General features: G+C 41.3%; 3 protein-coding genes across 8 annotated transcripts; 1 reads left to right on the forward strand and 2 right to left on the reverse strand.

The window, feature by feature from the left end:
• Positions 1-2,775: 2,775 nt before the first annotated feature.
• TIE1 (tyrosine kinase with immunoglobulin like and EGF like domains 1) lies at positions 2,776-66,818 on the reverse strand. 4 transcript variants are annotated; one of them, XM_070745091.1, is made up of 23 exons: positions 66,322-66,818; positions 61,728-62,006; positions 55,980-56,090; positions 55,116-55,271; positions 53,288-53,419; positions 51,291-51,431; positions 46,238-46,366; positions 41,757-41,902; positions 34,196-34,340; positions 33,134-33,289; positions 30,650-30,787; positions 27,395-27,685; positions 24,650-24,940; positions 24,227-24,420; positions 23,818-24,028; positions 16,929-17,039; positions 13,996-14,186; positions 11,490-11,603; positions 10,684-10,754; positions 10,246-10,286; positions 8,797-8,893; positions 7,130-7,229; positions 2,776-3,952 (listed from the first exon to the last, which is right to left on the reverse strand). In XM_070745091.1, the coding sequence occupies exons 1-23, from the start codon at positions 66,368-66,370 to the stop codon at positions 3,881-3,883; spliced, it is 3,366 nt and encodes a 1,121-aa protein (XP_070601192.1). In that variant the 5' UTR covers positions 66,371-66,818; the 3' UTR covers positions 2,776-3,880. The 4 variants fall into 4 exon arrangements, with proteins under 4 accessions (XP_070601192.1, XP_070601191.1, XP_070601194.1 ...); XM_070745090.1 differs by having other exon boundaries at positions 30,650-30,790; positions 66,322-66,459; XM_070745093.1 differs by lacking the exon at positions 24,650-24,940.
• Positions 66,819-91,095: 24,277 nt separating this feature from the next.
• Positions 91,096-107,159, forward strand: C3H1orf210 (chromosome 3 C1orf210 homolog). Of its 3 annotated transcripts, none has more exons than XM_070745094.1 (5): positions 91,096-91,175; positions 94,570-94,671; positions 97,813-98,320; positions 101,980-102,093; positions 105,596-107,159. In XM_070745094.1, exons 2-5 carry the CDS (start codon positions 94,585-94,587, stop codon positions 105,970-105,972), a joined length of 1,086 nt encoding a protein of 361 aa, XP_070601195.1. In that variant the 5' UTR covers positions 91,096-91,175; positions 94,570-94,584; the 3' UTR covers positions 105,973-107,159. The 3 variants fall into 3 exon arrangements, with proteins under 3 accessions (XP_070601195.1, XP_070601197.1, XP_070601196.1); XM_070745096.1 differs by having other exon boundaries at positions 91,100-91,175; positions 105,599-107,159; XM_070745095.1 differs by lacking the exon at positions 91,096-91,175 and adding an exon at positions 91,392-91,446.
• A 10,920-nt stretch (positions 107,160-118,079) lies between these two features.
• TMEM125 (transmembrane protein 125) lies at positions 118,080-128,049 on the reverse strand. The gene is made up of 2 exons (XM_070745097.1): positions 127,867-128,049; positions 118,080-121,426 (listed from the first exon to the last, which is right to left on the reverse strand). Exon 2 carries the CDS (start codon positions 121,134-121,136, stop codon positions 120,465-120,467), a length of 672 nt encoding a protein of 223 aa, XP_070601198.1. The 5' UTR covers positions 121,137-121,426; positions 127,867-128,049; the 3' UTR covers positions 118,080-120,464.
• Positions 128,050-128,844: the final 795 nt, after the last annotated feature.

Below are 128,844 nucleotides of genomic sequence, written 5' to 3' on the forward strand. Positions count from 1 at the left end.
TGGGGGCAATAGGCTGGCTCTGTTAAAAAAGTGCTATTGCTAACATGTTGTAAGCCGCCTAGAGCAGTGTTTCCCAACCTTTTTTGAGCCGCGGCACATTATTCATGTTTTCAAAATTCTGGGGAACACTGAAGGGGGGCGGGGGGGCTAAAGAAAAGTTTGGACAAAAAAAATCTCTTCCTCCATTTCACTCTATTTCTCCCTCCCTCTTTCTCTCTCTTCCTTCCTTCCCTTCTTTCTCTCCATCCCTCTTTCTTTCTTTCTTCCTCTCTTTTTTGCTCTCTTTCTCTCTCCCTCCTTCCCTCCCTCTATGTCTTTACCTCTCCCTCCTTCCCCCCTTTCTTTCTCTCTCTCTCTTGCTTTCTTTCCCTCTCTTTCTCTTGCTTTCTTTCTCTCATTCTCTCTCCCCTCCTTTTTCTCTCTCTCTCTTTCTCTCTCGTTCACCTCGCCAGCAACAGAGAGAAAAAGAAAGAGCGAGAGAGAGCCGGAGAGAGAGTGGAGTGCGCAGCAGCCATCAGCCTCCTTGCCCTCCCAGACGTCCCCAGCGCCCGGTCTCGCGCCGCCTCCCGTTAGCCCGGCCGAAAGCCACACAGTCCCGGACTCCCGGATCGCTCGCTTCTCCGGCCAGCGCGGCGCTTTCCTGGGCAGATGGCTTTGATGACCGGAGAAGCGAGCGATCCGGGAGTCCGGGACTGTGTGGCTTTGCGCCATGAAGAGAAAACGGCAGCAGGGAAAAGTCGGCCGTTTTCTCTTCATGGCGCAAAGCCACACAGTCCCAGACTCCCGGATTGCTCGCCCCAAGGCAGGAGGCGGCGGCGGAGGAGAGTGGGCGGATCGGGCGGGCAATGGGGCAGGGCGGAGAAGCCAGGGGCGCGTTTGGCCGGAGGCACCGTGGGGAGGCAGGGGCAGGGAGGTGCGGCAGTAGGTGCCTCCGGCCAAACACACCCCTGGCTTCTCCGCCCTGCCCCATTGCCCGCCCGATCCGCCCACTCTCCTCCGCCGCCTCTCGCCGCGGCACACCTGACGGTGTCTCGTGGCACACTAGTGTGCCGCGGCACACCGGTTGGGAAACGCTGGCCTAGAGTCTAAGGAGAAGGGTGACATAAAAATCGAATAAATAAAATAATAAACTTATTGCTGGTTCGCTCCCTCCCATGCTGTGTGGGTGCAGTAACAATATAGCCCCTCCCACCAGTGAAGGGCTACCAAAATTTTTACTACTATACTGTGGGCATGGCTTATGCAGGATGCCCTGCATTTTCTTTCAACTTTCAATACAAATTGGGTGCTCCATTTTTGCTACCCCACTGTGTTCCTCCACATCCGGGCAGTAGCCCATCTCTACCTCCCCCAGAAAAAACAAAGCCACCCAAAAGATGGCGACTGCATGCATGCATAGTGCCACAATGCGGCTTCTGCACATGCTCAGAAGGAAATAAAATATTCAAATTTTTTTTTAAAAAAAGATGGCAGCGCCCATGGACTGGCACCGAGCTATCCGATTTGGTGATGTCATCATGGTGTCACCTGCAGGTCGCTACTGGTTTGGGTGAACTGGTCTGAACCAGAAGGAAACCACCCTGCGGAGAAGTATGACTTAATATTTGAAGTATAATTTGTCCAGAGTTTGAAAGAAAATTTGTTAGGGAAAATTCATTTATGAAAAAGGTGTTTCTTTATGAACTTCCGGTTGGCTTGTTGGGCTGTTTTCCCCATCCACAGGCTTCTGGAGGCTTTCCTGAAGCCTGGAGAGGGCAAAAACAGCCTCCCCTCGCTCTCTGGAATGCTGAAAATCAGCTGGCTAGCGCGCACATGCGCACTGGAGCTGACATTGGGCAACGTCTTGCATGCCTTCAGATATGGCTCTGTGTACCACCTGTGGTACATGTGTCATATGTTCACTATCATGGCTCTACTCTTTTAGTCGGATCAAACAATAAGGATCAAAATACCATTTCAAATCTGGTAAGCCCAAACCTCCTCTTTTCTTATCGTCTTGCAATAGTTTGCATCTAATTCTTGGTTAATTCCCTTGCCATATGAATTTAGAGATATTTATCTGCCATTGTTCATGTGAAGTATCAATTATAGGCATTGGTAAAGTCGCAGAACAAAAAAAACATCTTTGATAAAACATTTAATTACAGAGATTCTATCCAGTAATGATAGTTGCAGTTTGCCCTATTTTAATAAGTATTTTTAATATCATTCCAAAAAGGCATAAGATTATTTTGAGGTCTGGCTAACATGTTGGAAGGAGATTCCTGTGTAACTCCCTAACATTATGAGTTTGTGGTTTAGAAATAAAATGAGAAAAAAAGCAAATAGACTTAAGGCAGGGTATGCATTCCTGATATGCAGGGACCATTACCTAGGCAGAAAGGGTTGAATCGTTTTTTATGTTAAGAGTGAGGGGAAGTCAGAAAGGTCGGCAGTTCAAATCCCTCATGCAGGTCTCCTGTGTGAGCTGGGGGTTAAACTAGATGACCTCCAAAATTCACAAAAGGATCTTCCCTTCCAACTCTGTTACTCTGTTACTGTTATTTGGAAGCAGCTCAGGCAGATACCTCCCAAATTCACGGTGAGTGTCAAACCTCTCCAGATTGCCTAGGAAAGACAATTTTTTTTAGGAAAGAAAAATCCTCAACTCGAAATGAAAGTTATACTATTAAGCCAAGTGGTTACATTGTAGGAAAAGCCAGATATGAAAGTTCCTGCATAAACCTGAAGTTTCCCTTCTCCCACCCATTCCCCCTTGGTAATCTTGCTAGTGAATGGAATAGAATAGAATCCTTTATTGTCCAAGTGTGATTGGGCACACAAGGAATTTGCCTTTGGTGCAGATGCTCTCAGTGTACATAAAATAAAAAGATACATTTGTCAAGAATCATGAGGCATAACACTTAATGATTGTCATAGGGGTCAAATAAGCAATGAAGAAACAATATTAATACAAATTTTAAGGATGCAAGCAACCGAGTTACAGTCATACAGTCATAAATGGGAGGAAATGGGTGATAGGAATGATGTAGTGTCCAATAAAATTCAAATTAGTTGTTTTGTTTACAGTTTTACAGCTTGGTGTCTCTTTGGTGGCCATTCATATTCCTTTCCCATGCCTGTGTCCTTGGATCATTCAACTGTTGTCTCTGGTTGGCACTTCTGGATCCTGTCATTCCCCTTCCCCATTTGTTATGGTAGGCTGCCATCGAAGTGAAGCAGAGCCCAAAGCAATGTGATGGCAAATCTGACAGTGAGATGCAATACAATCACAGGATTCCATAATTATAATCAGTCTCAATAAAAGCAGCTTTAGCTTTTCTGTGGAATTGCTTTCCTTATGTGAACTAGTTAGGGGGGCTGACAATATTGATCATTATGGATAGACGTTATTCCTTGGAGAAGTGGGTTCTGGAAGGAATTGCACTGTTGCCAACAGCCTCACCTTTTCAGTAATACTGTCCAAGGAATTTTGCAGTAAGGTGAGCCTGTCTTTTCTTGTAAGTTGTGCATTGTAATCATGGTGTCCTTGACTGGGTCCCAAACTTCTTAAATCTTTTTTCTTCAGTATAGTGGAGGCACTTTAGACAAAGTTCTCCTTTGTTGCAAGGGGCCTCTTCTCTTACACAGGAAATACCTGTAAAGTTTGATTTTCAAAAGCTCCACATTTTGGAATGATCCATTCAAGGACACTCTCTTCCACTCTAGGGAAAGTTGACATGTTAGAGTCTTGCAGGATCTTTTAAACCAACAGCCTCCATCTGTACACTGTGCCCAGCACAGTCTGTATGATAGGTTGCTGACATCACTAGGAGGCAAGTGCACAAGGAAGTCCCAATGATATGGGCTACATTTATTGCCAAAGTTGAAAGTTAAGTCCTCAGGCCTCCTCAGCCGTCGCATCAATTCCTGCATAAGTGAAGTTCTCAAACAATGCCATGTTCACATATGCCTGGGAAAGAAGAAACAGAATCATATTAAAGGCTACTTGGAAGGGAGATTTCTTCTTGTCCTTTAATTAAAATTAAATTTTCCTCCTACTTTTGATTATAGATTAAATGATAATAGTAACTCACCTTACTCTGTGATAGTACTAAAAGTAAGCTCAATATCATGCCTTGGGACTATTGGTTTAAATATATAAAGCCCTTCATGGCATTGGACCAGAATATCTCCGGGACCGCCTTCTGCTGCACGAATCCCAGCGACCGGTTAGGTCCCACAGAGTTGACCTTCTCCGGGTCCCGTTGACTAAACAATGTCATATGGCGGGACCCAGGAGAAGAGCCTTCTCTGTGGCGGCCCCGACCCTCTGGAACCAGCTCCCCCCAGAGATCAGAACTGCCTCCACCCTCCTTGCCTTTCGTAAAGTTCTTAAGACCCATCTCTGCCGTCAGGCATGGGGGAACTGAGACATCTTCCCCAGGCCTATACAGTTTATACATGGTATGTTTGCTTTTAATAATGGGGTTTTTAGTGTTTTTTTAAATTATTGGATTTGTTCTTACATTGTCTTTGTTATTGTTGTGAGCCGCCCCGAGTCTATGGAGCGGGGCGGCATACAAATCTAATAAATAAATAAATAAATAAATAAAAAAAAATAAGACAGTAATGGCGAACCTATGGCATGGGTGCCACAGGTGGCAAGCGGAGCCATATCTGCTGGCACACGAGCCATTAAGTTTAAGTTTAAGTTTAATCAGATTTGTATGCCGCCCCTCTCCGCAGACTCGGGGAGGCTCACAGCAATATCAATACAATGTAAGACAAATCCAATATTTAAATTAATTTAAAAAACCCCACAAGTTAAAACCAATCATACACACTAGCGTACCATGCATAAATTTTATAAGCCTAGGGGAAGGGAAAGTGTCAATTCCCCCATGCCTGACGACAGAGGTGGGTTTTAAGGAGCTTACGAAAGGCTAGGAGGGTGGGGGCAACTCTGATATCTGGGGGGAGTTGGTTCCAAAGGGTCGGGGCCGCCACAGAGAAGGCTCTTCCCCTGGGTCCCGCCAAACGACATTGTTTAGTTGACGGGACCCAGAGAAGGCCAACTCTGTGGGACCTAACTGGTCGCTGGGATTCGTGCGGCAGAAGGCGGTCCCGGAGATATTCTGGTCCAGTGCCATGAAGGGCTTTATAGGTCATAACCAACACTTTGAATTGTGACCGGAAACTGATCGGCAACCAGTGCAGACTGCAGAGTGTTGGTGTGGCATGGGCAAATTTAGGAAAGCCCATGATAGCTCTCGCAGCTGCATTCTGCACGATCTGAAGTTTCTGAACACTTTTCAAAGGTAGACCCATGTAGACAGCATTACAGTAGTCGAGCCTCGAGGTGATGAGGGCATGAGTGACTGTGAGCAGTGACTCCCGGTCCAAATAGGGCCGCAACTGGTGCACCAGGCGAACCTGGGCAAACGCCCCCCTCGCCACAGCTGAAAGATGTTTCTCTAATGTGAGCTGCGGATCGAGGAGGACACCAAAGTTGCGAACCCTCTCTGAGGGATTTAGTGACTCCCCCCCAGGGTGATGGACGGACAGATGGAATTGTCCTTGGGAGGCAAAACCCACAGCCACTCCGTCTTATCCGGGTTGAGCTTGAGTCTGTTGACACCCATCCAGACCCCAACAGCCTCCAGGCACCGGCACATCACTTCCACTGCTTCGCCGACTGGACAAGGGGTGGAGATGTAAAGCTGGGTATCATCTGCATACTGATGATACCTCACCCCATGCCCTTGGATGATCTCACCCAGCGGTTTCATGTAGATATTAAATAGTAGGGGGGAGAGGACCGACCCCTGAGGCACCCCACAAGGGAGTAACCTAGAGGTCAACCTCTGACCCCCCACTAACACCGACTGTGACCGACCAGAGAGGTAGGAAGAGAACCACTGAAGGACAGTGCCTCCCACTCCCAACCCCTCCAGCCGGTGCAGAAGGATACCATGGTCGATGGTTTCGAAAGCCGCTGAGAGGTCAAGAAGCACCAGGACAGAGGATAAACCCCTGTCCCGGGCCCGCCAGAGATCATCCATCAGCGCAACCAAAGCAGTTTCCGTGCTGTAGCCGGGCCTGAATCCTGACTGCTGAGGACCTAGATAATCGGCTTCTTCCAAGGACCGCTGGAGCTGGAGCGCCACCACCTTCTCAACAACCTTCCCCATAAAGGGAAGGTTGGAGACTGGTCGATAGTTGTTGAGAATGGCTGGGTCCAGGGAAGGCTTCTTGAGGAGGGGGCGCACAAGTGCCTCCTTGTAGGGATCCAGGAAGGACCCCCTCCCCAAAGAAGCGTTGACAATCTCCTGGACCCAGCTCCGTGTCACCTCCCTGCTGGCCGAAACCAGCCAGGAGGGAGACGGATCCAGTAAACAGGTGGCGGAACTCACAGCTCCAATGGCCTTGTCCACTTCATTGCCCTAGCTCAGCTCCAACGTGCATGTGTGTGCTGGCCAGCTGATTTTTGGCCCACACAGAGGCTCTGGGAGGGCATTTTTGGCTTTCGGAGAGACTCTGGGGGGATGGGGGAGAGCGTTTTTACCATCCCCTGGCTCCAGGGAAGCCTTTGGAGCCTGGAGAAGGTGAAACACCAGCCTACTGGGCCCACCAGAAGTTGGGAAACAGGCCACTTATGGCCTCCAGAGGGCCTCTGGGGGGTGGGGGAATCTGTTTTCAAACTCCCCAGGCATTGAATTATGGGTGTGGGTACTCACACTTGCGCGATAGCATGCACACGCTCTTTCGGCACCTGAGGAAAAAAAAGGTTCGCCATCTCTGCTCTAAGGGCTGCCTGTATCCCATCCTTTTGAAATAAATTGAGAGGTACAGTTGACATTATGTCTTTTTCAACTGAAGGCCACGGAAATAGTGGTAATATTGGTAACATTGAACAATGGTGTCTGATTATAAATACTATAAATACTCTAGAGCAGTGTTTCCCAACCATGGCAACTTGAAGATATCTGGACATCAACTCCCAGAATTCCCCAGCCAGCATTTGCTGGCTGGGGAATTCTGGGAATTGAAGTCCAGATATCTTCAAGTTGCCATGGTTGGGAAACACTGCTCTAGAGATCACAGAAATTATTTAGATCACAGTAGGATTATCTTTTGATGTCAGTACCTTCCTGGCTTCTAGCATACGGACGAGCTGGACTGAGATCTGAGCAAATGGTGGACGTTCATATGGCCGGTCCCGCCAGCATTGACGCATGAATTCATACCTGCGGGAGGAAATGTTGAATTAAAAACAAAGATAAAACATTGAGGGAAGAGGAAATGCCAGGATGAAAGGCTAGCACAGGTAATCCAGGGGTGGGCTACTGCCCGAACAGGAGGGGAACGCAGTGGGGTAGCGAAAATGGAGCCCCACCCCAGAACACCCAATTTGCACTGAAAGATGTTGAAACAAAATGCATAAGCCACGCCCACAGTGTGGTAGTAAAAAATTTGGTAGCCCGTCACTGAAGTAATTCCTGACTTATGACCACAACTGAGACCAACGTTTCTGTTGTTAAATGAGACATTTGTTAAGTGCGTTTTGCCCATTTTATGACCTTGTTGTTAAGTGAACCACTGCAGATGATAAGTTACTAAACTGGTTGTGAAGTGAATCTGGCTTCCCTATGGAGTTTGCTTGTCAAAAGGTTGCAAGAGATGACATGACTCTGGGACACATGACCCCGAGATATGAACCTGGGTCACAGCAACGATCATAAGTACGAACCAATTGACAAGCAACTGGATGTTGATCTCATGATCAAGGGGCTGCTACAAAAGTTGTATGTAAGAAAAATGGTCATCGGTCCCTTTTTTAAATTGCCACTGTATCTTCGAACAGTCACTAAATGAACTGTTGTAAGTTGAGGACTACCTGTAGTCTGTTTTCACAAAATGAAATCATGGGAGCATGTGAAAATCAAGCCATAGTCCGCCAGTTACCACCAATGCTATGTCCGGATATATGCAGAGTAACTCAGGAGGATTACATAAGATACCAGAATATAATGTGGCAATTAATGAACCAGATAAATGATGAAGACATGCTTGTAGAAAACAATAGTTTTCAGTGCAAAATATCTTCTGCTTCAGTATTCTATATACAGGAACTTTACTTTAGCTATTTTCAGGTTACTTACAAGTAGATACTAAACCAAATCCAGGTTACAAGTAGATTGTATTTATTGGATTTGTATGCCGCCCCTCTCCGCAGACTCGGGGCAGCTAACAACAGTAATAAAACAGCATATAACAATAATCCAATACTAAAAACAGTTAAAAACCCATTATTATAAAAAACCAATACTAAACCAATCAAGGTTTCCAATAGATACTAAACCAATCCAGGTTTCTTTGTATTACTGCTACTTTGTATTACTCTACTCAATATTTAACTCATGCTCAAACTGCTCCAGCCAGCCAACTAATAATCCCCGAGTCTGCGGAGAGGGGCAGCATACAAATCTAAATAATAAATAAATAAATAAATAAATAAATAAATAAATAAGTAAAATCACCATCATCAACAGCAAACAACAGCAGATAGAAAGAAAGATGAAGTTGATTTGCATGTTATAATGCTCTGGCCCAATCAGATTGCAGTTTACACCCAATGACTCAGCATTAGCATGCTTACATTCTACCTTTTGCCTTATATGGTAATACAATGAAATATCACCCAGGATTACTAATCCTGACATGGAACATACTTAAATATGTAATATACTGTACATTAGACGGTAGAGAATGAAATAGGCAGAAAGTGGATATTTGAACAGGGCCTCTACTTACACTTCATCATCACAGTTGAGAGGCTTCTCCATGCGGTATCCTTGCGGCAGCTTTTCATAAAGTTCAGCACATGTCATGCCACAATATGGTGTCCCTCCTAGCAAGAGGAAAAACAGTCCAAACAAAATGCCATATTTACCCATTTGAGGGTATAATGCATATGTATAGAAGCAGTAATGGGCTGTTGCCCCCACCGGGGGGGGGGACACAGTGGGGATAGTAAGTTTATGCTGCCCCAAGTCTTCGGACAGGGGCGGCATACAAATCTAATAAATTATTATTATTATTATTATTATTATTATTATTATTATTATTATTATTATTATGCACTATTTATTGAATATTTAATAGGTTTTTTGTCCTTCCTTCTCTAGTACCTTAGTATGATCCTTAATTACTTTTAAAATAGGAAATAATTAAATAGTATGTTTTTACTCATAAATGCTTTAATCATTTTAATCATTATCTAGAACTGAACTTTTATAGCAATGAAAGAAAATTGAGGTACAATCTGTTATCATACTAAACCTGGTGGGTTCAGTACAAAACCTTAAAATGTTACTGTGCTCCTCAACAAATAATGCTGTCTATCATTTGTCCTTTTTGTGGCTGTTCAAATAATGTGACTTACTCAACTGAAAGAGAGTCCAGGCACCTATTTGAAAACTTATCTTGGTCGGTAAGCTACTCCCACCCAGTCACATGAACTTTAAGCCACCCCCAGTCACATGATTGTCAAGCCACTCCCACCTAGTCGCATGGCTGGTAAGCCACTCCTACATGGTCACATGACCATCAAGCCACATCCACAAAATAAGCCACACCCACAATGTGGCAGTAAAATTTTTGGCAGCCCATCACTGTATAGAAGCTTTTAATTACCAGAGCAAAGCTGATATCTGAATGCTACTATCTCTTCCAGAACTGTCCATTTCTATATTAGTACCATCTTATATTTTGTCTACATCCAGTGAAAAATGCACTGGAAGTAGCAAAATATTAAAGCAACAAACATGAGATGGGATGCTAGACGGGAACTTATTAAACTTTGTCTTCTCCCGCAAGAGTATCCTCAGATTGTTTACGTTTTGTGCTTGCTTCCAAAATGAATGCTTTAATCAGAATAGAATAGAATAGAATAGAGTAGAATAAGAAATAGAATTCTTTATTGGCCAAGTGTGATTGGACATACAAGGAATTTATCTTGGTGCATATCCTCTCAGTGTACACCACTTAATGATAGTCCAGGTAAAAATAAGCAATCACTTTACTTCATCTTACTGAAACAAAATGAAAGAAGTTTTCTTGCCACAGAAAGAAGTCTGAGGAAGTGGAACTTATGACAAAAACAAACTGTACAAAGCAGCGTGGGGCCCAAGTAGGATGCAGACTATGGAAGGTTAATTGAGGGAACAAAGTCCAACCTGTTCCCACTAGATAGGAACTTACCCAGGCTCACAATTTCCCACAAAAGGACCCCAAAAGACCACCTGCAACAGAAAGATAAGTTAGGATGTGGGCTGTGGGCCCTTAGGACATTAGTCTAGTAATAGAATGTGTTGGTTTTTTTTAAATTTTGGTTTTAGTCCCTTACTTAATCTACAAAGGAAAAGAACGTTTTAAAAAGTCAGTACCTTCTGTTGATGAATTGTAAGTCGTTTTTTATGTCTTCCAGCATCTAAAAAATTGCTCCTATAAGTTCTAGCTAGCGTGAGCAATCTACTTAGAATATTGCTAGTTGGAAATGCTTGAATCAAACACTGGCCGTAACACACTTTCCTTATTTTGCCAGCTGAGAAAAGGATCAAAAGACTTTGTGAAAAATTGATCCTTGCCTACCATTTGAAATCTGAGGTGAACCTTGTTCCCAAAGGATAGGATACTCACACGTCACTCTTAGTTGTGTATACACTGTAATTCAAGGATTCAATGGCCATCCAACGAACTGGTAAACGTCCCTGAATGAGAAACAGGGGAAGAAGGAGAGATAACAAAGACTAAGATATGGAAAACTCTTTTTATCAAAATGGGAAAAAAAAGCCTGGGCAATGTGGGAGAGGGTTTCTCAAGGAATGCTCTAGTTATTCTAATTCCCACTTTGCTGTGATTCATAGAAACATAGGAACATAGAAGACTGACGGCAGAAAAAGACCTCATGATCCATCTAGTCTGCCCTTATACTATTTCCTGTATTTTATCTTACAATTGATATATGTTTATCCCAGGCATGTTTAAATTCAGTTACTGTGGATTTACCAACCACGTCTGCTGGAAGTTTGTTCCAAGGATCTACTACTCTTTCAGTAAAATAATATTTTCTTATGTTGCCTTTGATCTTTCCCCCAGCTAACTTCAGATTGTGTCCCCTTGTTCTTGTGTTCACTTTCCTATTAAAAACACTTCCCTCCTGAACCTTATTTAACCCTTTGACATATTTAAATGTTTTGATCATGTCCCCCCTTTCCCTTCTGTCCTCCAGACTATACAGATTGAGTTCATTAAGTCTTTCCTGATACGTTTTATGCTTAAGACCTTCCACCATTCTTGTAGCCCGTATTTGGACCCGTTCAATTTTGTCAATATCTTTTTGTAGGTGAGGTCTCCAGAACTGAACACAGTACTCCAAATGTGGTCTCACCAGCGCTCTATACAGCGGGATCACAATGTCCGTCTTCCTGCTCTACAAAACTTACCATTGTCTTCTTTACATAAACTTCTTCCCCTCGAGACAAACCAAAATCAGCAATCTTGGAGGTCATGTTTTCACCAACCAGAATATTTCTGGCAGCCAGGTCTCGATGGATAAACTAGGAAAGAGGCAACAGTAACAAGTCATATAGCTAGTGGCCAAGAATGCCACTGTTATACAGGCAATGACAAGACTCACATGTTCTACTATGAATGGAGTGGTGCATCTCATACCTAAATCTCTCAAGGATTTCTTCAAAAATGCAAGAGCATCTTTGATTCAAAATTCTAGTTCATTCAGTTCTAATTCAAACTAGGAACTTGATGGTGAACCTATGGCTTAGACAGATTCATGGATGCCAAGTGTATCGATGGTTATTGAAACGGATGTCCATGTGCCGCCTCTATGTTGGTTGAGGCAGGCAGGATTCCCTTGAGTACCATTTGTTGGGGGTCAAGGGAAAGGGAGGGGTTTGCCTTCTCTTTCTACTCAAGATCCCCATGGACAATTGGTGGGCCACTGTGTGACACAGAATGCTGAACTTGATGGTGATGATGATTCAGCATGGCTCTTCTTAGGTTCTTAGGTTCTTATGGCTTGTGTGCCATAGGTGACACATGGTGCCATATCTGAGGGCACGTGAGACTTTGATCTATGTTAGCTCCAGCACGCATGTGCACACAGGCCAGCAGATTTTTTGTCTTCTTGAGGGTGGGGGGGGAGGCCGTTTTCACCCTCCCCAAGCTTCAGGAAAGCCTGTGGATGATGAAAAATGGACCCAGAGGCTTCAGTGAAGCTTACGTGTAAGTGTGGAGTGGGGACAGCAGAGGGGGTTGTATATGCATGAGTGGGGGGAGGGCATTGTATTATGGGTGTGGGCAGGGGTGGGCAGCAGGCAGGATGGGGTGGAACGCAGTTCCACCGGCAGAAATGAAGATGCGTGTGCAGCTTCAGCTGATCGGCGGCTGTCACTCCCTGGATTACTGGTCTCGGCTCGGCTCTCCTTTTCCCCCCTGCTGCTGTGCTCCTTGCTTTTTTCCTCTTTCCTCCTCCCTGGCCTCGGACGAGCTTCCCTCTCTCCTGCCCAGCTCCCCTCCTGACTCACGTGGCCACCTCCCACCTGAGGTGCAAGCAGAAAGTGTGTGGAAGCAGCACTGGCAGCATTTATGCTTCTGGCAGCACCTGTTCGCCTAGCTACCCAGCCTGAGGTGGGGTGGGGCCACCCAGGAAGGAGAGCGCGGGAAACGCAAAGCAAATTGTCACCCCAGCGAGCAACACTGGTAAGGTTGTAAGTCGAGGACTTAACAGTTCACATGAACGATGATGATCATTCAAGCCACTCCCACCTGGTCACATAAGAACCGAGATTTTTTTGCCTCTTCTTAAGAACCATTTTCTACTTAAGAACCTGAGTCTGGAAAAATTTCCCAGGAAACTTGAGAGTGGCACGAAGACCTGGCCAATTTCCTGCCATTCCCCCTTTAATCCCGGCCATTTCAGGCTTTTCTGGGCTGCCAGAGGAGCCTTTCGGTGGCGCTTAAGGAGGCTTTGGCAGCCCAGAGCAAACCAAGCATTTTCCTTTCTCTGGGCGTTTGGAGAAGAAATAAACCTCTGCCAGCGCCCAGAGAAAAGAAACGGTCCCTTCAATCTGGGCAGTGACTGTCCTCCTCCTCCTCTTCCTCCTCCCCCTCCCACCCAAATTCCGACCTTTTATTTCTTTCCTAATGGGTTTGCACGCATTATTTGCTTTTACATTGATTCCTATGGAAAAAAATGCTTCTACTTACAAACTTTTCTACTTAAGAACTTGGTCACAGAATGAATTAATTTCTTAAGTAGAGGTACCATTTCTTTTTCTTCCGTTCAATTGTTTCTGATTCTTGGGCATTGTTTGGACAAGTCCCTACAATTTTCATGACAATGTCATTTGAAGTGATTTGCCCTTGGCTCCTTTCTACGGCTACAAGGAAGTGACCCACCTAAGGTCACCAAGTTGGCATTGTGCCTAGGTTGGGACTAGAAATCACAATCTCCCGGGTTCTAGCCAGGTGGGGGTTGCAACTTATTTCCGCTACCGGTGCTGATGCGTGTGCAGCTCTGGGTGACTGGCGGGCACACACACGCATCAGAGCAAGATTTGGCTTCTGCGCATATGTAGGAAGCAAATTATTATTATTATTATTATTATCATCATCATCATCATCATCATCATCATCATCATCACCTTTTATTTCTTTCCTAATGGGTTTGCACACATTATTTGCTTTTCCATTGATTCCTATGGGAAAAATTGCTTCTACTTACAAACTTTTCTACTTAAGAACCTGGTCACGGAACGAATTAAGTTCTTACGTAGAGGTACCACTGTACTATTCTAGCTCTGTGAATGCGTCCTCTACAATGATCACAGTCCTACCATTCTGTGTTTGTGAAACGCAGCAGAAACAGAAACTAGATACGCAAATAACTGATCGGTGAGTCCAGAGAGTCAGGTTGCTTGGCCTACAGACCTGCTTTTCACTCAGATACTGCATGCCTTTGGCTACGTCGGACGCAAACTGCAAGAGCTGCTGTGATGTGAGGGTGGAGGCTGTCCCATGCTCTCTGGCAAAGGCAGGATCCGTCTCCAAGACTCGGCTTTTGCGTAGGAAGTCTAGCAAGTTCCCAAAGGGTGCATATTCAATAGCGATGTATAGGTAACCTGGAAGGTTAAGCCAATTCTGTCAAACCGTTATCATCTCAATACCTCAAGCAGTTCTAATTATAATTATTTATTATTTATTAGATTTGTATGCCGCCCCTCTCTGTAGACTCGGGGCGGCTATAATTTTTATTATTTATTATTTATTAATTAATTCGATTTGTATGCCGCCCCTCTCCATAGACTCGGGGCGGCTAACAACAGTAAAAAGACAATATGAACAAATCTAGTATTAAAAGTAATGTGAAAAACCCCAATTTAAGAAACCAATCATACATACAGACATACCATGCATAAATTTTATAAGCCTAGGGGGAAGGGAATATCTCAGTTCCTCCATGCCTGACGACAGAGGTGGGTTTTAAGGAGCTTACGAAAGGCAAGGAGGGTGGGGGCAACTCTGATATCTGGGGGGGAGTTGGTTCCAGAGGGCCGGGGCCGCCACAGAGAAGGCTCTTCCCCTGGGTCCCGCCAAACGACATTGTTTAGTCGATGGGACCAGGAGAAGGCCAACTCTGTGGGACCTAACTGGTCACTGGGATTCGTGCGGCAGAAGACGGTCCTGGACATAATACATTTGTGGTTGATCCTTTCATTAATGTTTCCCAATAGGAATAGATTTAATCACCACCCAAAGACACTTTGATTTAGCCAGCTGCTGTAAACACAAGTACCAACTCAGATCCTAACATATTTAAATAAAGTTTCAAATCACATTTCAATGGATTAGGAAGGGAACAAAAAAGTGATCCAACCATTAAACGGTGCCAAGTGAAACATGATCTCTTTTTTTGCAAATTTGATTATTTGTGTTGGGCTGTGTACAGATTTAAAATGACAGTGAATACGGCAGGTGGAGACGTTTGTAGCCCTTCCAATTGTTTGCCTCTTCTTATCCCCTTCCTCCATCCAGAATATAAAGACAGGAAATGTTTGAAAAGTGTAACTTTTGCTAAAAGGATTTGAAATTTCTGCACCTAAGATATTCACTCTTTTCCTACTTTGAATATGTAAACAACAGAACTAGTTTGTATAACATTTACAAAATGACGTCATAATTAGTGCTTTATGTTTTTAGAGGAGAGAGAGAGAGAGAAAGAGAGAGAGAGAGAGAGAGAGAGAGAGAGGCTAACTGATGGTGTGCTGCTCCCTAGTGGTCGGTATATTTGTGATTGTTTCAGCTTTTGTTCACTTAGAAATTTATTGAAATAAAGAGTTTCAACATGGATGCTATGCATAGACGTGTTTGCGCTAATATACTTCATTGTATACATTAAAATGCATTTGCGATTTTAATGCCATTTAAATGCCAATGTGGAGAGACAGTTTGGGCAGTCTGTTTTCCTTTGCTGGTCTATCAATTCTATGCAGCAAGACTTGTGTGGAAGCTACTTGCATCCTTCTGCCCAGGGGAGGATTCCCGTTTTTGTTGCTACCGGTGCACTGCGCGTGCAGCTTTGAGTGTCCTGCATGCGCATGTGTGCGTTCCAGCATGTTTTGGGTTCTGCGCATGCGCAGGAAGCAAAACCTTGCGAGGGGTGCGCGAGAGAGTGAGATTTCAGCTTTTTTTTTGCTTTCACGCATGCGCAGAAGAAAAATTCACCGACATCTCACACACGTAGGCGTCCCCTTGCGAGATTTTCCTTCCTGCATATGCGCAGAAGCAAAAATATGTCGGGACACCCAAAGATGCACCTGCAACTCAACCTTTACTACTGGTGTGGTGTCCTTTACGGTTCCGGTAGGAGCCCACTACTGCTTCTGCCTTGTCCCTACCAGTTAAATATTGGACAAGGCCATTCTGGGCCACTCCGCTGATTTTCCTCAGGTAGCCTTTTGTTTGTACCGATGCTGTCTATATTGTAACATCATTTAGGGAGGTCTGCTTAAGAACCACCCTCGTGTGAGGTGAGAAGGATGTAGGTTAAAAGGCTGGTTTCCCTGAATCTGGGTTCTGAGGGAAGAATGGTGGATTGAAGACATCTTTGTGAAAGGAGGGCTGAGGAGGACCACGCTGAAGAATGAGAGATCATTTTTCTTTCCTGTCTTCTTTTCTGCATTTTCTATTTTCTGTTTTTATTCTTTGGGCTTTTTAATCTACATTAATTTTTATGTGTCTAATTGTAATGTTTAAATAAAATTACTATTAAAAAGAGATAGAATGGAATGGAATGGAATGGAATAGAATAGAATAGAATAGAACTGTTTACTGGCCAAGTGTGATTGGACACACAAGGAATTTGTTTTTGGTGCATATGCTCTCAGTGTACATAAAGCAAAATATATATTTGTCAAGAATCAGGAGGTACAACACTTAATGATTGTCATAGGGGTCAAATAAGTAAGCAGGAAACAATCAATATTAAAAAAAATCTTAAGGATAATAAAAATCTTAAGGATGAAGAGGGAAAGAAATATCAATGGCCATGTAAGAGATTTTTTTTTAAAAAAAAATCATTATTTTTGTCTCTTCGGCCATAGATAGCATTATCAACTAATATGCTCTATTTTGGGAGAAAAAAACAGACAAATGGGAATTATGATAAGTACTGAAAATAATCTTATTTTCTTAATTTTCTCTTAATCTAAGTTGTGGTAACTTAAGGTGATTTAGGCTGTGCATGGCTGATTGGGGAATTCTGGGAGTTGAAGTCCACAAGTCATCAAAGTCAGAAAGGGCCGTAGTTCCCATCTCCTGATCTGAATGCAGAGATTATTTCATCTTGAGTCTCTGGCACTCACCTTTGTTCTCACAGGCTCCCAGCAAATTGATGATATTGGGATGATGCCCCAGCTTGCAAAGAACTTCAAGTTCTCCAGCAAAATCCCGGTGATCATTCTCGGAAGCAAATTCTGAAAGATAGATGAGGATGCCAATTTTGTAAAATTCTATTAGGAAATGTAGCTAGCACGAGGATTACAACAGAGGACCTTTTTTTAAATTGATGTGGTCGTAAATCTTCTCATTTGATGGGAGACAATTCTCAGTTCATTGCCCCTGGCATCTTCAGGTGTAAATAATCACAACCATTTCTCCTCTCTCAGAATCGGCAGAAACTATGTGTGCATAAATTGTACTACTCCTATGGCTCACTCTGAGCTTACTGAGTAAAGATTTCTGCAAGTGGTAATTTAAGGTAACTCATAGTTTAATAAGTATAATAAGCTAAGAGAAGATATTGGTGGATTTCCTGTCAATAGGAAAAAAAACTTTTAGCAATTAATAATGATATGTTGGGGGGGGGTGAGAAAGAAGGAAAATACTAACGAGAAGGTTTGGTCATCTATCAAAACTTGATCAATGAGTGGGTGGAAGCAGAGGTAAAATCCAGCAGGTTCTGACAGTTTCTAGTAGTGGAAATATCGGGTAGTTTGGAAAACCAGTAGTGGAAATTTTGTGTAGTTCGGAGAACCAGCAAATTCCACCTCTGGCTGGCCCAGAGTCGGGAGGAAATAGAGATTTTGCAATATCCTTCCACCAGGAGTGGGGAGGTAATGGAGATTTTGCAGCATCCTTCCCCTGCTATGCCCACCAAGCCACACCATGCCCACCAAGCCACGCCCACAGAACCGATAACGGGCAAGCGTACGGGAGCAGGGGAGCGGATGAGCCGCTCGCGGCAGTGCTTCCACAAGCAGTGCAGTGAGGCAAGTGGCGGCTGTCTTACTTGCCAGTTTCCTAATGCGCCTGAGCAGAAGCAACAAAACCCCTGGAAATTGCGCACGCACGCACGCATCATCATGTGAGATTAAGCTTCTGCACATGTGCAGAAGCAGACTCCTGCACCAGGCACATGCATGCACCGGGCACGTGCATGCTCCTGCACTCCCAGCCTGTGCTGGTAGCGCTGGGAATGGTGGCCTGCTGCTGCACAGTCCCATCCTGTATGATCAGAAATGTGGCAGATATCGGGGCAGAGGGGAAGTGAGAAGGGTGGGGGATCCCATTTTGAAAGAGGGAAGCTCTTCCAAGCTCTTCCATTTATTTTATTTTATTTTGTTAGTTACTTTGTCAAATACGTATTGGTACTATACAAAGATGTAACAATGTTTATATACATGATACTAGTAAGAGAGAAACTTAGGACAGGGGACGGAAGGCATGCTGGTGCACTTATGCACGGCCCTTAGGAATCAGGAGAGGTCGACAGTGGACTCTGCAAAAATACACTGCATATAGCAGTCCTGGGCAAATCCCAGCCCTTGATCACATGATCAGCTGCCTCATCAATGAGGCACTTAGAATTATTTTTATGGTACCGCAGATCCTTGGGAGAAAAGAGGAAGCATAGTATTGCTGAATTTAAACTGCCTTTGTTAGGCTGGGTTATGAAATAAAGGCTGTCAGAATATGTTCTTCAAAAACAACTTATTTATTTATTTATTCATTTATACATTTGTTTGTTTGTTTGTTTTGTCAAATACGTATTGGTGGTATACAGAGATATAATAATATTTATATACATGATACTAGTAAGAGAGAAACAGTAGGGCAGGGGACAGAAGGCCCTCTGGTGCACTTATGCACGCCCCTTAACCAGCAATGCATCTCTGGGTCTTGATGTGTAGGATGTGAAGATGAGCCCATTCCGTATCAGAATTATCAGGACTGAGCTAGATCAACATATCCGTTATCTGATTAGGTATAAAGTACCACATATATTATCTTAAGATTAATTACACAATATAAAAATACATGTTATGTAATCTTTCTTTGATATATCTATATCTAGATCACAATAAGGGGAAATGATAACATCCCCTTGCTTATAACTATTACACACATCCTACATTGTTGGCTTTTCCATTTTTTTACAACTTTGCTCTTTTCCCAGTAAAGTTAATTTAGAAGACATTCTATCAATGATCCAATTTTATATTGAGTATTTTCCACTTTCTTTTATTTCCAGCTATGGAGGTTAGGTTATAACATTCCTTGGACTGTTATGAAAATAGAAAAGTTTTGATAACATTAGTTACAATCCTCGGAGTCCTTGGAGAGGGGCGGCATACAAATTTAATATATTATTATTATTATTATTATTATTATTATTATTATTATTATTAACATTATTATTATTGTTGTTGTTGTTGTTATTGTTGTTGTTGTTATTATTATTATTATTATTATTATTATTATTATTATTATTACAATCATTCAGAGCAACGAAGATTATTGCATCCATGTGTTCACTGGTAGGTTTCAAAAGATTTCTACTGTCGGTTCTGTGGGTGTGGCTTGTTTGGTCGGTGTGGTTTGATGGCCATGTGACTCAGTGGTGGGCTTCAAAATTTCTACTGTCAGTTCTGTGGGTGGGGCTTGGTGGGTGTGACTTGGCTTGATGGGTGTGGCAGGGGAAGGCTACTGCAAAATTCCCGTTTCCTCCCGATCAGCTGGGACTCGGGAAGCAGAGAATAGATGGGGGCGGGGCCAATCAGAAGTAGTATTTACCGGTTCTCCAAACTACTCAAAATTTCCACTACTGGTTCTCCAGAACTGGTCAGAACCTGCTGAAACCCACCTCTGCATGTGTCATATCCACATGGCTACATTTTAACAATGCAATATATGAAATCAGTTGTGACTGAATGGCTTCCTAAGCTTCTCATTCTGTGAGAGCAAAGAAACAAATGTGTTTCCATACTATTGTCAGCCTTTAAGGGAGACCAGATCAGGAAACAGACATTTCCTGAACTATTGGAACTCCATTGTTACGGGGGTAATCTTTCTCAACTTTGACAACTTCAAGATATGTGGATTTCAACCCACAACATACTGGCTAGAGAATTCTGGGAGCTAAAGTTCACATATCTTAAAGTTGTGGAGGCTGTTGTTATAGGGCCATGATGGCAAACCCAGGGGTAGGCTACTGCCCGGATGGGGGGATAACGCAGTTAGGTAGCGAAAATGGAGCTCCATCCCAGAGCACCCGATTTGGACTGAAAGATGTTGAGTCTGAAGGCTAAAGCTTTTGAAAAAGGCTGAAGGTTTGATCTTTTCACTATCCAGCTGTCTTCCAGGAGGGCAGTAAACACTCTTTGATTCCTAAGATTCTTTTGAAAATAATAGATGGTCTGCCTTTAGGCACAGCTATTGAGGACTTTGCTTTTTAATCTCGCGTTCTGAAGTAATTGTTTCTTCATCGTGTTGAGGCAACTGTTCTGTTTTGCTTGCTTTATCGTTGCCTTTTTATAATTATTAAGCCCTTTATGGAGTAGGACTGTATTTAAAAATGGTTAAGAAGTAAATGAATAATTAGTAACTAATTAATTCTCTAGTTTCTTACATAGATTTAGATTTGAGGAGAGGAATTGTTACCAAACCAATTTCATCTGTTTAACATTGTGATTCAAATATATTCTAAATATAACCTCAGATAGCCTTTAATTTGTCCTTCCTCTGTGCAAGGACAGGCTGGTGCATCTGCTATTTGCTAGAGGAGAATCTTGCACTGTATAGCATTGTTTCCCAACCTTGGCAACTTGAAGATATCTGGACTTCAACTCCCAGAATTCCCCAACCAGCGAATGCTGGCTGGGGAATTCTGGGAGTTGAAGTCCAGATATCTTCAAGTTGCCAAGGTTGGGAAACACTGCTGTATAGGAAGTATTTTATTTATGTTGTTGTTATTAACATTTCTCCCATGACCTCCAGCTAAGAGGTCAGGAATCATAGCTGGTGGTCTAATCATTCAACTATTCCATTATAGAAGGAAGGTCCCTTTTAAAAGAGGCAAATGGACTTTCTGGGTTTGTTTGTTTGTTGTTTTCTGTTTAAAATGTTTAAAAACAGAATATTAATACAATTAGCAACATTGGAAATGGTGTGACTTTTCCAGTTCAAACATTTCCGTCAAGTTTTACCTTACAACAAACATAATTCTTTTCTCTATGTAAGTATACACAATCTATCATTATTTACACAGATACATTCTTTCATCTGTGAGGATTACAGCAATATCCCAATTCCATTCCTATTTGTCACAGATTACTAACATAAAAATTTCTACACTTTCAAGTTATCATCAATAACCCTTTATCACAACATTCTTCCTCATCTCCAACCAATGGTACATTTTATTCCAGATTTCACAGTATTCCATTTCATTCTTATCTTTGAGTTCCAGAGTCATTTCAGCACAAGACAATATCATACCTCTTCTTCTGAGGGGGGGGGGGGTGTCTGTTATGTTCTAGCACCGAGCCCCCTAAGAATCCAATGCAAACCACTGGGTGCAGATAATAAAAGTACAAGGAATATATATCTTTACAAGGAAAGTTTTTGAATAAAATAAAAAAAAATCTAAAAGTCTTTTGCCAAAATTAGCAGGGAGAGTTCTATCACTTGGCAGGAGTCCCAGAAAAAGAGATAAGCACAAATAATAGCTACCCAACTGGAAAGAATCAAAGGCAGAGATACACCGGAATAATCTTGAAGCTCAGAGTTCTTTTTAAAGCAAAAAATGTTCTTTCGAATGCAAGACAATTATTTCAAAACTAGAAGCCAGAATAATCCGTTGTTCTCTGCACCGGGTCATGGCTCTGGTCACTCTTAAATACCCTGAGAGCACGACCCAATAACCCACAACCCTAATCCTGAGTGACTCTCCTCTAAGACAACCATTCTTGTCTACTAAATGCCCTACGAATCCTGGCATCCAGAAGGGGCTCCTCCTCTTCCCCTGAGTCACTCCTCACAGGAAGTACTGGTTCACTCATCCCAGGAAGTGCAGAAGGCCCTGTTTGTTCTGCCCCTGACCCCTCATCTATTTCACTGTCCATCTCAGGTGCGAGGAGCACAGGATGCCTGTGCCACACCTCCATAGTCTCTGCGTCCTCAGAGTCCATGATTATTTGTGCAGGACATGGGCGAAGCACAACAGGGTCTCTTTGTTTTTCCACTTTTGCACAAAGACCAAGCTTGCTGATGTTGGAATATGTAACATTAGATATATTGTTCCTGTTGTTGCTCATCCCTGTCTTGCTTAGCTGATCACGGATTCTGAGGGTCAAGAGATGGGTGTGCTTTGGTATCCTAGGCCTTATGTACTTGGCACCTGAGTCTGGGTGGGAGGAGGTTGGAGAGGATGTGGAATCAGAGGCTGAAAGCTAACCAGGGACTCTTGCACCTTCAGACGTGCTCTTGAGTGATAAAGAGCCCTTCTGGATGCAAGGGTGAGAAGAAATGTTAGCAGGCAGGAATATTGGAGGAGGAAGAAATCTCTGAGTTAATAGTCTATAGCAGTGATTTTCAACCTTTTTTGAGCCGCAGCACATTTTTTACATTTTAAAATCCAGGGGCACACCACCAACCAAAATGACACAAATGACACCCTAAGACACTCTCCTCTCTTTTTCCATCTCTCTCCTCCCCACCCTAATATGTGTATACACACTCTTGAACCATTTCGCAAAACAGGTGAAGGCTGGGTTTTTTTTCTCTCTTATTCTTTGGTTGCTTTTTATCATATGCGTTAAATCAAGAGTCACTTCTCTCTCTTTTGTTTCTCTCTCTTTCCTCTCATTCTCTGTCTCAATCATTTTCTCATTTCTCTTTTTCCCTCCCCTTTTTGCTCATCTCTCTCTCCCTTCCTCTCCTTTTCTCTGTCTCTCTTGCTTTCTTTCTCTCTCTCTGTTGCTTTCTCTTTCTCTCACTCTTGCTTTCTCTCTGTTTCTCTCTTTTCTTTCTCTCTTGCTTTCTCTCTAACTCACTCTCTTTCTCTCTCTTTCTCTCTCTCTTTCTTTCTTTCTTTCTTTCTTTCTCTCTCTCTCTCTCAGCAAAAGGTTGCGAGACCGGAACCTGAGCTTCCTCCTTCGCGGCACACCTGAGCATGTTTCACGGCACACTAGTGTGCCATGGCACACTGGTTGAAAAACACTGGTCTATAGAACACTTGGCCACACCTCATGGCTATATAAGGGGAGGTCTTGTGATAAACTCTTTGGGAATGTCAACATTCAACTAAAGATGGTTTAACCCTGGTGTTCAAGGACTCTGTCTGCTAAAATAAAGCAAGGTGGAAACTGCAATTTGCCTTTCTGGGATTCCTGCCAAAGTAGGAGTGTAAATGTGGTGACTTAAAGACTGCATATAAGATAACATTTTAATGACTTTTTGGCTTCCAGCCAGAGTCTGTGATATGAGACTGTAATTGGACATGGAATGCTGCCCAGCTTGCGATCTTATCTTTTGCTATAGTTAACTATTTCTACTATGATTTGTTTTTAACAATATATACTGAAAAATTGGATAATCCGGTTGTGTGTGGACCCAATTCTTGGTGGGCTTCTAGCTTAGACAGAACAGTTCCCTTGCTATATTTGTCCTTTGTAATGCCCAGTAAGAAAAGTTCTTGCTTTAACTCTCTATTATGCATTAATATCTCTTCCAGCCATTGTATTATCTGGTGCCAACAACCTCAGGCTTTCAGGCATTCCCATCACATATGATGACTTTCAGGTTTTTTCCTTGAAGACATTTTGCTTCTCATCCAAGGAGCTTCTTCCGCTGAAGAAGAGCTATCTTCAAAGAAAAACCAGAAAGTCCAGTTGCCGAGACCTGGATGACTGAGAATATCCATAAACATTTACAGAGGGAAGTGTTATCCACTAGCCTTAATAATCATCTCACCTTTCAGCATCTTGATGGCAGCATTCATTCTCAGGCCATCTTTCTTGATCATGGCTCGGATGACTTGTCCAAAGTTCCCTTCCCCTATCATGTCCTCAAACTTGATGTCTTCCCACTCCAGGATAGGATAGCTGAGTGGCTCAGGCTGTGGTTTGGGACGCCGGGTCAAGGTCAGGGTGCCTGAGTTGAATTGCAGAATAGTTTCTTCTCCCTGCGAGAGGATTTGGAGGGGGGAGAGAATAGTTGCAGGTAACCCTATGGACCAGACAGGTCAGCAGCATGGGGACACTAGTACCAGAGTGCCAAAGAATGAGGATGATGATGTTGATGATGATGTTGATGATGATGATGATGGAGTCAAGGTCATTCGAGAAGTGAAGGTGTACGGGCCAGGGACAATTGCACTTACTGAGCCAGACTGGTAGGTAAAGGTGCGGCGGCGATGAAAACAATTCTTCTTGATGAGGAAAAGGGCCAGGAGAGCAAACAATATGGTCAGGCAGGTGACAGAGACAGAACCTACAATGGCTAATATCAATTGCTGGTCCATGAGAGTTGGAGGCAAGTTTTTACTTTCTAGAGTAGGCACTTGACTCAGCGCTCCTGTAGGACAGAAATAAAATGACAGGATTTGTGGTACCCACCCAAGCAAACAGCACAATAAAGATGGCTTTTTGCTACTTGTGGGTTCTTAAGCTATCCTGCCTCCAGGCTAAATTTGCCAAGATTTGCTGTCATTGCTTGTTTGGAGAACAAACTTTCTCTGCCAATAATCTCCCCCTTCCAATTTTTCATTGCACCATCCAATCAAATAAGCTTTTGGCCCACTCACCATCGCCCAGGAATTCAGCTCTAGCAGGCTGGCTCCACTCGCCCATTACGTAAGACTTGGCTCGCACCCGAAATTGGTAGATTGTGCTGGCATTAAGCCCTTTGATAATCTTTGTGGTGTCCCTGCCATTCTCTGTGTCTATCCATTGCGGATCACTGCTGCCTCCCAGCTGCTGCACTTCTACAATGTATTTGTTGATGCCCCCGTTAGAGTATTCAGGAGCCAGCCAGGATAGCCTGATGGAATTATCGGCGAGGGGGTTCACCAAGAGAGAGCGTGGCGATGAGGGTCCTGAGAGAGGAGGCAAATGGCACAGCTGTTAGTTCTGCAATCAATTTTTTTGGCCTGGAATATATGCCCATGTTGTGCTACAATCTAGGCCAGGGCTCTTCAAAGTTGGCCACTGTTGTGTTCAGAGGACAGTTAGACCTTGTACCCGCCCCACATTCCTTGGGCGGGAAAATACTGCAAGGTGATTGGTTGGCTCAGCTTGGCAGCCCAGGATATATATAGCTGCCAGGCACGGCCATGTTTGTCTTGTTCTGTTCTGTAAACCGTTACCTCTTGTTCAATAAAGAATTGTTCTTACCCACTGATTGCAGTCCTTCATTCCAGTAAGGATTTAACTGCCACTTTAAGACTTGTGGACTTCAACTCCCAGAATTCTCCAGCCAACTATGCTGGCTGGAGAATTCTGGGAGTTGAAGTCCACAAGTCTTAAAATGGCCAACTTTGAAGACCTCTGACCTAGGCACTTTGAACCTTCTATTAGGGATTAGCATACAGGTAGTTCTTCACTTACAGCATTTGTTCAGTGCTGTTTGAAGTTACAACAGCCCTGAAAAAATTGCTTATAACCGGTTTTCACACTTATGACCTTTGCAGCATCCCTCAAGGTCAAATGATAAAAATTTGTGTGCTCGGCAACTGGCATGTACTAGCGACAGTTGCACTGTCCTGGGGTCATGTGATCTCCATTTGTAACCTTCCCAGGTGACTTCTGAAAAGCAAAGTCAATGGGGGAAGCCAGATTCAGTTAACAACCACACGGTTTATTTAAAATCTTGCCATGTTTCGCTTAACAACTGTGGCAAAAAGGTCATTAAAATGTGGCAAAAATCACAGTCTTCGGAGAGGGGCGGCATACAAATCTAAGTAATAAATAAATAAATAAATAAAAACAATCGCCTTGCTCGGTGACAGAAAATTTGGGGCACAATTGTGGTTGTATGTTGGGGACTATAGGAAGTTTCACTGAAGAATTTACTTTTGTGGTTGACTCTGCAAACCAGTACGGTGGGTTTTTTTGGCCATTTTTATATATTACTAAAAATATGTAGAATAGTCTTCAGATCAGATCCAAAGATAATATAAGAGTTATCTAAATGGTCTAAACTGGCTGTGATAGGTCATTTATCCTTTTATCTTTAAAGGCCTGGGGTGCTTCTGAAAACTCTGGACATTTTGCAATGAAGTGACTTGTTTCCCAGCAATTCTTGAAATGACCATGGAGCCAGGCAACATTCCTGCATCAGCCTTCTAGTTTTTGAAGAGCCAGATGTGCTGGCTTTTGGAAATATTTAAAAATGCTTAAAAAGATATAAAATTTAAGTATTGAGAGTAAGCGCAATCTTATATTTTCTTATTACAGACTGTGATGGTGAACCATTTTGGGTTCGCATGCAAAAAGGGTGTGGGTGCGCGCTAGCATGCACCCACATGCCCACAGCCATTCCATCTGTCCCTCACACACGGGCATAGACCTCACTGAAGCCTGGGAGGGTGAAAAACAGGCAAACGGGAAGTTTGGAAAAGTTGACTTCCGGTTTGCCTATTGTATGTTATTTTGCACCCCAGATCCTTTAGAGCCACTTCTTGAAGCCCAGAGTGTAAAAAACAGCACAATGCGCAAACCAGAAGTCTGTTTTTCCAAATTTCTGGCTTCCCCATTGGGTCATTATTTGCATTCCGGGGCTTCAGGAAGCTTCTCTGAAACCTCCGGCGGGCGAAAAGGTTTTCCCGAAGGCCAAAATTCAGCTGGCCAGAACACTGGAGTTGACCTGTGGCACCTGTGCCATTGGTTCACCATCACTGCTATAGACACTAGCTCAGTGTTTCCCAACCTTGGCAACTTGAAGATATTTGGACTTCAACTCCCAGAATTCCCCAGCCAGCATTCGCTGGCTGGGGAATTCTGGGAGTTGAAGTCCAGATATCTTCAAGTTGCTATGGTTGGGAAACACTGCACAAGCTGACTTTTGTTGAATATCAGCTTTTCTTCAAAAGCTGACTTGTGTTCAATCCCACAGAACTGCTGCAGATTCCACACAAAATTTGCCTGCTGAGCCAGGAGGCATCCTAGCTGATAGGGATTTGGTCAGCATAGCTGTCATGCTTGAATACAATAAACACTTTATGATACCCTCAGTTTCCAACAGCAGAACAGGATATCCAAAGAAATCATTGCACAAGATCTCTTGTGTTGTATGACTGATAGCTTTAAAAAAAATCCAAATTCTTTCCCACTGTAGATTGAGATAGATGATAAATAACTGGATAGGCAGACAGACAGGCAGAGATCAATGGGAAGGAATTTGGATTTTTTAAAAGGCCATCTATAGTCAAAATCTGCCATATTTTAAAAACCCATGATATAATACATATCGTATAAGCAATCATTTGGATTATATTGAGTTCCCCACTCCAGAGCCATCCTTTTCATTTTAGAAGTGACAGATTTGTTACCTTTACTGTTGATCTTGAAGTTGTGGAGATCAGATGGTGGTCCCAAGCTGGTACAATGATAGACCATTACTTCTAGGCTATAGTCCTCCTTGAACTTGAGATTCGTAATATAGGCTGACTGCACAATCATGGAAGTAATGTTTTCTTGATGAACAAGCTCATTGGCTGCATCATAGAGACGGACGAGAAATCCGGACCCCACATTGTCAGTTTTGGGCAAATTCCAGTTTACACGTAGATTGTTGTTCCCTTCAACAAATGAACCTTCGATTACAGGTTTGGCTGTTGGCTCTGTATGAAATAGAGAAATGTATAAACCCATCAGTCTGATTCTTTTCTAAATAGCACAAAGGAGGAAGACATTTTGGATTCCTCCATCTTGAACTTTCCGTAGAATTCCCTCCTCAGTGGTTTGTAATGCAGTGCAAAATTACACTTACCTACTTACTTACTTACTTACTTACTTACTTACTTACTTGTTTGTTTGTTTGTTTGTTTGTTTATTTATTTATTAGATTTGTATGCCGCCCCTCTCCATAGACTCGGGGCGGCTAACAACAACAATAAAAACAGCATGTAAATCCAATACTAAAACAAATAAAAAACTCTAATTGTAAAACTAATCATACATACAAACAAACAAACATACCATGCATAAATTGTAAAGGCTTAGGGGGAAAGAGTATTTCAGTTCCCCCATGCCTGATGGCAGAGGTGGGTTTTAAGGAGCTTACAGAAAGTGAGGAGGGTGGGGGCAATTCTAATCTCCGGGGGGAGTTGGTTCCAGAGGGCCGGGGCCGCCACAGAGAAGGCTCTTCTCCTGGGCCCCGCCAAATGACATTGTTTAGTTGACAGGACCCGGAGAAGGCCCACTCTGTGGGACCTAACTGGTCGCTGGGATTCGTGCGGCAGAAGGCGGTCCCTGAGATAATCTTGCTATTTCTGCAATGTCAACAGTATATTAGTTGCTCTACCAAACTTCAGGAATTCTCTATCCCTACTACCCCGAAGATTATCAAAGATGCCACCACCAGCTTCAAGGCATTTCCTTTCCCAAGATTCAGAGAAGGTAATGCTAGCTGAGAAGAGAGGTGAGCAGTTCCCCTTGTATAAAGCATAGGTGCCATTGTGGAAGTGTCTTCCTTTTCCACTCCGAGTCTACGGAGAGGGGCAGCATACAAATCTAAATAATAATAATAATAATAATAATAATAATAATAATAATAATAATAATAATAATAATCCAAAGTGCAGACTCTGTAAAGAAACAGATGAAACTATCGATCACATACTCAACTGCTGCAAAAAGATCGCACAGACTGACTACAAGCATAGACATGATGCTGTGGCACAGATGATCCACTGGAACTTGTGCAGGAACTACCATTTACCAGTGGCAAAGAACTGGTGGGATCATAAGCCCGAAAAAGTGGTCGAAAATGAGCAAGCAAAACTACTGTGGGACTTCCGACTTCCAACTGACCGAATTCTGAAGCATAACACATCAGACATTGTGATCGTGGAGAAAAAGAAAGTATGGATCATCGACATCGCAATCCCAGGAGACAGCAGAATTGAGGAGAAGCAGCTAGAGAAATTAGTGAAATATGAAGATCTAAAAATCGAGCTGCAACGACTCTGGCATAAGCCAGTGAAAGTGGTCCCAGTGGTACTTGGCACGCTGGGCGCAGTGCCAAAGGATCTCAGCGGACATTTGAAAACCATTGGAATTGACAAAATCTCCATCTGTCAATTGCAAAAGGCCGCTTTACTGGGATCGGCAAACATAATTCGCCGCTACATCACGCAGACTTAGGTACTTGGGAAGTGCCCAACTGGTGATGAAATGCAAAATCCAGCATAGTGATCTCGTTTGCTGTGTTATATTGACATAATAATCATTATCATTATCATTATCATTATCATTATCATTATCATTATCATTATCATTATCATTATCATTATCATTATCATTATCATTATCATTATCATTATCATTATCATTATCATTATCATTATCATTATCATTATCATTATTTTCTGTCCCTTTCACTGATTTTGTGGGTGACATGATATCTCATCTCCTCTTACTCATAATGTAATATCCTGCAGGTACAAACAGATTCAGGCAGAAATTCATTCCACAACTTAACATGAAGAAGATAGCAGAATTTGAACAATTAGACAGTGGCTAATTTTGTTCTAATGACTTAATTAATTGCTCCATTTCTGCTACCGTACTTTCTTTACTATCATTCTTCTCTGAGTTGCAATTTTCTGGGCAATAATATAGAACTGGTTTGCTATTACCTTGTTTCAGTTTTGTTTTGTTTTTTAAAATCCCAGGCTATCCTATTTACAATCAAAATACTATACCAGTTATAGCAATAGAGAATATTTGCAGTTTCAGGTTGAAATGAGTTCTTAGAGCTCTCTAAACTTGGTTGTTTTCTTACATATTTTTCATTGATGATGTTACTTAGTTTGAATAATTAAATGTCTGCAAGGAAACAATCAAGCCCAGAGAGCACCAAAGACCCTAAAATACCAGTTATATGGAACCTGTAAAGCTTTTCAAAATTAGCCAATTTGCGTAGGTGCCAAACTGCCAAATTGGAAATGCTAGCATATTATAGACCAGTGGTTCTCAACCTTTCTAATGCCGTGATGCCTTAATACAGTTCATCAAGTTGTGGTGACCCCCAACCATAAGTCTAGCATCAGTTTTAGCTGATTGGCAGAAAGGTCAGAGGGACACCCCCACTGTAAACGCCTGCTTGGTAGGATTGTAAAAATATGTTGGGATATGTTGCAAGGCGCCAGAATAGAAGCTTTAGTTCCTAACACCGTGAGAAATTTGTCTTTTCCCATGGTCTTAGGTGACCCCTATTAAATGGTCATTCAACCCCCAAAGGGGTCCCGGCCCCCAGGTTGAGAATCACTCTTATAGACATATTAAAGAGGAAGATTAAAGCAAATTTAAAGAGCTTGGATCGACATTAAGAAAAAAATTGGTTCTGAGCCAGAACAAAAAGATATTTTTAATTTTTTTCACAACTTGCACACAATTGCTCCTAAGAACACATTGTAGACAAAATAAAATGCAAAAAATGCCGACACCCATTGGTAAATTGGATTGCTTCTCTTTGCCTTTTATTTTTTCTTTGCTTTATCTTTAATCTCTAATTTCATAATGGTTCTCCCTCTCCCCCACCCTAAAACTATAGACCCGAGGGACAAATGCTAAGCGCTTACCTTTGCAATCTGTTGCCATGATAGCACTTGGCCCTGTGACACCTTCTCCTCCTTCTCCAGGGCGTGTTAGCTGAACCTTTACAATATAGGCCGTGACAGGTCGTAGGTTCATGAGGGTGACATTCTGGATGTTATCAACTGCTGATCAGTACAGAAGCCATTAATTAAAGGGTTTCACGCAAGGGTTCTGCTTTATCTATTTTCTATTACAGAAAGCTCAATGGGCAGAACCCTTTAACTGGAATTGATACTCTCTGCTCCACCTAACAATAATCCATTTTCTATTATTATCTACTGCAGAGGCAAACGTCATTAGCCTATCTAGATTCGTTGAAGTATTCCCTGAGGAATAATATACATAATTCAGTTCCTGTTTATTTTGCTAAATACTACTTGTAATTTCATGACTGGCTGAGCAGACACTCTAGGAATCTAGAACAAGGAATCTCCTAGTTTTATTGTATAGATCGGGGGTGTCAAACTGGCAGCCCGTGGACATGATTCATCATGCGCAGGCCACGGCCACCCCAGATCCGCGAAGGGAAAAAAGGCCATGAAATGTCATTTGACAGCAGTGCGACACTGTGTGTTCAACACCCGTGGTCTAGATGGCTAGGAAGAAGTACAGTGTTCCCTCAATTTTCGCGGGGGATGCGTTCTGAGACCGCCCACAAAATTCAGTAGAGATGCGGAAGTAAATACACTATTTTTGGCTATGAACAGTATCACAAGCCTTCCCTTAACACTTTAAACCCCTAAACTGCAATTTCTCATTCCCTTAGCAACCATTTAGATTATTACTCACCATGTTTATTTATTAAAGTTTATTAAAAAAATATTTATTAAAGGCGGATGAAAGTTTGGCGATGACGTATGACGTCATCAGGCGGGAAAAACCGTGGTATAGGGGAAAAAAACGCGAAGTATTTTTTAATTAATATTTTTGAAAAACCGTGGTATAGCCGTTTCGCGAAGTTCGAACCTGCGAAAATCGAGGGACCACTGTATAGCCAAAGTAGATGTACCAGATTGTCAGCGAACCAACTAGCATCTGAGAAATAAATCCCGATCCACTGCTGTGTAAACACAGAAAATTCCATTTATTATCAAACCCATGTCTGGATTCGTTGCTCTCAATGCCAACACTGGAATTCTCTTCTGTAATTATCTAGGTTAAAGTTCATTTTTGCAACCCCACACCCACAAGTGCATCATATGTACCAATCTGGGGAAGAGAATGCTCACTTCTTTCCTTGTTCAGTCGATCTAGGGCTCTGCACAAGGAATGTGCCGTGGTGCCAATCTCTCTCTCTCACTCCTCCCATATCCTTATCACTGTTACTGTGTCAGGTGGCCTGACACAGATGTACAGCCTCTTTAGTAGACATTTGTAGTGAAGAGAAAGAGTGAGGAAGCTATTTTATGATTCCTCCAGTCTGCTCCAAGAAGTGCTTTAGATGGATAAAGAACTAAGAACATAAGAACATCAGAAGAGCCATGCTGAACCAGGCCAAAGCCCATCGAGTCCAGCATTCTGTGTCACACAGTGGCCCACCAATTGTACATGGGGATCTTGAGTAGAAAGAGAAGGCAAAACCCTCCCTTTCCCTTGACCCCCAACAAATGGTACTCAAGGCAATCCTGCCTGCCTCAAACAAAATAGAGGTGGCACATGGACATGTGTCAATAACCACCGATACACTTGGCATCCATGAATCTGTCTAATCCTGCCTTGAAGCTATCCAGGCTGACAGCTGTCACGACCTCTTCTGGAAGTGAATTCCATAAACCAACGACCCTCTGGGCGAACTGTCTTCAGGAAAGCTTCTGGGGAAACAGATTAGCAATAATAGTCTCCATATTGTTTTTGGAGTGGAAAAGAACCTGTGCTGGTTCCAAGGAAAAATCCAAGGCAGTGAAGGGTTTTGCCGGCTTCTGCCACTATCGGTGAGCTCTGAGTGCCGCTTTGTTTCTCCGGTGGGTGCAAGCGCATGCCCGAGCTTCTGCGCATGTGTAGGGAGCAAAATCTCACGAGGGGACGTGTGCACTCACAAGGTTTCGGCAGTAATAAAATGGGGCAAAATTCATGTAACGGTCTCACTTAGTGGCAGACGTTTTTGGCTCAATTTTGGTCATAAGTTGAGGACCACCTGTATTTGCATGTTTGAGCTCTAGGGTGAAACAAGATACTGAGAAGCTACCCTCCATTAGAAGCAATCTATGAAATCAAGACCAGTAGCAATCCCCCCCATAAACTTAAACATGTCCATGCTTTAACCTTAGGGAATTGAAAATCTCTTTAATTGGAATAAGAAGAGCTAAATAACAGAAAGGAAAGGCTGGAAGGGGTCTGGAAGTCCAGTTTATTTATTATTTTATTTTATTTATTTTATTTATTTATTTTGCAGCCTATTATTTATAGTTCCAGCCAACATATTGAGGATGTGCCGTAAACGGTCATTCCAGATGCAACAAATTCCTTACCTTCAATAGATGACCAGCTGCTTCCGGTTTGGGGTTTATATAGGACTTTGATGGAGATGATGGGTCCATCACCTGAGATAGGCCCCACCAGAGATATCACCAGCTGCTGGCTTTTCTTGGCCAGAAGTTTGGGAGGGGATAATGGCACTGGAGGCACTAAAGGAGGGAACGGTTGGAGAATTCATTACCAATGAGTACAAAAAGGGTAAGACTGTATCTCCTGCTTTGATGGGAAAACCGTTTGACCAAAAAAGATCTGGATCAGTAATTTCCCAAGTCACTGTTCTCTGGACTGTACTTGGCACAACCCTTTTAACCATCTTTACCTTGATTAAAAATCCAATAATAATAATTTGCTTTGTTTGGGAACTAATACTTCAATAAAATATCAAAATTTCCTTAATAACCACCCTTTCCCTGGATAAGTGTTAGTGCAGGCGTCCTCAAACTTGGCAACTTGGCGACTTGTGGACTTCAACTCCCAGAATTCTACAGCCAACTATGAGTCCTAAAGTTGCCAAGTTTGAAGATCTCTATTTTAGTGGAAAGAAGCTACAAATAGTAGCTTCCTCATTGTCGGCGAAACAATATTGCTTGGTGGGACCATGGGGGAGGGCCTTCTCTGTGGTGGCTCCAGTTCAATGGAACCAAGATTTATACTACTCTCACCCTTCTGGCCTTCCAAAACATGGCTCTGCTGGCAGGCCTAGGGGTCATTAACAAGTAGCTGCCTCTAGAAACAGGAATGTTTGTTGAATGAATGTGATAATTGGGTGGTTTTTTAAAATTGATTATTTTATTTTTGTTGTTTATATTGCTATGCTCTTTTACTGCTTTGTTATGATTGTACGCCACCCAGAGTCTTCAAGGAGTTGGGCGGCCTAAGAGTTTAATAAATTAAATGAAACTAAACTAAACTAAATAATATTAAATTAAATTGAGAACAATCAGAATAGACCAAAGTTTAGAAACTCTGGAAACGTTTCTGTTATTTTTCTGCAGCTCAGAAGTTGAGGATGGGCATTAAACTGTGATATGTCATTACCTATCCTGCCTTCTCACCTTTTACAGTAACTTTGAACTTGCCACTGTCCTGTCCCCCAGAAGTAGAGACACGGCATTCCCAGAGGCCAGAGTCAGAAGAGACCACTTGTGACACTTGAAACTCACAGGTTGTCATGTCCTTTTCCATGATGGCCTTTGTGGGCTAAGGGGAGATAATAACACCATCATCATATCTCGCCAGAATCTGCTAACAGACATTTGTGAGAAAATGCCATATTTTTCAGAGTAGAAGACCCACTGGAATACAAGACGCATCTTAGTTTTGGCGGAAGAAAATAGGGGGGGGGGGTGTCTACCCATCAGGCATTCAACTGGCTAGTGTCTTTAGTCTGGTCAGCTTCAGCACATTATCTAATCCCCTAGTTAGGGCTGAAAAAAACCTTTTTGGGAGGGAGTAACCATGAAAACAAGCCTGCAAAGACTTAGGGCTGAAAAAAAACTTTTTTGGAGGGAGTAACCATGAAAACAAGCCTGCAAAGACTTAAGGCTGAAAAAAAACTTTTTCAGAGGGAGTAACCATGAAAACAAGCCTGCAAAGACTTAGGGCTGAAAAAAAACTTTTTTGGAGGGAGTAACCATGAAAACAAGCTTGCAAAGACTTAGGGCTGAAAAAAAACTTTTTCGGAGGGAGTAACCATGAAAACAAGCCTGCAAAGACTTAGGGCTGAAAAAAAACTTTTTCGGAGGGAGTAACCATGAAAACAAGCCTGCAAAGACTTAAGGCTGGAAAAAAACTTTTTCGGAGGGAGTAACCATGAAAACAAGCCTGCAAAGACTTAGGGCTGAAAAAAACTTTTTCGGGGGGAGTAACCATGAAAACAAGCCTGCAAAGACTTAGGGCTGAAAAAAAACTTTTTTGGAGAGAGTAACCATGAAAACAAGCTTGCAAAGACTTAGGGCTGAAAAAAAACTTTTTTGGAGGGAGTAACCATGAAAACAAGCCTGCAAAGACTTAAGGCTGAAAAAAAACTTTTTCGGAGGGAGTAACCATGAAAACAAGCCTGCAAAGACTTAGGGCTGAAAAAAAACTTTTTGGGAGGGAGTAACCATGAAAACAAGCCTGCAAAGACTTAAGGCTGGAAAAAAACTTTTTCGAAGGGAGTAACCATGAAAACAAGCCTGCAAAGACTTAGGGCTGAAAAAAACTTTTTCGGAGGGAGTAACCATGAAAACAAGCCTGCAAAGACTTAGGGCTGAAAAAAACCTTTTTGGGAGGGAGTAACCATGAAAACAAGCCTGCAAAGACTTAGGGCTGAAAAAAAACTTTTTTGGAGGGAGTAACCATGAAAACAAGCCTGCAAAGACTTAAGGCTGAAAAAAAACTTTTTCAGAGGGAGTAACCATGAAAACAAGCCTGCAAAGACTTAAGGCTGAAAAAAAACTTTTTCAGAGGGAGTAACCATGAAAACAAGCCTGCAAAGACTTAGGGCTGAAAAAAAACTTTTTTGGAGGGAGTAACCATGAAAACAAGCTTGCAAAGACTTAGGGCTGAAAAAAACTTTTTCGGAGGGAGTAACCATGAAAACAAGCCTGCAAAGACTTAGGGCTGAAAAAAAACTTTTTCGGAGGGAGTAACCATGAAAACAAGCCTGCAAAGACTTAAGGCTGGAAAAAAACTTTTTCGGAGGGAGTAACCATGAAAACAAGCCTGCAAAGACTTAGGGCTGAAAAAAACTTTTTCGGAGGGAGTAACCATGAAAACAAGCCTGCAAAGACTTAGGGCTGAAAAAAAACTTTTTTGGAGAGAGTAACCATGAAAACAAGCTTGCAAAGACTTAGGGCTGAAAAAAAACTTTTTTGGAGGGAGTAACCATGAAAACAAGCCTGCAAAGACTTAAGGCTGAAAAAAAACTTTTTCGGAGGGAGTAACCATGAAAACAAGCCTGCAAAGACTTAGGGCTGAAAAAAAACTTTTTGGGAGGGAGTAACCATGAAAACAAGCCTGCAAAGACTTAAGGCTGGAAAAAAACTTTTTCGAAGGGAGTAACCATGAAAACAAGCCTGCAAAGACTTAGGGCTGAAAAAAACTTTTTCGGAGGGAGTAACCATGAAAACAAGCCTGCAAAGACTTAGGGCTGAAAAAAACCTTTTTGGGAGGGAGTAACCATGAAAACAAGCCTGCAAAGACTTAGGGCTGAAAAAAAACTTTTTTGGAGGGAGTAACCATGAAAACAAGCCTGCAAAGACTTAAGGCTGAAAAAAAACTTTTTCAGAGGGAGTAACCATGAAAACAAGCCTGCAAAGACTTAGGGCTGAAAAAAAACTTTTTTGGAGGGAGTAACCATGAAAACAAGCCTGCAAAGACTTAGGGCTGAAAAAAAACTTTTTCGGAGGGAGTAACCATGAAAACAAGCCTGCAAAGACTTAGGGCTGAAAAAAAACTTTTTCAGAGGGAGTAACCATGAAAACAAGCCTGCAAAGACTTAGGGCTGAAAAAAAACTTTTTGGGAGGGAGTAACCATGAAAACAAGCCTGCAAAGACTTAAGGCTGGAAAAAAACTTTTTCGGAGGGAGTAACCATGAAAACAAGCCTGCAAAGACTTAGGGCTGAAAAAAACTTTTTCGGAGGGAGTAACCATGAAAACAAGCCTGCAAAGACTTAGGGCTGAAAAAAAACTTTTTTGGAGAGAGTAACCATGAAAACAAGCTTGCAAAGACTTAGGGCTGAAAAAAAACTTTTTGGGAGGGAGTAACCATGAAAACAAGCCTGCAAAGACTTAAGGCTGGAAAAAAACTTTTTCGAAGGGAGTAACCATGAAAACAAGCCTGCAAAGACTTAGGGCTGAAAAAAACTTTTTCGGAGGGAGTAACCATGAAAACAAGCCTGCAAAGACTTAGGGCTGAAAAAAAACTTTTTGGGAGGGAGTAACCATGAAAACAAGCCTGCAAAGACTTAAGGCTGGAAAAAAACTTTTTTGGAGGGAGTAACCATGAAAACAAGCTTGCAAAGACTTAGGGCTGAAAAAAAACTTTTTCGGAGGGAGTAACCATGAAAACAAGCCTGCAAAGACTTAGGGCTGAAAAAAAACTTTTTCGGAGGGAGTAACCATGAAAACAAGCCTGCAAAGACTTAAGGCTGGAAAAAAACTTTTTCGGAGGGAGTAACCATGAAAACAAGCCTGCAAAGACTTAGGGCTGAAAAAAACTTTTTCGGGGGGAGTAACCATGAAAACAAGCCTGCAAAGACTTAGGGCTGAAAAAAAACTTTTTTGGAGAGAGTAACCATGAAAACAAGCTTGCAAAGACTTAGGGCTGAAAAAAAACTTTTTTGGAGGGAGTAACCATGAAAACAAGCCTGCAAAGACTTAAGGCTGAAAAAAAACTTTTTCGGAGGGAGTAACCATGAAAACAAGCCTGCAAAGACTTAGGGCTGAAAAAAAACTTTTTGGGAGGGAGTAACCATGAAAACAAGCCTGCAAAGACTTAAGGCTGGAAAAAAACTTTTTCGAAGGGAGTAACCATGAAAACAAGCCTGCAAAGACTTAGGGCTGAAAAAAACTTTTTCGGAGGGAGTAACCATGAAAACAAGCCTGCAAAGACTTAGGGCTGAAAAAAACCTTTTTGGGAGGGAGTAACCATGAAAACAAGCCTGCAAAGACTTAGGGCTGAAAAAAAACTTTTTTGGAGGGAGTAACCATGAAAACAAGCCTGCAAAGACTTAAGGCTGAAAAAAAACTTTTTCAGAGGGAGTAACCATGAAAACAAGCCTGCAAAGACTTAAGGCTGAAAAAAAACTTTTTCAGAGGGAGTAACCATGAAAACAAGCCTGCAAAGACTTAGGGCTGAAAAAAAACTTTTTTGGAGGGAGTAACCATGAAAACAAGCTTGCAAAGACTTAGGGCTGAAAAAAACTTTTTCGGAGGGAGTAACCATGAAAACAAGCCTGCAAAGACTTAGGGCTGAAAAAAAACTTTTTCGGAGGGAGTAACCATGAAAACAAGCCTGCAAAGACTTAAGGCTGGAAAAAAACTTTTTCGGAGGGAGTAACCATGAAAACAAGCCTGCAAAGACTTAGGGCTGAAAAAAACTTTTTCGGAGGGAGTAACCATGAAAACAAGCCTGCAAAGACTTAGGGCTGAAAAAAAACTTTTTTGGAGAGAGTAACCATGAAAACAAGCTTGCAAAGACTTAGGGCTGAAAAAAAACTTTTTTGGAGGGAGTAACCATGAAAACAAGCCTGCAAAGACTTAAGGCTGAAAAAAAACTTTTTCGGAGGGAGTAACCATGAAAACAAGCCTGCAAAGACTTAGGGCTGAAAAAAAACTTTTTGGGAGGGAGTAACCATGAAAACAAGCCTGCAAAGACTTAAGGCTGGAAAAAAACTTTTTCGAAGGGAGTAACCATGAAAACAAGCCTGCAAAGACTTAGGGCTGAAAAAAACTTTTTCGGAGGGAGTAAGCATGAAAACAAGCCTGCAAAGACTTAGGGCTGAAAAAAACCTTTTTGGGAGGGAGTAACCATGAAAACAAGCCTGCAAAGACTTAGGGCTGAAAAAAAACTTTTTTGGAGGGAGTAACCATGAAAACAAGCCTGCAAAGACTTAAGGCTGAAAAAAAACTTTTTCAGAGGGAGTAACCATGAAAACAAGCCTGCAAAGACTTAGGGCTGAAAAAAAACTTTTTTGGAGGGAGTAACCATGAAAACAAGCCTGCAAAGACTTAGGGCTGAAAAAAAACTTTTTCGGAGGGAGTAACCATGAAAACAAGCCTGCAAAGACTTAGGGCTGAAAAAAAACTTTTTCAGAGGGAGTAACCATGAAAACAAGCCTGCAAAGACTTAGGGCTGAAAAAAAACTTTTTGGGAGGGAGTAACCATGAAAACAAGCCTGCAAAGACTTAAGGCTGGAAAAAAACTTTTTCGGAGGGAGTAACCATGAAAACAAGCCTGCAAAGACTTAGGGCTGAAAAAAACTTTTTCGGAGGGAGTAACCATGAAAACAAGCCTGCAAAGACTTAGGGCTGAAAAAAAACTTTTTTGGAGAGAGTAACCATGAAAACAAGCTTGCAAAGACTTAGGGCTGAAAAAAAACTTTTTGGGAGGGAGTAACCATGAAAACAAGCCTGCAAAGACTTAAGGCTGGAAAAAAACTTTTTCGAAGGGAGTAACCATGAAAACAAGCCTGCAAAGACTTAGGGCTGAAAAAAACTTTTTCGGAGGGAGTAACCATGAAAACAAGCCTGCAAAGACTTAGGGCTGAAAAAAACTTTTTCGGAGGGAGTAACCATGAAAACAAGCCTGCAAAGACTTAAGGCTGAAAAAAAACTTTTTCAGAGGGAGTAACCATGAAAACAAGCCTGCAAAGACTTAGGGCTGAAAAAAAACTTTTTTGGAGGGAGTAACCATGAAAACAAGCCTGCAAAGACTTAGGGCTGAAAAAAAACTTTTTTGGAGGGAGTAACCATGAAAACAAGCCTGCAAAGACTTAAGGCTGAAAAAAAACTTTTTCAGAGGGAGTAACCATGAAAACAAGCCTGCAAAGACTTAGGGCTGAAAAAAAACTTTTTTGGAGGGAGTAACCATGAAAACAAGCTTGCAAAGACTTAGGGCTGAAAAAAAACTTTTTCGGAGGGAGTAACCATGAAAACAAGCCTGCAAAGACTTAGGGCTGAAAAAAAACTTTTTCGGAGGGAGTAACCATGAAAACAAGCCTGCAAAGACTTAAGGCTGGAAAAAAACTTTTTCGGAGGGAGTAACCATGAAAACAAGCCTGCAAAGACTTAGGGCTGAAAAAAACTTTTTCGGGGGGAGTAACCATGAAAACAAGCCTGCAAAGACTTAGGGCTGAAAAAAAACTTTTTTGGAGAGAGTAACCATGAAAACAAGCTTGCAAAGACTTAGGGCTGAAAAAAAACTTTTTTGGAGGGAGTAACCATGAAAACAAGCCTGCAAAGACTTAGGGCTGAAAAAAAACTTTTTCGGAGGGAGTAACCATGAAAACAAGCCTGCAAAGACTTAGGGCTGAAAAAAAACTTTTTGGGAGGGAGTAACCATGAAAACAAGCCTGCAAAGACTTAAGGCTGGAAAAAAACTTTTTCGAAGGGAGTAACCATGAAAACAAGCCTGCAAAGACTTAGGGCTGAAAAAAACTTTTTCGGAGGGAGTAACCATGAAAACAAGCCTGCAAAGACTTAGGGCTGAAAAAAACCTTTTTGGGAGGGAGTAACCATGAAAACAAGCCTGCAAAGACTTAGGGCTGAAAAAAAACTTTTTTGGAGGGAGTAACCATGAAAACAAGCCTGCAAAGACTTAGGGCTGAAAAAAAACTTTTTGGGAGGGAGTAACCATGAAAACAAGCCTGCAAAGACTTAAGGCTGGAAAAAAACTTTTTCGGAGGGAGTAACCATGAAAACAAGCCTGCAAAGACTTAGGGCTGAAAAAAACTTTTTCGGAGGGAGTAACCATGAAAACAAGCCTGCAAAGACTTAGGGCTGAAAAAAAACTTTTTTGGAGAGAGTAACCATGAAAACAAGCTTGCAAAGACTTAGGGCTGAAAAAAAACTTTTTGGGAGGGAGTAACCATGAAAACAAGCCTGCAAAGACTTAAGGCTGGAAAAAAACTTTTTCGAAGGGAGTAACCATGAAAACAAGCCTGCAAAGACTTAGGGCTGAAAAAAACTTTTTTGGAGGGAGTAACCATGAAAACAAGCCTGCAAAGACTTAGGGCTGAAAAAAACTTTTTCGGAGGGAGTAACCATGAAAACAAGCCTGCAAAGACTTAGGGCTGAAAAAAAACTTTTTTGGAGGGAGTAACCATGAAAACAAGCCTGCAAAGACGTAGGGCTGAAAAAAACTTTTTGGGAGGGAGTAACCATGAAAACAAGCCTGCAAAGACTTAGGGCTGAAAAAAAACTTTTTGGGAGGGAGTAACCATGAAAACAAGCCTGCAAAGACTTAGGGCTGAAAAAAAAACTTTTTCGGAGGGAGTAATGATGAAAACAAGCCTGCAAAGGCTTAGGGCTGAAAAAAACCTTTTTCAGAGGGAGTAGCCATGAAAAAAAAGCCTGCAAGCGGGGAAGAGCTGGGAAGATCGTTAGCGCATCATTAGGGCTGGGGGAAAAAAAGCTTTGAAAAAACTACATTTGGAGTATAAGACACACCCAAATTTTCAGCTCCTTTTAGAGGGGAAAGGTGCATCTTATACTCTGAAAGATACACTAATCATATTGTTGAAGCTCCATTCAAACATGGAATACCCCTGAAATATCGATATAGAAAAACAATAGAGTAGAAACGGTGCAGTCTGAAAATTGATCATCTGGTCTAACTTTCATGAAGTCATCGGGAATTGTACAGGGCCCTCAGAATTTGCCATTTTTCCAACTGATGACACAGCTGTGACCATGGTAGAGGAAGGTAGGGTGGTGTTTCTGTGCGTGCCAGATAACAGGAGGAGCCCCCAGTACCTGGTCAGCATTCAGAGGCAGGGAATCTTCCTGGCCTTGGTCACTGTTGGTCACAGTGGTCACTTGGTCACATGCAAAAATCAGAAGGGGATCGACTTCACATGACACTTCAGAATAGGACAGAAAGTAAAACACATAAATGGGCAAATTCTTACTATTATCACTGTTCCGTCGGGTTTGCGTAGTTCAATGTTATCACGTACAGGAGGTGGATTGCCTGTTGCTATGCAGGTAGCCATGATCTGGGAGCCTAGGTTAAACTCCAAGTGAGAGGCCAAGTTGATGATCTGGGGTATTCGGTCTTCACAGAAAATGCCATAATAAGGTTAAATCATTACAATTGCATTGAGGAAGATATTTAATGTACTCTATCATGTTTTCCCACTCTCTCCATTCACCCAATGACATGTATTGGTGATATACTATGTATGTATGTATGTATGTATGTATGTATGTATGTATGTATGTATGTAACATATTTTTGCTGATAATGAAAATATATATATACAATACAAATACAAACAAAAAACACACATTGTGTAACATATTTTTGTTGATAATTGAAAAGGAAGGAAGACTAGTATAGATCTATTTCGAGCTTGTTATACTCTCGACAGCTAGACATATCTTTGCCGGGATTTGAACCAGTAGAAAATATGTTTGTCAACTATAAAACAATTTAGCTGCCTTGTATATGGCCCCGGGTGGGGCTGAGAAGCAAAGGTATTGGCATATTCGGGTCTTTTCTCATGTAAGATTGATAGATCTTGAGGTGTTGGAAAAGGGAGGAAGTTATTTCTTCTTTTCTGACTGTGTTCTTGAATTCTGCAATGTGTGCGTTTATTCTCCTATTAGTTTGTCCAGTATATGTGGCTGGGCAGATTTTGCATGGTATTTCATAGACTCCTTGGTTCTCTAGCTGGATCTTGTCTTTGTGGAGAATTTTGCTGATTTTTATCTGTGGTGCCTTTGATATAAGGGAGGAGGGTGACTCCGTTCTCCTGTTCTGTGTCGCAGTTCTTGGAGGGGGGGGGGGGTTCTTTCAGATTAGGTTGGTAATTATGTTTCTTTGCAATCTGTTGGCACCACAGATAAAATAAGCAAAATTCTCCAAAAACACAATATCAAGACAGCCTTTGGCACGGACCAAAGAAATAGCCAACATCTTAAGAAACCCCAAAGACAAGATCCAGCTAGAAAACCAAGGAGTCTATGCAATACCATGCAAAATCTGCCCAGCCACATATATTGGACAAGCTAATAGGAGAATAAACACAAACATCACAGAACACAAGAACGCAGTCAAAAAAGAAGAAAAAACTTTCTCCCTTTTCCAATACCTAAAAACAACAGGACATGAAATTGATTTTGAAAGAACCAAATTAATCTCCAAAACCGAGCACTTCAACAAGAGAATAATTGTGGAAGCCACTGAAATAGAGAAACACCCCTACAACATGAACAAACGTGACGATACCTCCCGTCTACCAGAAACTAGCATTAATCAACAGATGAATCCAAGCCATGAAAAATGACACCAGACCCAGAACAATACAGGACGCCACCACCAATCACCTTCACCAGACCCAAAACTCATACACACCCACAAACAATATACAACCATCCACTCAGAAGTCAAACCATGGCAGCATCTCCAACTGCTGCATCCCCTTCCAACAACCACACAAATCAAACACACCATAAACACCATAAACCAAAACCTGGGAGGTTGCATCACAGACATACTGTACATTACAAAACAGCCAACTAATCTGCAAACATCAACTGCAACAACTACTCATGATGTCACCCCTATTCTGCAAACAACAACTGCATCAACTGCTCAAGGTGTTACCCCATCAACTAATCAAGATGTTACAACAGCCAGCCAACCTGCTTACAGCAATTTAAACCAGCACTCCACACATCCCCACCAATATTTATAGAAAGACAGCCAGGACACAAGCGCCCACACAAACTAGTAGCAACAAGTTTTAGCACCCACTACTGATGAGGATATCACTATAGTCTCTCACCATGATCACAACCATTCATTAGTATTTCCTACTAAGAATGTATATCTTGGTATTTGTAAGCATAAACTTGTGTCTTTCTAGAAATGGGGAGAAAGAACTGATAAGTATTAAACAGGCAGTTAAGAGCTAACAGTTTAGAAAAGCTGTTATTTAGAAATATTGGAAGAATATTAAAAAGGCATGCTGAAGATGGAATGTAGTCAACTTGCTGTGGGACAATTCACTAAAGGACAATATAACAATTCAATTTAATGATTTAAAATATATATTTGTTCATGTTGTGGGGGTGTTTCTCTATTTCAATGGCTTCCACAATTATTCTCTTGTTGAAGTGACTAGAACTGGATGCAGTACTCCAGATGTGGTCTAATACCACTCTACTATGCCCTGGTCAGACCACATCTGGAGTACTGCATCCAGTTCTGGTCACCACACTTCAAAAGAGACACTGAAACTCTGGAGAAGGTGCAGAAAAGAGCAACCAAAATGATTAGGGGACTTGAAACCAAGACTTACGAAGAGAGATTGCGGGAACTGGGCATGGATAGCCTAGAGAAAATGAGGGGCAGAGGGGACATGATAGCTGTATACAGGTATATGAGGGGTTGTCACAGAGAGGAGGGGGGCACTCTATTCTCCAGAGCACCAGAGGGTCAGACGAGGAACAAAGGCTGGACGCTGACCAAGGAGAGATTCAACCTAGAAGTAAGGAAGAACTTCCTGACGGTCAGAGCAATCAACCAGTGGAACAACCTGCCTGCGGAAGTGGTGAACTCCCCAACTCTGGACACTTTCAAGAGGAGATTGGACTGCCACCTGGCTGGGGTGCTTTAGGATTCCTGCTCAGGCAGGGGGTTGGACTTGATGACCTGCATGGTCCCTTTCAACTCTAACAATACATAAATAAATATAAATTTTGTCATTTGCATTTCATTCTGTCTTTTCTTTTGCATCCTTCCTTTAATTATTCTATTCCACCATTTCTTTGATATTAGTGTAACTCTTGTCCTGCAGTGAGTTGGCTATGTTAAGTTGTCCTGCAGCGAGTTGGCCACAGCGAATTGTCGTAGACCCTGCTGGGAATGGCTGGAGAGCGAAAAAAGAGAGAAGGAAAGGAGAGGAAAATCAGAAGTCAGAGAGCACTTAGAGCAGTTCACCAAGAATTATGACAGAGAAAGGAGGAGAAACCATCCGTGTGGAATCCATGAGGGCTGGAAGAAAGCTGGCAAAAATGATTCAGACATACCGGTAGTATAGGTTTTCCTATTTGAGCAGGAAGTTGGACTAGAAGACCTCCAAGGTCCCTTCCAACTCTGTCATTCTGTTATTCACTCAAAGGAAAATTTCTACTGGCAGAAGAGTGAGGTCTGAGATAGAGGAATAGAGTCATCTCAACAGGAGAAGATAGGTGACAGCTGAACCTTTTGAGAGAAACTAGATGCACCAGCTGCTTCCTGAGAGAAGCAAAACAAGTATTTCTGGGAAAATAAAGAGGAAACGGGGCAGGAGGAAGAGAGAGAAGATAAAGTAATAGAAGTCTAGGTGCTATGCTGTAAAGCAATAGGAGTCAAGAAAATCCCAACGGTTAATCAATGAGGAATAAGAACACGATTAGAGTATTGCTCACAAGATCATATGCTGCAACGTCCTACCGGTCAATGACTACTTCAGCTTCAACCGCAATAACACAAGAGCACGCAAAAGATTCAAACTTAATACGAACCGCTCCAAACTTGACTGTAAAAAATATGACTTTAACAATTGAGTTATCGAAGCGTGGAACTCATTACCGGACTCAATTGTGTCAACCCCTAACCCCCAACATTTCTCCTTTAGACTCTCCATGATTGACCTCTCCAGGTTTCTAAGAGGCCAGTAAGGGGCGTACATAAGTTCACTGGTGTGCCTTTCGTCCCCTGTCCAATTGTCTTTCCTCTCTTTCACCTATCATATATATTCTCTTCCTTTCATATATCCTCTCCTCTAAGTTCACTTTTACCCATATATATATTACTACATGTCTATTTTTCTTCCTATGTATTTGTGTATTGGACAAATGAATGAATAAATAAATAAAAAATAAGGATGGGTGAAATGCACACAGTCAGAGTAGAGAAAGTTTGAAGCTTAAAAGGGTGTGTAACCATAAGAAATCAAAAATATAAAGGAGTTTGAACTGAATTAAGAGAACAAATAAGAAAATGTTCTCTTTAGTATGTGAATATTTGATGTATTTATACATAATTGTGTACCATTAACATGTTGCAAATCTAATATCCTGCCTGACCACCACCATAAATTATAAAAGAACCTTGGCAGTTTTAAGACTTGTGGACTTCAACTCTCAGAATTCCTCAACCAGTCATGCTGACTGGGGAATTCTGGGAGTTGAAGTCCACAAGTTTTAAAGTTGACAGGTTTGGAGACCACTGGTCCAAAAGGTCGAGATGGCAGCCCTGATCATGTAATCAAACCCTGCCATTTCTCATGTGCATAGCTGTCATCCCGGCTTCTTTTTAACACCTCCTCCTCTTTCTCTAGAACCTAAATCGCTACTCAGATTTCAGATATCGTTCATGTTCTTATCACTCTTGTTTTACCTGACTTTTCACAATGCTGTCCATGCCAACCTGATGAACAGATACAGCCACTGAATCGATTGCAGGTGCCTCCATTCTCGCAATTACACTCTATGGTACAGTCAGGACCATATTTGCCAGGAGAACAAGCTGTGGAAAGAACAGAGGGATTAGGGCAGAGGTCTTCAAACTTGGCAACTTTAAGACTTGTGAACTTCAATTCCTAGAATTCCAGCAGAGCTGGCTGAAGAATTCTGGGAGTTGAAGTCCACAAGTCTTAAAGTTGCCAAGTTTGAGGACCCCAGTATTAGGGTCTCAACAATTTTACCCATTTTAAAGACTGAGTTTCTTGGTCAAAGATAATTCTTTGTTTTAATTAGAACACTTATTAATCTTTCTCCTTCCTGTTGGAATATACATGTACATCAGTGTATTTTACATATACAGTTTATTCAGTTGTTTAACTGATGCAGTACAATCAGAAAGAAGGATTTGCAATAGGTTTCTTTCCTTCCTTAACGTAATTTTTGACATGATACTTTTAATTTCTTACCCTGAATTTTTCCATACAATTTTCCTTGTTGCAGAACAAAATGAGAAGTGGCATTTTCTGATTTTGAACTATTACCGAAGCCTATAAATATGTATGTGTTGCTTGGAAGAGGAAAGTTTATCAATATTAAATTCCTAAACTATTGCTCTCTGCAAAATTAAATGTTCAAGGAAAATCCTTATCAATTCCTTTTATAGTATATGGAGAAATTGCCAATATTGATTGCATACAAGTGGTCCTTGCTAAATAACCACTTGTTCAGTGACTGTTTGAAGTTATGATAGTGGTGAATGTGCAACTGCAGGAATATGACTGTGAAGAGTCTTGACACAGCGGTTACGAGACGGTTCTTTATTTTAGCTCTTTTTGGAAGTGACTACCAGCTGGAACGCGTCTCAGCTGGGCAAAGGAAAACCGGCTCCTTTTATACTTTTATTTTCCCGCTCAAAAACAAGCTGTCAGCGCCTTAACCAATCAGGCGCAACCTATTTACATATTTTCCCTGGATACAGTTTACAGCGTTTTTTAAGAGTATTCAACAGACTGTGCTTGCAGTTGTGGCCATTTCACAATCCCTGTGGTAATGGGACTGCTATCGGGATAATTGGGATGAGCTCGGAAGGATGGAAGGAACCTGATGAGATTCGATCTGCCAAACTGCTGGCAGTTGGTGATCACCAGAAGTAGCCTGCAGTACTATTGCACCACCATGGCTCTTAGACTTAACTCTGACGTACAACATTCTCCCTCAAAGCAAACAACAATACTGTATAGGAGAGAACGTTGCTGAAGAATGAGAAAATTCAGCATCAGAAATGGATGGGCAGTCAGGCAGGATAGGGTTACTTTTAAAACCTCCCCCTCCCCCCTCTTAGTAGAATTTCCTGCTTATGAGCATCTTTCTTTTTCTGTTTCTATGCTGGGGCCAAGCAGGAGAGAAACTATTTTGAAGGAACAAAAGGAGGAAGCTACTCTCTCTTGGCTATGGGCCAAGTGTGTCCCAAACAGAGAAAACAACAAAGCTTCTGCACCATCCCGTGTCTGGGATGAAGCAGAAACTCTTGTACCTCTTTTCCATGTCCAGATTTTCCAGGGAACATGTGATTGTTCTGCTGATGGTGACAATGAAATAAAAAGCATACAGGCCCTAAGCGTAATAGCCAGAGTCCTTGCTGTTCACCCTTTTTTGTTTTTGTCAGATATAATTCTTGTTTTGTCCTGATTCGCTCAAGACAGAATGAACTTATTACAAAAATTAGCTTGATAAATATTATTTTATCTGAATATAAAACAATATAAATATTGCTTTATCTTAGCTTACTGAAAAAAACCAAATTCTAGTATCTGAACATTTACCTATAAGTGGTAAAACATTAACTTTCTGTTAAATTTTCTACATATTGTTCTTCAGTGGTTCTCCTCCTACCTCTCTGGCCGGTCAGAGGTCGGCTCCGAGGTCTCTCCCTTGTGGGGTGCCTCAGGGGTCGGTCCTCTCCCCCCTGCTATTCAACATCTACATGAAACCGCTGGGTGAGATCATCCAAGGACATGGGGTGAGGTATCATCAATACGCCGATGATACCCAGCTTTACACCTCCACCCCATGCCCAGTCAACGAAGCGGTGGAAGTGATGTGCCGGTGCCTGGAGGCTGTTGGGGCCTGGATGGGTGTCAACAGACTCAAGCTCAACCCGGATAAGACGGAGTGGCTGTGGGTTGTGCCTCCCAAGGACAATCCCATCTGTCCGTCCATCACCCTGGGGGGGGGAATCATTGCCCCCCTCAGAGAGGGTCCGCAACTTGGGCGTCCTCCTCGATCCACAGCTCACATTAGAAAACCATCTCTCAGCTGTGGCGAGGGGGGCGTTTGCCCAGGTTCGCCTGGTGCACCAGTTGCGGCCCTATCTGGACCGGGACTCATTGCTCACAGTCACTCATGCCCTCATCACCTCGAGGTTCAACTACTGTAATGCTCTCTACATGGGACTACCTCTGAAAAGTGTTCGGAAACTTCAGATCGTGCAGAATGCAGCTGCGAGAGCAGTCATGGGTTTACCTAGGTATGCCCATATTTCACCATCACTCCGCAGTCTGCATTGGCTGCCGATCAATTTCCGGTCACAATTCAAAGTGTTGGTTATGACCTTTAAAGCCCTTCATGGCATCGGACCAGAATACCTCCGAGACCGCCTCCTGCCGCACGAATCCCAGTGACCGATTAGGTCCCACAGAGTGGGCCTTCTCCGGGTCCCGTCAACTAAACAGTGTCGGTTGGCGGGCCCCAGGGGAAGAGCCTTCTCTGTGGCGGCACCGGCTCTCTGGAACCAACTCCCCCCGAAGATTAGAACTGCCCCTACTCTTCCTGACTTCCGTAAACTCCTTAAAACCCACCTTTGCTGTCAGGCATGGGGGAATTAAGACATCTCCCCCTAGGCATGTTTAAATTGTGTATGGTATGCTTGTGAGTGTGTCTGTTCGTATATGGGGTTTTCTTTTAAATCTTAAATGTTTTAAACTTGCTCGGATTATTTATGATTTGTTTTCTCTGCTGTGAGCTGCCCTGAGTCCTCGGAGAGGGGCGGCATACAAATCTAAATAATAAAAATAATAAAGTAAATAAATATTGGCCTTCTCCAGGTCCCGTCAACTAAACAATGTCGTCTGGCAGGACCCAGGGGAACAGCCTTCTCTGTGGGGGCTACGACCCTCTGGAACCAGTTCCACCCAGAGATCAGGATTGCCCCCACCCTCCTTGCCTTTCGGAAACTCCTTAAAACCCACCTCTGCCGTCAGGCATGGGGGAATTGAAACATCTCCCCCTTGCCCATGTAGTTTTGCTCTATGATTGATTGTGTGCTTGTTTTTTATATATATTGGGGTTGCTTTTATGGACTTTTTAACTTAAAACTGTAAATTAGATTGCTAAATACAGTATTAGATTTGTTACTATGTACTGTTTTTGCCATTGTTGTGAGCCGCCCCGAGTCTGCGGAGAGGGGCGGCATATAAATCCAATAAATCTAATCTAATCTATATTATTCTCAAAACATTTCAGATAATGGGCTCTTTATTAAGTGAGATTCTAAAATATAATAAACTGGTTGCCATTAGTCCTGATGCTATTTAATAATTCGGTAAACCCGAAAAGTGTAAGGAACAACCTTTGATATCTTTGGGGAATGTCATGGATTAGGAAAATGATACAACAAAGGAATTAATACAACAATGGTTATACTGGTTTATTCGGGAATTTTTGGGTGGTGCTTTCCTTTTGCCTTTTGAAAAGTAAGTCAGCTCCTGACTTTCCTTCCTATTCCATCCATTCAATTTATTTATTTTATTTACTTGTTCAATTTGTATGCCACCATCTCCCTAGGACAGTAGTTCTCAACTTGGGAGTTGGGACCCCGTTGGGGGTTAAATGACCATTTCACAGGGGTCGCCTAAGACTATGGGAAAAGACAAATTCCACATGGTGTAAGGAACTAAAACTTCTATTCTGGCACCTTGGAACATATTTTTACAATCCAACCAATCAGGCGTTTACAGTGTGGATGTCTTTCTGATCTTCCGGCCAATCAGCTTAAAGCTCTGTTGGGATAATTGGCATTTGTTGTGGTTGGCTCTGGCCTAGCTCCTGCCCCAAGGACTGTGGATGTGGGGGAGACATCCACATGCTGCAGGCCTGTTTTGCTCCCGGTGGAATCTGCTGATGAAGGCTCCTCTGACCAAGAAGACATGAGTGACAGGGAGGAGGAGAGTGTGGCAGACAGCTCAGAAGGAGATCAATTATCTAGCTCCTCCTTGGATTCGGAACAAGAGTTAATGGTACAGCAACCCATGAGGAGAGCGATGCATAGGCAGCAACAACTGACAGATTATTATCAAAGAAAATGAGGCCACCTGTGATTGGGTGGGGCTGTGGTAATTAGTGAGGCTGCTATAAATAGCAGCCTGTGGGTTTGGCCATTGTGGAGGATTATCTGATCGTTGTGTTTCGTGCCTGCTTTGCTGACTTTGACCTTTGTGTGCTGATTTCCCCCCGCTTTGAAACTAAACCAGAGCAAAGTGTGTTTCACTTTGTGAAAGAAGAAGGATTGTGAATTGCCTCACAGCTGCAAGCTAAGTATCACCGAACTGATAAGGGACATGTACAAATTACCAGTTTGTTTGGAGACGAGTGCTCTTTGCTATACAAAAATAGTGCTTCGTTTATTTGCATTTTCGGTATAAAGAACATTGTTTTGAATTTTCAAACGTGCATGCGTCTGAAATTGTATCTGTGAATTTTCGGGAGGATTCTACCAGAGAGCTCGACAGAACAGCGTTAGACTTATGGTTGGGGGTCACCGCAACCTGAGGAACTGTATTAAGGGGAGAACCACTGAGGAACTGTATTAAAAATGCCGAGAACCACTGTCCTAGGGATTCCAGGTGGCTCACAACCAAAATAATGTTTGCTCCCTGTGTAAGTATGACAGTATCACCAAGCTGCAATAAATCAATTGCAAGTGGACATACCTGAGTTGCACTGTACTCCGCTCCACCCAGCAGCACAGGAACAGCCATATGGGTCAGGCAGACAGAAGGATAAACCTCTGCAGCCCTGCTCACTGGGACATCTCTCTTGGCAGTTTCGCCCAAACCGGCCTTCCCTACATGCTGCAAAAGCAAGAAGATTCCAGTGAGATAACTTCTTTCACTTCAGCAATTGTGTAGTCCTGTTCCCATATGTCCTCGAACTAATCTCACAATTATACCTTTGCTCACAGGGTACTCATTAACCTCTCTGCAGAGTTTCAGGGAGGTTATAAATTTCTATCCATAACTATTAATTGAAAAGAGCATATGTGGTCATCTCTGTAGGATACCAGAGCATGGGCATGGAATTGGCAATTAAATTGCAGTAGTGGGACTATCTGGCCCTTGGCTTTCTCTTCTTCACTTTGCAAATGATAAAAAGAAAATTTTAAAGATGAATAACTTCCAACATCCGCATCCATGCATTTTCATTTGCAGAGTTACAGATTTTCTATAATCTGCAAAATGGACCCTCAATTTTCCAGTGAAGATCCTTCAAAGATGGTGACTTCCTTTGACTGGGCCATAGGTGATCATATACTATTGATACAAATAGGAATGTTTATCCTGATGTAATTACAGATTGGGTCCTGTGATGCTGTATATAATTTAATTTAATTTGATTTGATTTGATTTATTTGACTTCTATGCCACCCAATTCCAGTGGGACTAAGGGTGGCTTACAATGATAAATAGAACATACAATAAAAAAGCCAAATACAGTGATACCTCGTCTTAGGAACCCCTCGTCATATGAGGGGTTTAAGATTTCTTTGGCACATCTTAAGAACCATTTCCATCTTACGAACCCGAGCCCGGATCCATGGGCTCTCTTACTGCGTGTGTGCTCTCTTACTGCCAAAGGGATTCCCCTGCCTTGTGACTGCCACCGCTGGGATTTCTCATTCATTTCCCACCCCTGCCGGGATTCCCCGCCTCCCGACTTCTAGCCGAAGCACCTGGGATTTTCCCTTGGCTTTCCAGCAGCTGATCGAGATGCCCCCTTCCTCTACCTCCTGCCCGGCGGGAGGCGAAGCATGGGGGGGTTGTCAGGCTAGACCTCCTGCCCCCCCCCAGCCAAAAATGCAAAGCTGGACTGCCACCGCCGAAGGAAGCTTGAGCCTCCCAGTCCTCCCCACCCCTTCGTTCCGCCCATCGCCCTTGGATGGCAGGATCCTCCACAGCCGGCCAGCAGAACCTGCCTCCCAAGCCCTCTTGCCTGGCAGGAGGCAAAGTGTTTGGGGGGGGTGTCAGGCCAGCCCTCCTGCCTCTCCAAGCCAAAAGTGCAAAGCCGGGCCGCCGCCGCCAAAGGAGGCTTGAGCCTCCCAGTCCTCCATGCCCTGGAGGATCCTGCCGGCCAAGGGTGATGGGCGGGATGAAGGGGCAGGGATGGAGTGGGAGGCTCAAGCCTCCTTTGGCGGCAGTGGCCCGGCTTTGCATTTTTGGTTTGCGGGGGGGGGGGGCGGAGGGCCAAAATATAGTAGATCTATTCTAGTCTCCCTTAATTTTCAAATTTAGCAAAAACATGTGACACACACACACACACACAAACACACAATTTTATATAAAAATGTAGGATCCTGCTCCCTTTTTTTGTGTATACCACAGGGCAGGCCACAAATCAGGTTTGGGCAGCAAATATGATTTTGAACTTTCAGTGGCAAATTGTAGCCACTGAAGAATGGGGTCATTCAAAAGCGAATGAGTTAATCTTGGTAAGTATATTTTTGGATTTCATTTTCTCTTAAACCTGGGAAAAAGTGGAGGAAACAGACACAAAACTCTCCATCCTGGTCCCCACTATTGTATTTAATCACCAGACATATTCCTTGCCGCCGATGAAAACTACTATAATAAAGAAGCTCCTGATTTTCCAAGTTCAGTTCATGTCTCAGGTACATCCGTTTACACTAGAACAATGACCTGTGGCTTCTAACCTTTTTCACAGCGGGTACCCATGAATCCTGGAGGACAGATACATTCTCCCACAATGTGATGGCAGATGCCTCCATTCAGACAATCAGGGCAGTCTTTGTCACAAAATGAGCCCCATTTCTTGGTGGCACAACCTGGAGAGGGCAGGAAGAATAATGATATGAAGTTTCCAGACAACATTAGAGAGGAAATGCTACTCGCAATATGTAAGTATGATTTCATACATTGTGTGCTCTGACTCTAGCAAACAACCTCAGGAAATGACTTGTTAAAAACAGGCCTTCAGATTAGCCTAAGAATAATTTTTATTCAAATTTATTGATATCAGTTTTTCCTAAATGAATGTCCTCCACTGGCCATGTTATTTGGGGAATGGGAGGTGCACTCCCACCATATCTGGAACACATCCCACAGGGGAAGATAGTTTTGTGGTCATTTGTGAATCATCAAATCATAAGACTCTGAGTAATGTATTTATTTGTAAATTGCAACGCCCACAATTGAGACCAAATTACTTGACTCAACGTCCACAATTGAGACCAAATTTCTGTTACTAAGCAAGACGATTGCTAAGTGAATTTTGCTCCATTTTAATATCTTTCTTGCCACAGGTTTTAGGTGAATCACTGCAGTTGTTCAGTTGATAACATTGCTGTAAAGTGAATCTGGCTTCCCCATTGGCTATTTGTCAGAAGTGGATCACATGACCATAGGACACTAATTGTCGTAAATATGAACCAGTTGCCAAACACCTGAATTTTGATCACATGACCATTGGGATGCTGTGACAGTTGTAAGCCGTAATGGGCACCCAAAATTTTTACTGCCACACTGTGGGTGTGGCTTATTTTCTGGGTGTGGCTTAATGGTCATGTGACCAGGTGGGAGTGGCTTGAACGATCATCATTGTTCAAGTGAACTGTTAAGTCCTCCAACCTTACTAGTGTCGCTTGCTGGGGTGACAATTTGCTTTGCGTTTCCCGTGCTGTCCTTCCTGGGTTGTCCCCCCCGCCTCAGGCTGGGTAGCTAGGCAAAGAGGTGCTTCCAGAAGCATAAATGCTGCCAGCACTGCTTCCACCCACGCCTTCTGCTTGCACCTCAGGTGGGAGGTGGCTGTGTCAGGCTGGAGGGGAGCTGGGCAGGAGAGAGGGAAGCTCATCCGAGGCCAGGAAGAAGGAAAGAGGAAAAAAGCAAGGAGTGCAGACACAGCAGCAGCAGCAGCAAGGGAAAAAAGGAGAGCCGAGCCGAGACCAGTAATCCAGGAAGAGACTGCTGCCAATCAGCTGGAGCTGTGCACACAGCTTCATTTCCGCCAGTGGAACTGCATTCCACCCCGTCCTGCTGCTGCCCACCGCTGGTTTTAAGTGTGAAAAATGGCCATAGGTCACAGATTTCAATGCTGTTGTTACTTTGAACAGCTACTAAGCAAATGGTTGTAAGTCGAGGACTACTTATAGACTGCAATTCTTATGGATTGTTTTGATAAATGTTACAAAAAACATATGGCATCGGCCCAATTTTCGGCTGATTTTCCTCTGTTTGAATGGCTTCACAGTGTTCTGTGCTTTGATAAAAGCCCTCCTATCCTCCTCCAAGGTTAATCCTGAGCTTTATTTCTTTGCCCGAAGCACAGCTGATCAGCTCCTCAGCTGTGTTTCGGACTGAGTCCACCTTCTGAGCATGTGTGGAAGTGAAATTGCATGAGGGGACGCACATGAAACATTGCGATGCAAACCAGTGGCAAAGGTAATGGAACCCACCTCTGAGCGGCATCCACAAAAAAAATGTTAGGAAACATTAAATGATTGCCTTAGGTACACCCAAGCTCACCTCGCACAATCAGTCTGAAAAAGGCGCTTGACAAGGGACTGTCCTCTATAAATGTGGCACTGTAAATTCCACCGTCGGCCATGGTAACAGATGACAAGACCAGAATGGACTTATTCTCCTTTAGCTCACCCTGGTGCATTGTGTCATAGTAAGTCCCTGCACAAAAAAAGAAAGGAAGGAAGGAAGGAAGGAAAGAAGAAGAGAAAGAAAGAAAGAAAGAAAGAAAGAAAGAAAAAGAAACAAGCAAAAAAAATAGAAAAAAACCAAGATTGATGAACAAAGAAATACCTACTGAAATAGAAATACATCATTTGGAATATGATTTGCATGCAGATCTGTGAAGGGGGCCATGAAGTTGGATTTTGCTATTAGGAAAACAGATAGATTAGTAAAGGAACTTAGCAAGTCCAAGGCTACCATTTTGAAGCCAAGAAATAGATTCATGTGCGAATGACCATTCATAACAGATCAATGGATTCTATAGCACAATGGTTTTTAAAGTGTGGTCTGGGGACTCCTGGGAGGGAGGGGTCCCTGAAACCCTTTCAGGGTCTCCATGAAGATAAGTAAGTAAGTAAGTAAGTAAGTAAGTAAGTAAGTAAGTAAGTAAGTAAGTAAGTAAGTAAGTAAGTAAGTAAGTAAGTAAGTAAGTAAGAAAGCTATCATTTCTCAGTTTTAATTCCTAATTCAGTGAATATAAATTGATATATCCCCCATAAATTAAAATTAGTTGGGGTCTTCACTCTTGAATCATTATTAAGAATATAAAAGTTGTATATCAGCAGAGAAACTGAAGTTCCAAGGAGGAGTTGGATGTCTTGGAAAAAGGCATGCAGACATGCAGTTAGATAATGGGGCACTTGCCATTCCTTTTCCACCAGATATCTGTTTTCTTCCCATTCTTTATCCTGGCAGCCAGTATGGCTGATTGGGAAAGACTGATTGTGTGGGTTACTTTCTCTGGGACCAGGTTGGCTGAAACATAGAACAGAGGGGGGGGGAGGGGAAAGGAATTGGGTTACAGAAACTGAAATATTTTGTCTTCCTTGTTCATTAAAGGAACATGGTCTTACCAGAGCACATCCTGCTTGATGCAACATATAAAGGACTAGATACATTGCCAGGAAGAAAGGAATATATATAGGGGGAAAAACACTATTCACATTTCATTATGTGTGATGAAGGTATAATATTTGTTCATCCATCCATCCATCCATCCATTTATTCATTCATTATATTTGTCAAACAAGTATAGAAATTATAGTTTGTATTAACATAACAAAGTATGAAGAAGTGATAAAAAGGATAATAGGACAGAAGGACAGGGATGGTAGGCACAATAGTGCGCTTATGCACGCCCCTTACAGACCTCTTAGAAAAGGGGGGAGGTCAACAGTAGTTAATTTAAGGTTGGAGGTTTTGGGGTTAGGGGAAGAAACAACAGAATCAGGTAGTGAGTTCCAGGCATTGATCACTCTGTTGCTGAAGTCAGATTTTCTGCAGTCAAGTTTGGAGTGATTTACATTTAGTTTGTATCTATTATGTGCTCTTTGCTGTTGTTGTTGAAGATAAAGTAGTCACTAATAGGAAGGACATTATGATGTATGATCTTATGAACAACAGTTAAATCAGTTCAGAGGCGACGTAATTCTAAATTATCTAACCATTGTATTTGAAGTCTGGAGGACTCCTTCTTAGTCCATTTTGGGGGACTTGCCCCCCACCCTTGATAAAAGTCTTATTTATTTATTTATTTATTTATTTAATTTGGATTTGTATGCTGCCCAACTCCCTAGGGATTCTGGGTGGCTCACAACCCAAAAAAAATGAAATATATGTGATGTCAAAACCCCTAAAAAACAATTTAAGCAATTTAAAAAAAATTCCCATGGGAAAGTTATTAATTTGGAGGCTGTAGGAATGAGCAGACTGAAGCAAGAAGTTGGATTAGCAGAACTGTCAAGGTGGCCCAGAAAAATAATTTCACTCAAATCAATTAACCAACCACATTACCATTTTAATCTATCTACCTGCTGCATATACCTTTTTTCCTTTCCATGATGCAAACATCAAATCAGCTGAAAGATATTATAAAACAGAAAATACGTTGCTTCTGTGCTGACTGTGCTCCTATGCTATGAAGAAACATGTTACTACATCCTACTCCTTGGAAAATCTTCACAGGGTGCAGAATGAGCTACCGCTCCATTCCTTGGGGATGGGACTTTTTGCCTCTGCCCAGTTGGATGAAGCTCTTTCCTCCGCAGCAGATAATTGGCCGCTACATTACCTCCCTCGCCCAAAGGCCCCTAGCTATTGGTCCCAGCCCTTTCGTCACAAAAGTCCACATTCAGCCACAGCCTTTTGGCCACATGGGACACTTCGCCACCATCCAATCAGAATGGTCCTAACAAAATGCTACTTTGGGAAGGAAAGAATGTGGGGGGAGGGGGGGAAAGAGTTGGAGGGCTAATGATCCCTCCCTATTTGCAGAGAGAGAGAGAGAGAGGTCCGTTCATGCTGTGGGCATCTATTCTAGACGATCCCATGCCCTTTTCACCCCCTCCTCTGTTCATGTGTTCCCAAAACACCAGAACAGGTGAGCGCAGCCCAAAGACAAACATGTCTGTGTGTGTGTATGTGTGTTTGTGTGTGTGAAAAAGCTCCTCATCTTCTAAGAAACAGGAATTAACAAAAGAGTGAGGAAAAGATAGGAGTTATCATTCTACAAATTGGCATACCTGGTCACATTTAGTTGGGGCAATAGACCTCATGACCCCTTTACCATAAATCACATCAAAGAAACAGGAGTTTCCTAAAACAATTAGCATTTCAAGGGGATATGGGAACAGCTTACCACATGCTCCTTTTTTATAATTAAATTCTGTACTTGGTGATTTTGATTCCATATCTATTGATGGGATAACCATCGGAGTTTAGTTTTGTTGAAAACAAAAGTTCATTGCTGCTGATAATGTGTGTGTGTGTGTGTGTGTGTGTGTGAAAGAGCTCCCAAAGCCCCACACACACTTTGGGGATTCTACACATGAACGGAGAAGAAGGCATGGGATCGTCTAGATGCCCAGAGTATGAACGGACCTCTCTCTCTCTGAAAAAAGGAAAGGATCATTAGCCTTCCCGATTTTTTGTCCACAAAGCCCCCTGCCCCCCCCCCCCACTTTGGGGACCCATGCCTCTTTTCAAATTTTGTATGTCCTAGTTCGATGTTACAAGAGAAGAATCTACACAAGATTAGGTTAACAACTCTTAATGCCTTTTTGGCAATGGCTGTTACAGTGAGCTCTGGCACTTAGATATTATTATCTAATATCTAATACCATATAAATTAATTATTATATCAATGCAAATGAATGGGTATATCATTTGCCTCACAAACAATGATGAAATTGTAGTGTTGCACCACTCACATAACATCATGATGCAGAGTTATGCAGATAGATAGATAGATACAGTGATCCCTCGAGTTTCGCGATCTCGATCTTCGCGAAACGCTATATCGCGATTTTTCAGAAAATATTAATTAAAAAATACTCTACTCTTCTCTCTCTCTCTTTCTTCCTCTCTCTCACTCTCTTCCTTCCTTTCTCATCTCTTTCTTTCCTTCTCTCTCTTTCTCTATCTCTCCCCCTCTTGCTCTCCCTCTTTTTCTCACTTTCCCTCTCTCGTGCACCGAGCGGTGGGCAGGCGGGCAGGCAGGTGGCGGACAAGCGGCGGACAAGCGGCGGGTGGACAAGCGGCGGACAAGTGGCGGGCGGACAAGCGGCGGGCAGGCGGGCAGGCAGGTGGCGGACAAGCGGCGGGCGGACAAGCGGCGGACAAGCGGCGGGCGGACAAGCGGCGGGCGGACAAGCGGTGGACAAGCGGCGGGCGGACAAGTGGTGGGCGGACAAGCGGCGGGCGCGGCAGCAGCGAGGAGCCGAAGATCGGGGTTTCCCCTTTGCGTGGGCGGCGGGGAAACCCCGATCTTCGGCTCCTCGCTGCCGCGGCGCTGCCGAGCAGATCAGCTGCTGGGCGGCGGAAGGAACCTTCCCTGGGTCTTCCCAGGTGCGGAAGTAAAAACACCATCTGCGCATGTGCGGCCATGGAAAAAAGGGCGCGCATGCGCAGATGGTGTTTTTACTTCCGCACCACTATATTGCGAAAAATCGAGTATCGCAAGGGGTCTTGGAATGTAACCCTCGCGATACTCGAGGGATCACTGTAGATAGATAGATGGATGGATGGATGGATGGATAGAGAGATAGAGAGAGAGAGAGAGAGAGAGAGAAAGATAGATAGATAGATAGATAGATAGATGGATGGATGGATGGATGGATGGAGAGAGAGATAGATAGATAGATAGATAGATAGATAGATAGATAGATAGATAGATAGATAGATAGATAGAGATAGAGAGATACACATACATACACATATTGTGGATATCTGTGAAAAGAAGAGCATTAAGGCTCTTCCGTTTTCAGTCTTGTTAGATAAGTTTATCAATAAGTGAGTTATAAAGGAAAATCATTTACTGGCCCTGTGAATCTGAAACTAAAATATTTAACTAATCCTGAGAGAAAAGGATCAGAAATGGCAAAAAGTGAGATCGCTGTGAGGCTTCAAGCCCCTTTGTACATGATAATTTGTTGATTTCTCAAGACATATTAAATCAATTAAAATTACTGGTCTACACAAAAGTTAACCACAAGTTAATATTGCTTGCGCAAGAGTAAATGACATTTGGGCTTGACCAGAACATTCACTTTTGTTTGCACAATATTTGGTTTACTTTCTATGTCTAACGTTGTGCTTATTTCAATTCTTTTCTTAACTATATTATTTTTATGCTGTGTCTGTTTGATGTGGTTCTGTGAATATTTGCTTTTGGATTGCTACAGCGAGGTCTGCAATGCTTTTATTAGATCTGACATTTCACATGTCATTATGGGAAGGAAGAGGTCAAAAAGGCATCAAAGGACAACACAAAGGTATAATTTAAGATTGGGTTTGAAATAAGAAATGAAGAATGATAATCAGTCAGTGGTAGGAATGTTCTGATTTTGACCAACAGTATAACAGAGCAAAATTATTTCAGTTAGTAGAATTTATCCTACAAAGAAGTTTACAAAATGTTTAATAGAAATAAAACAACTAATTATAAAAGATTATTGAAAACATGAAGGTCTGAAGACAGGAAGGAAGAGAACATAGTAATCCTCTTTGAGAGATAACATTACACCATCTAGAGGCTAACACGGAAATTTCTTTATTGTTAAAAGAAGTTGGGTTTTAAAATCTGTGAGGTACAGAAGCACACACACACATATAAACAATTTATACTGTTATATCCTAATTTTTATATAAGCTCAAGGTGGCATATATGGGCAAGTGAAGATGGCTGTGGACAGTGAAGGACTACCAATATGTTTACTACCACACTGTGCGCATGGCTTATGCAGGACGCCCTGCATTTTTTCCCAACATCTTTCAGTGCAAATTGGGTGCTCTGGGGTGGAACTCCATTTTCTACAACCCCACTGCGTCCCCCTCCCCGTGCGGGCAGTAGCCCACCTCTGGCTGTAGATCACGTCATTTGAACTTCTAAACAAATTTAGAGATTGGACTTGCTGGTCTATTTCCATCTCAACCTATTTTCAACGTGTGGGTGTGGGTGTACAGAAGTGTATTTGGTGCAGTAAGGATAGCTGAGATGGGTGGAAATAGGTTTCTAGGAATTTAAATAGAAAGCCATATAAGTGTTCTTCTGTTACAGAAGGTTCTTTGTCATGCCCAACCCACCAGACATACTATATATGTATGCTATGCTCAATTCCACACAAACAATAGAAGAGCAACAACATAGTGTGTAAAATGGGTCAAATTGTGACAGAAAACATGACATCATATGTAGTGAAGGGCTGCAAAAAAATTTACTACCACACTGTGGGCATGGCTTATTTTGTGGGTGTGGCTTGCCAGCCGTGTGATCAGATGGGGCGGTGGCTTGAGAATCACGTGAAAAGGGGTGGCTTAAAGTTCATGTGACTGGCTTAAAGGTGGCCAACTTGATGTCACTCACATCAACGGTTTGGGTTAGGGTGTCTGGCCTCTCCTCGCCTCAAAGAGATACAATTTCCCTATCTATTTACTATTACTGAACATCCAAAATATACTATTTAATTCTAGGTATATATGTCATATGTGTACATACATATTACACACAGGCACACAAAAATATACATTATCTACTATATAAACTGTATGTGTATGTACCCACACACGCACACATAGCGCTTCTAAAATTATAGACATTCAACTTCATTTACTGTGATAGGAAAAACATACCCAGAGCCCAGAAGGGAAAAAAAGGAAAAAAAAATTTTTCCCTAGCAGTTCTGCATACCTGACCAAAATTTTTCTACCGTTTTTGCGTACCTGACCATACCCGTAGGAGCCCATCACTGATCATATGAGATAAGGAGTAAATGTTGAGAAATATTAACTTGAAAACATTAATTCTTCTACACTCAGGTGTAGATTTTTGGTCTTTAGATACCACATATCAGTATCTCTTCTTCATTGTCACATGAATCGATCTGTCACACTTACCGTTAATGTCGTTATGTACATAAACCACTCTAGTTTGCTCTGACTGTGTCTTCCCCAGGCAGTATGTGATGCCCACGAGGCCTGCTCGGGAGAAACCTCGCATATGCACTTCCTTGCTGCTGTTTCTGTATACCTGGAACTTGGATGTGGTCTTGATCATGGCATTGTCCCTGTCAATCTGGAGGCTGATGTTCCGTTCGCCTGTCACACAGGACAGGTAGAAGTGGTTGTGTGAGGGACTCAGAACATTGGCCACCAGAGTGATATCCAGAATCGCACCTGCATCAAAAGAATCAAAGCAGTCATCTTATGGACATGGAGAGCGGGTAAATTATAAGCATGATTGAAATGTTTCAGTGCTAACTCCTTGCCTTGTTTATGTCAAACAGTTTGATTCTTGCCTCTCTCTTAGAAAAGGGAAAGAGGAGGAAAGCCTCAAACTCAGTGAAAGACTTAGAACTCATAAAGTATAAACTCACAAGTATAAAGAAAAATACTGAACAAATAATACTAATATTATTTGAACAAATAATACTAATACTAACTAATATCATTTATTATTATTATCAAATGTGGAAAAAGGAGCAGACCCCACCTGAAAATTTAATTATTGATAAAATATATAGATGTGCAGAGATGGATGAAATGACGAACTCAATTAAGGGGACAACAAATAAAGAAACCAAAGAAACATGCACAAATGGCCCAAATGGATTCAAAATAAAAAATAAAAAGTAACAATACGGAGTATCGGTATACCAGAACCGCTCCGAGTCTCCGGAGAAGGGCAGCATACAAATCTAATAAATAATAATAATAATAATAATAATAATAATAATAATAATAATATATAGAAATAGAAATAAACACCTTGCAATAGCAATAAAGATAAACGAAATAAACATTTATGATTGATAACCACTTTGTTGCAGAAACTAAAAGAATTCATGCTTATTGATATCTCATTTTTTCTCTTTTCTAATACTATGCTTTATGTATTGTATATATATTTGAATGTACATAATTTAATAGAACATATAGAGAAATGAATGGTTTATCTAAAATGTAATAGATACGGACTACAACCTGTACAAAAAAATATGAGAAATATTATTTTTAAAATCAATAAATAAACTTTAAAAAAAAGAAACTAATATTATTTAGTTCTCTGATTTTTCAAAGTGAATGAGGCTTTTCAATACTGGTAGTCACTTAGATTTATAAAAATAATGAATAATAAACAGACCAATAGAATAACCTAGTGTTATCACTATCATCATCATCATGCAAATGCTACTTTCAGTTCTAAACACCACACTCACCAGCACTGATGATGTTGCTTAGTCAGGTTAATGAAATGTCTGCAAGCAAACAAGCAAGCTCAGAAAACACCAAGGACTCCATAGTTGATTCTATTCTGGTTTCATTTCTCTTAGCATCCATTCTCAGTCACCTTTTCTACCTTATATCAGGGCATTTTTCTGGATTATTTTTCTCCATAGTCTCTGTTCTTATCTGGTCCATTTTCATATTTGATTTTTCCTTTACTGACCTCTTCCCCCAAAGCAACTTTGGTCCCATTAAGGTTTTTTTGGAAAATTATTGTGCTGATAGACAGAGTTATGATACTATTTACATAATTTCTATCCAATGTTTTGTTATACTTGGAAAGTATAAAAATAATCCTCAACCTTAGTTAAAAAATTATACTGGGCAATCATGAAAATAATTGTAAAACTCTCTACGCATCCTGAAGACTTATTCATATGCATTCCCATAAGATACATCTCCACAAATATATTATTGTAATCACTATTTGAGGTCCTGTTCCCAGCTCAGTTTTTAAATCCCTATAGTGGACAGTAGAATCCCAGCTAAATTAATTTCAAACATTCTATTTCTTCTATGCAATCTTTGTTCCTTTGGTTGTATTATTTTTCTGCTGTTTCTTTGTTTCTAAATTCTTTTTTTTAAATGTAAACTGTCCTGGATTACTGGGAGTTGGATATCTTATACATACATAATAATAATAATAATTATCATTGAGAGTTTTTTTAAAAATGTTGAATATGCACAATGATATTCTGTGTCATTGTGCATTTTTTTTAACCAAAGGATTTGAGAAATAAAATGTGTGATTGATAACCTAACACAGAGGAATCTAATTTGTAAAACACTATTTATTTACATTCAGGCCACATTCAGTGTAGCTTAGATCACTAATGTACTAATTTATTTATATTTGTTTTAACTTGGAAAGCCAAATGAGAGTAGATCTGACAGGCAAAGTTAAGTCTGATCCTTTAGAAAAGTCTGGTTCTCACAAAATTATATACACGTGTAATTAGCATGTGTGAAATTCATCTATGTATCAATTTGTACTATTTATGGAAATCTAGAAAATAATTTCCAGGTTTATAGCTAAGCCTGTTAAAATTCTGGATAACCAACTCTGCATATGAAATAATTCAACTATCAGAAAGACTTCTCATGACACTGGTCTTTTCCTGAAGGCTTATCTTTATTTTCAGTTAGGTGCTATATGACATTCTGATGTTATTTCTTATAAACATGTTCTGATGTTCTGCAAATAGGAATGCTGAAGTTTGCATTCTCCCATGCTGGTCAGTTAAATCCCTTTGTAATAGAGAAAATAAAGTATAGATCCTTTATATTTATTGTTCAAACAGCATTGGCAATAACATATATCACATTCTCTCCCCCCCCCCATTCTCTTTCACACAAACACACAAACACAAACACTTACTTTCTATTTTTTTTTAAGGTTTTAAGATTTTTATTTGGTGCATATATAACCACTAGAGTTACTTGTACATTGAAAATTGAAACAAAAATTATTAAGATTCTTCCTTTTTTATCAGCATATATTTTTGGGGGGTCTAATTCTTTTTTTACATATACCGCAATCCCTCTTTTCTTATTGTGTGATAGTGCTGTAAATACTCTTCCTAATTTCTCATTTTCTAATTGTTTTTCATTTTCTTGTGGAATGTGCACTTCTTGTAGACAAATATTATTCAAATTTTGCTCTTGTAATTTGCTAAATATACTTTTTCTTTTAACATATGAATTAAAAACCGTTTACATTGATTGAGGGTAACTTAACCTCTGTTTCCCTACCCACTTAGTTTCGTATTTGTCTTCTATTTATTCTATTTTCTTTCTGTGCTCTTGTAAGCATTCTTTCTTCTTCCTGTTCTTTACCTTTGGATGTTCCTTCTTTCCCACTATCTAGATCTATTAAGGGTTGTTCTTCCTGGCTTTGACTTTCTATTTCTGATCTTTCTTCTATTATAAATTCCTCATAAAATTCCTGTGCCATTAATTCATTGTAAACATGTTCTGATGTTCTGCAGATAGGAATGCTGAAGTTTGCATTCTCCCATGCTGGTCATTTAAATCTCTTTGTAATAGAGAAAATAAAGTATGGATCCTTTATATTTATTGTTCAAACAGCATTGGCAATAACATATATCACATTCTCCCCCCCCCCACTCTCTTTCACACAAACACACAAACACTTACTTTCTAATTAAATTCCTCGAATTTCTATTTTTCTTATTAGTAAAAATTAGCAACATTTTTTTTAAAAAAAAAAATGTTTAAATCCCACATCCACCAGAACCTTATCCATTTTATGACATAAAGTTTTGGGTGGTGCCCCAGACCTACCCCTAAAAATTGCCACTAAGTTTTAAAACTAAATGTAGAGAGAAGGGATCTTGTGTAAAATACATAGAAACTGATTGAATCACTTATATCTAGTATTAACATTTCAATAAAAATTAAGATAGATTTAGTTTTTGGTCTCTTCACTTCTTAAAGCCACGTCGAACCTTCTGATTTTTTGTTACCATGTGTTAACATGGCTCTGTTACACCGTCTGCTACTGTTGATTGTTTTCATTGTAATTCCAAAAACCAAACTGGCAGATGCTATTGGTCTAGCTGTGAATTATCAAGAAGAAAAGGCACACATGAATTGTTCTAACTAGAAATATCATTTGGAAAGAAGTATCAGAAAGTGCTGTTTTCTGTGCCCCTGGCTATAACCACTAGTTCTAGAATATCTTTTGTAATAGGGTTGCTTTCTCTTTGATTCTGATAACAAAGTAAAATTGTTGGGTACTACTTTCAATATGGACTCCAGTGATCATTTTCTTTCTCCACTGGACTAGATTAATGACTCATACATAGTATCCGAGGTTTGGCCATTGTGGTGTCAGTTCAAATACTTTTCTATTCCTCAGATTTTTCTATTGTTCGTTTTTTTAAAACTATTTTTAGAATCCTATACTACATACATTTTATAACATTGGCTTTAGTCTGAACTGATTTCTTTTAATTTTTGCATTCAGTTTTATTCCTTTTTTTTTCATTCCACAATTTTTTTTAACCCCAGCTTGTGTGCTACCCAATTCACTTTCGCTCTTTGATAGAATAGTTGACATAGAAATGTGGATGATAGGTAAGACATAGGAAAAATGGTTTGTTTACTCATCCGTGTAAATTGTATAGCTGCCCATCTCAAACTAGGGATGAACCATCATAAAAATAATTAAAACAGATTTTACCTGTCAGGTGCCAGAAGAAGCTGAGAAGACCAATTGTATCCAATCTCATTTTCAGGAACGGGCTCGATGTCAGGAGAATTGAAACATCACCATTTCAGAAGAAGGAGTATTAAGAATGATTTCTGTTATTTCTGACTCGTTGTTTTAAGCTTGTTATTCTTGAATCCTCCATTCTGTACCAGGGGCAAAACAATTAGAAGGAAATTGCCACTAGATCAAGCAGAATCAGTGCATAGTTCTTTGGTTTGAAGGAACTCAACAGAGTATCTTAGGAAAAACTCCACTTAGGTCGCCAAAGAAGTTGGATTTTTTTTAAAAAAAATTCCAGGAACTTCATTTATTCAAGAGTTCACGCTGGCACCCGAAGACCTAGCCACACATTTTAGCTCGTTGTTTATGGCCACATGTAGCTGCCAGGTAAATATATGATGCTGTTGCTTCTTCCATGCAGACTTGAAAGCCTAACTGGAGAGGCTCAGCAAGGCCACAAAATAAAACTGGGCTGGACAGGAAACCGATTAAAAGTGGAAATGGACGGAGTACAACATGAGCGGCTGGGGCTCCATCAGGAAAACAAAAATTGGCTGGGGTTCAGGCAGGCAGGATGGAGGAATGCCTAGAGGCCCTTACAGACAGCTCAGCACTGACATGAAATCCTGTTTCTCATACAGCATTTCCTGCTCTCCACCCATTGTTCCATGTCTATCTCGGGATCCTGCCGCAGAAGAGAGCAGTATAATAGGAAGTCATTGGCTAAAGATACCAACTAAGAAAGGTGTGACAAACCTCTTATTTGTGAAATGGCACAGCTATGTCACCTGAAGCATCTGATAAGCTGACCCTGGGCTAAGCAGCCTGCATACGTGGAATTCCATTTTTATATAAAAAAAAGAAAAAGCAAGTCTGCTATGTTATCCATTTATTCAAAGGCACAACTGATTAAAGCTAGGCTGTCCCTTATTATTCACTCAAAGATAATTTGGAGGGTGAGGGGAATGGAACGGTTAGGTTTTACATCTGATTTGCTGTCTAGACCAAAATATCAAAGATGGAGAATTGACAAAGTCAATTTCCCCAAAGGTACTGGTTTTTACTTTTCTTCACATTCTATTAAAATGGGGAAGGAAGGAAGGAAGGAAGGAAGGAAGGAAGGAAGGAAGGAAGGAAGGAAGAACTGGACAAAGTCAATTTCCCCAAAGGGACTGGTTTTTACTTTTCTTCACATTCTCTTAAAATGGGGAAGGAAGGAAGGAAGGAAGGAAGGAAGGAAGGAAGAAAGAATTGGACAAAGTCAATTTCCCCAAAGGGACTGGTTTTTACTTTTCTTCACATTCTCTTAAAATGGGGAAGGAAGGAAGGAAGGAAGGAATAAAGAAAGAATTGGACAAAGTCAATTTCCCCAAAGGGACTGGTTTTTACTTTTCTTCACATTCTATTAAAATGGGGAAGGAAGGAAGGAAGGAAGGAAGGAAGGAAGGAAGGAAGGAAGGAGAATCTCCCTATCCATGTCCAAACACAAACTGAGATTATCTCTTTCCAACCATCTTCTCTTCATTGTACATGTTCTTTGAACCTGTGCTGAAACTCTGGAACTCGGGAAAGCAGGTAATATATAACCAGTTTAGTTAGGTTGACTGCACTGACATTTTGGTTATTGCACTTGAAGAAATGCCACCTTAATCATCCTTTGTACTACTTCAATAAGACTCTGTTTCAATGTCCCTCTTTCTTGATCATCTCCCCCCCCACCTCGTCCCCAGCATCTAGAGGAAAAGTCCAATCTTCAGCATTTGTTTTTTTTACAATCTCATTTCATTTCCGGGATGCATGGAAAGGAGCAGGAGTTAAAGGGACCACGCTGGTGATGAAAAATTCAGCATCAGGCAAAACATACAAACATTTTCCAGGCCCTAAAGTTAATGATGCCCATTTCTAAGCATGGTGCTGAATTTGGAATGCCAGATAACAGAATAACAGAGCTGGAAGAGACCTTGGAGGTTTTCTAGTTCAACCCCCTACGCAAGCAGGAGACCCTATATCATTTTAGGCCAGTGGCTGTCCAATCTCTTCTTTAAAAACCCCAGGAATGAAGTACCCACAACTTCTGAAGTCAAGCCTGGTTAATTGTTAATTAAACTTCGGAAGACTTCGGAAAGGGGAGGCATACAAATCTAATTATTATTATTATTATTATTATTATTATTATTATTATTATTATTAAACTTGTTAAACTGGTTAATTGTTCTCACTGTTAAGAAATTTCTCCTTAGTTCTTTTTTAAAAAAATATTTTTAAATTATTTTTCATTAGACATACAAAGACAGACAACATTCAACATTCAAGGAGCTACCATTGCTCCGCTTATCATAGAAGTCTAACTAATACACACACAAAAAAGCCTAACTATAATCAGATCGATTCAAAAATATAACACTCACACTCTATATTCTTATTAAATTTAACTCTATTGTTTATAGGTTATAGTTTTTATAACTTTAATAAATTTTCTTATCTATAAAATATAAAATACTTAAACTAATAATACTTTATAAAAAGATAATAATTTCTCCTTAGTTCTAGGTTGTTCTCTCCTTGATTAGTTTTCATACTCTGTTTCTTCTCTTGCCTTCTGATGACGAAGGTGTGATTCTGAAGAAGGACAACAGAATCCACAGCCATCTTGAAGCAAGCATTGTCCTGCTTCAGTCAACCAGAGGATGGCTATTCACACCTCCCCTGATCCAGCAATCTTTGACCCAAAGACAGAAGAATGGCACACCTACATGAGCTGATTCCACATGTTCCTGGAGGCCAACAATTTTCAGGACCTACCTGACAACAGAAGGAGTACTTCTAACCTAGTGTAGATCAAAAATTTATAAGATGGTATAGACCCTTGTAGCAGCCACAGACATTGAATCTATTTTGTGGGTGACCTTACAGATGATGCTAAAAGACCTTAATCCTCCAACAGCTATACATGGCATTGGGCCAGAATACATCTGGAACCGCCTTCTACCGCAAGAATCCGAGTGGCTAATAAGGTCCCACAGAGTTGGCCTTCTCCGGGTCCCATCAACCAAACAATGTCGTTTGGGGGCCCCCCAGGGGAAGAGCCTTCTCTGTGGCGGCCCAGAGATTAGAACGGCCCCCACCCTCCTTGTCTTTCGCAAATTACTCAAGACCCACCTTTGTCGCCAGGCATGGGGGAGTTAGGATATTCCTTCCCCTAGGCCATTACAAGTTATGTATGGTATGTTTGCGTGTATGTTTGGTTTTTATAATAAGGGTTTTTAGTTGTTTTATTAAATTGGATTGTTACATGTTGTTTTTTATCATTGTTGTTAGCCGCCCCGAGTCTGCGGAGAGGGGTGGCATACAAATCCAATAAATAATAATAAATAAAATAAATAATAATAAGTCGAAATAAATTTTACCACCGCTGCCAAAGAGAGGGTGAAACAATTAAACTCTGAGAGATTGCAACAAAATGTGAATTTATAAATCCTGAAGAGATGATGAAGGACTGAATTATTTTAGGGCTGCACAATCTCACGCTACAAAAGAAGTTGCTAGTGAGGCGAGGTGCTAACTTCAAGGAGTGGAGGAAGCAAGAGCTGCCAAATCCTCAGACAACTCCACAACTGACATCAGGAAAACAAGCAGAGTCCATCGAACCCATAGAGAGCCCGGCTGGATGATTGACCGTATATAAAATTACCACTTAAATGAAAAATCATCCCCAGGTAGGGAAAGCAAACTATCTCAATGAATTTCAGCCCAATTCATTATCCAAGTCAGAACTTTTTGAAAATACAACAGATTGCTATTTGACAATAACTGCTGTTCCTTGGAAGAGTGATAGAAAACCAAATGCCTCCTTTAGCCCCATCGTTGTTCAATTCAATTCAATTTATTAGATTTGTATGCCGCCCCTCTCCAAAGACTCGGGGCAGCTCACAACAATAATAAAAACAATATTCCAGCGAAAAACAAATCTAATATTAAAAAGCACATAAAACCCTATCATATTTAAAAAAGCAAACAACATATACATACCCAAACATAAATATAAAAAGCCTGGGGGAAAGGTGACTCAAGTCCCCCATGCCTGGCGGTATAGATGGATCTTGAGTAATTTACGAAAGACAAGGAGTGTGGGGGCAGTTCTAATCTTCGGGGGGGAGTTGATTCCAGAGGGCCGGGTCTGCCACAGAGAACATTGTTTGGTCAACGGGACCTGGAGAAGGCCAACTCTGTGGGACCTTATTGGTTGCTGGGATTCGTGCGGTAGCAGGCGGTTCCGGAGGTACTCTGGTCCAATGCCATGCAGGGCTTTAAAGGTCATAACCAACACTTTGAATTGTGACCGGAAACTGATCGGCAGCCAATGCAGGCCACGGAGTGTTGCAGAAACGTGGGCGAATTTAGGAAGCCCCACGATGGCTCTCGCGGCCGCATTCTGCACGATCTGAAGTTTCCAAACACTTTTCAGAGGTAGCCCCGTGTAGAGAGTGTTGCAGTAATTGAACCTCGAGGTGATGAGGGCATGAGCGACTGTGAGCAGTGACTCCCTGTCCAAATAGGGCCGCAACTGGTGCACCAGGCGGACCTGGGCAAACACCCTCCTCGCCACAGCCAAAAGATGATGTTCCAATGTCATCTGTGGATCGAGGAGGACGCCTAAGGTTCACATCATCTTCTGAATATGTTAGAAACATTTGCTGTATGGCTATCAGCAATCTTTAGTGGAGGAAATTCTTTTTAGTTAACTTATCAACCACAGCATTAATGAAAAATTAACTAAAAGTAGGTCAAGAATACAGACTTGTTTAACACGTATGATTGGTTTTTATATTAAGGGTTTTAAATTGTTTTAATTATTAGATTTGTATTGTTTTGCTGTTGTGAGCTGCTCCGAGTCTTCGGAGAGGGGCGGCATACAAATCTAATAAGTAAGTAAGTAAGTAAATGAATGAATGAATGAATGAATGAATGAATGAATGAATGTCTTCTAGAAGAACAGGATTAGAAAGGGGTCTGATGCATTTCATCAGTTGTTACATTTCCTCCATCTCCATTTCTCAAGGTATAATCAAATTAATGCCTGTTTAAAATCAATAAATGCAGCTCTTTTGTTTCATTTTTATTCACTAAGTGGGTGGCACAGAAATATATTCTCCTTTTACTTCTGCCAGTTGTGAAATCTGTCTGTTCATTCCCAACTATGATTTATTTATTTTAAAATGTGTAGGCCAGTGATGGCAAACCTTTTTTCTCTTGGGTGTAGAAAGTGTGCCAGAGTGTCCATACCCATAATGCAATACCCCTCTCGCACATCCCACCCCCTGCACATGAGCCTCGGTGGTGCAGTGGCTAAAGTGCAACACTTCAAGCTGCTTTTGCGGATCACCAGTTGCCAGCAGTTTGGCAGATCAAATCTCAGTAGGCTCAAGGTTGACTCAGCCTTCCATACTTCCAAGGTCGGTAAAATGAGGACCCAGATTGTTGGGGGCAATATGCTTACTAAACTGCTTAGAGAGGGCTGTAAAGCACTATGAAGCGGTATATAAATCTAAAATGCTATTGCTATTGCTATGTGCATGCGACCCCTCCATGCATACACATGCAACCACCCCGTTTTAGCCTCCCATCCAGTAACTTTTAACTGCCACACTGTGGGTATGGCTTATTTTGTGAGTGTGGCTTAATGGTCATGTGACTTGGTAGGAGTGACTTGCCAGCCTTGTGACCAGGTGGGAGTGGCTTGAACGATCATCATTGTTCAAATGAACTGTTAAGTCCTTGACTTACAACCTTACCAGTGTCGCTCTCTGAAGTGACAATTTGCTTCACATTTCCCATGCTCTCCTTCCTGGGTCACCCCTACCCCAACTCAGGCTGGGTAGCTAGGCAAACGGGTACTGCCAGAAGCATAAATGATGCCAACGCTGCTTCCACTCACCCCTTCTGCTTGCAGCTCAGGTGGGAGGTGGCCATGTGAGGCTGGAGGGAAGCCGGGCAGGAGAGAGGGAAGCTCGTCCAAGGCCAGGAAGGAGGAAAGAGGAAAAAAGCAAGGAGCGCAGCAGCAGCAGCAGCAAGGAAAAAAAGGAGAGCCAAGCTGAGACTAGTAATCCAGGAAGTGACAGCCACCGATCAGCTGGAGCTGCACACACATCTTCATTTCTGCCGGTGGAACTGCGTTAACCCTGTCCTGCTTGCTGCCCACCCCTGCTTCCATCCATAAACAGTGGTGGGAGTGGGGGAACTATTCCCAAACAGAAAAGACACTTTTAAAAACCATTCAACAAAAATAAGAAATTAAAGACAGCAAGATGACAGCAATTGGACTGGAGTGGGGGGAAAAAATAACCCAAGAGGTCTTTCATGAAAAGCTTTGGGGAAAACTCTAGAAGGGAAGGGTCTATGTAGCTCAAGCCTCTTCAAAACCCTAGAAGGGAAGGAGCCATATGGACCCCATTCTAGAGGGTAGGCACCGCTACAAGAAGACACGTTTCTGAAATGCCAAATTCTGACTTTGATAAAAAAGGTCAGCACAGTAGCATGTCACAGAGTTATCAGTGGGAGACTTTTTACATCCAATTAATCTAATATTACTGGAGTTGGATATATCCAAGGAAGTTCTATGAGGTCCAACAAATATAAGCAAGCAATTGAGTTATCCTGTCAACATGAAGTTAAAGACCTCATTAGAACGTGTTGAAGCACTGAATTATATGTTAGCTAATGTCTCCTAGATTTGGCAAAACATTGTTTGGAGTCAGGACTGCTGGCTTTTCCAGGGTTTACCTCCTTGTTTTCATCTCCCTATTCTTGGTGTGTGAGAGCTCGCGTTTTATTAGACATAAATAACATTAAGCCCAGGGTGGGGCTAGACAGAGAACAATAGAAGTCTCCTGTTTGGGTAAACACGATCTGGATGAAGTTTAGCATAATTGGCAAAACATCTTTCCTGAGTCATTTCCCACCCTTCTATGTAACACTGACTGGACCAACATATTTCTACGGCACAACATTGCAAATATACCAACATCGTCTATCCCTTTTAGTTCTCATAATTTCTGGAACTACACAGCTTTTCACCCTTATGTATACCTTTCTTTATTTCCAAGTTTAAATGCTATCCATCAATCCTTGATCTGCCAAAAAATTATACCAGCATGAAATTGCTAATTGCTTTGTTGCCTTTGTTGCAAATCACGGCAAGCACTTAACTTGTTTCCAAAGTGGAGGATAACAAAGCCTAAAAGGTTTTATAGATTTGTAGACTGCCCTTTGAAAGCGTTGAAAAAAGGTGGAAATGCTATTTTAATACCAGTACCACTATGTTTGTTTCACTCATGGTTTGAGGACAATTGAAGGTAATGTTATGGAAAGTTTTGTTGTTGTTAGTTGCAAAGTCGTATCTGACCAATTGTGAATCCATGGACAAGCCTTCCTGTCCTCTACCATCCCCTGGAGTCAGAGGTAGGTTCCTCCCGGTTTGAACTGGTTCTATAGAACCAGTAGTAAGTTGGTGGTCAGGGTTGCGGAAACAGGCAGCCACACCCCCAAGTTGATTCTCATCTTATTTTTTAAAGTGTCCATGAATGAACAATGCATGCACGCAGTCATGGGTTCCTCCCCCCGCATTGGGGGGACGCAGTCCGGCCAGTGGAAATGGCCCAGGAAAGGCACGCCGATAGATTTCGGCTTGGGAATGGCACAATGGACAGATTCCCAGGCCGAAATTTGCTGTTTTTAAAATTTATTTTATTTATTTATTCATTTGTCCAATACACAAATACATAGGAAGAAAAATAGACATGTAGTAATATATATAAGGCTAAAAGTGAACTTAGAGGAGAGGATATATGAAAGAATATATGATAAGTGAGAGAAAGGAAAGACAATTGGACAGGGGACGAAAGGCACACCAGTGCACTTATGTACGCCCCTGCGCATGTGCAGAAGCAAAAATATAGGCAAAAATAGCCGAAATCTCATGAGATTTGGCTTGCTGTGCATGCGCAGAAGCCAAAACTCGCATGGGGGGCACGCGTGCACATGTCGGGAGCATGCACACCCATGCCGGCCACTGAGGACCATCCAGTTAGCATGGTAAGTGACTGCCCAATACTGCGTGTGTGCTTGCATAATGTGTCCCTGAGCAAACCGGCAGCAAAGAAAACCAGAACCTTCCCCTACCTGGAATCCATTTAATCTCATGCTAACTGCTTCAGTGACTCTATCCAGCCACCCCATTCTCTGTCACCCCCTTCTTCTTTTGCCGTCAATCATTCCCAGAATTAGAGTCTTCACCAGTGAGTCCCTCCTCGTTAGGTGGCCAAAGTATTTGAGTTTCATCTTCAGGATCTGGTCTTCCAAAGAGCAGTCAAGGTCGATTGCCTCTAGGATTGACTTGTTTGTTCGCCTTGCAGTCTAAGGGATTCTCAGAAATCTTCTCCTGTGAGTGTAAAGTTGGGAAAGAATGGAAAGTTTAAAAAAAAGCAAAAGCAAATATTTCCTTGGGTCTGGGTCTAGTGGCATGCGGCTGTGGTTAGATGCAGGTAAGTAAATGTAGGAATGTAAAAAAGTTCCTGAATTACACAAGTTTTCAGAATCAGGTCAAATAATTTTTAAAGTAATGACACATGCTCGGATTGCACTGCTTTTGTACAGATTAAATTAGATTGACATTACGGAACAGTAAAAACCTACATCTCAGACTACTTTAAAGAATACACGTAGTCCTCAACGTTCGACCAGAATTGAGCCCAAAATTTCTGTTGTTGTTAAGCACATTTGCCTTATTTTACAACTTTTCTTGCCACAGTTGTTAAGTGAATCACTGCAGTTGATAAATTATTAACCTGGTTGTTAAGTGAATCTGGTTTCGTCGTTGACTTTGCTGGTCAAAAGGTCACAAAAGGTGTTCACGTGACCCCGGGACACTGCAACCGTCATAAATATGAGTCAGTTGCCAAGTGTCCAAATTTTGGTCCCATGACCAAGGAGATGCTACAAAGGTCATAAGTGTGACAAATGGTCCTAAGTCACTTTTTTTAGTGCCGTTGTAACTTCAAAAGGTCCCTAAATGAACTGTTGTAAGTCGAGGACTGCCTGCATCACTACTATGGCTTAGACTAGAGAGTTCACACAAATATATAAATTCCCCAGAGGCTGGGTAGCCTGGCATCATCTGAAACCACACATTATCTCTGTAAAATCAAAAGTAAGCAGAGTCAGGAAGAGGAAATCTATTCATTGTTTCCGACTATTGATGTGAAGCTCAGGAAACCCTGAGTGCCCTTGTGAAGCACAGAGTGGGTGAACTTCCACGGGCTCCGGCTCCCACTCACAAATAAATGCCCAGACTGCCAGCAGCCTGCAGAGAAACACTGCAGTAGCTCTCCCATACTCATTACATCATAGGTCTATAGAAATAAACAGTGTGTAAATCAGAGACCAACAGAGAGATCTCTGCTTCTAGTTACAGAATGTAGTACATCAAGTATACAGGTGAGTTAACCCATAATTTTTTTTTATTTCCTTGATACTTTTTCTAACTAATTCAGTGGTTCTCAACCTTTCTAATGCCGCGACCCCTTAATACAGTTCCTCATGTTGTGGTGACCCCCAACCATAAGTCTAGTGCCAATTCTCCTAACAGAGCTTTAAACTGATTGGCAGGAAGGTCAGAGGGTCACCCCCCACTGTAAATGCCTGATTGGTCAGATTGTAAAAATATGTTCCAAGGCGCCAGAATAGAAGCCTTAGTTCCTAACACCATTGGAAATTTGTCTTCTCCCTTGGTCTTAGGCGACTCCTGTGAAATGGTCGTTCGACCCATAGAGGGGTCCTGACCCCCAGGTTGAGAACCACTTAACTAATTGATGGATGCCAATGGGAGCTCCCTGTCTATCAGCCCCAGAGTGGAGTAAATGGATATTTTCATGAGGTATATGGTAGTAAAAGAATGAAACATCACTTCTCAGATTCTCAATTCTGCTAAAATACCTACTGTATTTTTTGGAGTTTAAGACACACCTGAGTATAAGACGCACCTTAGTTTTTGAAGAGCAAAATAGGGGAGAAAATTTGCTTACTGTTCTGTCTGGGTTCCCCCAGACCTCAACACCAACTGGAAAAAACAGCCAGACACGCTGGTAAAAGCAAAAGTACTTTATAGCTTGAAAAATAAACACAGAGAAAAACCTGTTCTTCCCCAACAGGCAGGCTAGGAGACTTTACAGCAGAGTCCTGATGTCCAGACAATACAGCAAACTTCTTGCTGGCACACCCACCACTGTAGAGCATAAGACCCCCACCTTTTCCCCCCAAGGTTTCAGTATTCAAAGTCACAAACCAGAATTCCAAGACGCCAAAGATCACAGCCAGGTCCCAGGACTCCCAAAGATAATACTCCACAAGCCAGGAAGGGTGGGTCTGCCTTTTAGCCTTTCCAGAGAGCACCACACCCAAACCCAGCTGTTGCCTCTTTAGTGCTGAAAGTACCTAGCCAATTGGTCCCTTCTTTGTGTTGCTCTTCTCTGTCGCAGATCGATTATTGCTTGTGCATTTTCCTCTAAGGAATCCAGGCTGCTTGCTGGGGAGAGCTCCCTCTCGGGGGCCTCTAGCTGTTCCCCCTCTTCCTCAGCCTGGGATTCCTCCTCCTCGTCTGCCTGCACCTCCTGTTCCTCATCCTCCCCCTCTGAGTAGGAAACTGACAGAAGATCAGCCGTTCCCTGAGGGGCCTCGGACGGAATCACAACACTTACCAGATATTCATCTGACTAGCATCCTTAGTCCTTAGATTCAGCACATTATTTTATCTTGTGGTTAGGGCTTCAAAAAAAACCTTATTCGGAGAGAGTAACAATGAAAGAGCTTGCAAGCTGCTAAGAGGTGGGAACATCATTAGCACCTGGTTAGGGCTGGAAAGAAACATTCTGAGTAAGTAAAGCAATGAAAAAACCCTACACAGACTTAGGGCTTGGAAAGCATTATTTGAAGAGAGTAACAATGAAGAATGCAAGCTGCTAAGAGCTGGGAACATCCTTAGCACCTGGCTAGGGCTCTTATTCAGAGCAAGTAGAGCAATGAAAAAAATCCTGCAAAGACTTAGGGCTTGGAAAATATTCTTCGCTGAGAGAAACAATGAAAGAGCCTGCAAGGTAAGAGCTGGGAAGATTGTTAGCAGACAGTTAGCAGGGCTGGGGAAAAACATTCAGAGTATAAGACTCACCTGAATTTTCAGCCTCTTTTAGGGAGTAAAAAAGTGTGTCTTATATTCCAAAAAAGTACAGTATGTAGCTGCTTTTTTCAATCGTATAAAAGTGGGCACTAGTGCTGTTGCTCTTATGCGTATAAAGAGGTCTTAGTCACCATTTGGAATGAAGAGATTATGTTGGCCTTGGAGTAGATTGTGCAATTTGTGGATCCCATAGGGCTCCCTGGTTTTCATAAGAGTCTAAGACAGGGGGAAAATCCAGCAGGTTCTGACAAGTTCTGGAGAACTGGTAGCAGAAATTTTGAATAGTTCAGAGAACCAATAGCGGAAATTTTGAGTAGTTCAGATAACTGGCAAATACCATCTCTGGCTGACCCCAGAGTGGGGAGGGAATGGACATTTTGCAGTATCCTCCCCCTGCAACATCCACCAAGCCACACCTACCAAGCCACACCCACAGAACTGGTAGTTAAAAATGGATTTTATCAGTGGTCTAAGAATTATAGTATTGGGCCAGAATACCTCCGGAACTGCCTTCTACCGCACGAATCCCAGCGGCCGATAAGGTCCCACAGAGTTGGCCTTCTCTGGGTCCCGTCAACCAAACAATGTCGTTTGGCGGGCCCCAGGGGAAGAGCCTTCTCTGTGGCGGCCCAGGCCCTCTGGAATCAACTCCCCCCAGAGATTGGAACGGCCCCCACCCCGCTTGTCTTTCGCAAATTACTCAAGACCCATCTTTGTCGCCAGGCATGGGGGAGTTAGGATATTCCTTCCCCTAGGCCATTACAAGTTATGTATGGTATGTTTGTGTGTATGTTTGGTTTTTATGTTTGTGTGTATGTTTGGTTTTTATAATAAGGGTTTTTAGTTGTTTTATTAAATTGGATTGTTACATGTTGTTTTTTTATCATTGTTATTAGCCGCCACGAGTCTGCGGAGAGGGACGGCATACAAATCTAATAAATAATAATAATAATAATAATAATAATAATAATAATAATAATTATTATTATTATTATTATTATTATTATTATTATATCAACAGAAGAAATGTATGGAACACAGCAGGAGAAAATAAAAGTATAAGTTTCTTCAAGCAGCCTACATTAAGTACCAGATCATATTGATAAAAGTGGCAAAATATAATTATTTTTATTCAGAGTTTGGGTGATGGCCCTGTTCAAAGTGACCTGGTCCCTATTGGGAAAGACACAGGAACATTTGCAAAGCTGCTGTGAAGATAATTTTGAGATATCTGGCAGATAAAGACATTAGAGTTAGGAATGAAGTGTATTGGGTTATTTTCATCAGGGGGAAAAAATCCAGCCCTTATCCCTGCTGTGTAGGATGCCTCAAGGCTCAACACTTTCCCTGATTTATATAATATATACATAAAGGCCCTGGGTGAAGTAATCCAGTAGTATATCTCCCTCGGGCCTATACAATTTATGTATGGTATGTTTGTATGTATGTTTGATTAATAATGGGGTTTTTAAAATGTTTTTTAAATTATTAGATTTGTTATGAATTGTTCTATTGCTGTTGTGAGCCGCCCCGAGTCTACGGAGAGGGGTGGCATACAAATCTAATAAATAAACAAACAAACAAACAAACAAACAAACAAATAAATAAATAAATAAATAAACAAACAAACAAACAAACAAACAAACAAATAAATAAATAAATAACTGAACAAATAGTATTTTCAGATTCTGCTAGAAGGTTTTTGGAATCTAAACGAGGATGAACAATCTTCCAGATATGTTGATGGACATGCTCATTGAGGGGCCGAACTTACCTCCATTTACCATGATGCCTCGGGGTGGGCGGTAGGTGTGGGTGGGCAGTGTTCACAGTTACGTGGGCAGGGGTCAGACGCACTTACACAGCACGAGATTTGCTTCTTGCACATGAGCAGGAAGTGAAATCTCATGTGAGGATGCGCATGACTGTGAGATTTCAACGACTTTCGCTGTTCTTTTGCTTCTGCAGATGCGCGGAAGCCAAAAATCGGCAAAAATCACTGGAATCTGGCAGTTGCAAGTGTCCTCATGTAAGAGTTCACTTCCTGTGCATGCACAGGAAGCAAATCTCGCACCGGGCGTGCACACCTCACCACCAGTCAGCTACCGGAATGACAACCCCACGTCTCAGGAGCTGCCCGCCCCTGGACATGCTGAATCTGGATGGAAGAAGTTATAGTCTAATGCAGTGTTTCCCAACCTTGGGAAATTGAAGATATCTGGACTTCAACTCCCAGAATTCCCCAGCCAGCATTTGCTGGCTGGGGAATTCTGGGAGTTGAAGTCCAAATATCTTCAAGTTCCCAATGTTGGGAAACACTGGTCTAATGTACTTGGAGGCCAGCAATTATGTGAAAACTGATTCTTCATGTTATTTATTTAATTTTCCACATTTTATACCATGTTTGAAATATTTACATGTACAGCACCCAAAAAATGTTGCATGTACTGCATCCGTTCTACATGTAAAGAATACTGATAACTGTCTATGCTAAAAAAATCCATCAAGTTGCTGTCTTTTGTAATTATTCTCCAAGGACCCCTCCTTTTTTTCCTGTTTACTTTTATGTAAACACGGAGACAGTTGTCTTGAAAATAGAGCTTTGAAGAACTTAACTACACTCTGACAATAGCCCTGGTGAAAGCAGGAACTGACCTCGACCTAATTCCCCAGTAGGACCCAACAGGAACCTTGTGTTTCTTCACCAGAGTTGGCTTTTAATACTATCTGAACACAGAACTACAAGTACAGATAATCAGGAACTGCTTTAGGGGTCCTTTAGAGGACTATTATAAATATAACAGGGCAAAACCTGAAAAATTGTACCTTACTTTTATTAAGTATCAGTTTTAGTAAAAGTAAGGTACTAAAGCTTAACTTTTGGGATGGAAAACTTTGATTTGGGAATTTATACCATAAATGAAGACAAGTTACGGTATTTAATAAAACACTTACAGAGAGATTAATAATTTTTTCTTATGAAAATTGGTGTTTGGTGCAAATAGTAATGGTGTGATCTCCCACAAAGGGGCAGAACCTATGAGGAAAAATCATTGGTTGCCGATCAGTTTCCGGTCACAATTCAAAGTGTTGGTTATGACCTATAAAGCCCTTCATGGCATCGGACCAGAATATCTCCAGGCTTAACTGTCCTCTGGACACAACATGATGCATGAATCCCAGCGACCAGTTAGGTCCCACAGAGTGGGCCTTCTCCGGGTCCCGTCAACTAAACAATGTCGTTTGGTGGGGCCCAGGGGAAGAGCCTTCTCTGTGGCGGCCCCGGCCCTCTGGAACCAACTCCCCCCAGAGATCAGAATTGCCCCCACCCTCCTCGCCTTTTGTAAGCTCCTTAAAACCCACCTCTGTCGTCAGGCATGGGGGAATTGAGATATACTTCCCCCCTAGGCCTATACAATTTATGCATGGTATGTTTGTGTATATGTTTGGTTTTTAATAAGGGTTTTTAGTAATTTAAATATTTGATTCGTTATATGCTGTATTTATTATTGTTGTTAGCCGCCCCGAGTCTACGGAGAGGGGCGGCATACAAATCTAATAGATAAATAAATAAATAAATGAATGAATGAATGAATGAATGAATGAATGAATGAATGAATGAATAAATAAATATTAAAATCATTCAAGGCAAACATTTTCTTTGATTTGATGGACAATTTAAGACTGGATGATACATGGAGACAGAAAGATGGCAATAAAGAGAGTATACTTGCTTTTCTGAAAGACAAAAGCCTTTTTCAAGAATAGACATCATTTGAATTTCAAAGTACCTGGCTATTGCGGTTTCTAAAGCAGAGATATTATCAAAGAGTTTGTCAGAATTTAATTCCATGAAATTGATTTATAAAGAAAATCTATTTTTTTTAATCGAGGCTGAATGAAATGTTGCCACATAAAGAAGCAGTGAGGGAGGATTGTAAAAAAAAACATTAAAGGTTATTTTTGAAAATAATTTAGATAAAGGTATTAATCTAAGAATAGTTTGGGATAGAAGCAATGCTTTTATTAGAGGTTAATTTATGCAACAGAATGGTGAACTTAAAAAGAAGAGAAAATGCAAGCTATTTTTGATGAAGCAAAGAAAAAACCTAAGAAAATAAAAAACTAAGAAATAAATATGTTTGAGCTTATTAAATTATCCATAAAGATAATTTCTGAACTTTTAAAATCTTTTCTGTCTTCTTTAAAAGAGTGAAATATGGTAGTATTTGCATTCACTTATTCCATATATGCGTTTCATTTATGTTGTACAGCTAGCAGCCAATCCTTGTCCGTAAGAAACCTTGGGAAGTGTGGTGTCATGAGATAGCAAGGCAAAAGGAAATCCCATTCTCAACACTCCAGGACAACTACAGTTGCCAGCTTTCTTACAACTAAAGTATATGTAAATGTGACTTTAAAAAAAATCTATTCCCACGCCCATTTGTGAAAGGTAGTATGTTTTTTTTAAGTGACTTTGTGATAAGAAAAGGGCTGGACAGGCTAAACCTGTTGGCTGCTGGGGCAAGTTCAGACGGGAGAATTTTAATAAAATATCCACAATAGTAGCAATCCTATGCAAGGAGACTATGGATAAATGAGCTATCCCAATGTTTCTCAACCTTGGCAACTTTGTGATATATGAAGTTCAAATCCCAGAATTTCAAGGCAACATGCAAAAACTCCCACAATGAATCCTTTATTTATTTATTTTATTTTATTGATTGATTGATTTTGTCCAATACACAATGAGTGTTTTAGTAGGTATACACATAGTAAAATACATAATGAACCACTGTCAACCAAAACTATCAGCTACTCATGTAGTGTCAACAATACTGGACCAGATGGAGTAATCAGTGGCCATGTTCCCATGATACTCTTACTCCTAGTCAGATCTAGCTGCAAAAGTCAAAACAGTCCTCAAGGGCAGCAAAGGAATTGAAAAACATCTTACTGCCATCCAGTGGTTTCTGGAGTTTTTAAACCTTTTTTTAATTTATATTTGTCAAACAATTATAGGATGGCAATTTGTACAAATAAAACGTTAGATAGGTAATTATAAAAAGTAATGATAGAAAACAATAGAACAGTAAGACAAGGACGGTAGACACAATGGTGCGCTTATGCACGCCCCTTACAGACCTCTTAGAAAGGGGGAGAGGTCAATTGTAGATAATCTAAGGTTAAAGGTTTTGGAGTTAGGAGTAGAAACTACAGAGTAGAAACTACGGATTCCAGGCGTTGATTACTCTATTGCTGAAATCATATTTTTTGCAGTTTAGTTTAAACCTATTATGTGCTTGTGTTGTTGTGGTTGAAGGTGAAGAAGTCGCTAACAGGTAGGACGTTTTGGTATATGATTTTATGAACTATAGTTAAGTCGGAACGGATGCCGGAGTTGTAAGTTGTCTAAACGAAGAATTTCAAGTCTGGCAGAGTAAGGTATTTTGTTGTGAGAAGAGGAGTGAAGGACTCTTCTTGTGAAATATTTCTGGACTCTCTCAATTGTATTGATGTCAGATATGCAATGTGGGTTCCATACGGGTGATCTGATAAGCATGCCCTTTACTGAATTAGTAGGGGCGAGGCATGGTTAGCGTATTATATAAACACCAAAAAGGGATCAACTGACCCAGGGCAACTATTCCTTTGGTATTACAGGTATATGCAAAATGAATGAATCTTCATCTACACAAATTAAATCAACCAAATGATCTATTTTGCCTACATAACCATAACCATAGAAAAATTGATTTGGAAAAAAAGTTTTGTACAGGATAGTAGAAGTCATTGCTGAAGTTTGGAAGGCTAGAATGTATTTCCTAAACATTGAGTGACGAGGCAAGTTAGCATTTTCTTAGCCAATGGCTAATAATAAAATGAGTATTACCTTTTGACCTATAATATTGTTCTGTCGGGCTCTCTGGCAGAATCCTCCCAAAAATTCACAGGTACAAATTTCAGACACACACACGTTTGAAAATTCAAAACAATGTTCTTTATAATGAAAATTCACTTAAACCAAGCCTCTTTTGGTATAGCCAAGAGCACTCGTCTCCAAACAAACTAGTAATTTGTACAAGTCCCTTATCAGTTCTGTGATACTTAGCTTGCAGCTGTGAGGCAATTCACAGTCCTTCTCCTTTCACAAAGTGAAACACACTTTGCTCTGGTTTAGTTTCAAAGCGGGGAAAAATCAGCACACAAAAAGTCAAAGTCAATAAAGCAGTCATGAAACACAACGATCAGATAATCCTCCACAATGGCCAAACCCACAGGCTGCTATTTATAGCAGCCTCACTAATTACTACAGCCCCACCCAAGCACAGGTGGCCTCATTTTCTTTGATAATAATCTCTCAGTTGTTGTTGCCTATGCATCGCTCTCCGCATGCGTGGCTGTATCATTAATTCTTGTTCCGAATGCAAGGAGGAGCTAGATAATTGATCTCCTTCTGAGCTGTCTGCCACACTCTCCTCCTCCCTGTCACTCATGTCTTCTTGGTCAAAGGAGCCTTCATCATCAGATTCCACCGGGGGCAAAACAGGCCTGCAGCATGTGGATGTCTCCCCCACATCCACAGTCCTTGGGGCAGGAGCAGGGCCAGAGCTAACCACAACAAATATATACATCAGTGTGATACAAAATTTGATGCCAGAGTAGTTACTTCCTGGAGAAAGTTGGTTGAACCGGCTAGTTTTGATAATGGGCTTTTATGCATGCTCAGAAAAAAAATTTAAACAAAAAATGTGTATCCGTGGAAGAAAACATCTCTAGTCTATGGAGCTCTCCCGCACTGTGCCATCCATTTTAAAAAATACTACAATCACAATTTAATAGGAACATCAGAAAGAGACTTGGAATGTGTATCATTCAAAATACTTGGGGGCACTTCTCAGATGCAAGCTAATGATTGGAAACCATATAAAGTAGGCCTGACATTACATCTCCAAAACATACAACAAATCTTGATGGATCAGGTGAGTCTAGATGGATGGTAACAATTGGTGAAGATTACTGTCTTCTATATCCAGTTGGATGATTTGCCAATGTCCAGAACACTTCAAAGATTATCTAATAATGAGACATTCCATCTCCACTCTACACAATGTATGAATTATGATTAGGTACATTAGTGTATCTGTAGATTGTTTGTGTTGCTAGTATCATATTTGTCATGGGGGGAAAGTGTGTGCCTCTGTAAATCATTTCTGTTTGACAGGGAGTTGTTTTGTTTGTGTGAATGTGCACATGCACACACATGCATACCTTTGAGTCAATATTGATTCCTGGAAACCTGCCTGGACTAGCCTCCCTTGGCTAGTTTTCTTGGCAAGATTTCAGAAGTGGGTTGTCACTGCTGCCCTGAGAAAGGAAGGCTGAGAAAGACTGACCCAAGGCCACCCAGCTGGCTTTGTAATGATGGAGGGCCTAAAATTCTGGTCTCCTAATTTCTAGCTTGCTGCCTAAAGAAACTACATGATCCAAACGACATGATCTCATTATGTGTTTGTTTTTCTCCAGCAAAAAACTCCGGCAAGACATAGTCCAAGGCCAACCACTTGAAGGAAGGGGAGGATATAAATATGCATAGAGATGCATGACCGGCGACTTAAACCGCCGGTCGAAATTGCCCCCGGAGCAGGGGGACGCTGCGTTGGCTCCACGGAGCCCCGAACGTCTGATTTCCAGTGAAACCGGAAGTTCGGCTTTTGGCAGCGTGCCAAAGGGGCGCGCTGCTTGCTGGGCTCAAGAGGAGGTCCTAGATCACCCTATTTAAGGGTAATCCGAGCAGGACCTCCTCCTTGGCCGGTGAACCTCCGAAGCGAACACCTGCCCGCCCTCCGCTATCGATAGTGTGTCTCCAGGAGGTCACTTGGGGCCGAATAGGAATTTTTTGTGACCTCCCCTTTAGAGGCGGCTGTTTTTTCACCTATTCCACACTGACAGTACAGATGGAATGGTTAGGGGGGTGCGGCGCACATAGATTTTAGATCTAGGTTTCCCTTTGGTCACTGGGGTTTGGCAGGTTAGGGGCGGAAATGGGCAGTAGAAGTGACCGCGCATGCTCCTTTGGGCATCTTTTTAAAGGGTGATGGACCGCCTCTCTCCAGGAACTAGAGGTTAGAACAATGTCGGGGATTGGAGAGAGGATGCCCATGGGACTCACCGGATCCAATTTCCCTTCGGGGATTGGAGGGTGAGCTCTTCCCACACGCCAAATGTGCGTGGCTCGGATCCAGGTGAAGGTGGCTTCATTCACCTGATTCAGCAAGGAATTATGCCCAATGTTGCCAAGGAAAGTTCTGGCAGGAATTTGCGCCCCGTTAGTTTTGGTCTCTGCAGGTCCTTAGTTATAGTTGAATTTAAATATTTAAATTTACGTATTTAAAGTTACGTTATTTAAATTTAATCCATACAATGTCTCAGCATCTTTACTCCGCTTCCGGGGCAAAAATTATTGCTGAGAAGTAAGTGTAAGGCGAGAGAACCAAGTTAGTGTAGTGGTTAAGACACCGGGCTAAAAATCAGGAGACCTTCGGTTCTAGTGCTACATTAACATCTCAAAACAGCGATGAACACAGCAATTGAGTTTCGTTCATCTAAGTTGAAGGATCTAGCACAGGACTGGGCAATTTTCAAAATTCAAGTGCTGCACAGCTATGAATGGCATGTTGAGGGCCATGCTATGAAAATCAGCAAAGGCAGGATCTTTGGTGTGTGTGCCCAGAGATTTTAAGGAGTTTATACAGGTTTAAGCAGGGGTAGGCTGCTGCCCGGACCGGGGGGGGGACGCAGTGGGGTAGCAAAAATGGAGCTCCACCCCAGAGCACCCAATTTGTACTGAAAGATGTTGAAAGAAAACGCAGGGCGTCCTGCATAAGCCACACCCACAGTGAGGTAGTAAAAATTTTGGTAGCCCTTCACTGAGTTTAAGTCATCTGTTCTACCCCTTAGCCAGGAGGAGAAGAGACACTTGTAATTCCAGGCTGTACTTTTTACACTGTTGTTATAATGTTTTGTCTGCAGCCAGAATGTGTCTTTTGTGACATGAAGAAGTAATGAATTGCATGAGGTATAATCATAACAACTGCACAGAAGCCAAGTTTCTGGCGGTCGCCATCTTGTTTTTGACTTTATTTATTTATTTATTTATTTACTTATTTATTTATTCATTCATTCATTCATTCATTCATTCATTCATTCATTCATTCATTCATTCATTTATTAGATTTGTATGCCGCCCCTCTTCAAAGACTCGGGGCAGCTAACAACAATAAAGAAAACAATGTAACAAATCTAATATTAAAAAGTAATCTAAAAAAACCCAATTTAAGAGACCAATCATACAAACAAGCATACCATGTATAAATTCTATAAGCCTAGGTTGAAGGGAAAAAAATTTCAATTCCCCCATGCCTGACGACAGAGGTGGGTTTTAAGGAGCTTGCGAAAGGCAAGGAGGGTGGGGGCAACTCTGATATCTGGGGGGAGCTGGTTCCAGAGGGTCGGGGCCGCCACAGAGAAGGCTCTTCTCCTGGGTCCCGCCAAATGACATTGTTTAGTCGACGGGACCCGGAGAAGGCCAACTCTGTGGCACCTGACCGGTCGCTGGGATTCGTGCGGCAGAAGGCGGTTCCGGAGATATTCTGGTCCGATGCCATGAAGGGCTTTATAGGTCATAACCAACACTTTGAATTGTGACCGGAAATTGATCGGCAACCAATGCAGACTGCGGAGTGTTGGTGTAACATGGGCATGCCTTGGGAAGCCCATGATTGCTCTCGCAGCTGCATTCTGCACGATCTGAAGTTTCCGAACACTTTTCAAAGGTAGCCCCATGTAGAGAGCATTACAGTAGACTTTTTCCCCCTTGATTTTTTTCTCACTTCACATGTGCGCATGCACCCATGAGACACGTGGTATGGGAGGAAGTGAACTAGTAGCGAGGTAAGTTAGAACCCACCCCTGATTTAATAATTAAATCCACTACAGACTATTGATAGGCTAGTTCCAACAAGAATGAATTAATAATAATAATAATAATAATAATAATAATAATAATAATAATAATAATAATTAGATTAATAACAACAACAACAACAACAACAACAACAATAATAATAATAACAATAAATATAATAATAATAATAATTATTATTATTAATTAGACTTGTATGCCATCCTTCTCTGAGGACATAGGAGAATATAGCCAAATTAGTCATATAGTGTCTTCTAGTGGTCAGTATGAATATAACCAGTCTAAATCATTTTCTAATTGCCCCAAAACCTCAACCATTACGTCGATTAAGATACTTTCTGACATTATACTGCATTAGAAAAAGATTGTAGAAAGGTGGCTGCCTGGGGAATTCTGGGAACTGAAGTCCACAGTCTTAAATTTTGCCAAGATTAAACATCTCTGCCCTACAGCAAGTGAAGCACTATTATAGTAAATCAAAAAAATTAGAGTGGGAATGAAGCTTTATTTCCAAAAGAAACACTAAGAAGGACAGTCTATTGCAAAACTTGGACAATATTACATCTATGGCTTCAGGAGAATGGCCTTGGTGTGATATATAGACCAGTCACTGGCTGAATTTTCACAATATAGTAAACATTATTATTTCTAATTTGGGTTTCAATTTACCATAAATATCCACAAGAGAGTTGGGAGGAGGAGAGAAACAGCAGATGGTAAATGACATTTTGTGTATTAGTGATGAATGCATAAATGATTCATTTATAGACTTGTGTTAGTTATTATGAGGTGATTGAGCCAAATTACATAAGCGCCTCACATTATTGGTTTAATGTAATTGTGGATTGTAGTCAACAGCTATTGGAACTTGATCAAATTTCTGAATTTACATTACTGGTAGTCCTCAAATTCTGGCGATTGTGCCCAAACTTTCCATTGCTAGGCAAGGCAGTTGTTAAGTGAGCTTTGCCCCAGTTTACAACCTTTCTTGGAACAGTCGTTAAGTGAAACGCTGCAATTGTGAAGTTAGCAACACCGTCGTTAAGTGAATCTGACTTCCCCATTGACTTCGCTTGTCAGAAGGTCACAAAAGGTGATCGCTGCAACTGTCATAATTACCTGCCAGTTGCGGAGCAGATGATCTCCGGGACCGTCTTCTGCCGCACGAATCCCAGCGACCAGTTAGGTCCCACGGAGTGGGCCTTCTCCAAGTCCCGGCGGGACCCTGGGTAAGAGCCTTCTCTGTGGCGGCCCCGGCCCTCTGGAACCAGCTCCCCCCAGAGATTAGAGTTGCCCCCACCTCCTCGCCTTTCGTAAGCTCCTTAAAACCCACCTCTGCCGTCAGGCATGGGGGAACTGAGATATTACTTCCCCCTAGGCCTTTACAATTTATGCATGGTATGTTTGTATGTATGTTTGGTTTTATAATAAGGGTTTTTAGTTGTTTTAGTATTGGATTGTTACATGCTGTTTTTATCATTGTTGTTAGCCGCCCCGAGTCTACGGAGAGGGGCGGCATACAAATCCAATAAATAATAATAATAATAATAATAATAATAATAATAATAATAATAATAATAATAATAATATGCTAATGTGACCAAGGGATGCTGCAATGATTGTAGGTATGAAAAGTCACTTCAGTTTCATTTTAGCTTTGAACAATCATTAAATAAATGCTTGTAAATACTGAAGACTAAACTAACCACAACGTCTGGATTTTTGGAACACTCACTTTCTGTTTATAATAACAGGTAAAAAAAGATGAAGGAGTCCCTGTGGATATTATTCTACTAATTGTTGCTGACTATACCAGGTGGTGCTCATCTTCATTTCAAGGCCCCATTGAACCATCCCTGTTGAAAGACATTTCCATGATCCTGTGGCCAAAATGAGGTCCTGGAGCACTATTATCGTCCTAGTGAAGTGGTACCTATTTATCTACTTGCATTTGCATGCTTCTGATCTGTTAGTTGACAGGAGCTGGGGGGAGGTTGGAAGCTCATCGCTTTGCATGGCACTTGGGCCTCAAACCTGGGCTGCTGGCTTTCCAGCCAACAAGCCCAGCATCTTAACTGATGAGACACTAGGCCTCCCATGATAATAACAGGAATAAGTAATACTCACAACAACGGTGATAAAACTAAAAAGTAAAGGGGATGCTTCCTCTAGGAGCCCCCCACAAAGTTATCATTTGAGCCAGTTGTTTCATAATTATCTCAGAAGAGAGACATATTTTATGTTTATTTTATATTTTATATTTATTTTATATTTTTTATATATATTTTTATTTTATTTATTTTATTTATTTTATTTATTTTATTTATTTTATTTATTTTATTTATTTTATTTATTTATTTTTATTTTATTATTTTATTATATTTTGTTTTGTTTTGTTTTGTTTATTTTATTTTATTTTATTATTATTTTATTTTTATTATTTTATTATTTTATTTTATTTTATTTTATTTTATTTTATTATTTTATTATTTTATTATTTTATTTTATTTTATTTTATTATTTTATTATTTTATTTTATTTTATTTTATTATTTTATTTTATTATTTTATTATTTTATTATTTTATTATTTTATTATTTTATTATTTATTTTATTTTATTTTATTTTATTATTTTATTATTTTATTTTATTTTATTTTATTATTTTATTATTTTATTATTTATTTTATTTTATTATTTTAATAGTCACCCTTCTCCTCGCAGACTCAGGGTGACTTACAAGGGAAAAAATAGATACATTGAACAATAAATATGATGAAAACTTTAGAAAATAAATAATGCTCACTATAAAAATACCCATCCCTCATTCATACATGAAAGGTGTCAGTGTTCCAAATAGCATCCAAGAAATAAATCAGAGCAGAAAATAAATAATACCCACTATAAAAATGCACAATCATCCCTCATTCCCACATGATAGGTGTCAGCGTTCCTAATAACATTTGAGAAATAAATCAGAGTCCAAGGCTTGGCCTTCTTCAAAGTTCCCATTTATTAACAGGGCCATGTTAGCACAACAGGAGAAACCCGAGCCTAGAGTTACGAGAGTATCTCCACCTGGGTTAGACAATAGAGCTCTTCAACCCACTTCGTGCCATAAGAGTAGCATGAAGAACAGCATAGTTTTCTGCTCCTCAAGAACGGTATCCTAATCCAACTGGAGGGACAGGTGTACGGATATTTTCCCCCTGTGGCTGTACATGGAGATGTTGGGAATAAAATTGGACTTTGGACCCCTGCACCAAAACCGATAAGCTTCATAACTGAACTGATATCCTTCAAGCATGTACCTTCTAGATTAGGGAAACAGAGTTAATACACAGACGGGTGTAAACAAGCATGGGCATTCTATACATAACCTCTCTCCACCCGTGCTACATAAGTTGACCATGTTTGTCCAATCATTCCAAAAAAAGAGCAGAGAAGCTGATTCCAGTTAATGTGTAACCAGCTTCATTACCTTTCACCCTTTTCACATTTACCTTCCATTTTCTTAGGCACCTGCCACTCCCCGAGTGCACAGATCCAGAAGGAAGAGCAGCCGGGAGAAAGCAGAGGAGCACACCCAGAGAGAGCCTGGCATGAGCTCTGAGGTAAATCGTTTTCTTCCTGCAGGGACTATTTGGAGAAACGGTGAAAAGTATGAAAGCAGGATAAATATTTCAGGTTGAAACGCCCTGCCTCGTGGCCATGCACAATTTTGGGTGAAGCGGGACAGGGATAGGGTGTGCGAGTGTGCATGTAAACATGGGGGATGGGAGAATCCTCTCCAACAGGAAGCTACACATTTGTTACTCACTCCGTTCAACTGGAGGCAGAGTGGCTCAGAATCAGGAAACCAGATTCCCTTTCTTTTAGCAGAAGGTAAGCGATTATGAAACTTCTTAAGTCTGGGTGTCTTGCATCTGAGGAAACCTGGGGCCAGGTTCTATATAGAGACAAGGGCATCAGCACTGAGACCAGTCCTTAAAAACCTGGATGACCGATGAAGGTCAATATAACTTTGCAAAGCTAGCATTGCCTCTTCAAAATTTAGTTGATTGTGATTATTTTTAAACCTGAGTGAGCCAAATGCTTCTGCTTTTGCAAAAACTCTTTATTTCCCTTCATTTTTTCCCCTTTTTCCTCTTGCAACTTAGACTATTGAGCAGAAGTAAGAAAGAATTGCTTTAGCGTGCTAAATGCAATAATGATTGACAGGAAAGGCAGAAAACCCCAGGGGCAACCATGCGGTTTGAATCTTAAAGCTCCCATTAACAGATTCAATTAGTAAGAGACAACCTGTTGCCCTTCGGGGGTTATGCATTTTAGTTCCTAGCAAAGGCAAAGATTTGTAGCATGCAAATAACTTGCGCTGCTTATAAAAGGGACATCTGTTGTCAATCTGCCAAAACCAATCCTACGCAGCTCAAGAGATTAGCTTCTTGAATTAGGACCAGACTTGCTACATGGAGTGAGAATGACCTCAAACATCTCAGGTTGGTGGTTTAGAAGAAGCCATACCAGCAAAGTTCTGTATCACAGCTCTATAGCAGTGTTTCTCAACCTCAGCGACTTTAAGATGTGTGGACTTCAACTCCCAGGATTCTTCATCCATGTTAGGAAAATCCATACATCTTAAAATCCCTGATTGCTGAATACCCAGCATCCCCTAAGCAGTTTTTGCCTTATAGCCTCTTTAATAACAACAATTCTCAGGGATTGTTTTTCTTAAATGACTAATTTATAGAATTAATTCTCTGACAGATACTGTATTTTTCGGAGTATAAGACGCACCTTAGTTTTTGGGGAGGAAAATGTAGGGCTTGGAAAACATTTTTTCCAGAGAGTAACAATGAAAGAGCTTGCAAGGTAAGAGCTGGGAAGATCGTTAGCACCTAGTTAGGGCTGGAAAAAGAAGCTTTGAAAAAAGCTACATTCAAAGTACACACCCAAATTTTCAGCCACTTTTAGGAAAGAACAAGAAAATATGGTACTGTATATCTTTTCTCCTGAATGTTTCAAATATTTCATCGTCTGTAAAATTCAGCCAGAGAGTCAAAGAGTATATGTCGTCTTATTGCTCTATTGTCTCCCCTATATGCTTTGTTTTATATTGGTTGGTGAATGATAATAATAAACAATATTTCCATTCCTTGCAATGTTTCTCAAACACAATGTCATCATCTTTGTAAACTAAGAATCACCATTAGCTGATGAGGCAAAAGGGCTTCTGTAATATTTTCTATTCTTTATTATTTTTTTTATAAACTCAAGACACCAAACATACCTAATGCTCTTCACTTCTCTTATTTTCCCTCACAACAACAACTCTGTGAGGTGAGCTAGGTCGAAAGAGTGTGACTGGCCTAAAGTCACCCAACTAGCTTTCATGTCTAAGGCATGAACTTACTTGTTCTGAAAGGCCTAAAGGAAACTCACTCTTTTCTTCGTCAGGGGAGAAGCTGATAGGGAAATTGTGAAGCTGTTTGTGTTATTTGCTTTTAGAATTTGTCACTTTTGTGGGGAGCAATGTATTTAAAACAGAGGTTTCCCATCGATAATAAAAGCAATGAGAGCAAAATTTCATGTCATTGTCCCTCCTGATCACAATGTGGTTTAATCAGCAGGAGATTCATTTTGAACTAAATTGGAACTGGCTTTTCTTCTGCCGATCCCTCCCGCTTCTTTGAAGCCAGACAATTAATTGGTCATTTTCCAACCTGATTGTTCAGCATTTTAATGTTATTTCAGATTTTGCTTTTATAAGTTTATTTTTGTTTATCTTCCTTTGTGGGCTGAATTTTCTGTTTTACTTTTTTTGATAATGCCTCCTTCAGCATCCCTCCAGTATGAGATCTCAACTTGAATTGTAAATGTAAATAACCAGGATTGGATCGTGGTATCAGATTAGCCCTCAAAATCAGATATTACAACCACCACCACAATTCTGTGGATAGCAGGAACATGCCCATGTACATTATTTATATTATAACTATAATATAATATAACTGGATTTATATTATTATTATATTTATTATTATTATTATTATATTTATTATTATTATTATATTATTATTATTATATTATTATTATTATTATTATTATTACTTCTACTACTACTACTACTACTATTATTATTACTATTATTATTACTTCTATGCCACTTACTCCCAATGGGACTCAAATATAGTATTGTCTGTCTGAGGTTTGCATGAATATATTTTATGAAGGCTGATACCGTGGTATCTAACTAATTTCAATAATCGCAGCAATAACACTTAGACTTATATACCCTTCACAGTGCATCACAGCTCTCACTAAGCAGTTTTACAGAGTTAGCATATTGCCCCCAATATTCTTGGTCCTCATTTTACTGACCTCAGAAGTATGGAAGGCTGAGTCAACCTTGAGCCAGTCAGAATTGAACTCCCGGCAGTGAGCAGTCAGTTAGCTTGCAATACTGCATTCTAATCACTGTGTCACCACAGCTCTTAATTCACATGGGATATTAGGTCTATCAAGTGAGTGTGGTTTGCTGGACAAACCATACTTAGCACTTATAGCAATAGCACTTAGACGTATACACTGCTTCACAGTGCTTTACAACCCTCTCTAAGCAATTTACAGGGTCAGCATATTGTCCTCAATAATCTGGCTTCTCATTTTACTGCCCATGGAAGAATGGAAGGTTGAGTCAACCTTGACTCAAAAGGTTGTAAAGCCTCGTCAGATTTGAACTGCCAAATTGCAGGCAGTCAGCAGCAGTAGCCTGCAATACTATTTCTAACCACTGCACCACCAGAGCTTACTTAATACATTTATGAATTTGCAGAATTTATGAATTAGGTAATCTGAGAGTTGTACAAGTTTTTTAGGAGGCTGAAAATAATCATGTTTTCCTTTTCATGTTACCACCTTGTTACAATACTGTTAAGTTGAAGTCAGGCTCATAGAATTGTTGTTGTATCACCAAATGTGCATTGCATTCTTTTTTCTCTCCTGCAGTTTTTTTAAAGCAAAATGAAAAATATTTGGTATCTCTGGATCTCCAGTATCCTCTTGCCATGGTCTGTGGTATCCGGACATCCTTGTAACATTGATAAAATGGTAAGCAAGGAGAGATTTCTACAAAATGTAGACTAAATTAAATGTTATCAATGGAAAGATCTTAGACCGTGAAAAAGCCTGATTACTGCCTTACTTTGGTTAAATACTGGTTTTGTAGATAAACTTCAAATTTACATAGTTACCATAATAAACATGGTAAGCGAGATGATATAAACAAATCTCTATCTTCTTCAAATCTCAGCTGCTTAGATTTTTTAAAAATCTAGCCATTGGATGAGGTGTACTGAAGCACAATCACCTTAAGACTATACAAGCAGATTTATCTATCTATCTATCTATCTATCTATCTATCTATCTATCTATCTATCTATCTATTTCTTCCCCCCCCCCCCCGCCCTTCTCCCGAGACTCATGGTGGCTGATAACTAGTACAGTGGTACCTCTACCTAAGAACGCCTCTACTTACGAACTTTTCTAGATAAGAACAGGGTGTTCAAGATTTTTTTGCCTCTCCTCAAGAACCATTTTCCACTTACAAACCCGAGCCTCTGAAACTGTAACCGGAAAAGGCAGGGAGAAGCCTCCCAGGGGCCTCTCTAGCAATCTCTTGGGAGGAAACAGGGCCTCTACCCTCCCTGTGGTTTCCCCAATCACACGCATTATTTGCTTTTACATTGATTCCTATGGGAAAAATTGCTTCTTCTTACAAACATTTCTACTTAAGAACCTGGTTGAAGTGGCTTTGTACAGATTCGGACACGTAATTGCAGCTTTGCTTGAACTGCTTTATTCCAACATAAACATAACGTTAATACAACAATCAGTATTCAACTGTCAAACCTCCCCAGGTTTCCCCTATTTAACTGCCAGCTGGCTGAGGAACGAACCAATGGCAATCCCTTATTTTCCCCGGTCGCTAGGTTACCGCCCCTCTCCCGGTGCCCTTTCCTGTTCTCATAACACTTCCTGTATGGAGCCTCTCTAGGCATCTCCTGTCGTTGGTACTTCCATACATAACACTCCTCCCCCCTTACTCTGGAACATACATAATCCTTTAAGTAGGTTGGCTTCCGAACTATTCTACCCGAATGACGTAGTCCGTCTTCCCCTGCTACCTGGACCTCGCGGAGGTTCGTGGAATTCTGGCTCTGCACTTAAAGGAACGGTAAACTGGGACGGAAGGTGAGTATCTATGTTACTGTCCAAGACCCCTGGATCTGCCATTTCCAAACGTACTTCATTATCCTCTCGCGGAATGGAACTATTATCTTCCATGAATTTCTCTGCTTTGCGGAGACGGACCTGATCTAAGTGTCTACGCCATAAGGAACGAACCAATGGCAATCCCTTATTTTCCCCGGTCGCTAGGTTACCGCCCCTCTCCCGGTGCCCTTTCCTGTTCTCATAACACTTCCTGTATGGAGCCTCTCTAGGCATCTCCTGTCGTTGGTACTTCCATACATAACACTGGTCACGGAACAAAATAGATTCGTAAGTAGAGGTACCACTGTACATCAAGTCTTCTTTCAAGAAAACTGGATCCTAAACGTGCACTGGCATCCTTGAAATAGCTTATTGGTCCTACTTGGGATGAACATGTGTGACAAAGAATGGTGAAATTGAAGAGAGCTAATGGGTGGTGTGTAATTAACACATATTTTCCCCCACATATAAGTTCAGTGTAAAAGGTACAAGTAGCTCAAGATATCATCTTTGACAAACACCATTAAAAAGACAGACTATTCTATTTTCCTTTGGGTTTGTGAGGGAAGGAATAGAAGGGCTGGGTTTTTTTTTTGTTTTTTTTTTGCAGAGTAGCCTTTTCAATGGATACAGTGAATGCTTCCAGCTGTTTCAAAATGTTGCACAATTCAGTGACAACTTTGGTTCAATTGTTTATATTTTTCCAATACTGAATTATATTATTGATATCTGTACAGGAAACATCTCCATATCACAGCTATAATGCATTCTGGTTTTGATTTGCTTACTGTCCAAGGTTTTGCTTAGCCAAAAGTTGATAATTATTTGGGATGAATAAGTCAAATCTGCACTTGCCCACAATATTGAGGAGTTTTTGAACACGTTCAACATCTTGCAGTTTTCAAAGGATTTTTCCACAGTTTAAGTGCTATTTACCCATCCTTGAATTAGTAGAATGGATGGCGAAGTCGGTCTGACTGTGCTCTCTTGAAAACCAGTGAGAGCAGTTACTTATTTAAGGTAATAAAACATATTATGTACACAGAAGGAATAAATAGGACTGAGACTGTGTCAGGCGTAGATTGCAAGTGAGAGGAAGGCAATATCACAGGGACATGATAGAAAAAAGAAGTGAAGGATGGGGAAATGTTATAAAATAAGTGCTGCTCATTCAGGGTAAAAGTATTGTACTAAGTAGCCTTCTGCCACACGAATCCCAGCGGCCGTTATGTCCCACAGAGTTGGTCTTCTCCAGGTTCCGTCAACTAAACAATGTCGTCTGGCGGGACCCAGGGGAAGAGCCTTCTCTGTGGCGGCTCCGACCCTCTGGAATCAACTCTCCCCAGAGATTAGGACTGCCCCCACCCTCCTTGTCTTTCATAAACTCCTTAAAACCCACCTCTGTCGTCAGGCTTGGGAGAACTGAGACATCCCCCCCTTGCCTATGTAGTTTTGTGCATGATATGACTGTGTGTATGTATTTTATCTATTGGGGGTTTTTTTTTTACTTTTTAATGTAAAACTGTTATTTTAGATTTTAAATACAGTATTAGATTTGTTACCATGTATTGTTTTTATCACTGTTGTGAGCCGCCCCGAGTCTATGAAGAGGGGCGGCATACAAATCTAATTAATAATAATAATAATAATAATAATAATAATAATAATAATAATAATAATAATATATAATTTTTTATTATAACATTTGGCAAAAAAAGAAAAGGGTTCTAAAAACTTTATCTGTTTATAACCCGTAACACCAAAAACTGCTTGTGAGGTAATATCAAGGTTCCTGGCAAATAATCCAAATTTTATTTTAAACTCTGTTTTCAGTTTTACGTAAAAGGAAGGAACAAAATCTACTTTTCTGTGTGATGTCACTTAATGATTCTTGTGGGAAGAAAAATTCCCAAGTTTGTTTGAAACATTAATTCCACCGAATTTCTTAATATTTCACCCGCGGTTATATTTTTGTAGGGACGGGCTGTCTGCAGTGGAAGGCGCCTTCTCCATCCTCCCAGTTTTCTTCCCAGACATATTACCATTCTAGATTTATCGTTCAATTCTCTGACGATGCCCAAGCATGGACCATTTCTGAGCAGCTTTCCTTCCTTACGTTCCCTTAATCTTTCCAGCAACCTCATCCCTACTCTTCCCTCCTCTCTGTTTTGTAACCTTGGTGCTCTTCGCCTTTTGGATCTAAGTAGCTGTGACATTTCTTACGTGCACCAAATGAGCTTCCGAGGTTTGAGAAGCCTTCGCTCTCTACACCTGAACAACAACAAACTTCAGTCTCTGGACTTCTCCGTTTTTCCTGCCTCTGGAATCCTTGTCCATCTGGATCTGCAAAACAACGAACTGCCCTGCAGACGTGAGCTTGTGCAATTAAGAGTGCAAAGAATCCACCATATCAAACTCCAGGGGAACCCTTCAGTGTGCAAAGATTCCCTAACTCCTTTCCAACAAGAAGTGCCAGAAAAAGAAGGTGAGGTTAAGATTATCTGAGAGAAGAGATTCAGCAATATGTTCTTCTATCAGGGTGAAAAAAGAGAGCTATATTGAATCAACTACAGTGGTACCTCATCATACGAACTTAATTGGTTCTAGGAGGAGGTTCGTAAGGTGAAAAGTTCGTAAGATGAAACAATGATTCCCATAGGAATCAATGCAAAAGCAAATAATGCCTGCAAATCCTTCAGGAAAATCCCAAACTTTAGAAGGGAGGCGAACAGAGGGCAGGGAGGAGCAGCTAAAGGGGACGGGTGGAAGAAGCAAAGCTAGGCTAAAGGGTGAGTGGGAAGGAAGAAAGGCAAGGGGGGCCCCCCTCCCTTTTCTTTCTTAAAAAGACACCGTTTCAGTGCCTTTGCAAGCATGCAAAATCTTTACTCCTCCAAGTTGCCCCTCCCTTTTCTTTCTTCAAAAAAGGGGAAAAAAAGAAACCCCTTCATCCCAGCAGCAGCTGCTTGGGTTCGTAAGGTGAAAATAGTTCAGAAGAAGAGGCAAAAAAATCTTAAACACCGGGTTTGTATCTTGAAAGGTTCGTTAGAAGAGGCGTTCGTAAGATGAGGTACCACTGTATTTTGTTATTACGCAAATGCAGTGGTACCTCTATTTAAGAACTTAATTCGTTCCGTGACCAGGTTCTTAAGTAGAAAAGTTTGTAAGTGGAAGCAATTTTTTCCTATAGGAATCAATGTAAAAGCAAATAATGTGTTCAAACCCCTTAGGAAAGAAATAAAAGCTCGGAATTTGGGTGGGGGGAGGAGGAGGAAGAAGAGGAGGAGGAGAGTCGCTGCCCAAGGAAGAAGGTGAGGTGAGGGGAATTTAAAAAATCCAAAATTTTAAGGCTTAAAAAAAAAAGATGGACTTTGAGGCGGTGTGTGGGAGCACGTGCCTCCCATACACCCAACGTGAGGCTGCCTTCCATACGCTGCGCCAGAGAGAGAAACCTAGGCGGGCGAGAGGGGGGAATCTTCCACTCCTTTGACTGAAAGGCGATTGCTGCTGCTACCTGCTTCCTCTTCCTTCCCATGCTGAAGGGCTCCCCTCTCCTCTCGCTCGCTCACTTTGTAACCGGTGCCTTTTCTTCCCTGTAGTGAGTCCTCGATTTGGCTGAAGCTGAGTTGATCCAGCCGGGGCGAAGTGCCCCATTTTACCTTTCAGGCCCAAATGCTCCAGGTGTATGGGAGGCAGCGTGAGGGAGTCACCGCAGCAAAGTGGTTTATTCCCTCTCCAAGCACCTAGAGAAAGGAAAACGCTCCATTAGCTCCTGGCTACCCAGAGCGAAGGGAGCATTTCTTTTCTCTGGGCACTGGCACAGGTTTATTCCCTCTCCAAGTGCCCACAGAAAGGAAAATGCTTCATTCAGTCTGGACTGCCAAAGCCTCCTTAAGCGCCACTGAAAAGCTCCCCTCACAGCCCAGAAAAGCCCGAGATGGCTGGGATTAAAGGGGGAATGGCAGGAAACTGGCCGGGCCATCGTACTGCTCTCAAATTTCCTGGGAAATTTTTCCGGGCTTGCATTCTTAAGTAGAAAATGGTTCTTAAGAAGAGGCAAAAAAATGTTGAACAGTCAGTTCTTATCTAGAAAATTTTTTAAGTAGAGGCGTTCTTAGATAGAGGTACCACTGTGGTGCCACTGTGGCTGACTTTCTTGGTTGTGCATAAGACTTATTTTTGAGTTATGAAAAAATTATGATTGTGTGATTACATGCAACATCTGTGCGTAACATCTTAAAAAGAGTGCCACAAGACCAATCTTATAAATGTTTGGATTTTTCCAGTTTCATGAGGGGGGTGGGGGTGGCGGGGAGCCCACACAAACAACTCTCACTTTGCTTAAATGTGAGTAACCGAAGACAACTGAGGCAAAATTTTTACTGATGGTTTATTGAATAATCAAATATTGCAGAGTGCACATATCACCATGATTTAAAAATTACTGCAAGTGAGGTTATGCTTCATCCAGGGATGAAATCCAGTAGGTTCTGACAGGTTCAGGAGAACCGGTGGTGCAGTATTGGGTTGCTACTGGTATGGATAAGGACGGAGCACCAGTAGTAAAAATTGCGCTGTGCATGCAACTTCTGTTCTCCTGTGTGCGCACATCCCAGGGTGTTTTGGCTTCTGTGAAAGTAGGTGCCCCCTTGTGGGGATTTTGCTTCCTGTGCATGCACAGAAGCAAAAACACTCCGGGACCTATGCACATGCACCAATGGTGGGCCACAGGCTCGACGGTGGGGAACGCCGTTCTGGTGGCAGCCATGTAGCACGTAGGCTAGCACCGGTGGTGATTCCGGGCATGCACATGCATGCATGTGCCACAGGTGCTTCCCCAGACCTAGGCCTGCCCTGCCCCGCCACGAGCGTTGCCTTCCCCTGCCGTTCGCCCCTTGCTCGCCTATCACGCTGGCTCCACCCACCGCCCGTGCTGCCGCCATTCGCCCAAGAGTGAGAGGTGAACACGGCAAGTGGACGGTGGGGAGGGGCAAATGGCGGTGTGCAGTGGCGAGCGGGCACTTACTTGTTTGCCCATTTCTGGGTTTTTCGCTTTGGCGCATGTGCTGAAGCGAAAAACCTGGAAATTGTGTGCGTGGGCACATGCATGCACACACACAAAGAGAGGAAGCAGGGGTGCACTCCCAGCCCGAATAGTAGCCCGCTCCTGGTATGCACACAAGAGAAGTGAAGCTGTGCGTGCAACACACTGGGAGCAGCGGGAATGGGAGTCTGCCCCTGCGGTAGTGGAAATTTTGCATAATTTGGAGAACTGGCAAATATTACCTCTGGCTGGCCCAAAAGTGGGGTGGGAATGGAGATTTTGCAGTATCCTTCCCCAGTCACACCCACCAAGCCATGTCCACCAAACCATAGTTACAGAACTGGTAGTAAAAAAAAAATCACCACTGACTTCATTCTAAAGCAAATATAAGAAACATAGAAGATTGATGGCAGAAAAAGACCTCATGGTCCATCTAGTCTGCCCTTATACTATTTCCTGTATTTTATCTTAGGATGGATATATGTTTATCCCAGGCATGTTTAAATTCAGTTACTGTGGATTTACCAACCACGTCTGCTGGAAGTTTGTTCCAAGGATCTACTACTCTTTCAGTCAAATAATATTTTCTCACGTTACTTCTAATCTTTCCCCCAACTAACCTTAGATTGTGTCCCCTTGCTCTTGTGTTCACTTTCCTATTAAAAACACTTCTCTCTTGAACCTTATTTAACCCTTTAGCATATTTAAATGTTTCGATCATGTCCCCCCTTTCCCTTCTGTTCTCCAGACTATACAGATTGAGTTCATTAAGTCTTTCCTGATACCTTTTATGCTTAAGACCTTCCATAAATTATGGTTTAATGCAATACATGAACTTAGTCAATATGCTCATGTATTATATCCTAACAGTTAAGTAGTGGACTGCAATGCAAATATATCTGGTAGGCAATTTCTCAAACAAGGATATTTGAGAAACCTAAGGATAAAAATGGAAAACTTTCCTTATTTTTTAAAAGTTTTGTAAAAGAATGTCTGCATGTTTTATCAATGAAATGGAAGAACCAATGTGAAGTAATCAAGACGTAGAGCAACAGAAACAGTGAGGCTATTTCTTAAACAGGTTGTCTATCATTTGAACACAGAACTCCAGACTCAAGAAATCAAAACTTCAGATTATGAAACTGTGAGCCACAGAAGAAAACTTCAGTCTGTTCATATTGTGACTACGATGAAGCCATCAGCATTAGAAAACGCTAGTAAGTGAAGCAAAATAAATATGATTCCAACCTTGTAGATTCATACTAACAACACAATTGTATGGTCTTTATTCCATGTGCCATTCCTCCCTCCTGTCCCAAAGCTATCACAGACTGTTCCCTAGAAAACTTTTCATTGATATGAATTGGAATCCTAGTCACCACAAGCCAGGATCCATTGCTGATCCAGGCCAACTGGGCTATTTGGCAGTGAGGGAGTTTCTACTTTGATAAAAGTGATGGGAGTCCTGAAATTATAATGACAAGAAATATCACTTTTCTCATCTTTTCCCCAAAGGTCCCTTTGAAGGGGCTGGAGAAGGTTTTTTTGCAAAATAGTTGCTTTGAAGAGGAAAAGAAAAGATTGAGAAATCCTGTTCAGATTTTCTGTGTGTGTATATTTAATACCATCTTTCTAAAGGGTTTGAATTAGTATCTTTTTTATTAGGGTAATCAACCTGCCCTAAACCCACACAACACACACTCCCATGGATGCATACACAAAACAAAGGAGGAAAAAACTGATCAGAAATGATTTAGATTTAAAACAATCTTATAGCTGATGCCCTAATCCATGGGTAGGCGAAGTTGGCTCTTCTATGACTTCTGGACTTCAACTCCCAGAATTCCTGAGCCTATCATCCTAGCTCAGGAATTCTGGGAGTTGAAGTCTGAAATGAATGAGACTCAGACAAGGAGTACAAGATGGTTCCGTTTATTCAGCTCTCTCGAAGTGACTTCAGCAAGGAACGCATCTGAGCTGTCAGTGTCAGAACAGCCCTTTTTATACGTTCAAGGCTCGCGCCTAAAAGAAACGGCCGTGCGTCTTAGCCAATCAGACGCGGCCAAGGTTTATTCATAGTTTAACAGTATTTACAAGGTCTTTTCTTTTACAGAATTTTACATTGGTTATATACAGACTTAACAAAGTCCACATGTCATAGAAGAGCCATCTTTATTTATTTATTTATTTTTATTTATTTATTTATTTAGTCCAATACATAATACACATTGAAGAGAATAGATATGTAGTAATATAACTAAAGAAACGAATAGAAGAAAAGATATAAAAGTATAGGTGAACAAATTTGAAAGGAAGAAAAGATAAATGAGATAAGGAGAGACAATTGGACAGGGGACGGAAGGCACACTGGTGCACTTATGCACGCCCCTTACTGACCTCTAAGGAACCGGGAGAGATCAATTGTGGATAGTCTAAGGGGAAAATGTTGGGGGTTAGGGGTTGACACTACTGAGTCAGGTAATGAGTTCCATGCTTCAACAACTCGGTTGCTGAAGTCATACTTTTTACAGTCAAGTTTGGAGCGGTTAATATTAAGTTTGAATCTGTTGCGTGCTCTTGTGTTGCTGCGGTTGAAGCTGAAGTAGTCATCTTTGCCTAATCAATGCACTAACCCATACACTTTTGATTTTTGCTATTATTCCTTATTTCTCCTTTGAAAAGTTATTTCTAACCCACTTTTAATGACTACCATTTTAAACCAAGATTATATATTTTTGTCAAATATAAGGACAAAGCACAAGTAATTTCAGTGTTGTTTTATTAAAGCCCACAGCTCTATACATGAAATGGCTGTATTTTGAGTTGGCATTGGCCTATTTGGGTGTGGTACAACCCTTGCTCCAAACCATGGTTGTTGTGTTTTTTTTTAACATCACACCGAAGTATTAACTAAAAACAGGCTGGGCTTCTACATAATGTTGGGTGTAAATGTGATTTGGTATGTTATGTGAGCCAACCATATCTGAGTCTCTAACTCAGTGTATGCTTGTACTTCAGGCTATACTGAAGAATTAAACAGACAATAAGCTATATAACTGGGTGTGCATTTGACTGCTCTGCTCACTCCACAATAATATTTCATTGTCTGCAATTGTCCATTGCAACAGAGAAGACAAATGGTGTTTTATTTCTTAATAATGGAAGCTATGTCTTTCATGGAACTTTTCTTCTTTTTATTCCCTGTTTACATTTTATAAAGGGAGAATACTGAGGCAGTGCTATTCATATTTATTCAGAAGTACATTCTGTGGATTCTATTGGATTTACTTCTAGATACAAGTTTTCATAGGATTTGCAAGCTTGAAAATGCAACTGAAGGAAAGTAATGCTCAGGGGCATACGGTGGCAAGTGGAAGCTAGTACCATAGTGCAAATGCCACATCTCACATACTTGGAACACATATGGGCATGGTTAGTTTAATGAACTGGGCATGGATAGTTTAATGAAAAGAAGGACCAGGGGAGACATGATAGCAGTATTCCAGTATCTCAGGGGTTGCCACAAAGAAGAAGGAGTCAACCTATTCTCCAAAGCACCTGAGGGTAGAACAAGAAGCAATGGGTGGAAACTAAACAAGGAAAGAAGCAACTTAGAACTTGTTCTGCCGGGCTCTCTGGTAGGAGCCTCCCGAAAATTCAAGGGTACACATTTCAGACACACACACGTTTGAAAATTCAAAACAATGTTCTTTATCACAAAATTCAAAATAAACAAAGCACTCTTTTTGTATTGCAAAGATCACTCTTCCCAAAACAACCGGGTAGTCTGTACAATTTCCCTTAAGCAGTCATTAAGTACTTAGCTAGAAGCTGTGAAGAAACTTCACACCCCTTCTTCTTCCAACGAAGTGAGACACACACACACACGTTGCTCTGCTTTGTTTTCAAAGGCATGAAAAAGCAACAAACAAAGTCCAGAAAACAGCAACACAGGATTCCTGACGAACTGCGATCAGACACTCTTCCACAACGGCCAAATCCACATGCTGCTATTTATAGCAGCAGCCCTAATTACTGGAGCCCCCCCCAAACACAGATGGCCGCTCTTATCTCCTGTAATATGTCCTTACTTGGTCTCTTCTACGCATAATTCTGCGCTTGCGTGGGTCCAAAACGTCTTCAAACGAATCAATGGAAGATAAGGGAGATTGACTGCCTGGGCTGTGTGCCAAGCCCCCCTCTGCCGAGTCACTCCCACCTTCTTCTTCGTCCAAGAAAACTAAACTCTGAACTGACTCTGTCGGCAATAACACAGGCCTGTGACATGTTGAAGTTTCCCCTGCATCCACCTCCACATTCCCTTGCGCAGGAGCTGGGCCAGAGCCAACCACAGCAGAACTAAGGAGAAATTTTCTGACAGTTAAAACAATTAACCAGTGGAACAGCTTGCCACCAGGAGTTGTGAATCCCCCAACACTGGGAGTTTTTAAGCAGATGTTGGATAACCATCTGTCTGAAGTAGTGTAGGGTTTCCTGCCTAATCAGGGGGTTGGACTAGAAGACCTCCAAGGTCCCTTCCAGCTCTGTTGTTGTTGTTGTTGTTGTTATATCAGAACACAAGTAATAGAAGCATTTACATAATGGCATCACCACGCACACGTTATCGTTTTGCCATAATTGTAGTTTGCTGCAGCTAACACACATGTCCTAGTACATTAATAGCTCTTGTAATCTTTATAATCTTTCTTTTCTTTGCAGCAGCAGCTATCACCACACCTTCTACTAAAACCGCTGGGAAAAACTGGATCTACTTTGCTGTTTTTGTGCTTTTGGCTATCACCATCTCTCTCCTGATTGCACTGATTGTCAAATGCAAATTGCTCCAGAAAAAGCGCGCCAGCTATCATCACCAACGGCTGCCCGATTCTCGCTCCATTGGAAGCAGCCATATTGAGGAAGGGGACATGGACGTGACTTATGGGAGGAACCAGCCAATAAGTGGAGCGGCTGAGTGCTTTCCAGAGGATGATGATGGCTTCATAGAAGATAACTACATTGTGCCCAATCGAGACTTGAAGGAGGAAGATGAGGATCTGGAACTGGAACCTCATTTCAAAGCTGGAAGATCCTTTTAGGAGCAGAGATCAGCTTCTTATGCGCTCCAGTTGTGCATGGAGCCTATTTCATCTTACAGATTCCTGATACTTTGATTATAGTAGGAAAGTGATAATGAGCCCAAAGGCGAATTTGACTCTCTGGGCAAAGAGGTCAGTTGCATGCCTGCAGTGGTTAGAGCTTTGTATGCTTTCCTGAATATTAGTCCAGTGGAAGTCTGAGTTTTGACTTACACACTCAACCTGTTCTCTTGCTTGTGCACATACACCCAGACAGATACATACTTGGTTCATTCCTTTGTACTTGGTTCTTTTTTTTGCTGTATACATACATCAACAGAGCTTTCATTAGAACTGGTGGAGGTTTCGAAAGAGTCTGTTTGGAGCATAGGAAATAATTTTTCAAATAGAAACATAGAAGACTGACAGCAGAAAAAGACCTCATGGTCCATCTAGTCTACCCTTATACTATTTCCTGTATTTTATCTTACAATGGATATATGTTTATCCCAGGCATGTTTAAATTCAGTTACTGTGGATTTACCAACCACGTCTGCTGGAAGTTTGTTCCAAGGATCTACTACTCTTTCAGTAAAATGGGGCTACCTTTGAAGAGTGTTCGGAAACTTCAGATCGTGCAGAATGCAGCTGCAAGAGCAATCATGGGCTTCCCTAAATATGCCCATGTCACACCAACACTCCGCAGTCTGCATTTGTTGCCGATCAGTTTCCGGTCACAATTCAAAGTGTTGGTTATGACCTATAAAGCCCTTCATGGCACCGGACCAGATTACCTCAGGGACCGCCTTCTGCCGTATGAATCCCAGCGGCCAGTTAGGTCCCACAGAGTGGGTCTTCTCCGGGTCCCGTCAACTAAACAATGCCGCTTGGCGGGACCCAGGAGAAGAGCCTTCTCTGTGGCAGCCCAGGCCCTCTGGAACCAACTCCCCCCAGAGATTAGAATTGCCCCCACCCTCCTTGCCTTTTATAAGCTACTTAAAACCCACCTCTGCCGCCAGGCATGGGGGAATTGAGACTTTTTTTTTCTCCCCCTAGGCCGTTACAACTGTATACATGGTGTGTTTGTATGTATGTTTGGTTTTTATATATTAAGGGGTTTTAATTTGCTTTTAGTATTGGATTTTACTGTATATTTTCATGATTGTTGTTAGCCGCCCCGAGTAAAACTAAACTAAACTAAACTAAAATAATATTTTCTCATGTTGCTTTTGATCTTTCCCCTAACTAACTTCAGATTGTGTCCCCTTGTTCTTGTGTTCACTTTCCTGTTAAAAACACTTCCCTCCTGGACCTTATTTAACCCTTTAACATATTTAAATGTTTCGATCATGTCCCCCCTTTTCCTTCTGTCCTCCAGACTATACAGATTGAGTTCATTAAGTCTTTCCTGATACGTTTTATGCTTAATGAACTGCAGCATTTGTCAAGAGCAGTTTGTCCTTCATGGCCTTCCCCTAAGACCCCACAGGTGCCTTGACATCAACGGATCGGTTTTTAAAAGCTTGATTGTTAGGGAAAAACTATTTTCCAAGCAGCTGGTGGGACGGACGGTGCCCCCAGACCGCATTAAACTCCCTCCATGGAAAGCCACGCATCTCATCGAAGTAGTTTCCCCAACCTTATCACAGCTAGTGAGTGCTACCTGTGGGCGTGGGAAGCTTAAATGATTGCCACAAGATGATACCAAAAACACCCCCAGATCTAAACTGACCTTTCTATAATAATAGTTTGAGATTCTCCTTTTCCCTGAAAACTCACTGATTTGCTAAAAAGGAATTTGGAGCAAGTGCTTCATTGCTGTTTTTAAGCCTTTCTTTATTACAGTAGTTATTTACAGCATAATTGGGGCATCATGGTAACTGCAGTTTTACTTTTGCCCCTATGATGCTGGCCTTGCTTTATATTAAGGACAATAATTATACTATCTGTCCTGGTGCTGTCTATACAGGCCAGTGATGGCGAATCTGTCATAGAAATTAAAATCTTAACTCCGGAGGCCGATGGATAGAAGCCTTAATCATTTTTTTAAAAACAAGATATTTATTTTAAAACAGAGATTAAAGAAATAAAAGACTGTTTCGAGGGACAGGAGAACATATGCTTCTTACATCATGGAGGTTAAGAAAGAGAAGAAAACGACACAGAGGAGGATCCAATAAGACACACTAGTTAACTGTTTCATTACTAAATGTCTCTGAGGGGCTGTCAATATACAGCGTGACAGAATCTTTTTTTCCTTGGGTGCTGAAAGAGCGTGGGCGAGCACTGTCGTGTGAGTGCCCACACTCATAATTCAATGCCTGGGGAGGGCGAAAACAGCTTCCTCCATCCCCTGAAGGCCCCCTGGAGGCCAGAAGTGGCCTGTTTCCCAATTTCTAGTGGGCCCAGTAGGATCGTGTTTTGCCCTCTCCAGGCTCCACAGGCTTCTTTGGAGCTGGGGGAGGGTAAAAACACTCTTCCCTCATCCTCGCGGTGGCACTCTGGAAGCCAAAAACGCCCTCCCAGAGCCTATGTGTGAGCCAAAAATCAGCTGGCTAGCACATACATGCACGTTGGAGCTAAGCTAGGGCGACAACTCGCATGCCAGCAGACATGGCTCCGTGTGCCACCTGTAGCACCCCTGCCATAGGTTCAACATCACTAATATAGGGAGTCCTCAACTTACAAACATTCATTTAGTGAGCATTCAAATTTACAATGTCACTGAATGAAAATGACTTCTGGTGTTTATGACTGTCACAGCATCCCCACAATCATACAATAAACATTCAGGAGTGGCTGTGGGTTTTGCCTCCCAAGGACAATCCCATCTGTTCGTCCATTACCCTGGGCGGGGAATTATAGACCCCCTCGGAGAGGGTCCGCAACTTGGGCGTCCTCCTCGATCCACAGCTCACATTAGAAAACCATCTTTCAGCTGTGGCGAGGGGGGCGTTTGCCCAGGTTCGCCTGGTGCACCAGTTGCGGCCCTATCTGGACCGGGACTCATTGCTCACAGTCACTCATGCCCTCATCACCTCGAGGTTCGACTACTGTAACGCTCTCTACATGGGGCTACCTTTGAAAAGTGTTCGGAAACTTCAGATCGTGCAGAATGCAGCTGTGAGAGCAGTCATGGGCTTACCTAGGTATGCCCATGTTTCGCCATCACTCCACAGTCTGCATTGGTTGCCGATCAATTTCCGGTCACAATTCAAAGTGTTGGTTATAACCTTTAAAGCCCTTCATGGCATTGGACCAGAATACCTCCGAGACCGCCTCCTGCCGCACGAATCCCAGCGACCGATTAGGTCCCACAGAGTGGGCCTTCTCTGGGTCCCGTCAACTAAACAATGTCGGTTGGCGGGCCCCAGGGGAAGAGCCTTCTCTGTGGCGGCCCCGACTCTCTGGAACCAACTCCCCCCGGAGATTAGAACTGCCCCTACTCTCCCTGCCTTCCGTAAAGTTCTTAAAACCCACCTTTGCCGTCAGGCATGGGGGAACTGAAACATCTCCCCCGGGCATGTACAATTTATGTTTGGTATGTTTGTGTGTGTGCTTGTTAGTATATTGGGGTTCTTTTTAAAAACTTTTTAAAATATTTAAATTTATTTGAATCTATTTGGATTTGTACGATTTGTTTATGCCTTGTTGTGAGCCGCCCCGAGTTCGTGGAGTGGGGCGGCATACAAATCTAAATAATAAATAAATAAATAAATAAATTCAGCTGCTCGGCCATCGGCACATATTTATAATGGTTGCGGCATCCCAAGGGTCACGTGATCTCCATTAGCAACCTTTCCCAGGCAGCTTCTGCCAAGTCAAGTCAATGGGAGAAGCCAGATTCACTTAATGACAGCCTGTTTCGTTTAATTGCACCGATTTGTTTAAGGACCATGGCAAACAAGGTTCTAAAACTGGGTGTGCTGCATCTAACAATCACCTTGCTTGGAAATTCCGGCCTCAGTTGTGGTTGTAAATCGAGGACTGTCTGCAAAAAACCATGTTAGCTATGCTAACAATTACTATTACAATAATTTCAGTGTTATTGCTTGACAATATACAGAAATAAGCAAAATTCCCTTGGCTGCCATTGTTGGTCACATGTTAGAATAATGTAGTAAGCAGAAAAAGAAGTGAAAGAAAAAACCATAGACATAACAAAAACAGACTGTACATAACTCCGCCCCATCCCTGCTGTCTCGTTGACAGCTTTGTTTTTACTTGTCAATTTATCATATGGTGAATATTACCAGCGGATATTATTTGGACATAAGTATACCCAGTTTTCAAATAATTTATATTCTTTGATTCCTCTTCCCTCTTTCCCTATCTTCTCGCATATATAGTCAATTGTTACAAAATTTGTAAATAAATCTAATATTTTTAAACCCGTTTAAACTTATTCACAAGTCCTTTATACAGCTTCCTTTTTTTCTCCCTTTTTTCAAGCCATTCATAAAATTCTTTCCATATTTCATAATACTTTGAATCTTCTTGGTCTTTAAGCTGCATCGTCACCTTATCTGATTCTGCACAATCGAGAATCGTTTTAATCAGACTTATTTCGGATGGTGTTGTTTCCTGCTTCCAATATTGTGCAATATTTATCCTTATTGCCGTTGTTATGTGTTGAATTAGATCGTAGTGTTCTTTCTTTATTGGTTTTTCCAAAATGCCAAGTAAAAATATTTCCGGTTTTAGTTCCAGCTTTTGCTGTACACTTTCCTCTATCCAAATTTGTGTTTTATGCCAGATTTTTTAAATTTGGGGACATAGGTTCCATTTTTATGACCTCATCTCCAACAATTTAGCTTAAGATTCATATACATTTTTGCTAACCTTGCAGGTGGCAAGTGTTTGCTTTGATGGTGAATGTAAAGATGGAATGATTGAGAAAATATCTTTTTAAATGTTTATATTTTAAATAAAAATTATTTTTTAAAAATAGAATACTGTAGTAGACCTTAAACAACAAAAATGTAACTACTACAACAAGAAAGTACTGTATCTAATACCCTAAAATCACCAGGTTTTTCTTCTGACAGCCACAGTCCGTGGACTAAGATGGAGGTGTATATTTTTGTCTTGTTATCTAAACATATTGCAAAGTGATAGTAAGCAGTAGATTTGCTTGGTGTGTAAAGAGCGTGGGAATTCTGCAACATTCACTGTACATTCTCTTCTCATTGTGTAATGCAATATTTATGCCTGAGTAAATTTTCCCAAGTATGGTTGGTGTTGTGGTTGGCTCTGGCCCAGCTCCTGCCCCAGGGAATGGGGAGGTGGATGCAGGGGGAAATTCAACATGTCACAGGCCTGTGTTATTGCTGACAGAATCAGATGCAGAGTTTAGTTTCCTCGGACGAAGAAGAAGGTGGAAGTGACTCGGCAGAGGAGGGCTTGGCACACACCCAAGGCAGTCAATCTTCCTTATCTTCTATAGCTTCAGATGATGACATTTTAGACCCACGCAAGTGCAGAATTATGCGTAGAAGAGACCAAGTAAGAACATATTACAGGAAATAAGGGAGGCCACCTATGTTTGGGTGGGGCTCCAGTAATTAGGGCTGCTGCTATAAATAGCAGCATGTGGGTTTGGCCATTGTGGAAGAATATCTGTTGCAGTTTCGTCAGGAATCTTGTGTGCTGGACTTTGTTGCTTTTTCACACCTTTGAAACCAAAGCAGAGCAACGTGTGTGTGTCTCCCTTTGTTGGAAGAAGAAGGGGTGTGCAGTGTCTCCACAGCTGCTGGCTAAGTACTTAATGACTGCTTAAGGGACATTGTACCAACTACCCGGTTGTTTTGGGAAGAGTGCTCTTTGCAATACAAAAAGAGTGCTTAGTTTATTTTGACTTTTGTGATGAAGAACATGGTTTTGAATTTTCAAACGTGTGTGTGTCTGAAATTTGTATCCTTGAATTTTCGGGAGGCTCCTATCAGAGAGCCCGACAGAACAGTTGGTAAGATCTATTTAAGCATCACTGATTTCTGTTATGATGAAAAATCTGATATAATGGATTTGTACAAAAGCTGCAATAACTTTCTCATTAGTTTCTCTTTATACATATTTACCACAGATTGTGCAATTTTGTTTAACATCCTTTGATCTCCAACAATCTTAATGTTTAATTCATTAAAGCCTTTTCTTTTGTAATTCCAATAAGAAAAAAATTATCCAAGTCACATCTTTGGTTTGTCATTTGTACTTCCTTTTTAAATTTTGAAACTAAGGGTTTTTCAATTGTTTTTATATAGTTTTATATTATTGTTCACCTCCCAGAGTCTAAAAGGAGTTGGGCAGCCTATAAATCACAACAACATTAATAAATGTGAGCCGCTCCAAGTCCTCGGAGAGGGGCGGCATACAAATCTAATAAATAAATAAAATAAATAAATAAAATAAATACTATCCTTGGAAAGTCTCTGTTGTGATTGTGGGAAAAAAAGGCTAATCCCATTATCTTCTGGCACCCCTCCCAAAGGAAAACCATTGACTTCTTTGCAAGAAGCAGTTCCTCTCTTTATCTGAAGAGGTTGCAAGGAATTGATCTGTTCACCCACTCCTTGGTCTTTGATGCAATTATCAGCTACGTTTTCACAAAGCCGTCTTCAGTTTGCTCTCCAGTTTGGAAATCCAAATTACGCACAGTAGTTCTGTGTTCTATCTCCTTGGAAAGTAGCTTCTCTCCATACCATGAAACAGAAGGAAGGAATGATTCATAAGCCTCCGAACTCAAAAACTCTCAATCTTACTTAAGAGCAGATTAAACATTGTTATCTTATTTATTATCTGACTTCCTGCTATGGTCATTGCATTATTTTGTCCATGAAATGTACGGGGTTTGGGATTCTGAGGAGGCAATACAGTTGTTCTTGAATGTGCAAATTATTAAGTGCTGGAATTTCTAATTTAGGAAGTATGAAATCTCTTTTATGATACAGCTCCTTGGCAAATGAATAGGCATGTACTGAAATCTCAGTGGGTGGGACTATTGCATAAATAAATATATACTGAGAACCCTCAGTAGTGAGTTCTAAAATCCTTTGCTATTGGTTCATGCATACGCACAAGGTCTTATTTCCAGAGGGCGCCAACACTGAGAGAAAGGATTTTCACAACTGGTGCTACCTTTGTCATGATTAAAAGTTTTAAAATTCAAATACTGAAGTAATTTCTAAAATACTACTTCCTGGCTATACCACATATAGATCTGTAGTAGAGGATTCACCTCTTCCTTCTCTTTTTTGGAAGACAGAGCAATCTCACAAGAGATAAATAAAGTGAGAGTTTATGGAAAAATGTTTTAAAGGCCCTCGTAATATATCATACTTAACACTGAAAGAATTACAGAGCTGTCAATGTACAGAATAGAGCTGCCAGTAAACTAATTAATAAAATAAACAGGAAAATACCATGGCATGATTAAACCACAAGATGGCGCTAGTTTGCTTCAAAATTTGAATTAAGCTCTGGGAGGGATTGGATTCAAATGATCAGTGATTAATATACAATATTGTTCTAAATAAATAGCATGCCTTCACATCCACTCTGTGTGAAAGATAGAGGCTGGAACTGCACACGATACACTGGCAGGTACTGAGAAATAACAAGAAACCTTGCCACCTAATAGAGCAACGGACAAAACAGGTATTAAGTCAAATGCATTTTCAGACATGTTTTGTGTTACCTGTTTTTACAGAGATGGTTGTTTCTGTAGCAGAATCCCCTTTGCGTATCCTTTGGCACTCCAGCTTCTTGGAGATTTCAAACCTTAATCAAATGCTGTCACGAAAGATGTCAGTGTGACACTTGCTCCAACCAACCAAATCACATAATAGATTTAAACTAAATGTCAACCGCTCTAAACTAGACTGCAAAAAATACAACTTCAGCAATAGAGTGATCAACGCCTGGAATGCACTACCTGTCTCTGTGGTTTCTTCCACAAACCCCAAAACCTTTAACCTTAGACTATCTACAATTGACCTCTCCCCTTCTCTAAGAGGTCTGTAAGGGGCGTGCATAAGTGCACCACTGTGCCTACCGTCCCTGTCCTACTGTTCTATTGTCTTCTATCATTACTTCTTATCATTACTTTTCTAATGTTTTATTTATACATATTACCATCCTATAATTGTTTGACAAATATATAAATAAAATAAATAGACCTTATTCACAGCCCTTTCAAGCTATGCTCTTAATTTAAAACGACCAACCTTTTATTTTACTGCACAGAGAGCACCATTATTGCTCATATATTTTATTCATTTATTTATTCATTTATTTATTCATTTATTTATTCATTTATTTATTCATTTATTTATTCATTTACTTACTTACTTACTTACTTACTTACTTACTTACTTACTTACTTACTTACTTACTTACTTACTTATTTGTTTATTTGTTTATTTTGTCAAGTAGGTATTGGTGCTATACAAAGATATAACAATGTTTATATACATGACATTGGTACTAATAATAGAGAAACATTTTGCGGGGGATATGTTCCAAGACCGTGAAAGTCAAATTTCCACGAAGTAGAGACACTCCCTTCTTCCCCCTCCTTCCTCCATTCCTGGTTTTACTTACCCCCAGAACCCGCAGGGGCAAGGGGGCAGCAAGCTGGGGGCTTTGCTGTGCTTGCTGCCAACGTCTCCCATGGTGGCGGCAGCAGCACCGGTGCTCACGGTCAGGGCAGGGGAAGGGAAAGCTCAAGGCAAGAGGGATCCAGGCCAGGACTCGAAACCGGGATTCCAGGCTGGTCAGCTGGGAGGTTGGAAGCTACCAGTAAGGGAGACTGCTTAGGTGGGTGGGGGAAGAAGAGACGGCAGCGGCAGGTGGCAGTAAAGCTCGGCTTCAAGTGGAGCGTACTAATGCTCCGAGAATTAAAGGGGAGGGATCGGGAGGCTGGGGCAGAAGCGGAGCTTTTAGTTAAAGAAGCAGGATGGCTGGGGGGGGGGGGAGGAGGAGAGTTAAAATGCACAGTATTGTACATTGGGCGGCCGCGGGAAAACCCATGGTATAGACTTTCGCAAAAGTCGGACCCACGAAAGTCAAGGGACCATTGTACCTGTAATTGAATTTGAAGGCTTTTGGAAGTCTAGCTTATGGCTATTATGGTTAAACTTAGCTCCTCTACAACATGTGCATCCCAAGTTCTTTGGATCTGAAACGAGAAAGAAATTGGGCTTTTAGAATATCTGCTAGTTTTCTACCTGAAGGGGGAGAGACCATATTAATATGACAGTAAGATGAACATGTTGGCTAAAGGATGGACCAGAATATCTCCGGACCGCCTTCTGCCGCACGAATCCCAGTGACCAGTTAGGTCCCACAGAGTTGGCCTTCTCCGGGTCCCGTCGACTAAATAATGTTGTCTGGCGGGACCCAGGGAAAGAGCCTTCTCTGTGGCAGCCCCGAACCTCTGGAACCAGCTCGCCCCAGAGATTAAGATTGCCCCTACCCTCCTTGCCTTTCGTAAACTTCCCCAGGCCTATATAGTTTATGTATGGTATGTTGTGTGTATGTCTTTTAAATTATGGGTTTTTAGTTTTTTAAATATTAGATTTGTATTGTACATTGTTTTTTTACTATTGCTGTGAGCCGCCCCGAGTCTACGGAGAGGGCCGGCATACCAATTTAATAAATAATAATAATAAATAATAATAATGCTTCCTCCCTTCAATTATATCAATCTTTTTATTCTAGAATTAGGCTTCCATATTGTCTGAAATTGGAATTATGAATTTAAAGAAACTGGAAAGGATTTACATTAAATCCTAAAAAGCTTAGAGCCACTCTGCTGGAAATATAAGAAGGGAATATAGTATACTTTTGGCATAACATGTGTCCAGAATGCTTTTAATCTTATATTCTTCCAACTAAATTCAGTGGAGCTAACACCCAAGCAAATGTAGAAATCATTAATGAACTTTTTGAACTTTTAAATGTTGATAGCAAGAAAAAATGAATATTCTCTGTTTTATTCACATGTTTTGGTAAGATGCAAAGTGAGGATAATTTTGATGCCATAAATGTGAGGAAATTAATTGGCTATCCAACTCCAGTAAACTTTTGAAATGGGAATGGTTGCCTCACGGCTTAATAGCTCACAGCTATAGCCAGGTTTCTTGAAGACATGTGAATGGATCCTAAGTTGTGGCCAGGGGTGGGTGCCACTTACCTTCACCACCGGTTCACATCATGATGTTTTGCACGAGTTCCCCTCGTGCAATTTCACTTCCGCACATGCTCAGTAGCAGGATTCAGCCTGAAACACAGCTGAGGAGCTGATCAGCTGTGCTTTGGGTGAAGAAATAAAGGTCAGTATTAACCTGGGGACAGGCGGGAAGGCTCTTTTTGAAGCAGTGGAAAAGGAGAAGCCATCCAGGCACATACAAAAAAATCGTGAAAAATTCCCCCCAAAAGATGGTGCTCACAGATCAGCCCCGACTGAACCGGATCTGTGACGTCATCGTTGCATCACCAGCGGGTCACTAATGGTTTGGGCAATTTGGTCTGAAGCTGGAGTAACCCACCCCTGGTTATGACTGTAGAACAGTGATGGCAAACCTTTTTTCCTTGGGTGCCAAAAGAGAGTGTGTGTGTGCTATTGCGCCTGCACGAGTGCCCACACCCATAATTCAATGCCTGGGGCAGTGTTCCCTCTAATTTTTTTGGGGGGTGGGCGGAAAAGTATAGTGTCTGAGCGGCAGTCCCTTCGGGACTGGGCGGCACAGAAATAAAAAATAAACAAATAAATAAATAAACAAAAAAAACCCCACCCTGTTTTGCCTCAGAGAATTTCAAAATAAAATACTGTACTGTGTGTCTATAACAGTGAGCTCATAATAGGGCAACTCTATCAATATCAAAATGCCACTTAAATAGTTGAGCTAGTTTCAAACTAGATTTTGATTTTCTTTCTCTCTTCCTTACTCCCATTCTTTTTCTTTCTCTTTTCCTTCCTCTCTTTTTTCTATCTGTTTCTCTCTCTTCCTCTCTTCCTCTCTCTCTCCTTCCCTCTCACTCTTTCCCTCTCGGCTTCTGGGCAGGTTTGGAAAACTCTGAGTTGATGATGATTTTTAAGTGAGCGATTGCTCACTGCTCAGCTTAGAGGGAACTATGGCCTGGGGAGGGTGAAAACAGCTTCTGCTGCCTCCCAGAGGTTCTCTGGAGACTGGAAATGACCTATTTCCCAACTTCTGGTGGGCCCAGTAGGCTCATGTTTCACCCTTCCCAGGCTCCAAAGGCTTCCCTGGAGCCTGGGGGAGAGTAAAAACGCCCTCCCCCATTCCCCCCAGAGGCTCTCTGGAAGCCAAAAACACCTTCTCAGAGCCTCTGTGTGAACCAAAAACCATCTGGCCGGCACACACATGCACGTTGGAACTGAGCTAGGCAATAGTTCACATGCCAGCAGATATGGCTCTGCGTGCCACCTGTGCCATAGGTTTGCCATCACTGCTGTAGAATAATACTTGGTAAAGTAGGAGCCACAGAAATGTGGGGAATAGCATCATTCTGCTGATGCACCACGACTCAGCATGCCTTCTACTTTACAGTAATTGCAGTATTTCCACTGTACTTGGAATGTTACATATATTATATTTTAAAACCTGACAGAAATCTGCTGCTATTCCCCACATTTCTGTGGCTCCTACTTTACCAAGTATCATTCTACAGCCACAAATTTTTCTATGTATATATTGTAATACACCTTTGCATAGGTGTGGTTGGTTGGTGTGGTCGGATAGTGGTTAGGTGTGGTTTAGTAGTGGTTGGTTGGTCTGTGATAGTGTCGTCTGTTTGGTTAGGTGTTCTGTAATATAGTATAGATTTAATAGTTTTTGATACTACGAAGAAGTAAAAGCCTTCTGAAGAAAGAACTCCAGCTGTAGTATATTTATTAAGGAAGCTGTCCAGTGACTGGTGTCCTCCATGTTTCCAAAGCAAGTTCAAAAATCAACTCTGACAATTCCTCCATAGGTTTTTTCATTTCAATTCCAGTGGAAATTGATACAACATCTGAGTGTGAGTATGTGAGAACTATGTTTTAGCAACATGGTAATTGGATGTAAGCTATCCATAGGTAGATGGGTACCTGGTGAAGCAACAAGCTGTTATGTTATCTCATTTAATTTTGATTTTTTTTTGAAGATACACACATGAATCAAATTACATTTCAAAAGTGCTTAGAAGCGGAACAAAGCAACATCTTTTTCCTTCCAGATCCACTATTGTAGATAGTGCTCAAATCATTTAAAAACTGTAGACATGTAGCTGTCTTGTACAGTGGTCCCTCGATTTTCGCGGGTTTGAACTTCGCGAAAAGTCTATACCACGGTTTTTCAAAAATATTAATTAAAAAATACTTCGCGGGTTTTTTCCCTATACCACGGTTTTTCCCACCCGATGATGTCATATGTCATCGCCAAACTTTCGTCTGCTTTTAATAAATATTTTTTAAAATAAACTTTAATAAATAAACACGGTGAGTAATAATCTAAATGGTTGCTAAGGGAATGAAAAATTGCAATTTAGGGGTTTAAAGTGTTAAGGGAAGGTTTGTGATACTGTTCATAGCCAAAATAGTGTATTTACTTCCGCATCTCTACTTCGCGGAAATTCGACTTTCGCGGGCGGTCTCGGAATGCATCCCCTGCGAAAAGCGAGGGAAGACTGTACTTTAATTGAGATAAAAGGACCCCCTATCACATCTTCACATTTCTTAAACAACATATCATTCTGTTCATCTCCTTTTGCACATATGATGGAAATCAAGAGTTCAGAAGGTAGGCCTCGTCTTACGACCACAATAGCGCGCAAAATTTATGTTGCTAAGTGGGCCATTTGTTAAGTGATTCCCCCCCCCCCCCATTTTACAGCCTTTCTTGCCACAGTTGTTAAGTGAAGCACTGCAATTGTTAAGTTAGTAACGTTGTTCATCTGGCTTCCCCATTGACTTTGCTTGTCAGGAGGTCACAAAAATTGATCACATGACCCTGGGACACAGCAAGCGTCATAAATATGGACCAGTTGTCAAGCATCTGAATTTTGATTGCCTGACCATGGGGATATTGCAATGGTTGCAAGTGAAAAACCATCGTAAGTCACTTTTTTCAGTGCCGTTGTAACTTTGAACGGTTACTAAACAAACTGTTGCAAGCTGTAGAGTACAATTTAAGTAAACTTTACTGACTTTCTTTGCTATTTTACTGCTGTTGAGAAAGCCGGCATTGCAGGAAGGGACAGATATTATAAAGTTCATCTGCAGAAGCTGTCCATCCATTTTGCTTGAGATGTTTCTTGAAATTATCAGACCTAGGGACTTCCATTATAAAAGTAAACTATTATTTCTTCATACCTATACCACTTTTGTTTTCCATATATTGCACGAATTGATACTTCCATGGATTCACACAGTATGCTTCTCCTGTAAACTTACTTTTATAACACTGTACTACCAATAATCATTCATGAAATTTACATGCCACCTGACTCCCAGGGACTGAATGACTTTATCTTGTTTCCAAACTGGAGAACACAAAAATCTTAAGACTGGAAAATACTATTCCTCTCTTCTATTTTCTATCACGTACCATTATTCTGTGGTAAGATGGACGGCCAATAAATTTAATAAATAATAAATAGTAAATAAATAATAATGGCAAGTGGCACAATTGCCATCTTTGGGTTACAAAATTTGGGATTGCTAGAAGATAACAAAAGGAAACATATATACTGTTAAAATCCAGGTGATCACAAGATGATAGCAACAAGTTACAGTATATATCTTGTTGCTATCATCTTGTAGTTACCTGGATTTTAACAGTCTATATCCAATAGCTGTGGCAGCTGAATCTTAGGGTATTTTGCCATGATGCCCAGTGTTCTGGCTAGGAATATACACTTTGTGGAAAATATGCTCTATGTAGCTTAGTTATTCTTTAGCATTCATACTTTGGTTGTTCTAATCTAAATAGAACTTTGGATTTTCTCGCTATTACATCACATAAGCTTAAAACTCATTTAATTTCTACATAGCTGCGGCTTTCCTTTTTGTAAAAGCAAGCTTCTAGTTCTTTTGAATGCAAAAAAAGAAATATGTGGCGCAGTAATGCCTCAGAAACCAATGTTAGATTGAAATGGATTTTCAGTGGAAACGCTGAGAGAAAGAAAGAAGAAAGAAAGAAAGAAAGAAAGAAAGAAAGAAAGAAAGAAAGATGTTTCTCTTCAGGTTCAAGTTGCCTTAGTTACTTAGGATAACCATAGTCCCACTTGAGAGGGATAGTTTTCCTTCATTTACACTCCTTTTGAATCTCCCGGTGCTGCAAAGCAAACATATCGCCAAGAAGCTAGCCCTCAATACTGCCTGAGAATAACTGTTGTAGAGAGAAAGGTTCATCACATTGCTGAGTTTGGGTCAGATGACCTGTAGGGCAAATCCAACCGTAAAGTCAGAGTAATCTCAGAATCCATCGCAGTCACCATTATGTCCTTGATGGTTAAATTAGGTTTGCCATGCTGGAGGTAGGAGGAAACTGCTGGCTGGCTGAAATATGTCCTGACACAGTGAAAATAGCACTGTTGTTTCCGGCCCTCGGGTTCTGACGGGAAGCCGTACGGCAGGAAGTCCACGTCAAATAGAACAACAGGCTGAAGAGGATAATTGCTCCAGCGACTGTGAGCACAACGCCGCTGATAAACATGCTGGCAAAGGGGCGCGGGGTTGAGGGATTAGTGCCGACACTGGTGGTAGAGAGGGCTGTGAGCACTGTGCCACACACCAGCAGCACCAAAGCCGTCAGCAGAAGCACGGCGCAGTCCGAGGCGCCGCCGCTCTTCAGCAATGCCACCTGTTCCCGTCTATGGATGCAATTCATATCCTGGATGGCAGAGCTCAGCAGCTGCTTCAGTAGCACCAAGAGGGCCAGCAGACAGAGTGTTGTGCCCACTGCCAGCCTCCACTCCCCAGAGCGGCTGCTAGTACTGTACAGCAGGGCAATGCCACCCACCCCACAGGCTAGGATCAAGGCCACTGCTACTCCGTAGCAAATAAGGGACTTCTTGGGCTCCTGGGACCACCAGAGCTCCACGTGCTCCTCCAGGATGTTCCTCTGGATGCGGTTGGCATGAGCTGGGAGCCTGGGTCCGTTCAGGCGCTCCATTTCCGCCATGGTGGATGTTGAACTGGCTCATATACAGCAACGATGGGCTATAGGAACGGCTGCTTTCAACTGGTAGCTACTGGTAGGAGGAGGGTAGGTACTTGACACATTTTCCTGGGAATCGAGAGAATGAAGGTCTATTCGGTTCCTATCCAAGTCACATTTTTTTCTTCTTCTTGAATGGAAATGATTGAGAGGGAACAGCAGAAATGGAAGACTCTTCCGACCGAGGCTGAGACTGAAACCTGTTTCAGCGTTTGGAGGCTCCCTTCTGAGCACGTCCAGATCCTGCCAGTTATCTGTAAAGGAAACGGTGATAAAATATGAAAAGAGCTTTCTCTCTGTAAGGTGAGAAGAAAGAGTGGTGAGGACCACTCCCCATGGGATCAAGTAGGGTTCACGCAAATCAAATCAGGTTTTTTTTATGGGCTATATTGCCCCCACCCTCCTTGCCTTTCGTAAGCTCCTTAAAACCCACCTCTGTCGTCAGGCATGGGGGAATTGAGACTTTTCCTTCCCCCTAGGCTTATAAAATTTATGCATGGTATGTCAGTGTGTATGATTGGTTTCTTAAATTGGGTTTTTTTAAATTAACTTAAATATTAGATTTGTTTACATTGTATTATTATTGCTGTTAGCCGCCCCGAGTCTACGGAGAGGGGCGGCATACAAATCTGATTAATAAATGAATAAATAAATAAATAATATATATTCTTCCATGCCTTGTCTGGGAAAGTTGAATCGCAAACTTTCCCTGTGGCAAAATGTTTGTGCCAGGAAAAGCAAGAATATCTAATAATAAGTAACTTATAAATGATACTTGCCCCTATGAAACTTTTGGATGGATTTTCTCATTTACACAGTTTCAATAATTTGCAGCATAATATAAGAAATACTTCCCTTATTTCTAGTCTCAGGTTTTAATGCTATTTTAGTAACACCTCGACCTCTATCAATTTGACAATCATCTTAAAAATACTTATAATCTCTTCTTTAAGAAAAGATTGATTTGATATTGCAAGGCTGCCAAACTTGGCTCTTTGTACTAGTTTTTGTCTTGATGGGAGGCAAAGAGAAATTATATTTACTGCAATGGCATGTCTCATTTTCCAGTGAGAAAAGGCAAAAACAGTTTCCCCCCCAATGCCATCACTCTGCTAAACAAATAATTCCCTCCACATTGTCAAACTATTTACTAAGTCTGCATTACTATTATTATTACTTTTTCTCATCATTACTATCACCCATTTCCTCCTACTTACCCTGTTTCCCCGATAGTAAGACACCCCTGATTGTAAGACGTATCGGGGGTTTCAGGGGGGTCGGCTAATATAAGCCATACCCCGAAAGTAAGACATATGTCTTACTTTCGGGGAAACACGGGGGTATTGCCGGGGGGGAGCCCGATGACGTTGCTTCCAAGCTCCCCGCGCGCCCCTCGCCTTCGCCTCGCCGCGGCGCCACCGCCTCTTCCCCGGCTTGGCAAAGCGAAGGATGGCGCTGGTCCGAAGCGAGCCAAGCGGGCGGCGGCTTGCAGCGAAGGCGCTCGTCCCAGCAACTGAGTCCTGCCAAGGCTCAGCTGCAAGCGGCCAGCGAGGCCGACCAGCTCCGAGGCAAGCGGCCGGAGCTGCGCCCTCTTTCGCCCGCCTCCTTTCCGGCAGGCAGGTGGGGCTGCCCAACTGTGCAGAGCGGCTCCTCCCCTCCAGACACACGCTTCCCCGACACGCGTCTGTGGCTCCACGCGTGCACGCCGCTTGGAGCCCTGAGGTTGAACTTGGAAAAGGGCTCACGAGGCTCCTGTCCCGCGGCTGCCCTTCTGGACTCTGGGGAGATGCCTTCGGGAACGCGACCCTTTCAATTTTTTCCCAATGTAAGACATACCCCGAAAGTAAGACGTAGTGGGGCTTTTGGGGGTAAAAAGAAAGTAAGACACTGTCTTACTTTCGGGGAAACACGGTAGGACTGTATGACTGTAACGTGTTGCTTGTATCCTTAAGATTTTTATTAGTATTGATTGTTCCCTGATTGCTTATTTTACCTCTATGATAATCATTAAATGTTGTACCTCATGATTCTTGACAAATGTATATTTTCTTTTATGTACACTGAGAGCAGATGCACCAAGACAAATTCCTTGGGTGTCGAATCATATCTTCAATAAACCTGGCTATTCTATTCTATATTGAAATCCAGTTTACATCATGTTGAGGTTACCTTTGCATTTGTTAAAAGTATTAAGAATGATAAAATAGCCTGTTCTTTCGGATATATTTTTCATAAAATAATTAGGGTAATTACTTTGATCCTAGGGCTCATCCTCATGTCCCTCTAATTACTGTACAAAGATGGTTCTCTAATGATTATTAAAGGACACCCTTTCATGATATCCCTTCTTTCTTTTCTCCAGCCCTATGCAAAGGCGCCTTGAAGACATCTGTAGTTCTTCTACTGTCAAGGGGGTATTTTCCATCTTTTTTCAACACATTTTGCCATACAATGTAAAAAGCCTTGGTGCAATTCCTAAAAAAACATTTCACACTGCACATTAGAACAGTATAAAATTAATCCCAAGTATCACAAAATCAAAACAGCAGATTAAAACACAATCATCGTATCAAGGCCTTGCAATCGTCCCAATCAAATGAGAAAAGTATTTTATCTAATAGCTCACTTGGGAAATATCATGAGAGAGCAAGCAGAAGACACACAATGTGCTGTTTAGGTACAAAGGTCTGTTAATTGCAGAAAACAGGATATGGCCATTATATGTCCCATGAGAGCATCTTAATATCTTTTGAAAAAGGCAAAAATAGATTAGGAAAGGTATAATGCAAATTATATATATATTTTATAAATTATAATTATAATTTATATATATATAAATATATATAATATATATATATATAAATATATATGTAAATTATATATATATATTATAAATTATAATTGAATGACCTAGATTAAAAAAATATACAGTAGAAACTGACATTTTGATTGATAATGGTTGAGAATAGTTTGATAAATATAAATAGGAGAAATATTTTGTATTGTAATAGAATTAGTGATCATCCAACAAAACTGAAATGTGATTTAAAAACAAGATGAATTTTCTTATAAACCACATACCACATTTAGGTTTGGGGGAATGGAGGAAGTATCCATAGCTACTCTTAAAATGCTTACACCAGTGTTTCCCAACCTTGGCAACTTGAAGATATCTGGACTTCAACTCCCAGAATTCCCCAGCCAGCATTTGCTGGCTGGGGAATTCTGGGAGTTGAAGTCCAAATATCTTCAAGTTGCCAAGGTTGGGAAACACTGGCTTAGACTGCAAACAGTCGTTGACTAGTCACAAACAACTATCATAAAGCATTAATCTCCTTGGCTGTTACACACCTTCTTAGTACTTGATTATAAAGTTTGATCTACTCCAGAAAGGTCGCACACATGCTTTGTAAATAAGCTTCTTCCATGCAGGCCCTCAGGGACTGGTCTAAATTTCCTGTTACCTTCAACGTGCTGGTCTTCTTATGACATCTTAGTTCCAGGGTGCTGGGTCAGTGATTCCTTGCCTTTCAGGAATTCCACTAACAGGTGTTGCAGTCTTCGCTGTGTCTTTAACAGGTTGGCTCTTCTTTTGCATAAGAGTGTTCATGTTCAGTTCTTAGGCTCTTGGTACAAGTCTTCATTTTAGTAGCATTTGCTCCTTGTACTACAAAATCTGACGATTGAAGCAGAGATCCCACACAATAAGAAAGCTTCTTTCACTGTTTCAGTCTCACATGGTCCCTCATCAGCATCTGCCTCTTGTCACCAACTGGTTCTCTGTGTTGCGAGACAATAGAAGCTTTGCATCTAAGCTGTCTTAACCCTTGGTACACACTTTTTCTCCCAGAGCCATTGAGACCTGGGCTTATCATTAGCTTGTTTTCTTCATTTCCAGCTTAAGGTGCAAATAACAGGATTTAATTTTTCTAGCTTGATAAAGTTGTTGACCAGCATTTAACTGTTTCATGCTACTTTGCTCTTCGGGCTCCCCCCTCTTTAGATATTAGGCAGGGATCCAGGTGGAAAATGGATGCTGAATATATACTGCTCAGAAAATAAAGGGGACACTCAAATATAACATCCTAGATCTGAAAGAATGAATTGTTCTCATTGAATATTTCATTTGCACAACTATTCCACTTGCACAACAGCATGTGAAATTGATTGTCCGTCAGTGTTGCTTCCTAAGTGGACAGTTTGATTTCACCGATTTCACTCCTCCACTTGAAACAGAATACCCTATGAGACTAGACTTTCAATCCTGGGCCTAGAAAGTCTAGAACTAAGACGCCTGAAACAAGATCTAAGTATTGCCCACAAGATCATATGCTGCAACGTCCTGCCTGTCGGCGACTACTTCACCTTCAACAACAACAACACAAGAGCACACAACGGATTTAAACTTAATATTAACCGCTCCAAACTTGACTGTAAAAAATATGACTTCAGTAACTGAGTTGTCGAAGCGTGGAACCCATTGTCGGACTCCATAGTGTCATCCCCAAACCCCCAACACTTTACCCTTAGATTATCGACGGTTGACCTATCCAGATTCCTAAGAGGTCAGTAAGGGGCGAGTACAAGTGCACTAGAGTGCCTTCCGTCCCCTGTCCTATTGCTCTCCTATATCTCCTATACCTTTTTTCTATTCCTATATCTCTTCTTCTATTCTTTCATTGATATGTTCTATTACTATACCTTCTCTTCTATTCTTTCTTAGATATATTTTACTATGAGTATCTCCTCTATAACCTTCATCATGTATTTTACTATGTGTATATAGATATATACCCACTAAAACCCTAATTGTGTATTGGACAAAATAAATAAATGAATAAATAAAATAAAAAGTTTGATTTACTTGAAGTTATATATTTTAAGTGTCCCCTTTATTTTATTTTTTTGAGAAGTGTATTACAGTATTTAGGAAAAGTAGAAAAAAAAGTATTTCTGGTACCCTATTTTCAAGATGGTGATTTCCTCACTGGTCCATTTAAAAATCTTTTCAATATTTAATAAGGAATTTAGATTTCCTGGCTTAAAATGGCTTTCAATTTTCTGGGTTGCAAATTCTAGGTATCTACAGTCTTCCTCTGTAGAATATCAAAAGTATCCGAGACTAGAAAATGAAATTATTTTCATAGGCAAATAGGATAATTACTACAGTTGAATGGCTTTCGTGTTTTGAGGCCTATTAATTTTGCTGAGCTCTGAAGCCAGAATGTCCTTTTGTTTAAAGAAGTTGCATTACAGTGTGAAATCTAAGTTCATAATATGAATCTGAAGATGTTCAGGAGAAGCTCTTGAATAGAATAAGAATGGAATGGAATAGAATAGAATAGAATAGAATAGAATAATTTTATTGGCCATTCTATTGAAATGTACAGTCTGGCATAAAACCCTTTACTTTCTTTACCGAGGCTTAAAAGCAATCTATTTACAATAGCGTTTTTCTTGTTTTCTTTCTTCCTGCTTCCCTTGTATTTGTCCGTGCATGAAATGGACAAACAAGACATAACACTGCCCACCTGTCCTTGAAAGCAAACCGTCTGCCAGCTGCTGTTCAGTGAAAGTTGGCACTCCAAATGAACCCTGATTAGTTTAACACCATCTTAACCAAAGATTGCAAAGAGGTCTGCAAAGAAGGGGATTCAGACCTGAGAGAGAGTGTTACCTTAATTTGGCTCAGGGCTAAAATCATTGCCCTTTTTTGTATTTATTTATTTATTTGATTTGATTTGTATGCCGCCCCTCTCCGTAGACTTGGGGCGGCTAACAACAATGATAAAAACAGCATGTAACAATCCAATACTAAAACAACTAAAAACCCTTATTATAAAACCAAACATACATGCATAGCTGTCAAATTAAGCAAGATGGAAAATAATAACTTCATCAATTGGTGATACATAGGGCACTGGAGTCAAAGCAATGGGGTGGTCATTTATATCAAACCACTGGTAGTTAAAGGCCACAATTAATGCATTTTTTTAAAAATCAGAAGGATGTATTTGAGAATAATTATACCTAGTAGCAGATAATGGATTTGGTGGATATTTAGTACAGCACATAAGAATGAAAGAAGTATAATTAATCCTCCCCCACTGCTTCTCAAATAAGAGATCTCATTTATCTCAGGCAATTGTTTAATAATTTAATCGGAGGCTACTGGAGGTTTCCCTTGCAGAAGCAGTCAGTCTTCTGATCCAGACACAGCCTGACAGCATCAGCTCAAGCCCTCCCTTCCAACGGGCACAAGAGCATGAGATCACTGTCAAAACTCTCTGGAGATCAGGCCTATTTATGGCAGATCGCCAGCTAAGCCCCATGATTGGAAAACCAAAGCGCTAAATCTAGTACTAAATCACTGGAAGATGGATCAAAGATAGAAGACAAATCTCTCCCACCTACCCCCCAAACACCCCCAAATCTTTTTCTTTTAGTGGGATTGAAGCTGGAATTCTTGAAAAACAAACACTTGAACCCCGTGGATGTTAAATTATGTATTGACATGAAATCCAAACCCATGGCTCCGTCCACTTCATTCAAACAGTGAAAAATAGTTACTATACACCTGTTATTTGCCCAATAACCCTCTGATCCTCTGAAAAGTTTTCAGAAGGCAGTTTCTTGACCGAAAAGAGAAAGAATGCATGGCATGGAGATATTTTCTAGGACGGGCTTCACTCACCTACAGCTGATCAATCACTGAAGATGCTGTTGCCAGAATCTTTTCCTGGACCGTGTTCTTGAGTTTCCTGGGATCCTTGTGCCATATTCCTCTTCCATTATGGGTGCTTAATGGTCAGTTTTTAGGGTCTGGTCCAAAGACAAAACTGAAACCTGCCTTCTCACTCTCTGCCTGCATATGCCTATCGAGTAACAGGTGCTAGTTCCACCTCCTGCCTCCGTCTTAATACTAGACGCTTCATCTGATAGGCTTACAACAGTCACTGACCTTTGTCCAGGCAGGTACATTCTCTAGCAGGGCGTGGGGTTGGAGAGACAACCTGTTGTCCTTGGAAACATTCCAGCCTGATGACGGTGCGTGTACACGTGGGAGGTGGAAATAAGGCAGGTGAAGCCAAATGAGAAGGATGTACTTTACAGGTACAGGTAAACAATACAGGATGATAGAGATTGATGGCTTCTTGCGAGAAAATTGATGGGGTTTTTTTCCTTCTTCAAGGAATTTCACAGGAGCAGTAAGGAAATGGTACACATTAATATCGTCTTTTGTCTCTGATGGGGAATTGGGAACTTTTGGCAGACTTCTTCAGAGTAGGAATGGCTCTCGAGGCCTAGTAGGAAGTATTAAATCTGTTTGGGGTGTGAATGTATGAATTGAACAGATCACTGATGACCCCTACAAAGACCAGAACAACATGCAATAGTCATTAGAAAATATATAGACTGTTTCTGAAACATTGACTCATTGAGCTGGATTTGGGGTTCAGTCCAGTTGGCAGAAAGCGATTCCAGTGTAATATTTTCGGTCCCCACTGCTGGCATCTATTCTGCACTGGCTGCCTGTTTTGGCTGGAAGCCAAATAGTGGTGCCCTCATTTCATGCTTGCATGTTGATTAAACAAAGTATAGTGGTACCTCTACCTATGAACGCCTCTACTTATGAACTTTTCTAGATAAGAACCGGGTGTTCAAGATTTTT

This window comes from Erythrolamprus reginae, chromosome 3, assembly GCF_031021105.1.
Source record: "Erythrolamprus reginae isolate rEryReg1 chromosome 3, rEryReg1.hap1, whole genome shotgun sequence".
NCBI lineage: Eukaryota > Metazoa > Chordata > Lepidosauria > Squamata > Dipsadidae > Erythrolamprus > Erythrolamprus reginae.

What these genes read in the sequence shown, in the direction of transcription:
- TMEM125 (XM_070745097.1), bottom strand. Translation starts at nt 121,136, where the DNA reads ATGGCGGAAATGGAGCGCCTGAACGGACCCAGGCTCCCAGCTCATGCC.
- C3H1orf210 (XM_070745094.1), top strand. Translation starts at nt 94,585, where the DNA reads ATGAAAAATATTTGGTATCTCTGGATCTCCAGTATCCTCTTGCCATGG. An exon ending in AGAAGTGCCAGAAAAAGAAG is followed by an intron (nt 98,321 to 101,979) that starts GTGAGGTTAAGA and finishes ATTTGAACACAG; the next exon opens with AACTCCAGACTCAAGAAATC. An exon ending in ATCAGCATTAGAAAACGCTA is followed by an intron (nt 102,094 to 105,595) that starts GTAAGTGAAGCA and finishes TTTTCTTTGCAG; the next exon opens with CAGCAGCTATCACCACACCT.
- TIE1 (XM_070745090.1), bottom strand. Translation starts at nt 66,370, where the DNA reads ATGAGATTGGATACAATTGGTCTTCTCAGCTTCTTCTGGCACCTGACA. An exon ending in CTTCTTCTGGCACCTGACAG is followed by an intron (nt 62,007 to 66,321) that starts GTAAAATCTGTT and finishes CTTTTGATGCAG; the next exon opens with GTGCGATTCTGGATATCACT. An exon ending in CTCAACTGTGATGATGAAGT is followed by an intron (nt 7,230 to 8,796) that starts GTAAGTAGAGGC and finishes TTCCTCCCGCAG; the next exon opens with GTATGAATTCATGCGTCAAT.